At 38.2% G+C, this 144,179-nt stretch overlaps 2 protein-coding genes and 1 pseudogene across 2 annotated transcripts; 1 reads left to right on the top strand and 2 right to left on the bottom strand.

Annotated features, from left to right (window-relative positions):
• Positions 1–10,260: 10,260 nt before the first annotated feature.
• On the bottom strand, positions 10,261–11,431 carry LOC132483110 (splicing factor C9orf78). Its single transcript, XM_060088365.1, has one exon. It carries the CDS (start codon positions 11,386–11,388, stop codon positions 10,519–10,521), a length of 870 nt encoding a protein of 289 aa, XP_059944348.1. The 5' UTR covers positions 11,389–11,431; the 3' UTR covers positions 10,261–10,518.
• Positions 11,432–86,415: 74,984 nt separating this feature from the next.
• RGS5 (regulator of G protein signaling 5) lies at positions 86,416–135,213 on the top strand. The gene is made up of 5 exons (XM_060090853.1): positions 86,416–86,592; positions 115,187–115,297; positions 121,165–121,226; positions 129,020–129,186; positions 133,597–135,213. The coding sequence occupies exons 1-5, from the start codon at positions 86,549–86,551 to the stop codon at positions 133,756–133,758; spliced, it is 546 nt and encodes a 181-aa protein (XP_059946836.1). The 5' UTR covers positions 86,416–86,548; the 3' UTR covers positions 133,759–135,213.
• Positions 93,158–93,619, bottom strand: LOC132483779 (biorientation of chromosomes in cell division protein 1-like; annotated as a pseudogene).
• Positions 135,214–144,179: the final 8,966 nt, after the last annotated feature.

The following is a 144,179-nucleotide window of genomic DNA, read 5'->3' as shown; positions in this document are numbered from 1 at the left end:
TGTAGAATCCGTGGGTGTAGAATCCACAGACACAGAGGGCTGACTATGATAGTTCAGAAATAACATGAAACAGAAGCCAATGATAGACCAGAAGTCAGAAAACTGTGAGGCTATTTTCCATTTTGTTACTAATAACTGTGATTCTGGCATTTAAAATCTTCAATTCTCTTTTTTTCTCATATATTAAAGGGAATTAATAACATAATAGTTGTATGGTGCTACTGTGATGATAAAATGAAAATCTTAATGTGTAACCTAACTTAACCAACACATCTCCAGGTCCTATAGCCCTAGGGTGCATACAAATGAAGTAATATCAATATTAATAACCTAAATTTACCTGTCTTAAAATCCCAAAATGATTCAGGATCATAAGGCTCCAACCCCAGTCGAGGAATCTTGATCTCATGAATGCTCAGGAATAAGTTTTCTCATCTTTTTTCTGTCATCACCTCATTCTTATTGTCTGTCACTTGTGTGGGACCCCTCATTACTGCCTTGTCTACTAATTTTCTGTACTTGCAACATCACACACCCTTCATGTGCTTGAAAGCTCTGTTCCCTTTAGTTTTCATGGTGTTCCTAGAAACATGCCAACTCCTTCAGAGCAATGCGTAGTTCTTTTTTCCCATCTCTGCATCACATTGTTACCTGAGCCCTAAAGCAGTACTTCATGGGCTTCAAATTCCAGTGTTCCTCATAAAGACAGCCTTTTTAGTGCTTTCCTTGTCCTTTTATCTCTAATGGGTTTCAGATCTTCTCCTGGGCCTGGTTAGAAATACACAGCATCTTTTAATTTTCTCAGGAATGGAGCACAAAAACTTCAAGACTCTTTTACCCCATGCATATCAACACATGCAGGAGGATACTTGGACATCTTCGTTCCCATATGTATACAAAACAACCAAACTGACTTCTAGGGTAAGTTTAGATGTGACCCTGTCATATGGTAAACAATGTTTATATGAAATACGTGAAGTTACTGTTTGGACATAGAACCTTCTTGAATTATCCCAACCAGAATGAATTTCTCCTTCCTCTGTAATCCTGTAGTACCTTTTCTCTCACATCCCTCTGACCCTGATATGTTGAAAAGATGTTAAGGTATTATCCAGACTGAAAGCAACTGGAGGCAAGGATTGGACCCCTTGATCTTCTAATTTACCACTATGCTTAGCACAGAACCTTGCATAGATACAAACACAAATGAGCAAACTTTATGCCCTACTCCAGCACCAGCCCAATTTCATAATAACACTTTTTCACATGTAAGCACAAGTATGCACACACATAAATATTTCCTAGATTTCTTTAGATATTCCCAGAAACTGTAGTAATGCAGTACACTTGTATAGAACTTTTAAAAATATTTTATTTTCCAAGAGCAATGTATCTTTATGTCCTCTTTTGCTCCTCTCCTCCAGAGATATATCTCTGGTGTCTTCATCCCCTTTAGAACTGCAGAAGGTGCTCCAGGGGGCTAGTACAAAGCACAGAGTCTGGAAGTCTGGAGACTCTGGTCCTAGTCACAGATCTTTTACTATTAATGTAAGTGATTTTCTTCTAAATATGTACCTGGTGGACTTCCCTGGTGGCACAGTGGTTAAGAATCCACCTGCCACTGCAGGGGACACAGGTTCGAGCCCTGGTCCAGGAAGATCCCACATGCCGCAGAGCAACTAAGCCCATGCGTCACAACTGCTGAGCCCAAGTGCCACAACTACTGAAGCCTGCATGCCTAGAGCCCATGCTCCACAGCAAGAGAAGCCACTGCAATGAGATACCCACACACCACAACGAAGAGTAGCCCCCGCTCGCCGCAGCTAGAGAAAGCCCACGCACAGCAACGAAGACCCAGTGCAGCCAAAAATAAATAAATTAAAAATAAATAAATAAAATAAAAATGTACCTAGGATTTGTTTTAATCAGGTATGGATAAGACAGCAGACACGGAAATGATTGTCATGAGGAAGAAGTTTACAGTAACAGTCCCAGCACCATGGAGTCATTTAGGGCAGAGGGAATATTGACTTGGTGTCTGAGAGTTTTATAAAGGAGATAGTTGGGATTGGGGGCTCTGGATTGGTTGATTTGTGTATCAAAATCATACACACCGGGGATTCATTTGCTATCTCTAAGAATTAACCAGGCCTAGGAGGGGCAGTGTCTCCAGTATCAAGGCCTCATTTGCAAGAGCGTGCGTCAAAGATATAGAAAATTATAAAATATAGTCAATACAGATCTTATTTGAGCTGCTTCAACATTCAGGACCTCAGTTTCCTTGTCTGTAAAATGAAGGTATTGAAAGAAGTGGCCTCTAATGTATTTCTAATATTCTCTGATTACGAGGAAAAATCCCTTGGCTCTGGGTTATGTGCTTCAAGCTTTGCCTTATGCCAGTGAGTAACAGCTATAGTTAAAACTGTGGCTCTATTTCACTAGAAGGTATTGTTTATGTTTGAATAACTATACTTTTTGGAGATAAGCCTAACAACTCTAACACCAAAATATTTAGTGTCTCATTTACACATTTTTTTCCTCAATAGGAACTGAGCAGGTAAAGATTTTGAGTTATCTAGTAAAACCACAGAAACCTTAGGAAGTGGGGGAAAGTGTCAGACAAATCTCATTCAAATTTTATTAGAGGATGATTTGGATCAGATACAGTATATTATTTATATATAAATCACTAGGAATGAAATAAATCTTTTAGTTGGACAAAATTAATATTCAACTCCTTGATTCATTTGCCAAATATGGTCACATGTATATCTGTGAAACTTATAGAGTCCAGGCACCACTCAGGTAATTTTAGAAGTATTATTTTCAGATTAGTATCTATAACATATAAATTAAAATTTTAGAAGTTCAGAAAATGTAATTTTCATTTCATGGTTTTTGTTTATGATCTATGCTCTTAAATCTTTATTCTCCCTCCCTAACCTTTACACAACTCACATAACTCCCCAATAATGCTAACCTGGCTGCATACATTATAACTTTGGAATAGATTTAGAATAGAAGTGCCATGTGTGTTTGCGTGGATTGTGGGCTATACAACTCTAGGGGCCATAATTCATAATCGGACTTAATCCTGGCTCTCCAGATGCTTTCAATTTAGATAAGATGTACATCTTGCAACATGTAAGTGTGAGAAACTGTGAGGGGAAACGCACTTCAGAGTCTCATAAGATAGATAAATAACCTATGGTTTGGTTGACCAGAGAAGCTCTACATGCTAACAATAATCACCATGTGTCTTAGTCTGCTCAAGCTGGCATACCAAAATACCAAAATACCACCATACAGGAGGCTTAAACAACAGATTTTTTTTTTTTCACAATTCTGGAACCTGGGAAGTCCAAGGTCAAGGTGCTGGCCAATTCAGTTTTCGGTGAGAGCTCTCTTCCTGGCTTATAGGTGGCCACCTTCTCTCTGTATCCTCAGAGAAAGATAGAGAAAGAGAAAGCTTCCTAGTGACACTTCTTACGAGGGCACTAATCTCATCATGAGGGTTTTACCTCCTGACCTCATCTAACCTAATTACCTTCCAAAGGCTCCACCTCCAAATACTATCACGTCAGGAATTAGGGCTTCAACATATGAATTTTTCTGGAACACAAACACTTATTCCACAACACCATGTGAATAACACTCCTAGAATCATAAAGTGCATAATTTTCACAACTATTGTCCCTTTCTCTCTCTGGAGCATCTTTCAACTTTGTTTTTTACTATATCATTTTATTCCACTCATCTTCCAAGCCCACTTAGGGTTCCAACTACTCCACTTATTTCTTTAAAAATACTTGAGAACTAAGTATTTTCCAGGCACTGTAGTAGGTATTGGAAATACATCAACAAATGAGATATGTCTCTGCTTTCTCTTGCCTTGCAATCTATTAGATGAGATAAATGCTAAATATAATAAAGTATCTAAGACACAGAGATATAAGTCTAGACAAAGAAAATTAGTTGTACAAAAGAGAAAATGACTCATTCTACCAGAAGGAGCTGAGAGAGCCTGTGAGGCATCAAGAGTAAAGTAAGAATTCACAGAGAGAAGTAATTTTTAGCTAAATCTTCAAGTATAAAGTATTTGATTGAAAGATTTGAGTGGTGTGGACATTAAACTTTGAGGCAAAGTATGGAGATAGGTCACTGAAAGCCCTTTATCACCTTCTAAAGGGTTTGAACTTTAGCCTATAAAATGTAGGGAACCATGGAAGAAAAACACTATGTTTTGGAAACATCATTCTGGTGGTTATTTGAGGGATGCAAGTCAAGTTAGGTGACAGTTGTAAGAATGAAAACAGAGATGATGAGATGATGATGGCAGTGAGGTGCATGTGGGGATGAATACAAGAAATATAAAATAAGGAATATCCATATAATTTAATGGGTGAGTAAATGTGAGAAGATCAACAAAAGGGAGGAGACTAGAGTGACTCCCAGTTTCTGACTCCCAGTTAAATGACTGGGTCTTGCCTTGAGTTGTAAAAGGAAGGATAGATATAGGGTGCAGATAGAGAAGGATGCAAGGTTTAAGGAGAAGATGTTTTAAAAATTATGGTTAAAGGACTTTGATCATGTTTATATCCTATTTGAAAGGAGTTAGAAAAAGAAAGGATAGTAAATACATGATAGAAGAGGATAATGAAGGTATAAGCTCACTTATAGTAATAGGCAATCAGATGTAGAAAATGTGAAGAAAATATTACTGAACTGGAGAAGAGAAACTGCTTCCTTTGATATAGAAGCAGAAACAGCAAGGGCGAATATACACTTAAATAAGTTGTAGGTTTGTAGTGTCAGAGGTACGGTGGTAAGGGATTTAGCTTCTAATAACCTCATTTTTTCCCTATAAAAATCTGCTGAAGTTGTGGGAGAGATCGAGTAAGGATCTGTGGAGTGTAAAGAAAGCATGGACTAGCTAGCTCCTGTGAGGGATTGAAGAGAGACTGAGCAGAGACGGGTAAAAGGTTTGTCACAGAGTACAGGGCGTACCACTGAGATGGAGTCCACACATTTCTAGTGGTAACAATACACATACGTATGTAATAGCCTTTTGTAATGCTCAGCAGTTCAAGTGTATGAGTGGTGAGGGTACATGTCTGGGTTTATCCATGGCTATGAATTGACAGGGAGGATATAGAGGTTTGAGTCTGTGGACATTGAAGTGCTAGTGAGAGTAATTTAAGAGACTTACTAGAGCTTTAGATTGAGTAGGAAAAGAAGGGAAAGCATAAGGAAAATGATGAATTGAGAACAAAAAGGAAAAATGTAAGCAAAAATGTCTCAAGGAGGTTGAAGGATAGGTTGACATAAAGGAGTAAAATGGCTATAAGGATAGGATATCATAGTCAGATCTCAGAATACTGCAAGTTACCATTCCAGAGATGAGGGCATTCCAAGGTCCAAGTTCAGTCATTTGCTTGGGTTATTGAAGTGGAAGAATTTTGGGGTCAAGGAGCTTAAGACCATGTTGTTGGTTGAGCATCCACATGCATGATGCAATCATAGGTGATCTCGGCAGGAGTTGAGGAGAAAATGAAGATTGTGAGTCATACCAGAATGCTTAATGACAAGAGATGTGGGATGTAATATGGGGTAAATAATGAACAGATGATCTTTTATTCAACCCAGAGTTTACACCATGTTACTCAGGTATTATTTTACTTAATCTTTACAACCTATCACACAGACATGACAATTAGTCTCATTTTACAGATAAAGAGAGATTTAAGTTGGAACCCCCCAAACAAAAACCACTCAGCCAGTAAGTGATAAAGTTAGAATTCAAGTCCACATTTTTTGACTACACATTCTTTTTTCTTTCCAGGATAAGATACTGTCTTAACAAACATAAAATCTTACCCCTTCTGGCACACATTTCACAGAGGTACTCTAAAGATATAAGGCCTTAATCCAAACCAAAAATACAAAAATATGTAATTTAAAGCCCATTGGTTTAAGTAAAAGGTGGTTTCCGAGAAGCCTCTGGTTGAAGAGAAGAGTGTTTCTGCCAGTTTGTACCAAGGAAAAAGGCTTATGTATACACAGGAGGCATAACCCTTCCTCAGATGCCTGAAGTAGAGTGGAACTGACCCTCTGCCACACTGCAAATGCTACTTGATATTGAACTCAGCTTGATTACATCTTTAAATTGTCAGATGAAGAGGTCACAAACTAAGGGATGGAGCATCCAATATGCTACTTAAAGTATTTCTGCTTAAAAACAACAACATAAAAAAAGTGGATTAAAAAAAAAGTGGATGGCTCGGATCTTACTGTTTATCTCTCTCTAATGACTCTCAATTTCCTCTCAAAGATAAAAGTACTGATAATTATTTAAACAAAATGTTTTTAAAACACCAAGCTTTCTGGGAGGAAGAATCACACTCCGTACTTTTGGACAACATTATGACCATTTATCCCTGCTGTTTGACTCACCATAACTATGAAGGCAGAAAATTAAAAATGAAAAAAAGAATTAATTTATCTTTACCACTTTCCTTTGATTTTTGCATCCAGAGTTTATCTGTGAAGGAATGAGATTTGGGAGAGTCCTTGGTGCTCCTTCCCTACCCGATAGTAGTGCCTGGAATATAGGAGACACTCAAGAAATGGTAACTAAGTTACATTTAACCTAGTAACTAAGTCAGGGGACTGTCCATCTGGAGAAAAAACATTTCAACAGTGGAAGGTACAAATACCCAAAAACACTTCTATAGAGGTTAGAAAGGTAAAAGAACTGAATTCAAGAATCTGAGGAAGTAATCTCTTCCTTGACTATAGGTTAGAGTGAATATTTGGAGGATTTAAGAAAGGGCCCCCCATTTAGGGAAATGCCTAATGGTCAGATTGCCATGAATTTGGATGGAGTGAGCCTATAGATGGCAAGATAAAAGCAAATTAAAATTATAGAAACAGTAAGATCCACAAATGTTAAGCAAGCTATTTTCAGATGACACTTTATGAAAAGAGCTTGAGTTGTAAAATTCAGGTAATGAAGTCCCTGAGGTTCTTTACCGCATAAGGTGTGGGTGTGAGTGGGGAGTGGGGTACAAGCTGAGCTGATAGGTGAGCTGCACAGGATACCACCTAGACCACATTGTGAAATCAAGTTCTTCCTCCCAGCGAGGAATTCACCCCTACTCAAAGAGACACAGGAATCGCCAGCCCATGGAGATGTCTAAGGTGAGAAAGAACTTTGATGTTGATAGCAGTGATGGAAAAAGGCTCAATGATCTGTGTGACTCGGAGAGAGGGCTTCTTCTAGGTACAGTGGGAGCAATCACTGGGGGACTGAATAAAGAGGCAGGGGACTCTCTAATCAATGGGGAAGGGGACTACCTCACACACAGTAGAGGATGTAGAAAATGATGGTGATAGCGACATAAAGCAATATGTTTGCCATCCGAGGATCATGCCATCCCAATCCAGCCCCATGGTGTCTGCAGCACAGAGACAGCTGCCTGACAACAAAGAAAGAATCCTAGAAAACTGGCCCTACATAGAACCATTTAAACAGATGGCATCTTAGACTTTCTAGCAACATGCCATCTAAGAGCAAGAATGGACACCGATGGGCATGCCAACCCTCAAGAAATCATGTCCTATTACTAAAATAACTACTAAAATACTGACACTAATGGATGTTCTGAGTAAATGCCTTATGAGGAGAAGGCAATGTACTTGAGTAAAATCTAATTAACCACAGAGTGCTCACCTCCTGTCCCAGAATGTGAACTGGCTTCTCAATTCCAGTGTTAATCACGTTGGCCAGTTTGGCTATTGATTTGTGATCTATAGATTGTTAGCTCCATTATATAGACTAGGTTATTTTATTTTGAGTGGGTTGCTTTGATTATGATATTATTGCCCTGGAGAGCCCAATTTAGGACAGACCCAGGTCCTAACCTTTTGGGGAGGGAGTAGAGATAAAACGACAGGATGAAAAATACCTGTTTTTCACAGGAATGCAGAGGTTTACTAGGAGAATAATATAGTAAAATAATGTTTTTGAAATATTAACTCTTTTCCCCCCCTGATATTTCCCCATTTCCCTTCTTTCTATACAAGATATTAGTTATCTGTGTTCATCATTCCAGGAAAGGGCACAAAGCTTGTGAGTCTCTTGATCCTGGCTTTGTTTTCCTAAAACCTTACAGGAAGGTGTTAGAAGAAAGACAAAAATGTTTGGAAAACATATGGATTGAGAAAAATGAGGTGTTCTCCCTTCCTACTCTAGAAAAATACTCTTCCAGGCTTGGGAAAGGAAGGAGCAATGCAAGGGGGTTTATGAGAACAGAGTTCTGTGGGCCTCAGAGAGAGAATGGCCCTATACCTTTCTTCTCTGGCATAATCCCAGGAGGTGGTATGAGGGCTGTGGCACTCTCAAGAGCAGAGAATAGACCCAGTTCTGTAGACAGAGCCCAGGAAAGGTGACAAAACCCCAGAGAGGGTATGGATGCAGAGAGGTCCAAAGGCAGACTTTAAGAGATAGCTGAAAAACAGGACAAGGATTTCTGTTCCTTTATGCATAAGAAAAGAAGGGACAGAGAGAACTCCAGTCCTAGAGGAGCTGCAAAGAAAGGACCAAAGGTCATCACATTGATGACTGGTGTGCATAGATAAATGAGGTCCAGACAGCATCCTCACCCCTGGGGCTTGGCCTGCACAAGCTCTCATCAAGTCTTAGACAGAAATTGGGGAAAGGAGAGGAAACACATAAAGTTTCTGCCACACTAGCAGAATAGAGGCTTGAAATCCAGTTTAGGCTGAGTTATTAAACAGAAATGTTAAATTTACTTCACATCTGAATTTGAGGCCTCAGATTTATAATAGGTAAACTGCCACTTACTTCAGTTGGCAACTTCATGCATTTATGTCTTGGGTCCCCTACCAGGCGCACATATTGAGAACAAAATGTGTCTTACACGTCCTTATATTTCCTTCAGTATTTAATAGTCACTCAATCATTTAACATATTTGTTAAGCACCGATGGGTTTCCAGGACTGCTTAGTTCCTGAGGGTATGTCTTTGAACAAAACTGGGGATGTTCCTGGTTTCATGGAGTTCACAGTCTAGTGCAAGAAATGGACAACTTTATGTTGGCCCTCAGAAGAATGTACAATCCACCCCATTCAAGGACTCAAGATGACAGAAATTCTTCTGGTCTGGGCTCAGAACCAGACTGCTTCATCTCTGTCCTTGGATGTTCTGCTTCTGGTGATATGGAAATCAGTGAAGCACACAAACATTATGGAAGAACATTGGTACAGCTGGAAACAGGGAAGGGCATGTGATATCTGACTCCTAAAAGCCAGTGGGAGTTATTATTATTATGTGAATCCTGGCAGTTGCAGAAGTTCCAATTATTATTTGCTGTTGGGAAGATAATATTTAATAAATTATTAAATATTCTAATAAATATAATAATTTATTATATTTAATAAATTATTAAACATTTAAAACATTAAAAATGGCAACTATGTGGTCTGTTAAACTGTGAAAGTATACCACATATTATGTAAGGGAATTAATCCACATATTAAATTCCACATATTAAGATTAAGGAATATTTTAAAAGCAGAATATAAAACAGTCTGCACAGCCTGAAAAAAAGCAATGAACAATATTCAAATGAACAACTATATGACATTTTAGGTGGTGATTAGGGACGTGAAAATTATAAATCAGCACAAGAGAGATATCTAGAGTATTCACCAGTTTTGAATACATGTTACTTGCCCAGTGAAGCTGTTAAACTGACTTGACTGGAACTCATGATTTTTGGAGTACCGACAATCATTTCAATAAGCTAAGAACATTTTCTCAAGAAAGCCAAAATAGGCAAATGAGAGAAGCAAATATTTATGTAGGATTCTTAAATAAAACAAACCAGCTGAATAAATTATTATTATTTTTTTTTGGGTCCATTTCATATTTAATACTTAAGTGCTAAAAGTGATAGAAATTGTTTTTTCTTTCATAATGAAAAGAAACAGATAACTTTGTAAAAGTCAGAAAATACCAGTGTCCCTTTGATCTCAACCTAGATTTTTCTGCTGTCAGCTGGATCCACTGTAAACAGTGATGGATGCATTTCTGAACCCCACTCCAGATACTTGAAAATAGGAGACATGATTGCATATATAATAATAATAAAACCACAATCTAAAGGATATTATCTCACCCTGAAACACACAACTGTTTCCTCCTGACCCAGGGCAAATATTAGGAGAAAGCCAACATATTTACAAACGAGATTTAATAATGCTCTCAAGAATAGAGTTTGTCCCCAAATAGGAAAACTACACATTGTTTCAAAAGGTACAAATTCAGTGCCTGAAAAATCCAGCAGGTAAGCAGCAGGACTGATAGAGTCTGTTTTGGGAACTGTCTGCTAGCCAATGAGCAGGCTTCTGTCCAGGAAGCCTTTTATCAGGGGGATAAAGGGAGTGAATGACACTGTTTACATCCCACTTTGCACCTCTCCCCTTTAGCCTCCCTCAGTACCGCCTGTTCATCTTCTTGAACTTCTCATAGTGATAGTCATCCGTGGCCTTCTCGTTAGCAGGACGCTTGCGGTTGGGAGGGGACCGCTCAGGCTCCGGCTTCTCTGTGTCACCCACTCTTAACGGTCGGGCTTTGGGCTCTTCTTTGTTTCTCCGTATGGGCGCATTGAGCTCCTCGTGATAAAATCGGTTGTGCTGCACGTAATTCACAGCCATGTTGGTGGGCACGAAGGATGTCTCGCTGTCTTTCTTCTTGTTCTGCTGCTCTGCCAGCAGACGGGCCTTGGCATCCTCCGTGGAAATGATATTTTTTATTTTAGCATCGATGCCGAGGTCCACCTCCGGTATGCCGCTCAGCATCTGGTTGGACAGCATCTCCTCAGTCTTCTTTGCTGAGGAAACCCGGATGTTTTCCGGCAGTTCGTAAAGGCAGTCCTCTGCATTCTTTGGCTTAACTTTCTGTTCCTCGTGTTCCACGATCCCTTTCCGCTTCTTCAGCTCCGTCTCAATGTACTTCATCATGTCAGCATCCTCGTCCCTTCGGTTGGTTTCTGCAGAAAATGACGTCCCCAGATGGAGGTCTTCCTCTTCACTGATCTTATCTTTGCCCCTTTCCTTTAGTTTCTTCATGTCCACCATCCCGCCTGTCTTCATCTGAAAGGGATCATCCACTAGAGTGGTCTCTTCTTGTACCTTCTCTCCCACCAGCAGGGCTACAGCACTCACCCCGTTGGGCCTCTTCCTCAAGTTCTGCACCTCTCGGGTCTCTTCCAGTTTTAATCGAACTTCCTCTGAGTCCTGCTCATCTTCCTCCGACTCCGAGTCGGCCCGGCGCCGGCGGAAAGCCTTCCCGGTGACCGGCATACTCGCACCAACCCCACGGTCTAGCCGCCAAGCCCCTGCGCTGAGATCTCTGAATAAATTATTAATAAAATAAAGGGAAATAAAAGTAAAAATCACACAAGGAACAAATATATTTTTATTAATTTAAATCCAAACATGCCTGATTCCAAAACTTGTGAAGTGTTACCATATCATGAACAAAAAACATAGGCTTTGGATCTGAATTCCTGTTTCAGTTATATTACCTCGGCAAGTTACTTAACTTTTTTTTTTTTTTCAGTCTTATAACATAAAAGGAGATTAGTAATTCCAAACTCACTGATTTGCTGTTGGGAAGATTATAAATTATAACTTCAAAATACTGTAAGCACCCAATAAATGATAATTATAAAAAAAAATTAGCTCTCTTCCATGTAACCCCTCACAGATATGTGTGGATGACACACAGAAGTGGGAACAGAAAGAATGTATACTGGTAATACGTCACTGGTTTAAGAGCAGAGTGGAACACGGGGATATTTTGAAGCAACCAGAGGATGCCTTCAGTGTTCTTTTTCGGAATTTGCACTTGACCTCCATTCCCCAACATTTATCTAGGTGACCTCCCTTCCTGGTAGAGGGTATAGTCAGTCTGTTACCTGAGTACCCAGTGCTCAGGGCTCCTGCCCCTCATACATTCCTCTCAAGCAAACCCCTGTCCCCCTACTGGCCACTCTAGATTTGCTGACGCCATGTTCTCTCTCCCTTTCCAGCCTATAATTCTATGAATGATGCAGAACTTCTGCAACTGCCAGGATTCACATAATAATAACTCCCACTGGCTTTTGGGAGTCAGATATCACAGGCCGTTCCCTGTCTCCAGCTGTACCAATGATCTTCCATCATACTTGTGGTTCCCTCCATTATAATTATTTGCTGCACTGCATTGCAATCATCTGTTTATAGATCTCTCTCTCCTCAGGGGCTGTAAGCACTTTAAGGCTGAAACTGTCTTAGTTTATCTTTAACCACAGCGCTGGATGTAAACTGGGAGTTCAGATATGTAATCCAGCAAATGAAGAAATAAACCATCATCATTATTTAATATGCACAGAACACTTTGGCTCCGTGCCTAGCATGATGCTGGTGATTTTACATGTAGTAAAATATACATTTTAGTATTCTCCTTCTGAAGATAAGGTTGTGAGTTTGGTTTAAATAACTCAAAGTGTGTGCATCTAAAAGAGAAAAGTATCAGGCCAAACCAGAGGGAAGGCCAGTGGAGAACGAAACTTTTAGCAGATGAGGGTTTTTAGCTTTCCCAAATCTCATGTAAATATAGCTGTATTTTTCTGCCTCTGTGTAATATGGGCTTTGGCTTTAAGATTCTGAATGTCACTGTAGAAAGACAAAGATACAGAAGGGGAAATGGCTTTACCATTATTAAGTCATCTCTATTTACTCCAGATTTATATCCATCTCCCACCCACCCACAACTAACTTCTGTAAAGGGCATTCATTTGTCAAGTTATTTTTTTGAAACCATCTGACGATTCTTTCTAAAGCTGAAAATTTCCCAGATGAGTATCCTGAGAACTAGTTGGGTTTCTTCTCTAATAACATTCAAAACCAGCAATTAATTCTTCTGTGAAAAGATTCAAACCACAAAGGTTGTAAACGACATTGGAAGAAGCCAAACTGGCTGCGAGCATAAATATTTTCCTCAACATGGATTGCAAATTGCTTGCATCTTAGCTCTGCAGAAAGGGCCAAGGCTGGTGGGAATGCAGTAACTGGGGACTAGTAATCCCCATCCATGTGTCTCCCTAGGGAGGACTGTCCTTTAAGGTGCCATAGGGATCAGTTAATGAGGCCAGCCTGTGGTCTTGGGTCATGTCTGAAAGAGGAAACAACAAAATCTTCATGGGAAAATTACGTGAAAATAAAAATAGCCAGAATATGCAAGTATTATCTAGCACCCTAGGGAGGTTATAAGTATAGCCTGAAAAAGAGAAAAGGGGCATGGGGTGGGGGAGAGAGGGGTAATGGAAAAAAAACTGGATTAAGAGTTTAGTCCCAACTGTGTTAGACTTTGAGTGTGTGTGTTGCTATCTTTTTCTGGACCTCAGTTTCCTCCTGGAAATGTCACTTTCTGTGAGATACTTTCTAGTGCTAACATTCTATAGTGCTGCTCTCAAGAACAGAAAGAGGGTAATATTTTGCCATTTGGTGGCAGGCTGGTAGTTTGAAGATCCCCCATCCTCCCACCTCACATTCACTAGTTGAATACCTAAGAGAGAACAAAACTCATGCTGTTAGATCCCCAAAGGGAATTCTAGATTTAAATAATCCTAAGAATCCTTTCCCAATCTTACCCTCCCAAACCACAAATCCCCTTCCTGTGGGTTTCCCACTCACCCAGGCAGAATTCTTCCTTTTTGCTTTCAATAGCCCCCAGTCGGTATTGCCAAAAAACACATCACATTATTTCATAAATATTTCTTTGGTTGTCTAATCTAGACTACAATGGACTAGAATGACAGCTCCTTGATGAAAACGACTGTGTCTTAATCACTTCAGTGTTCTCAGGATTCATGGTAGTACTTGGTGCATAGTAGGCCTTCAAAAAATAAGTGCTAAATGGAAGAATGAATGAATGATTGTGTTGAAAAGAAATGTGAGTGCACAAAAAAGGGAAAGGTGGCTGACAACATTACCTTCCAAATCCTTTCAGATCTGAGATTGTTAAACTTTTATTGACCTAATTAATAGTTTTCTAAATATCAGCATGATTTTGTGATGATCTTCTTCCACATCAACCCTCACTGTCTGTTTTTGTAGATGTCTATGTACTTGTTTCTTGCACTTAACATTTCTGCCTTTCTCTCCTCCCACACCAGGATATCAGCATTGTTAGATTGACAGTTACTTTCATCCTTCTTTCCCCTCCATATATGGACAGTATTCTTTGTTCCCCTGTATTGGGATGACAGGTTGGGAAAAAAGCATCTTTTGAAACTGATTACCAAATTGTTTAGGTGATTATGTACTTTTTTGTGTGTGAAGTTTCTTTTAAGCAAAGATGCTGTTGCAATTAATTATAAACCAATCTTAATGACACTCTTTTATTGGATGGATGTGTATCTGCCTACTGGCTAATTAGTCATCATCCTAACCTTTTCACCAACTTCCTCTTCCTCTTCTCCCATTCTTGTACCCTCTGTATCCTCAAGCTCCATTTAACTTTAGAAAAGATGGTTTCATTCTGTCCTAATTTATTCCTGATCACTGATTTTCAATGTTGATTTAGATTAGAAATAAAACACCAAAGAACCAGAGTGTAGATTTCAGAGTATCTTGACATGGGAAACCTGTAGAAGTGTAGGCTTGCATCAACACTTTGATCCTAGAAGAAGCAGAGTGAAAACATTATGTCTTTATTAGAAAAGTGGTGCAGAAAATTGGCTCACCCTGGAAGGGTCTAAGGGCTTATTTTAACACACCCAATCCTCAAATCATCCCCCTTTAAGAGCTTCCAAGTAGAATCATGAAATAACTTCATCAAAGACAAGATTCATATTTGCAATCAGATGGTGTATTGGTGTAATTTAGAATTATAGAATATTAAATTTGCTGTAGCTAGCCCTTTCAATTTTACAGATGAGGAAACTGAGGCCCAGAATGGAGTGGCTTATTTAATGTTACACAGACAATTAGTGACAAATCTAGGATTAGAATCTATATCTAGTGCTTCTCTTTTAGCAATCTGAAGTCTTTTCCCTGCCAGGTTCCACGGAGACTAAAATTTTCACCTTCCAAATCACTTCCTACTTGCTTTGAGTTTGCCTCTAGAAAGCGCCTGACAGAATACAAGATGCAACTGGGGATGTGGTGCATTCTCATAGCACTCATTGCCATAAATTTGGTTTGCAGATTAGCTCTTGGCCCCTACCCAGAGAGAATTGGGTGCATCAGACAGGTACACTTGGATGTCAGAGGTAGAAGTAAGGAAATGGCTGAAACAGCATTTCTAAATCTGTGTTTTGCAGATGCTCATTATCTTAAGATGCTAATTATTGGCAAAAAAAGGTAATCATGGTAAAATCAATTGAGAAATACTGGAATAAACACAGTTAAGTGAAATTTTTAACTTTTACTCTGCAAAATACTCTGTAAAGAGAATGAATAAAACAAGCTACAGACAGAAAATATTTGCAAACTGCATATTTGACAAAAGATTTATCAAGTATATATAAAGAACTCCCCAAAAAATTACAACTGGAAAAATGGGCAAAAGACATGAAAAAGATATTTCATCAAGAAGAGTATACAGATGGCAAGTAAATGTATGAAAAGATGTTCAACATCATTAAACATTAAGGAAAAGAAAACCCCACAAGATACCACTATACACCCACTAGAATAACTATAATCTAACAGACAAACAATAATAGGTGTTGACAAGGGTGTGGAGAAACTAGATCTCTCCTACGTTGCTGATGGGAATATAAAATGGTATGGCTACTCTGGAAAATAATTTGGCAGCATCCTAGAAAGCTAAATATATACTTAACAAACAATTCAGCAATCACATTCCTGGGGGTTTATTGCAGAGAAATGAAATGTCCACACAAAAATGTGTATGAGTGTTCATAGAATATTATTTGTAAGCTTTATTTGTAATAGCCAAACATTGTAAACAATTCAAGTATCTTTCAATGGATAAATGTTTAAATAAACTGTGGTACATACATAATGAGAAAATGAAAGGACAATTGATATATGTAGCAACTTGAAAGTATTTCAAGGGAATTATGCTGAACAAAAAAAGCTAATCTCGAAAGGTTACATGCTGTATGATACCATTTAAGTAACATTCTGAAAATTACCAAATTATAGAAGTAGTGAACATACTAGTGGTTGCTGGAGGCTAAGGTGGGAGATGGGTATAACTATAAAGGAGTTAGCTGGAAATCTAGGCTGGAGTTATACATTTGGGAGTCATCAACATACAGATGGCACACAAAGCCAGGAGATTAAGTGAGATCACTTTGGAGAGAGTTAAGATAGAAAAGATGAAAAGTCCAAGGACCAAGTCCTAGGTCTCGAGATAGTTAAGAATCCATGAGAAAAGGAGAGATCAGCAAAAGAAACTAAGATGTGACCAGAGAGTGTTAGAATGGTGGGATTATGGGGTGACATTTTCTTTCTTTTTCATATTTTTCTCAATGTAGTTTTATTAATTCAAAAATGAAAAAAGTACAACTAAAACTTTTTGTTATGTTTGTAAACTCCTTAAAGAAAAAAAAATCTACTGCTTGCTCAGCGATCCTTATATATACTCTGGCTCCACTGAGAAACCAACATCTTCACAAAGAACTTGTTAAATCAAGGAATATATTGGCTAAGATGTTTTATAGGCATGACAGAGGATTGAGTTCCTCTGGGTATGTGTTATGTTGTCTTACATAAATGTAACTTGAGGAAAAAAGAAAAAAATCTGAATGCATTACTGGACAACTTTTAGCACTGAATTTTTTCTCCTCTTGATTCTAAGCTTCATAAGGTGAGGGATAGTACCTATCAAGTTTTTTGCACGGTGCCTTCCACTTAGCAAGTTTCCATAACATCTGAGACATTTAGGTCTGTTAAAAACCCAGAAACACCCCCAACCTTTTATTTATGAAAAACTCCCTTGCTAATGACTAAGCCCTGGGCAGAACTGGTCTATAATTTTACATGTCCAAATTTTTTCCCTTTTATGGATGGAATTTTATAGATCATAAATTCAAATGCTCGGAGAACCTTAGAAGTTATTTATTCTTACCCTCTCTACCAATCTTCTTATGTTGAATTACTGACTCAACAGAGCTTAGCTGAGATTGGCACTTTTCTAACACTAATAATATTTTCTATGTTTTCAGTTTCTTTCTGCCAAGAGCTTAAAAGTAATGAGGTGAGCAGGGAAAGGCATTTCTTCTCCAAAGACCAAATCTTGAAAGTTCACCCTGGCATCAGCAACAGTAAGGTTTTCTCCAGTCCCACCATACCTGACTTTAGCAGCTTTTCTTTAGCAGGGTTTTAGGAAACCTAGGTTCTATTCGTAGCTATTCAACTAGCTCACTGTGACTTTGGGCAAGCCATTTAATCTTGAAACTATAATGACTCACCCTAACCACCTCTTAAATTTTCTGTGGGAATACTTGAGACAATATTCATGATTGGTTCAAGACACATAGATGGTTAAAGGTCATTGATCTAAAAATAGATATTCTTTACATATTTGTCTTTGGCTTTCTTTTTTTCTTTGCACTCAGTTTATGATAATTTCATAGCTGTAGTGATTGTTTCCAAAATATTAAACTCACAACTGTGTCTCTAGTCATGTTGTCTACTAGTGTCTCAGTTCTAGATGATCAGCAGTTAGCTCTGCAACACCATAGCCTAACCCATGTTTGCAGAAAGACTTAGGACTCAACTGGAGAACCCAATGGATGTCTTTGGGGCCTTGTGTCCTGGGTCAGCCGAGATCTATAAGGTGTTGTTAAATTGAAGGAATGAGCTAAGTACTTCCAGGCTCAAGCCCATATTTCCCTAGGAACAATGGTAGTATTGTACCTACTGATTGGAATACCATGTACTGAGCTAGGGGTAGCTGAGAGAAGGTAGTGGAAGGTAAATATAATGAGGAAACTAATAACTAGTACTTACTAGTGATTTATGATATTAACTCATTTAACCTTCACAAAAACCTTGCACAGCAATTACCATCATTCCCCATTTAATAGGAATCTGAGGAAAGAGTGGATGACTTTCTCAAGGAAATATTGAAGGTTTGGTAGAAAGTTGGAGGCATTATTTAATCTCCTAAAAGGAAGACCTTCCTTCGTGCTGTGAAAAACATAAATTAGATGAATCTTGATAAACATACTAAGTGGCTTATTGGCCATACTGCAGAAGAGAAATGAAGACCTAAACTAAAAGCTTCCAGAAGGAGGAACTGATTCTTCCTTTCTTACATTTCCATAGAAGAGACACTTTTACTCTACTCCCCATAAAGTAGATTATTGGAGTGGACACTCCCTGTCTCTTTCAACCCATTTTTGTTCCAACTCAAGGAGCAGGTGCAGATGATTTGAAATTCAAGAACCTCATGCTCAGTGGCATAACTTCACTTGCAGTATGTTTACTAAATTTAATTGCAATGTAAGTACTTTTCTCATTCTCCTTCTCTCGTGTACTTTCTGCCCCTTGTATTATAAGAGGGGGCAACTCTTCCTTCCATCATGAAGCAGATAAACAGGGCAGATGTTCTTCCATTTGTTGAAGGTGGACCATTTTCCAGTTTCTTCCTTGCCATTTGAATGAGTAAATCAAACCCTACCATTCCCACTGATGTCAAAGTCTACATTTAGGGCGAAGTGTTAAGATGGTGCTAGCTTGGCCCAAGATCCTAGCCACAGTTTCAAATCCAACTTATCAAGAAGTTCTGAATTTTGTGTTTACTGAACAGCCATCAATAAAGCTGATTCTTTCCACGTTTTATCTCCCTATACCTGCTATAATCCTAGAGGAAGAATTATTAGCACTTGGGATTCCAAGAGGAGCATCAGTGGGGATAGAAATAAAAGATTTGTGTTCATCAAGCAGTGTTTTTCTAGGAAAATGCTTCCCTAATATTTTGAGGAAACCCTGCTTCCCTGCTTGACTAGTGCCCAGAAAAAAGAAATCAGTTTGTCTCTGAGACTTAGGTTCCTTATCTATCAAATAAGGATTAGGGATAGCTCATTTTAAACATGGGTAATGCTATTGTCCATCACCCCTTAGGTTCATAGTAGGACATTATAGAGCCTGGTGAGTTTTTTTATTATTTTATCTTGAATGGCAATCAAAACTTCATCTGGGTCTTTAGGACACCTTGATCGAGTGTCAGAAATCATTAAACTAAAAGAGTAAAGATAAACAACAGGAGTCTTTGATCCCTGGGGCTGGTAATCAGTTCATTAAAAAATTAAAGGGTGAGGTCCAGCAACGCTCTCTAACCATATTAAAGCCAAGGAAGATCTGACTCTCTACATGTATGGGGGGCCTGTTGGTCTCATGCAGATCTAATAAAGAAGGTGGTTTTATCTCTGCTCTTACTAACACTGTCACTCTCTGTCCTGAGGGAGATAATATGGGTAGGAAGAAAATGAGATCTGGAAAGCTGAGCACCAGGACTGTCTTGCCCACATATCTGTGAGTGCCCTAGGGATAAACCTATTGTATTCAATGTGTCTTTTCATTCTGTTTCCTTGTTTTCATAAAATTATAGAATTTCACAGATTCAAGTCCTTCCTTTTCCATGGAGGAAACAGAGGCATTACCCAGAGAAATGATCTACTCGACATCACAGAGCAACTTAGTGATGGAGTAAGAACAACTGAGAAAGCATATGAATTGACTGAAAGAATAAACTGTTGATCCTCTACCATGGGCCAGCTTTGTGCTAGGCTCTAAGAGTAGGATTAAAAGATGAGTAAATATTAGTTGCTGCCTGCCCCCCACAAGCAATAATGTATTGGTAGTACTATGAAAGAACTTTGTGTAATATACAATGGGATCAGTCAGGAAGGAGTGGCCATTTTTCCAGGAAAGGAAATACGTACATACTTCAATCCAATTGCAATATGCAATATAATTTCAAAAACTAAAGAAGTATATAGATGATTTGAAATGTATGGTACAGTTAAATGTAATTTAATTGAACATGTTTGCCTGATAGTCAATCCTAATAGTTACTGATTACATACTAAATTGATCTGAAATAGAAATTCACCCATGTCACAGACAATATGGTTGGAAAGACATGGCTTAAGAATGGTACCATACTGCAAGGCTGCAAAGAGCCCTGAAACCCTACCAATTCACTTGACTAGAACAAAACTCGCATTTTCCCATCAAAGTTTTTCTTTAAATTATCCAGATAGCTATTTAATGTCTCTTGGGAAGACTTTCCATTGTTTGGAAAGTTTATCATTGCAATAAATCCCAGAGGAATTGGCAGCTAATACTAGACTCATTGCAGAGTAAATTGTTCACAGAGACAAGTGGGTTTGGTGACAATAAGTCACCATAAGAAGAGCTGTTCTTCTTGTAGATTAGAGCTGTCATTAAGTACTTAGGTATTCTTTCTCACAGGTGGCTGTCCTGCTTTTAATTGCAGGCCAAATAGAGGACATTATCTGAATGAGTTATCTGGAGAATATAATTACTACACCTCAACCGTACAGAACACAGAAGTTGTTTAAGCTATCATTTGTTGAACACAGGCAATGGGTCAAGTGCCATTCCAAGTGCTTTACATATACTGTCATAGTGAGTCTTTACAGCACCTCTTTGAAATTGACATTTTTGTAATCTTACAGATGAGGAATCAGAGTTTCCAAGAGGTAAAATGCTGTACTTAAATTTACATAGGTTGTCAGTGGTAAAAGCTAGGATTTGCTTTTGCCTTCTCAATACTGATGCAATAAATATTATGCCAGGAATTTCAGGAGATGCAAAAATATAAAAGTTGTGGTTACTGATTTCTAGGATATTACAATGTTTGAGAAATCAGACATTTATGAAAGCAAAATGACATCAGCGCTAACTTGTTAGAAGCAGAAAGTCTTACAGTAGTATTTTAAAAGAAAAAGAGACAACTGTGAAGCCTCTTTGGAAGAGATGAGAGCTTTGTGAAACTTCAAAAGAACTATTCCTACAAGTTTTCATGGGGGAAGAAGAGAATTCTGGGCAAGTGTTCTTGAACAAGTATATAGGGTATGCTTGGAAGTCAATAGGTAGATGAGTGAATAGAGTTCAGGGTACAAGAGGGACTATCAGAGAGAATAAGGCTTGAAAGGTAGAGGTGGGTGAAAAGAGCAAGACCATAGATTATTTCCAAAGAAAAATATTGGAAGAGATTTAAAGCTATAAAATTGCTGATGTATTTCAGGAATATATCTTTTTCACTGTTGCTATTTGGAGGAAATCTATTTAGCAGAGTACATTCAATAATGTCATCATTTAAGGTTTTATTTCTCAGATCATCTCTCTCCAGTACTCTTTCACCCCCGTCTACCTAGATAATAGGGGAGTCAGGAAGAAGGAAATGAATCTAAGGTCTGTGTGCCTTTATGCAGTGTGAAAAGAGGGAGAATAGTTAGCAGGTGGAACTCTAGATGTCTATTATGGAACCAAGCCTTTCCCAATGACAATGAAGCCTGGGACAACGAATCTTTAGTGTCCATGTCATTGAACTTTTTATAGATGAACTATTATAATGAAAGTCTTCTCTTAATTAAACCCTCTGGATGATTCTGTTATACGGAGTATAACAGATGATTCTGGATGATTCTGTTATACGGAGTCCTGTGATTCTTCAGTCTTCAGTCTTGCTCTCATGGATTACTCTTTTTGTGAATATATTCTGTTGCTTGCTTTTTGGCACCAAGAATGCAGTGAGTCAAAAGCAGAGATGAGGAAAAACTGCGCTCATTTTAGTTTCTGAGTTCTTTAATTTGCTTTATTTTTTACTTCTTATAAATGTTACCATTTCTACTAAAGTTTTTTTTTATTCTGTTATTTAAAAAGGTTAAAAATCACTTGTAATCCTTATAGCTTGCTTTCTCCATGAGTCATAGAAGCTGTTGTAGGATAAGCTTCAAGCAGTTGGGGAAAAATATGTTTGATAAACTTTTCTATGTTAAATGATTTGAAGATCATTCCTGAGCAAGAGTAGCATAATGAATTAAAAGGACATAGTGAAGCTGCAAGTGAGTTAGAAAGTATTTACTCATTGGAGTAATTTCTGGGAATTAAACTTGAAACAAACTTTGGAGGATTCTGTGTTCTGTGTATGGATATTACTTTGTTAAAACTGTAAAACCATTGTCATGGAGCACATGGGCTTTATCTTCCTGGCTGTAGACATCAAGTTTCTTCTGGTAAATACTATAACCAGTGGTTAAGAATCCGCCTGCCAATGCAAGGGACATGGGTTCGATCCCTGGTCCGGGAAGTTCCCACATGCTGCAGAGCAACAAAGCCCGTGTGCCACAGCTAGTGAGCCTGCGCTCTACAGCCCACGAGCCACAACTACTGAGCCTGTGTGCCACAACTACTGAAGCCTTTGTGCCTAGAGCCCATGCTCTGAAACAAGAGAAGCCACCGTAATGAGAAGCCCGCTCACTTCAATGAAGAGTAGCCCACACTTGCCACAACTAGAGAAAGCCCACCAAAAATTAATTAATTAATTATTTTTTAAAAATGGGCAGAAGAACTGAACAGACATTAACAAACAAACAAAAAAAAGAATGGGCGAGTGTATTTGGTAGGTTTGAGGAACAAGCAGGGCAAAGTGCCTGGGGCACTGTAAGTTAGGAGTAGAGTGGTAGGATATGAGACGGGGGAAGCAGCCAGGAGAAGGATCGTGTTGGACCCAGGCACTGATTCTTTTTTATTTTTTTTTTAATTTTTAGGGGGCTTCCCTGATGGCGCAGTGGTTGAGAGTCCACCTGCCGATGCAGGGGACATGAGTTCATGCTCCAGTCTGGGAAGATCTCACATGCCGTGGAGCGGCTGGGCCAGTGAGCTATGACCACTGAGCCTGCGGGTCTGGAGCCTGTGCTCTGCAATGGTAGAGGCCACAACAGTGAGAGGCCCATGTACCAAAAGAAAAGAAATTTTTTTTTTATTTATGGCAGCGGTGGGACTTTGCTGCTGAGAGCAGGCTTTCTCTAGTTGTGGTGAGCAGGGGCTACTCTTTTTTGCAGTGCATGGGCTTCTCATTGTGGTGGCTTCTCTTGTTACAGAGCATGGGCTCTAGGTACGTGGGCTTCAGTAGTTGTGGCACGTGGGCTCAATAGTTGTGGCTCGCAGGCTCTAGAGCACAGGCTCAGTAGTTGTGGCACATGGGCTTTGTTGCTCCACAGCATGTGGGATCTTCCCGGACCAGGGCTTGAACCCATGTCCCCTACATTGGCAGGCAGATTCTTAACCACTGCACCACCAGGGAAGCCCCTGATTCTTTTTTAAATAAAATTAGTATACAGTGAAATGCACAGATCTTAGATAGAGAATTAGATACATTTTGATAATTATATTCACCCTTGTAACCCCATCTCAAACATGGTATAGAATGTTTCCATCATCCCTGAAAGTTCTTTCATATCCACTTCCAGTCAGTCTCCACCCTGCCTCCTGAAGCATACAGTCTAATTTTTTTCTATCATGGATTAGTTTCACCCATCCTATAACTTCATATAAATGAAATCACAGAGTATACATTCTTTTGGTAAGTTTTTGTTTGCTCAATATGTTTTTTGAAATTTATCCAGGTTCTTGCATGTATGATTAGCCTAATTTTTACTTCTAGTTAATTAGTATTCCAATGTATGAACATACCAAAATTATTTATCTATTTTCATTAGTATTTATTTGAATTATTTCCTCTGGCTGTTACTGCATACAAGTCATTGTGTTGACATATCTTTTCATTTCCCTTGGGTAAATATTTTAAACGGAAATTGCTAGGTCATAGGGTAAGTGTATTTTTGACTTTAAATGAAACAAAACTGTTAAATGGCTTTCTAAAAGAGTTATATCCTTCTTTCTACCCCTCAGCAACATTAGAGTTCTTGTTCTTCCATATCCTCTCCAACATTTGGTATTGTCAGCCTTTTTTCATTTTAGCCATTCTAGTGGGTGCATAGAACTATCTCATTGGAGTTTTAACGTGCATTTCTCTGACATCTAATGATGTTGAATACTTTGTGCGTATTGACCATTTTTATATCTTTCTTTGTAGAGAGTCTATCCAAGTGTTTTACCAATTACATTATTAGTTTGTAGGAATTATTTGTATATTCTGCATACATGGGACTTTCAACTTCATTGCTTTCTGACTGTGAAGGGAAGGCATCAGAAGGTTTTGAGCATGGAATAATGCAAAACCAGTCATAGAGCTATACAGATTTTACACTGTACAACTTCAGAGGCTGCCATTCACATTTGTAGACATCATAGATATGTATATCCATTACAATTCTCCATGAGATATCAGCAAATGTCTTCAGGAAGAGACAGCTTTTTAAAACTCACTCAAAAACACTATTTGTGTTAGAGGTGGACAACTGTCATGAACTTTCACAAGGATCATTCTGTATTTTGTGTGAAAAATAGATTGTAGCAAAGCAAGGATAAGAAGTTTCTCGAGCAGAAGTTTGAAAGTATCAATTTTTTTAAGTTGCATAAGGTATGAGAAAAGAGAAACAATCTAGAGCAGTAATAGTTTCCAAACAATTCAGAGGAAATATGGACCAAGGATACATAAGGTTAGAAAATGAAACTTTTTCATGTTTCGAGTCTCTATAATTAGTGTAAATTTCTCAAAGCAAGAAATCACCCCAGGATATAGATAAAATCAAGGGCAAGAGTGTAAAACCCTTTTTAAAAATTCTTTGAAAGATAACCCGTGTCCCCTGCATGGGCAGGCAGACTCTCAACCACTGCACCACCAGGGAAGCCCATTTTTGAAAGATTTAAGGTGATATTTGCTATACTCTCTCAGCTAAACAAAAGAGCATCTAAGAACCTCAAAGGCACTGTCCTGACATGCTGCTCCAATTAGAGGGAAGTCTGTCTGAAAATGGATTGTGTAAATGGATTTTATCTTGTGGAATGAACTAGAACCTGATACATAGACATCCCAAAAAGTTTTTAAGGAAGGGCTATGAGATTATACGAAGAAGGGTCAAAGACAATGGAAAATGAAAGAGATCTCTGGGACCCTAACTTTCTTCAGGCTGAAAGCAAGCTGAAAAGGTTAGTCAGCTACAAGCATAGCCATTTCCTACGAAAAAAGAAAGATATCTAGAGCACAGTACTGACACCCAGAGAGAAAAACCAAGAGCTGAGAAGAGCTATGGGTTAGGTGACTCCTCGCAGGGATTAGTACTGGGCTCTAATCAAGAAACATTCTTTATGCCTGTAGAAGGTAAAATTAACACATATATGGTTAGAGGTGAGAATTGCTACAGACCAGCAGTTCCATGAGTTTCCTGTCTTTTGCCTTTTTAATGGAGTACCTATAGCCAATATCCTATCCCTCTTTCAACATTATATCTTGTATGAGTGGGAGGAGATAATGTTATTTTTAGTTCACAGGTCTCTGCATTAAGAGTATGGAGGAAATACATGACAAACTACATCCAAAGTATTTCATCAATATCTGGACAAGATTTACCTGATGAGATCATGGACTTTAAGCTTGATGCCCTGACTGGATGAAATTTTGGGGTCTGAAAGAGGTGTGAGTATGCTTTGCATGTGGAAGGGATATGGATTATTCTGGCCTTAACTGACTGTGGTAGGTTATTTGCAAAGCTAGCTGCAACAACCCCTTAAATTCTGCATGTCCTTTTACTCTTTCCATTCAGAAGCAGAGTCTCTTCCCCTGCTCCTGATCTGGAATGGCCCTGTGACTTGCTTTGATCAATAAAATGTGCAGGGGCTTCCCTGCTGGTGCAGTGGTTGAGAGTCCGCCTGCCGATGCAGGGGACACGGGTTCGTGCCCCAGTCCGGGAAGATCCCACATGCCGTGGAGCAGCTAGGCCCGTGAGCCATGGCCCCTGAGCCTGTGCGTCCGGAGCCTGTGCTCCGCAACAGGAGAGGCCACAACAGTGAGAGGCCCGCATACCGCAAAAAAATAATAATAAATTAAAAAAAGTAAAATGTGCAGAAGTGATGGTGTGTAACTACTGAGGCCTGGCAGAATTCCAGAATGTGATGCCATGAAGCTTCCACTTTTAATCTTTTGGAACACTCTTCTGAGACTTCTCAGGATGAAAGAAAACATGAAGGAAAAGGCTGAACCATCAGCCAGCCCCAACCAACATACTTGGGGTGAAGCCATCTTGGGACTCCTAGCACAAACCTATGAGTGAGCCCAGACAAAAATCAGACAATTCACAGAAATCTGAGAAAAAATAAATTGTCATAGTTTTAAGCCCGTAATTGCATGTGTGCTTTATTACACAGCAATAGACAACTAAAGCAGAAATTGATTTTATCAAAATTTTTCTCCCAAAGAAAACCCCTGGCTTAGATGTCTTCACAAGTGAATTATAAAATATTTATTAAATAAATAAAGCCATTCTACACAAACTCTTCCTAAAATAAAGGAGGAAGGAACATTTCATATCTAGTTTTTTGATGTCAGCAAAACTTATGTAACAAAGTATATTTATTACAAGTTTTAGGTCAATATCCCTTTTGAACGTACCTGCTAATATCCCTAAGAAAATATTGGAAAATTGAATCAAGAAATTTATAAAATGAAAAATACATTAGTTCCAAGTGAGTTTTATCTCAGGAATGCAAGTTTGGTCTAATGATAATCAACCAATAATTTGCCATCTTAGTAGAAAAAAAAGGGGGAAAATATGGTCATCTCAATCGATGCATAAAAATTTGAAAATTTATGCCTATTTATGATTAAGAAACACTGAGAAAAATAGTAATAGAAAGGAACTTCCTCTGATAAAGAACATCTATTAAAATCCTACAATGAACAGACAGAATACTTTGTCCCTAAGATCCAAAACAAAACAAGGATATTTGCTCTTATCCCTTCTATTCAACACTGTACTTGAGGTCCTAGCAAATAGTAGGTCAAGAAACATAAATAAAAGGTTTGGGGTGGGAAATGAATAAATATTGATTGATTTAAATACATTTTATAAAAATAACATGATTATTCGCATAGAAATTTCCAAAGAATCCTGCCACCACTCGGAATTTTTAAAGCAAAGAAATAGCCTGCTCATGTATCATCAGTAGATGGCAAAGCTATTTGGTGAAAGTTTAAAGAGGAGCAGGATACTTACAGAATTTCAAAACATCTCCCCACATATCTCTTATCAATTACAAAGCTAAGCAATGGTTAAATTTACTATGGAGAAACCTCACAGACATCATTTTAATCAAGTGATCAAAGCTAATATCACCAATAATGGGACACATAATGGGAGAAGGTTAATGTCACCAACCATGTGCCTCTTGATATGAGGTACCATAAAGGACAAAACATCACTCGTGTAGTATTTTTGTCCAAGATGCATAACCTGAATCTAACCATGAAGAAATATTTTTAAATATTGAGTAACATTCTAAAAACTGACCCTTACTCTCCAAAAATGTCAAGGTCATAATGAGCTAAAAGATTAAAGAGTCATGACAATGAAAAAAAATAGAGCTCTTGAATTGGCTCCTGAATTAGGGAAAAAGTGATATAGAGAACATAAAATTTGAATATAGGCAGTATAATAAATCATGTTACTATATTGATGCTAAATTTTCTGAATTTGATCAATGTACAGTGGTTTTATAGGAGAATGCCCTTGTTATTAGGAAATGCATATTGAATTCTTAGGACATAAAGGGTTATTATATTTGTAATGTACTCTCAGATGATTCAGAAAAAAGTAGATGTCTCTATGTGTGTGTACAGATGGAGGATATGAAGAAGTGCTTTATTGTTCCTATAACTCTTACATAACTTTCAAATAATTTCAAAATAAAAGTGTTTCTAAAAAGTGGTAGAAACTATCATAAACAGGATGACACATGCTTAGCCTACTGCATTCAAAGCCTGTTTTTAAAAATCCTATGAAAATAAAAAAGAAAGAAAGCAAAAGAAAGGAAGGAAGGAAAGAAGGAAGGAAGGAAGGGAGGGAGGAAGAAATGATATCAGAAAGTCAGTTCCAAGTCATGGGTCACCAGGTTGCAACCTCTTGAACTCTACAATCTCAAGTTCAGACTTCTTTTCTAAACCATCCTCAGTCTCAACCTAATTTACCTTTACAGACATGTCTTCACTGCTTCCCACTCTTTTTTCTTTTTAACATCTTTATTGGAGCATAATTGCTTTACAATGGTGTGTTAGTTTCTGCTGTATGACAAAGTGAATCGGCTATACATATACATACATCCCCATATCTCCTCCCTCTTGCTTTCCACTCTTAATCTTTGATGCTAGTTAATCTGATCTGCCCAGTACTCCCAGAGACATTTTTCTTCTTTCCATCTGGGCTTATGCTGTCCTTCACATCAGAAACATTATTATTATTTTCTCTATCTATGCATTTTCTCCTGTTTCTTCAAGCTCCTTCTTATATTCTACCTCTTCTCTGAAATCTTTTCTAATGACTTCAGTCCATAATCATCTCTTCCTCCTCAGAACTCTTGGAGTATCAGTTGTGTGCAATATGTTATTGTATTGACTGGTTAGTTGATCAACTGGAAGTCACAGTGTACCAGGAGACTGAAGAGGCAAGATTCAGTGCCTGGGCATGTCTTCTGTTTAATGACTTTCACTATTACATGTTGCTTCACTTTTTTCTAGTGGACTCCCTTGTTGCCCACTGACCCCAAATCTCTCAAGAAGTATATACCTATCTATACTAATACACATGGCAAACTTCCAACCACAGCCAATATTGTACCCAGACTTACTGAGTACAAAACTAGGTTTCCCATAACCAGTTTTTACTGATCTTTAAGAGTCTGGAGAAAACAATACCAGAACTATATCAGACATATTTCCTTCAAAAGGCACAGGAAGATATCACTGAGTATGAACAATGAATGAAGACATACCAAAGCTGTGTACCTACTTTAAACTTTAGACAAATTGACCAGTCTCCATCCCATAGTTTTTCCATAAAACAACCTATCAAAGAATTATAGTGGTGCATCTTAAATCAAACTAAGTGACACTTAGTTCACTGTCCCCCTATCCCCACCCCATTTTACAGGAAAACAAAACAAAGTGAAGTATAACAAGACAAAACAAATGGAAGTCTAGTAAGAGTAAATTAATTACTCAAGGTACACTATTAACAGGAAAGATGGGTCTAGAATCTAGGTCTCATAACTTATTTTTAAAATTTTCTCTGCATTTGAACTTCTCTGATTTTTGCTCTTAAATATGAAAAATACATCTTTTAGTTTATATCAACTACTATAGTTGTGGAAATACTCTACTTCTGCTCATGTAGCAATAGCAAGGGAAGGTGGAAGTTATGATATTCTCCATATATTTTAAGTCACCAATTTTAACACCAAAGAGATTTCCCATTCAGCCTCTGTCTCATTTTACCATTTGTTTATTCCCAGTGCATAAGATAACAGAGCCTTAATAAGCATAAATGGTCTTCGGGACTCAAGGGTGAGGGAGTGGATAAAAGGAAACAGTACCAAATAAGTTCAGTTTATTCTTCATCATACAAAACGCATTCCTTCAGACTTACTGTAGCCTTGTGCATACCACTGGACTAAAAATAGACCCAATGTTTATTCCTGGAACATTGTTTGCTTTACTATTGTTAAGTACTCCAGGCAAAGTGTTTTTTCCCAAGAGATTACATTTGGGGATCACAAAATCTGAGGTTTTCCTTCCCTCATTCCCAGAAGACATCCTTCCCTCCCGGTTCCTCATAATATGAACACAGGCTTTGTCTTTTATTAGTACACAAACTTCAGCAAGCACCCTCATGGTCGTGCTTCTATCTTCTTTCCTGGAAAATGAGAAAAATAATCATAACTGCTCTAGTTATTGTGACTCTAGTTACATAAATATATGTAAAGGTATTTTACAAATTTTAAGACACTGTACAAGTGTACAGGATTATATGGTTGTCAGGGCCCCCTAAGAGGTAAATTTCTTCAGTACCACCTGTTATGATTTAATATTTAAAAAGAGAGAGATAGAAGAGGCTTGCTTCCAACCAGCCAATAATTGTTAGTTTATTATATAGCATTTGCTCATCTAATTATTAATTTGGTAAATATTTGTTAATGCCATACTATGAGCCAAGTATCTGGAAGATACTGGGAATTCAGTGATGAAAAAAAAAAGAGATAGGTGGAAATCCCTGACCTTATGGAACTCAGATCTTTGTGGGAGAAGTCAGGCAATAAAGCAGGAAGAAGATAAGAACAGAAGGTCTGTGTGTGTGTTAAAATTTTAATTAGAATCACAGAGAAAGTCTCACTTAGAAAATATATCTGAGTAAAATTCCGAAGGAGGATGTGGAGGAAAGCCATGCAGATATCTGGGGAGAGTTTTCCAGGAGAGGGCATTGCAAGGTCACTTGCTCTGAGGTTCACACATGCCTGCCTCTGTGGACAGTGTGCAGCAAGGAGGGTAGCGTGGCTAGGACAGGAGAGTGAGGAGAGAAGAGTGGAAAGCGAGGTAAGAAAGGTAGCAGTCACTGAGCCAGGGAATGGAGGGGAGATCTGCAAGTCTCGCGAGACATTAAAGGCTATTATAACCCCAGCATTGCCTTTTCTTCAGCATGATAGGAAGTCATCAGGATGTTTTTAACAGGGAAGTAACCATACTCTGACCCAGCTTTTAACAAGCATGATCGCTCTGTGGCTGTGTTAAGAACATATTGAAAGGGACACTTAGAAGTGTAGAAATGACAAACATCTATGAAGCTAAGTTACTAATTCATATGCGAGATGTTGGTGTCTTGGACCAGGCTGTTAGCAGTGGAAACAGTGACAGTGGTGTATTCTGGTTATCACTTAGGACTATCACTCCTGCTGTCTTGTCACTCACATCACTTAAATAAATGACCAGTGTTTATAATGATGATTTTTCAAAAAAACTGAAGTGGATGAGAAAAGCAAAACAACTTTTGGCCTTGAAGGGCCATTATGGAGCAAGCAAGAAGATTATTTAGTTTTCTCTCTTAGGAGAATTAAGCACAGATAACAATAAAACCCTATTTTCAGCTGGATATGACAGCAATCATCTTCAAAGACTCACGTCACATAAAACTCAGCACCATTTGTAATCATTTTTCTATTGTTGATTAGAAGAGAGTAATCCTGCAGTTTAGCTGTTCTTTGTACACATGATTGGTGTTTGTTTCATGGGCAAAATCAAGTCACAGAACATTCCGTGGCCAACACATTGAGCATGTTTAGTAGAATGGGGGCACATCTTAGAAATCACGATACATTTGTGGAACAGGCTTGCTCTTCAGAGGCCTTGGTCCGAGTCCTAAGTGCCCCTCTATGGAGCTCGGAGACACAAACACCAATTGAGCAGTGTTCCCTCCAGATGTGTGGGTTACAGTTATAACCTACTCCTCTAAGCTGTTCAGTGTAATCTTTCCATCCTTACCCCTTTGTCTTCCTAGAGTTGGTAGCTGCTTCCTGCAGTTTCTACCTCAGTGATAATTTTGTTTGCTTTTTCTTATCTCTAAATATACCTTGTGAACAGTTTTAAACTTAACAGTTTTTCATATTGCATTCTTTAAAAATTACATGTGATTCTTACCTCTTAACTGAACCCTAATTGACTCAGAAACTGAAACTGATTGTCCCCAGAAACAGTCGCTCAAAGATAGAATTTTGAGATTGGTTTGGTCATGTCTTTGTGCTTGAACTCAGTGCTGAGCTTCTGACCATGGTAAATGGAATGCTAGTAATTTATGGAATGCAATGATATCACACTTAAATTATTGCCTGTGATTGATTGGACTGATGCACCTACTGAGGCAAGTGCTTCAGGATACCAAATGTCTGCAACACATCTGAAAAGTCCCATGTAAAGCTACAGGTTCACAGGGAGTTGGGGTATAGACATCTTTGAGGGTACATTATTCAGAGTACCACAAGAGCACAGCATTAATTCTATGGTTTTCCGTAGAACTGACCATGTGAAAATATTAGATAGACTAAGTTTGAAAGGCACCTTATAGAATGAAAGAGCTGAACTCTTTAAGATTATCAAAGACATGAGAAGAGGAAAAGACGAACTGTTGCAGATTAAAGGAAATCAATAAGACATGATTAAATTTGACACACACAAAGGATTCTGTAACAAAAAGAAAAAAGACATTGTTTAGATAGTTAGTAAAATTTGAATAGGGTGTGTGGATTGGTTAATGGTGTTATGTTAAAATTGATTTCCTGATTAGGAGGGTGATAAATTCAGTAAGTGTCCTTATTTTGGTTGGTCTCATACTGAAGTATTTACATTGATGGGAAATCATTGCAGAGCAAAGTTGTGTGTGTGTGTGTGTGTGTGTGTAGAGGGAGAGAATGGAGGGCAAATGTGAAAAAAATAACAATTAGGGAATCTGAATTAAGAAATATGGGAATTCTTTTATTATTATTGTAACTTTGTAGGCTTGAAACTGCTTTGAAATAAAACTATTTTAAGGTTAAAAAAATTATCAATAACAGTAACAAAAAATGCAATATTCCCATAGATCCTATGAACATCGAAAGGATGAAAAGAGGATACTGTGAAGAACCTTATACAAATACATGTGAAAATTTTGATAAAATAAGTTCCACAAAAAGGCAATTTATTAAAACAGACAAATAAAGAAGTAGAATCTGAAGACTGATATCTACTAAAACATTAAATCTGTTATTTAAAATCCTGCTATAGGGACTTCTCTGGTGGTTCAGTGGTAAAGAATCTGCCTTCAAATGCAGGGCACGTGAGTTCAATCCCTGGTCAGGGATCTAAGATCCCCCATGCCATGGGGCAACTAAACCCACGTGCTATAATTATTGAGAGCCCATGTGTTGCAAACTACAGAGTCCATGTGATCTGGAACCTGTGCACCACAACTACAGAGCCCATGTGTCCTGGAGCCCATGCACCACAACTAGAGAGAGAAACCCCACGTGCCACAATAGAGAAAAGCCCAAGTGCTGCAATGAAAGATCCCGTGTGCTGCAACAAAGACCCGACACATCCAAAAAAGTAAAGAAAAAATTAAAAATAAATAAATAAAATAAGATCCTGCTATAAAGAAAATCACAAAATATCTGAAAATATTTGCAAATCATACATCTGATAAGGGGCTAATATCCAAATATATAAAGAACTCATACAACTCAATAGCAAAAAAACAAACAGTCCAATTTTTTTTTTTTTTTTTTTTACCATACACAGGCCTCTCACTGTTGTGGCCTCTCCCATTATGGAGCACAGGCTCCGGACGTGCAGGCTCAGAGGCCATGGTTCACGGGCCCAGCCACTCCATGGCATGTGGGATCTTCCCAGACCAGGCCACGAACCCGTGTCCCCTGCATCAGCAGGTGAACTCTCAACCACTGCACCACCAGGGAAACCCCAAACAGTCCAATTTTTTTTTTAAATGGGCAGAATATCTGAATAGACATTTTTCCAAGGAAGACATACAATTGGCCAACAGGTATATGAAAATGCACTCAACATCATTAATCATCTAGGAAATGGAAATCAAAATCACAATGAGATGTCACCTCATACCTGTTAGAATGGCTATCTTCAAAAAGACAAGACATGAGGCCCCGGAGGAAGATGGCGGAAGAGTAAGACGCGGAGATCACCTTCCTCCCCACAGATACATCAGAAATTCATCTACACGTGGAACAACTCCTACAGAACACCTCCTGAACGCTGACAGAAGACCTCAGACCCCCTAAAAGGCAAGAAACTCCCCACATACCTGGGTAGGGCAAAAGAAAAAAAGAATAAACAGAGACAATAGGATAGGGACGGGACCTGCACCAGTGGGAGGGAGCCGTGAAGGAGGGAAGGTTTCTACACACTGCAAGCCCCTTCGCGGGCGGAGACTGCAGGTGGCGGAGAGGGAAAGCTTCGGAGTAGCGTAGGAGAGCACAGCAACAGGGGTGTGGAGGGCAAAGCGGAGAGATTCCGGCACAGAGGATCGGTGCCCTCAGGCACACACCAGCCTGAGAGGCTTGTCTGCTCGGCCGCCGTGGCGGGCGGGGCTGGGAGCTGAGGCTCGGGTATCGGCTTTCAGTCGGAGCGCAGGGAGAGGACTGGGGCTGGCGGCAGGAAGAGAGCCTGAAGGGGTTAGTGCACCACGGCTAGCCCGGAGGGAGTCCGGGGAAAGGGTCTGGAGCTGCCGAAGAGGCAAGAGGCTTTTTTCACTTTCACTTTCGTTTCCTGGTGTGCGAGGAGAGGGCATTAAAAGGGCTGCTTAGGGAAGCGCCGGAGACAGGCGCGAGCCGCGGGTAAGGCGTGAACCTCGGAGACGGGCGTAGGCTGCCGCCGCCGCCGCCCACCGCCCCGCCACTGCCGGGGTCCCGAGACCCGGGGACGGCTTTCCCGGGAAAGCGCACGGAGCGCCACGGGCTACTGCAACGTCACGCCGGCCTCTGCCGCCGCAGGCCCGCCCCACACTGCGCGCCCCTCCCTCCCCTCTGCCTGAGTGAGCCAGAGCCCCCGAATCAGCGGCTCCTTTAAACCCGTCCTGTCTGAGCGAAGAACGGACGCCCTCCGGCGACCTACGCACAGAGGCGGGGCCAGGTCCAAGGCTGAGACCCGGGAGCTGTGAGAGCAGAGTCAGGGAAATCTCTCTGTGCAGCCTCGGAGGCAGCGGATTAAAGCTCCACGGTCCATTTGATGTGCCCTGCGTCTGTGGAGTGCATGAATGGACAGCGAATCATCCCAAATTGAGGAAGTGGACTTTGAGGACAAGATTTAAGACTTTCCCCCCTTTTCCTCTTTTTAAAACGAATTATTCCAAAGTAAGGAGGTGGACTTAGAGAGCAAGATTTCAGACTTCTTGCCCTTTTCCTCTTTTTACAACGAATTATCCCAAATTGAGGAGGTGGGCTTGGAGAGCAAGATTTTTGATTTTTCCCCCTGCTCTCTTTTTGTGAATGCGTATGTGTAATCTTCTGTGTAAGATTCTCTCTGTATAGCTTTGCTTCCACCATATGTCCCAGGGTTCTATCGGTCCGTTTTTTTTTTTTTTTTAATAATTACTTTCTAATTTTAATAACGCTACTATATTTCATACTTTATTCTATTTTACTTTACCTGCTCTTTCTTTTTTTCCTACCTTCCCTTCCTCCCTCCCTCCCTCCGCTCTTCCTTTCCTTCTTTCTTTTTCTTTCCTCCCTCCCTCCCACCCTTCTTCTTTCCACTTTCTTTTTCTTTCCTTCCTCCCTCCCTCCCTCCTGTCTTTCTTTCTTTCTTTCCTTCCTCCCTCCCTCCCTCCCTTCTTCCATTCACTCTTCCTTTTGCTTTCATTGCTCCCTCCCTCCCTCCTTTCTTTCCTTCTTTCTTTCCATCCTTCCTCACTCCCTCCCTCCTTTCTTTCTTTCTTCCTTCCTTCCTTCCTTTCTTCCCTTCTTCCTTTCTTTCCCTCTCTCTTTCTTTCTTCTACTAATTCTTTCTTTCTGCTTTTTCTCCCTGTTATTCTGAGCTGGGTGGATGAAAGGCTCTTGGTGCTGCAGCCAGGAGCCAGTGCTGTGCCTCTGAAGTGGGAGAGCCAACTTCAGGACACGGGTCCACAAGAGACCTCCCAGCTCCACATAATATCAAGCAGCGAAAATCTCCCAGAGATCTCCATCCCAACACCAGCACCCAGCTTCAGTCAACGACCAGCAAGCTACAGTGCTGGTCACCCTATGCCAATCAACTAGCAAGGCAGGAACACAACCCCACACATTAGCAGAGAAGCTACCTAAAAACATAATAAGGCCATAGGCACCCCAAAACACACCACCAGACGTGGACCTGTCCACCAGAAAGACAAGATCGAGCCTCAACCACCAGAACACAGGCATTAGTCCCCCCCACCAGGAAGCCTATACAACCTACTGAAACAACCTTAGCCACTGGGGTCAGACACGAAAAACAACGGGAACTACGAATCTGCAGCCTGCAAAAAGGAGACCCCAAACACAGTAACATAAGCAAAATGAGAAGACAGAAAAACACACAGCAGGTGAAGGAGCAAGATAAAAACCTACCAGACCTAACAAATGAAGAGGTAATAGGCAGTCTACCTGAAAAAGAATTCAGAATAATGATGGTAAAGATGATCCAAAATCTTGGAAATAGAATAGACAAAATGCAAGAAACAGTTAACAAGGACCTAGAAGAACTAAAGATGAATCAAGCATCGATTAAAAACACAATACATGAAATAAAAAATACTCTACATGGGATCAATAGCAGAATAACTGAGGCAGAAGAACGGATAAGTGAGGTGGAAGATAAAATAGTGGAAATAACTGATGCAGAGCAAAATAAAGAAAAAAGAATGAAAAGAACAGAGGACAGTCTCAGAGACCTCTGGGACAACATTAAATGCACCAACATTCGAATTATAGGGGTTCCAGAAGAAGAAGAGAAAAAGAAAGGGACTGAGAAAATATTTGAAGAGATTATAGTTGAAAACTTCCCCAATATGGGAAAGGAAATAGTTAATCAAGTCCAGGAGGCACAGAGAGTCCCATACAGAATAAATCCAAGGAGAAATACACCAAGACACATATTAATCAAACTGTCAAAAATTAAACACAAAGAAATCATATTAAAAGCAGCAAGGGAAAAGCAACAAATAACACACAAGGGAATCCCCATCAGGATAACAGCTGATCTCTCAGCAGAAACTCTACAAGCCAGAAGGGAGTGGCAGGACATAATTAAAGTGATGAAGGAGAGAAACCTGCAGCCAAGATTACTCTACCCAGCAAGGATCTCATTCAGATTTGATGGAGAAATTAAAACGTTTACAGACAAGCAAAAGCTGAGAGAGTTCAGCACCACCAAACCAGCTTTACAACAAATGCTAAAGGAACTTCTCTAGGCAAGAAACACAACAGAAGGAATATACCTACAATAACGAACCCAAAGCAATTAAGGAAATGGGAATAGGAACATACATATCAATAATTACCTTAAATGTAAATGGACTAAATGATCCCACCAAAAGACACAGAGTGGCTGAATGGATACAAAAACAAGACCCATATATATGCTGTCTACAAGAGACCCACTTCAGACCTAAAGACACATACAGATTGAAAGTAAGGGGATGGAAAAAGATATTCCATGCAAATGGAAATCAAAAGAAAGCTGGAGTAGCAATTCTTATATCAGACAAAATAGACTTTAAAATAAAGACTATTAGAAGAGACAAAGAAGGACACTACATAATGATCAAGGGATCGATCCAAGAAGAAGATACAACAATTGTAAATATTTATGCACCTAACATAGGAGCACCTCAATACATAAGGCAAATACTAACAGCCATAAAAGGGGAAATCGACAATAACACAATCATAGTAGGGGACTTTAACACCCCACTTTCACCAATGGACAGATCGTCCAAAATGAAACTAAATAAGGAAACACAAGCTTTAAATGATACATTAAACAAGATGGACTTAGTTGATATTTATAGGACATTTCATCCAAAAACAACAGAATACACATTTTTCTCAAGTGCTCATGGAACATTCTCCAGGATAGATCATATCTTGGGTCACAAATCAAGCCTTGGTAAATTTAAGAAAATTGAAATTGTATCAAGTATCTTTTCCGACCACAATGCTATGAGACTAGACATCAATTACAGGAAAAGATCTGTAAAAAATACAAACACATGGAGGCTAAACAATACACTACTCAATAACGAAGTGATCACTGAAGAAATCAGAGAGGAAATTAAAAAATACCTAGAAACAAATGACAATGGAGACACGACAACCCAAAACCTATGGGATGCAGCAAAAGCAGTTCTAAGGGGGAAGTTTATAGCAATACAATCCCACCTTAAGAAACAGGAAACATCTTGAGTAAACAACCTGACCCTGCACCTAAAGCAATTAGAGAAAGAAGAACAAAAAACCCCCAAAGCTAGCAGAAGGAAAGAAATCATAAAGATCAGATCAGAAATAAATGAAAAAGAAATGAAGGAAACGATAGCAAAGATCAACCAAACTAAAAGCTGGTTCTTTGAGAAGATAAACAAAATTGACAAACCATTAGCCAGACTCATCAAGAAAAGAAGGGAGAAGACTCAAATCAATAGAATTAGAAATGAAAAAGGAGAAGTAACAACTGACACTGCAGAAATACAAAAGATCATGAGAGATTACTACAAGCAACTCTATGCCAATAAAATGGACAACCTGGAAGAAATGGACAAATTCTTAGAAATGCACAACCTGCCAAGACTGACTCAGGAAGAAATAGAAAATATGAATAGACCAATCACAAGCACTGAAATTGAAACTGTGATTAAAAATCTTCCATCAAACAAAAGCCCAGGACCAGATGGCTTCACAGGCGAATTCTATCAAACATTTAGAGAAGAGATAACACCCATCCTTCTCAAACTCTTCCAAACAATTTCAGAGGAAGGAACACTCCCAAACTCATTCTACGAGGCCACCATCACCTTGATACCAAAACCAAACAAGGATGTCACAAAGAAAGAAAACTACAGGCCAATATCACTGATGAACATAGATGCAAAAATCCTCAACAAAATACTAGCAAACAGAATCCAACAGCACATTAAAAGGATCATACACCATGATCAAGTGGGGTTTATTCCAGGAATGCAAGGATTCTTCAATATACGCAAATCAATCAATGTGATACACCATATTAACAAGTTGAAGGAGAAAAACCATATGATCATCTCAATAGATGCAGAGAAAGCTTTCGACAAAATTCAACACCCATTTATGATAAAAACCCTGCAGAAAGTAGGCATAGAGGGATCTTTCCTCAACATAATAAAGGCCATATATGACAAACCCACAGCCAACATTGTCCTCAATGGTGAGAAACTGAAACCATTTCCACTAAGATCAGGAACAAGACAAGGCTGCCCACTCTCACCACTCTTATTCAACCTAGTTTTGGAAGTTTTAGCCACAGCAATCAGAGAAGAAAAGGAAATAAAAGGAATCCAAATCGGAAAAGAAGAAGTAAAGCTGTCATTGTTTGCAGATGACATGATACTATACATAGAGAATCCTAAAGATGCTACCGAAAAACTACTAGAGCTAATCAACGAATTTGGTAAAGTAGCAGGTTACAAAATTAATGTACAGAAATCTCTGGCATTCCTGTACACTAATGATGAAAAATCTGAAAATGAAATCAAGAAAACACTCCCATTTACCATTGCAACAAAAAGAATAAAATATCTAGGAATAAACCTACCTAAGGAGACAAAAGACCTGTATGCAGAAAATTATAAGACACTGATGAAAGAAATTAAAGATGATCCAAACAGATGGAGAGATATACTATGCTCCTGGATTGGAAGAATCAATATTGTGAAAATGACTCTACTACCCAAAGCAATCTACAGATTCAATGCAATCCCTATCAAACTACCACTGGCATTTTTCACAGAACTAGAACAAAAAATTTCAAAATTTGTTTGGAAAAACAAAAGACCCCGAATAGCCAAAGCAATCTTGAGAACGAAAAAAGGAGCTGGAGGAATCAGGCTCCCTGACTTCAGACTATACTACAAAGCTACAGTAATTAAGACAGTGTGGTACTGGCATAAAAACAGAAAGATAGATCAGTGGATCAGGATAGAAAGCCCAGAGATAAACCCACGCACATATGGCCAACTTATCTTTGATAAAGGAGGCAGGACTGTACAGTGGAGAAAGGACAGCCTCTTCAATAAGTGGTGCTGGGAAAACTGGACAGGGACATGTAAAAGTATGAGATTAGATCATTCCCTAACACCATACACAAAAATAAGCTCAAAATGCATTAAAGACCTAAATGTAAGGCCTGAAACTATCAAACTCTTAGAGGAAAACATAGGCAGAACACTCTATGACATAAATCACAGCAAGATCCTTATGGACCCACCTCCTAGAGAAATGGAAATAAAAACAAAGATAAACAAATGGGACCTAATGAAACTTCAAAGCTTTTGCACAGCAAAGGAAACCATAAACCAGACCAAAAGAGAACCCTCAGAATGGGAGAAAATATTTGCAAATGAAGCAACTGACAAAGGATTAATCTCCAAAATTTATAAACAGCTCATGCAGCTCAATAACAAAAAAACAAACCCAATCCAAAAATGGGCAGAAGACTTAAATAGGCATTTCTCCTAAGAAGATATACAGACTGCCAACAAACACATGAAAGAATGCTCAACATCATTAATCATTAGAGAAATGCAAATCAAAACTACAATGAGATATCATCTCACACCAGTCAGAATGGCCATCATCAAGAAATCTAGAAACAATAAATGCTGGAGAGGGTGTGGAGAAAAGGGAACACTCTTGCACTGCTGGTGGGAATGTGAATTGGTACAGCCACTATGGAGAACAGTATGGAGGTTCCTTAAAAAACTAAAAATAGAACTACCATATGATCCAGCAATCCCACTACTAGGCATATACCCTGAGAAAACCATAATTCAAAAAGAGACATGTACCAAAATGTTCATTGCAGCTCTATTCACAATAGCCCGGAGCTGGAAACAACCTAAGTGTCCATCATCGGATGAATGGGTAAAGAAGATGTGGCACATATATACAATGGAATATTACTCAGCCATAAAAAGAAACGAAACTGAGCTATTTGTAATGAGGTGGATAGACCTAGAGTCTGTCATACAGAGTGAAGTAAGTCAGAAAGAGAAAGACAAATACCGTATGCTAACACATATATATGGAATATAAGAAAAAAAAATGTCATGAAGAACCTAGGGGTAAAACGGGAATAAAGACACAGACCTACTAGAGAATGGACTTGAGGATATGGGGAGGGGGAAGGGTAAGCTGTGACAAAGCGAAAGAGAGGCATGGACATATATACACTACCAAACGTAGGGTAGATAAATAGTGGGAAGCAGCCGCAGAGCACAGGGAGATCAGCTCGGTGCTTTGTGACTGCCTGGAGGGGAGGGATGGGGAGGGTGGGAGGGAGGGAGATGCATGAGGGAGGGGATGTGGGAACAGATATATATGTATGACTGATTCACTTTGTTATAAAGCAGAAACTAATAAAAAAAATGGAAAAAAATATAAAGGAAAGAGTTTCAACTTTTCACCATTAAAAAAAAAAAAAAAAAAAAAAAAGACAAGACATAACAAGTGTTGGCCAGGACATGACGAAAAGGGAACCCTTGTGCCTTGTTGGTGGAAATGTAAATTGGTATAGCCACTATGGGAAACAGGATAGATATTCCTCAAAAAAATTAAAAATAAAACTAACATATGATCCAGCAATTCCATCCTCTGTATTTATCTGAAGAAAACAAAAATACTAATTAGAAAAGATATATGCACCCCTATGTTCATTTCAGCATTATTTACAATAGCCAAGATATGGAAGCAACCTAAGTGGCTTAGGTTAGATGAATGGATAAAGAAAATGTGGTACATATATATACATATATGATGCAATATTATTCAGTCATAAAAGAAGGAAATCCTGCCATTTTGGACAACATGGATGGACCCTGAGGGTATTATGCTAAGTGAAATAAGTCAGATAAAGAAAGAAAAATACTGTATACTCTCACTTATATGTGGAATCTAAAAACAGTGAACTCATAAAACAGAGAACAGATTGATGGTTGCCACAGGTGGGGATGGGTGAATGTGGTCAAAGGGGACAAACTTCCAATTATATGATAAATAACTTCTGGGGAATGTAAAGTGCAACATGGTGATTGTAGTGAATAATACTGTACTGTATATTTGAAAGTTGCTAAGAGAGTAGATCTTAAAAGTTCTCATCACAAGGAAAAAAGATTGTACCTATGTGAGGTGATGGATGTTAACTAAACTTATTGTGGTGATCATTTATATATATATATATATATAATATATATATATATAATATATATATATATATTCATTATACTGTACTTCTGAAACTAATAAAATGTTAACATGTCAATTATATCTCAATAAAACTGGAGGGGGAGAGGAAAATCCCAAACCTGGATGACTTAATGGGTTAATTCTTTCTGATGTTTAAGGAAGAAATAACACCAATGTTGCACAGCATTTTTCTGAGAATAAGAAAAGAAGGAACATTTTAAAACTCATTTTTAGAATCCAACATAACCTTATTGAAAAGGACATTCCAAAACTGGAAAATTGTAAATGAAATTCTCTCATGAACATAGATGCAAAAGCCTTTTGAAAAATTAGCGTATCAAATCCAGCAATATACAGAAATAGATATACATCATAACCAAGTAGCATTAACCCAATTTTTCAAGGGTAGTTTAATTGACAAAATTAATTGACATGATATACATAATTACATGATATATATAATAATATACATGATATATATAATTATGATATACATCATAACCAAGTAGCATTAACCCAATTTTTCAAGGGTAGTTTAATTGACAAAATTAATTGACAAAAACAAAAAGGGACAGAGAAACATATGATCATTTCAATAGATACAGAAAAAACATTTAAAATTTTAAGAATTCCTACAAATCAATAAGAAAAGACACACAACTCAGTAGCATAATTGAACAATTTACAAAACAATATTTAAATAGTCAACATACATATAAAGGTGCCTGACTTCATTTGTCATCAGAGGAATGCATGATGTTAAAAACCTTGATATACTATCACGACATGACCAACAGAATAATTTAAACGATAAAGATAAACAGTATCTACTGCTGGTGAGAATACAGAATTGAAACTCATAAACTGGTGGTGGGAGTGGATATAGACATTCTGGAAAACTGATGGTATCTATTAGAAACTAAATATATACTCTATGTTCCAGCAATCATACTCCCAGGTATATATATCCAACAGAAATTAGTCCATATATTCACCAAAAGTCATGTTCATAGAAGCAGTATTCATAACAGCTAAAAACGGGAAACAACCCAAATAGTCATCAACACTGAATGAAAAAATAAATTACGGTATAATCTCACAATTACAGTCATGGTTCTCAAGCTTTTTGGTCTAAGAACCTCTTTAAATTCTTAAAAATTACTGCAAAACCCAAGGAGTTTTTGTTTATGTGGGTTATATCTATCAATATTTACATTATTAGAAATTAAGACTGAGAAATTTTAAAAGATGGGAATACGTAAGTACCTTTACATGTCATGTAGCCTCTAGGAAACTCCACAGTACACTCCTGAGAGAATGTGAGTGAAAAGGCAAATGATATTTTAGTTTTACTAAGAAAGTGATTGAGACTTTGTGGATGAAACTGAGCAGGATCCTGTGGGGCTCCTGAGCAAGGAAGACTTTCTGTTCAGCCTCCATGACCTTCCCTGAGGTCCAAAGGGCAGGTTCAAATAGTTGATAATCAGCGAAGGGAGGGGATGCAGAGACAAGGGAGGAGCAGTCAAGAAACAATAGTGCAACCTTGGGACAGGGTCCTGTTCCATCTCAAGGGATACACATAACAATATCTTTGAGCTCTTTATGTAACTGAAATCTCCCACATAGAAGACGTAGCGGGACTTCCGGGGAAGATGGCGGAAGAGTAAGACGCGGAGATCACCTTCCTCCCCACAGATACACCAGAAATACATCTACATGTGGAACAACTCCTTCAGAACACCTACTGAACGCAGGCAGAAGACCTCAGACCTCCCAAAAGGCAAGAAACTCCCCACGTACCTGGGTAAGGCAAAGCAGAGAGATTCCCACAGAGAGGATCAGTGCCAACCGGCACTCACCAGCCCGAGAGCCTTGTCTGCTCACCTGCTGGGGTGGGCGGCACTGGGAGCTGAGGCTCAGGCTTCAGTCGGAGGGCAGGGAGAGGACTGGGGTTGGCGGCATGAACACAGCCTGAAGGGGTTAATGCGCCAAAGCTAGCCCAGAGGGAGTCTGGGAAAAAGTCTGGACCTGCTGAAGAGGCAAGAGATTTTTCTTCCCTCTTTGTTTCCTGGTGCACGAGGAGAGGGGATTAAGAGCGCTGCTTAAAGAAGCTCCAGAGACAGGCGTGAGCCGCGACTGAAAGCGCGGATGCCAGAGATGGGCGTGGGATGCTGGGGCTGCTGCCACCACCACAAGGCCTGTGTGTGAGTGCAAGTCACAGTCCATGTCCCCCTTCTGGGGAGCCTGTGCAGCCCGTCACTGCCAGGGGCCCAGGATCCAGGGACGGCTTCCCTGGGAGAACGCACGGTGTGCCTCGGGCTGGTGCAATGTCACGTCGTCCTCTACTGCTGCAGGCTCACACCGCACTCTGTGGCCCCCACCCCGGCATGAGTGAGCCAGAGTCCCCGAAGCGGCTGCTCCTTTAACCCTGTCCTGTCTGAGCGAAGAACAGACGCCCTCTGGCGACCTACATGGAGAGGCGGGGCCAAATCCAAAGCTGAGACCCGGGAGCTGTGAGAACAAAGAAGAGAAAGGGAAATCTCTCCCAGCAGCCTCAGAAGCAGCGGATTAAAGCTCCACAATCAACTTGATGTACCCTGCATCTGTGGAATACATGAATAGACAATGAATCATCCCAAATTGAGGAGCCAGGAGTCAGTGCTGTGCCTCTGAGGTGGGAGAGCCAACTTCAGGACACTGGTCCACAAGAGACCTCCCAGCTCCACATAATATCAAATGGCAAAAATCTTCCAGAGATCTCCATCTCAACACCAGCACCCAGCTTCACTCAACGACCAGCAAGCTACAGTGCTGGACACCCTATGCCAAACAACTAGCAAGACAGGAACACAACACCACCCATTAGCAGAGAGGCTGCCTAAAATCATAAAAAGTCCACAGACACCCCAAAACACGCCACCAGATGTGGACCTTCCCACCAGAAAGACAAGATCCAGCCTCATCCACCAGAACGAAAGCACTAGTCCCCTCCACCAGGAAGCCTACACAACACACTGAACCAACCTTAGCCACTGGGGACAGACACCAAAAACAACGGGAACTATGAACCTGCAGCTTACAAAAAGGAGACCCCAAACGCAGTAACATAAACAAAATGAGAAGACAGAAAAACACACAGCAGGAGAAGGAGCAAGATAAAAACCCACCAGACCTAACAAATGAAGAGGAAATAGGCAGTATACCTGAAAAAGAATTCAGAATAATGATAGTAAAGATGATCAAAAATCTTGGAAATAGAATAGACAAAATGCAAGAAACAGTTAACAAGGACCTAGAAGAAATAAAGATGAATCAAGCAACGATTAAAAACACAATAAATGAAACGAAAAATACTCTAGATGGGATCAATAGCAGAATAACTGAGGCAGAAGAACGGATAAGTGATGTGGAAGATAAAATAGTGGAAATAACAACTGCCAAGCGGAAGAAAGAAAAAAGAATGAAAAGAACTGAGGACAGTCTCAGAGACCTCTGGGACAACATTAAACGTACCAACATTCAAATTATAGGGGTTCCAGAAGAAGAAGAGAAAAAGAAAGGGACTGAGAAAATATTTGAAGAGATTGTAGTTGAAAACTTCCCTAATATGGGAAAGGAAATAGTCAGTCAAGTCCAGGAGGCACAGAGAGTCCCATACAGGATAAATCCAAGGAGAAATATGCCAAGACACATATTAATCAAACTGTCAAAAATTAAATACAAAGAAAACATATTAAAGCAGCAAGGGAAAAACAACAAATAACACATAAGGGACCCCCATAAGGTTAACAGCTGATCTTTCAGCAGAAACTCTGCAAGCCAGAAGGGACTGGCAGGACATATTTAAAGTGATGAAGGAGAGAAACCTGCAGCCAAGATTACTCTACCCAGCAAGGATCTCATTCAGATTTGATGGAGAAATTAAAACGTTTACAGACAAGCAAAAGCTGAGAGAGTTCAGCACCACCAAACCAGCTTTACAACAAATGCTAAAGGAACTTCTCTAGGCAAGAAACACAACAGAAGGAATATACCTACAATAATGAACCCAAAGCAATTAAGGAAATGGGAATAGGAACATACATATCGATAATTACCTTAAATGTAAATGGACTAAATGCTCCCACCAAAAGACACAGATTGGCTGAATGGATACAAAAACAAGAACCATATATAGGCTGTCTACAAGAGACCCACTTCAGACCTAGAGACACATACAGACTGAAAGTAAGGGGATGGAAAAAGATATTCCATGCAAATGGAAACCAAAAGAAAGCTGGAGTAGCAATTCTCATATCAGACAAAATAGACTTTAAAATAAAGACTATTAGAAGAGACAAAGAAGGACACTACATAATGATAAATGGATCGATCCAAGAAGAAGATATAATAATTGTAAATATTTATGCATCCAAAATAGGAGCACCTCAATACATAAGGCAAATACTAACAGCCATAAAAGGGGAAATCGACAGTAACACACTCATAGTAGGGGACTTTAACACCCCACTTTCACCAATGGACAGATCATCCAAAATGAAAATAAATAAGGAAACACAAGCTTTAAATGATACATTAAACAAGGTGGACTTAATTGATATTTATAGGACATTCCATCCAAAAACAACAGAATACACATTTTTCACAAGTGCTCATGGAACACTCTCCAGGATAGATCATATCTTGGGTCACAAATCAAGCCTTGGTAAATTTAAGAAAATTGAAATCATATCAAGTATCTTTTCCAACCACAATGCTATAAGACTAGATATCAGTTACAGGAAAAGATCTGTAAAAAATACGAACACATGTAGGCTAAACAATACATTACTTAATAACGAAGTGATCACTGAAGAAATCAAAGAGGAAATTTAAAGATACCTAGAAACAAATGACAATGGAGACACGATGACCCAAAACCTATGGGATGCAGCAAAAGCAGTTCTAAGAGGGAAGTTTATAGCAATACAATCCCACCTTAAGAAACAGGAAACATCTCGAATAAACAACCTAACCTTGCACCTAAAGCAATTAGAGAAAGAAGAACAAAAACACCCCAAAGTTAGCAGAAGGAAAGAAATCATAAAAATCAGATCACAAATAAATGAAAAAGAAATGAAGGAAATGCTAGCAAAGATCAATAAAACTAAAAGCTGGTTCTTTGAGAAGATAAACAAAATTGATAAACCATTAGCCAGACTCATCAAGAAAAAAAGGGAGAAGACTCAAATCAATAGAATTAGAAATGAAAAAAGGAGAAGTAACAACAGACACTGTAGAAATACAAAAGATCATGAGAGATTACTACAAGCAACTCTATGCCAATAAATTGGACAACCTGGAAGAAATGGACAAATTCTTAGAAATGCACAACATGCCAAGACTGAATCAGGAAGAAATAGAAAATATGAACAGACCAATCACAAGCACTGAAATTGAAACTGTGATTTAAAAATCTTCCAGCAAACAAAAGCCCAGGACCAGCTGGTTTCACAGGGGAATTCTATCAAGCATTTAGAGAAGAGCTAACACCTATCCTTCTCAAACTCTTCCAAAATATAACAGAGGGAGGAACACTCCCAAACTCATTCTATGAGGCCACCATCACCTTGATACCAAAACCAAACAAGGATGTCACAAAGAAAGAAAACTACAGGCCAATATCACTGATGAACATAGATGCAAAAATCCTCAACAAAATACTAGCAACCAGAAATCAACAGCACATTAAAAGGATCATACACCATGATCAAGGGGTTTATTCCAGGAATGCAAGGATTCTTCAATATACGCAAATCAATCAACGTGATACACCATATTAACAAATTGAAGGAGGAAAACCATATGATCATCTCAATAGATGCAGAAAAAGCTTTTGACAAAATTCAACACCCATTTATGATAAAAACCCTGCAGAAAGTAGGCATAGAGGGAACTTTACTCAACATAATAAAGGCCATATATGACAAACCCACAGCCAACATCGTCCTCAATGGTGAAAAACTGAAACCATTTCCACTAAGATCAGGAACAAGACAAGGTTGCCCACTCTCACCACTCTTATTCAACATAGTTTTGGAAGTTTTAGCCACAGAAATTAAAGAAGAAAAGGAAATAAAAGGAATCCAAATCGGAAAAGAAGAAGTAAATCTGTCACTGTTTGCAGATGACATGATACTATACATAGAGAATCCTAAAGATGCTACCAGAAAACTACTAGAGCTAATCAATGAATTTGGTAAAGTAGCAGGATACAAAATTAATGCACAGAAATCTCTGGCATTCCTATATACTAATGATGAAAAATCTGAAAGTGAACTCAAGGAAACACTCCCATTTACCATTGCAACAAAAAGAATAAAACATCCAGGAATAAACCTACCTAAGGAGACAAAAGACCTGTATGCAGAAAATTATAAGACACTGATGAAAGAAATTAAAGATGATACAAATAGTTGGAGAGATATACCATGTTCTTGGATTGGAAGAATCAACATTGTGAAAATGACTCTACTACCCAATCTACAGATTCAATGCAATCTCTATCAAACTACCACTGGCATTTTTCACAGAGCTAGAACAAAAAATTTCACAATTTGTATGGAAACACAAAAGACCCCGAATAGCCAAAGCAATCTTGAGAACGAAAAACGGAGCTGGAGGAATCAGGCTCCCTGACTTCAGACTATATTACAAAGCTACAGTAATCAAGACAGTGTGGTACTGGCACAAAAACAGAAAGATAGATCAATGGAACAGGATAGAAAGCCCAGAGATAAACCCACGCACATATGGTCAACTTATCTTTGATAAAGGGGGCAGGAATGTACAGTGGAGAAAGGACAGCCTCTTCAATAAGTGATGCTGGGAAAACTGGACAGGGACATGTAAAAGTATGAGATTAGATCACTCCCTAACACCATACACAAAAATAAGCTCAAAATGGATTAAAGACCTAAATGTAAGGCCAGACACTATCAAACTCTTAGAGGAAAACATAGGCAGAACACTCTATGACATAAATCACAGCAAGATCCTTTTTGACCCACCTCTTTAATGGAATGTCTTATGGAATGTCTTTAATGGAATGTTTAATGTCTTTAATGGAAATAAAGACAAAAATAAACACATAGGACCTAATGCAACTCAAAAGCTTTTGCACAGCAAAGGAAACCATAAACAAGACCAAAAGACAACCCTCAGAATGGGAGAAAATATTTGCAGATGAAGCAACTGACAAAGGATTAATCTCCAAAATTTATAAGCAGCTCATGCAGCTCAATAACAAAAAAACAAACAACCCAATCCAAAAATGGGCAGAAGACCTAAATAGACATTTCTCCACAGAAGATATACAGACTGCCAACAAACACATGAAAGGATGCTCAACATCTTTAATCATTAGAGAAATGCAAATCAAAACTACAATGAGATATCATCTCACACCAGTCAGAATGGCCATCATCAAAAAATCTAGAAACAATAAATGCTGGAGAGGGTGTGGAAAAAAGGGAACACTCTTGCACTCCTGGTGTGAGTGTGAACTGGTACAGCCACTATGGAGAACAGTATGGAGGTTCCTTAAAAAACTAAAAATAGAACTACCATATGACCCAGCAATCCCACTACTGGGCATATACCCTGAGAAAACCATAATTCAAAAAGAGTCATGTACCAAAATGTTCATAGCAGCCCTATTTACAATAGCCCGGAGATGGAAACAACCTAAGTGTCCATCATCGGATGAATGGGTAAAGAAGATGTGGCACATATATACAATGGAATATTACTCAGCCATAAAAAGAAACGAAATTGAGCTATTTGTAATGAGGTGGATGGACCTAGAGTCTGTCATACAGAGTGAAGTAAGTCAGAAAGAGAAAGACAAATACTGTATGCTAACACATATATATGGAATTTAAGAAAAAAATATGTCATGGAGAACATAGGGTTAAGACAGGAATAAAGACACAGACCTACTAGAGAATGGAGTTGAGGATATGGAGAGGGGTAAGGGTAAGCTGTGACAAAGCGAAAGAGAGGCATGGACATATATACACTACCAAACGTAAGGTAGATAGCTAGTGGGAAGCAGCCGCGTAGCACAGGGAGATCAGCTCGGTGCTTTGTGACCGCCTGGAGGGGTGGGATAGGGTGGGTGGGAGGGAGACGCAAGAGGGAGGGGATATGGAAACATATGTATATGTATAACTGATTCATTTTGTTATAAAGCAGAAACTAACACACAATTGTTAAGCAATTATACTTCAATAAAGATGTAAAAAAAAAAAAAAGAAGAAGAAGATGTAGCATTCTTCATTCCTGAGAAGACCACCTGAGGCCAGATTAAAGTAACCAGATAAGCTCATCAAGACATTATCTGAGGCCAGATTAAAGGAATGCATGCCCTGCATAACCCTAATCTTATCAGCAGCCCCACCCTTGAACTATTGCTATAAAACTCCTCACCAAATCCTTCCAGGTTGGGACACACAGTTTTCGAGGGCAGGAGCCTGCTGTGTCCCCTTTTGCCTGGCAAAGCAATAAAGCTATTCTTTTCTACTTCACCCAAAATTCTGTCTCCGAGTTTTGATCCGGCACCTGTGCACAGAGGCTGAGCTTTTGGCATCATGGGCACCCTGAAGAGGTCCCAGAAACACCTGGAATCCCTAGAAAACACTTTGAAAACCTCTGCTTACACAACAATGCAATTGCACAAACATGCAAAAATGTGGATTAATTTCCCAAACTTAATGAAGAAGACTGACACAAGAGTACATACTGTATGATCCCATTTATATAGAAAGTACAGGAGCAGGCAAACTAAACTATGCTATTAAAAGTGACAATAGGGGAGTATGACTGGAAGGGAACTCAAGGGGGCACTGCTGGGGTGCTCTTAGCGCTTCGTTTCCTAATCTGGACGCTGGTTATATAGGTGTGTTCAGTTTGAAAATTTATAGATCTGTAGCCTTGTAACACTTTTCTTTATACTTATTACACTTCAATAAAGAATAAAACAAATAATCAAAAATATTATAAAAAACTTAGTGAGTTGCAAATCTATTTACCACTCAGTCATAAAGTCTGTCCAGATAGAGTCTGAGAATTCCAGGCTCCCGACAACAATCTTTTGACGTCAGCCCATGACCTCTGGCCTTCACATGAATGACCTCAGTCTGAGGGATTATAAACAATACTTTTGGGTGTGGAAGCACCGCCATAATCCACTTCTTGGTCCCCAGCTCTTTCCAGGATGCATCTTCACAATAAATACCTTTGTCCCTTTTGTAGGGTGGAGAACATTTATTAGGGAGTAGCCCTAATAAACATTGAGGCAATGTTTGTATTTTACTACAATCCAGTTCCTAAATTTCCTATTTTCCCATCTCCTCTCTCACTAATTTTACTGTGGGTAATTGTTCTTAACCTTTCTTATGCCACTAACTCCTTTGGAACTTCGGTGACACTTACAGACATGGAATAATGTGTTTAAGTCCATAAAATAAAATGCATAGGGTTACAAGAAAAATGAGATTGAAATATAGACATGAAAATATTAAAAACATATTTCTGATAAATATTTGTTTACTAATTCATGAAATTTAATATTTAGGATATTCAAAATTAATTCAATATCTAGCAGTGAGTCTACTGAAATTTCGAAGTAGTTAACTAAATAATATTTTGAGACATCTGTAATAACTAGAATATGATATGAAAGTATCTGTGAATTCTATGGATAGCAAATGGAATCACACAGACCCACCTGTGAGTTGGTTAGTTTGTTTGGTCTACATTTATAATTAAAGGAAATGCTAAATTTCAGTTAGAGGTTAGTGAAAAGAAAGACGTAATTTCTTTTCTCCATCCAAATACATATATGCTCTGAATTTTGTTAACAGAGCCTCAAAGCACCTGAGATATATGGAGATCAGATTAAGAACTCATGGGTCAGATTCAGTTTTTCTAACCAGTTTTGCATAGCTCCAAATTACCAGACTCTCAGTCCACCTGGTCTACAGACTATAGCTAAGTCACATTTCCCACCTCACTCTTTAGATTGGACACTTTTAGAGTCAGCTTTTCTTAATCTTGTACAGATCTACAACAAATGGTCAACACAAACCAACATTATAAATAGTGTGTTCCTCATTGCCCCATGTCCAACCTCTTACACTCGATTCTCATTTTAGGATTTGTTATTCACAGCACCATACTCTGAGTACCAATTTTTGTACCCATTGGTTTGCATTACAAATAACATAAGCCCTGATTCAAGCAGTTTTAAGTAATAAGAATTAATCAATCACACATGAGAAGTCTCAAACAATGGTAGAATTCAGGTTCAGACTTATTTCCATCAGTGGCTCCATGATGTCATCAAGGTTCCAGGTTCTCTGCACCTCTTCCAGCATTATTTCCCAAAGTGAATTGTATGGGGTGATATTAATCCCAGGAAGGAGATGTCTAGTAAAGCAAACATAGAAAAAGAAAAAAAAAAGTCCCAGTGAACAAGAATGCTCAGGAAATATTTCATAGAGTATTCTCATTTTATAGATTCACAATGCTAATCAGCATATATATATATATATATATATATATATATATATATATATATAAAATGTATGTATGAATATTAGTCTTAAATAATGATTTTGTTTAATATTATAATTTATAGGAGAGAACATGTAGAAAGATATTGATTGCGCTCTGATCTAGGCCCTATATTTCTTCCCTCTGCAGTGAAATAAGTGCCAAGTGATGATATCTTCCAGGGGACATCCTGTAGCAACTGTGTTTCTTCATCCAAAAAAGGCATAAGTGTAAAGTCATGAGTGGTTTTGTTCTGTTTCACAGGGAAAATGGATTGAATAGTTGAGTCTTATCATGTAAAAGGGGCAGCAACTTGTCAATGTTACAAAAAATGGTGCATACAGATTTTTTACAAAAAATAACTGTAGTAAAGATAACTGGCAAAGCATTTAAAAAATACCATCCAAAAAATTAATTCCAGATGAACTAAAGATATAAATCTATAAGACTAAACCATATAAGAAACCAAAAGAAAATAGAGCATTACATCAAGACAGAAACTTTAATCAAAATACTGAAAACTGTCACTCATGTAATTATTTGGAGAAAAAAAAAGATACCATAAACAAGTTGAAAATCAAATGACAAAGGTAGAAATATAACTGAAATCCATGACAAAATGTTGAGTCATCATATTAAAGAATATCTAAAAGTCAATATAAATATGAATAACTAGACATAGTTTAAATTAACAAATGACAAATACAAGCTTGGTTTAATCAATGTTCTTTAGGATTCACCTTGTACACTTGATAATTTATGAAGGTTAATGGTGGTGTCAATAGAATAGGATCCAGTTGTTCAATTTATTCTTTAAATTTAAAACAAAGTATCACTAAATTTTCTTTTTAAGGTAGGATTATCTGAATGAATTTGATTCCCAAAGTGTAGGGATTATATTTGTTTTAATTAAAGTTTTACCTAGCAGGGTACCTTACACAGATGAGTGGTTTTGTGTGTGTGTGTTTTTTTTTTTTTTTTTTTGCGGTACACGGGCCTCTCACTGTTGTGGCCTCTCCCGTTGCAGAGCACAGGCTCCGGACGTGCAGGCTCAGCGGCCATGGTTCACTGGCCCAGCCACTCCGCGGCATGTGGGATCTCCCCAGACCGGGGCACGAACCCGCGTCCCCTGCATTGGCAGGCAGACTCTCAACCACTGCGCCACCAGGGAAGCCCTTTGGGTTTTTTTTTTAATCAACATATTTTTATCTAATAATCTTACCTGGTATACCTATCCCAGGTGAATGTTTAACGGATGAAGTGGTCTATGATAATGTTCACACAATATGTGAAATATTTTGTTATCACGTAGACTTATTTATGACAGCAAACATGACATTTGATTTTTTAAAAATACCATTTTTTAAAAGCTGTATATATATTTTTTAAATTAATAGACTTTAGTTTATAGAGACGTTTTAGGTTTGGAGCAAAAAGCAGAGGTTCCACATTTCTCCAGTGTGATACATTTGTTACAATCAATGTACCAATACTGAAACATTATCAACCAAAGTCCATAGTATACATTAGGTTTATTTTTTGTGTTGTACATTCTATATGTCTTGACAAATGTATGACTGATATATATATACCAAATAGTTTCACTGCCCTAAAAATCTTGTGTGTGCTGCCTACTGATCCCTCTCTCCCCAAACCTCTGGCAACCACGAATCCTTTTACTGTCTCAATAGTTCTGCATTTTCCTGTATGTCCTATAGTTGGAATCATACATTATGTAGTCTTTTCAGATTGGCTTCTTTTATTTAGTATTATGCATTTAAGATTTCTTCATGTATTTTTTGTGGTTTGATAGCTCATTTCTTTTTAGCTCTGAAAAATAGTTCACTGCCTGGATGTTTACCACAGTTTATGTATTTATCCATTCACCTATTGAAGGACATCTTCATTCCTCCAAGTTTTGGCAATTATGAATAAAGTTGTATAAATATAAATATGCAGGTTTTTATGTGGAGGGATATTTTCTACTTAATTGGATAAATATTTAGGAGCATGATGGCTATATCATATGGTAAGAGTAGGTCTAGTTCTATAAGAAACTACCAAATTGTCTTCCAAAGTGGTTTTACCTTTTTGCATCTCCACCAACAATGAAATAGAGTTCTTGTTGTTCTGCACCTTCACCAGCATTGTTATTGTCAGTGCTTTGAATTTTGGCCATTTTAATAGGTATGCAGTGATATCTCACTGTTTTGTATGATAGGGATTATCTTTTCCTATGCTTATTTCCCATCTATATATCCTCTTTGGTGAGGTGACTGCTCATATCTTTTGCCCATTTTTAAATTGGGTTGTTTGTCTTCTTGTTGAGTTTTAAGCATTTTTTGTTTGCATAGCTTTTTGCAACTAAAAAATAATAATAAAAAGCCAGATGTGATGAGCTCCATTTTCTGTCTGTTCTGTTTTTATTCTGCAAGGAGTTTGTCTTTGATGTGGAACTCAAACACCTGTTGGTCAAGCAAGTAATGTCCATGTAGTTGGTAATGGATGCAATGGTCAAAGCAGTTGCAAGAAATGGTATGCAAGCACTGAGCAATGTTTTCATCTGAAGACATTGTCTCTAACTCTGGCATCTGAACTAGCTAACCCATCTATCCCCATGTGAACTTGTGTACCCATCCCTGACTCCTACTCTAACACAACTCAAGCTCTAAGATGTCTTGGTGACAAGAATTGGTCAATTTAGTTTTAAACTTTGTTCCTAAAGCTATTTGACAAGAAGCCCACTGACATCCTACAGAACCAGTGCTCCACTGAACACACTTGGGAAACACTGGTGGAAAGCAGACAAACTCCACCTTCTGTTTGTTTTGCAAGTGTTTTCTACCTTAGGTAGAAATCTTTAATTAACCTAACAGTGGCCTTTCCTCAGTAAACTGGGAGATTACATCCCCAAACCAAAACCTAACATTTAAAGTTCCACGATTTTTTAAGGATTCCACCTGCCCAGAAATCATGCCATCTGGGTGATAAGTCCCTAATTTCCCAGCAACTCAAATGTTTTCCTTGTTTCCTGCTTGTTTTTTGTCTTTCTCTTACTTGTTCGTTTACCCTAAAAACTTGCTGTTTTCTCTCATGCCTCACAGTTCTCTGGACTCTTGAGAACATAGACTGCCTGCTTCATGAAGTGCTAAGTAAAGTTTGTTTTCACGTAAATTTTTTCAACTTTTTTTTACCACTTGGAAAACTTTAAGTAACTTGGGGAAGGGATAGGCATGTAGTAAGGACTCATTAAATCTTTACTGAATCTGAGAAAAAGAAAAGATCACCTGACCTTTGTATTCTTGGTCTTTTCAGAAAGAGAAAAGGAGCCAATATCTTCTTTATTGTTATCCACTCCTGTCATAAATGCTGATTTCCTTTCATCTCCATGACAATCCTGGCATTTACTGGATCGTAAATTGTTTGTGACTGTTTTTTTCTCTCAAATGTGTAAGAAATATAAATAAATCTTCTTGAAATTTTTCAGAAAATCTAGAGAATGAAGTTCAATTAGCAGAAATCTGGAGTAAGAGATTTGGGAGTGGAAAAAGTAAGTGGGAAAAAACAAAAGTTGAACAGTCAAGCAGAAAAGGTAAACAGCTTGGCATTCCTGTCTTAATGATTCTTTCATTTTCTTAAATTTGTTTGTTGAATGAGACAGAGGTAAATAAAGAGCCAAATGTTTGTAAGTGTCCAACACTTTGGATATTTCCAAATTATAGTGTATATATAAATGTGTGTAGATGCCTCTAAAATATTAAAACAAAGTGTTTTGTGATATTTGGGTTTGATTAGAGACTACTGTAATTACTTCTGTTTTTGTACAAAGTGAATAACAATGACTAACATTTCATGAGTCATTATTCTGTGTCAGGCATTATGTTATATTTAATATACATTATTGTATTTTAGCCTCACAAGAACCCTGTGAAGTGGGAACTATAAGTATCCTAATCTTACAATTTTGGAGCCAGCAGTAGAACCTGCACTCCTTAGCCAACTGTGATATCCAGCCTACTATGAAGAACACAGTTATTTCAGGAACTGCCCTGAATTAGATCTAAGCTTCCTGCCTTTCTGAGAATGAAGCTTCCTATACAGCTTGAATTATCTGTCATTTCTTACCTGAATTATGTGTGGCCATTGGAAGAATTGATTAGCTGCATGGAGATCTCTGGACAGGGATCCACCTGGCATGATTTCAAGGACATATGATGAGAGCACAGTGTTTCCAACTGACTTACGAGAACTAAACCAGGTAAAATTATATTTATGATTTATTCCACCCACATTTTGTTTAGACTTTGAAATGCTCCTATGTTATAGTAAAACCAACTTGTTTCCTCAAAACAGTTGTAACTTCTGAGCACAGTGGATTGCGTAGGAGGCAGTGATATTGCTGAATAACTGGGGGTGGAATCAAGGTCAAATCCATTGGTTTTTGTTAGAGAAATATTTTCCCTTCTGTTTTACTCCAGGTAGTGATAGTGAAGAATGTGCCTGACATCCATCAGTGATGAAATGGGTGACCCTACCTCATTTTTGTATAATATCATCATCAGAAATCTTCCTGTTTGTTCATTAATTCATGAATTATTTAGCAAGAAAAATAAATCATTCCCAAAGTAATTAGAGAGTGGTATTTATTCATGTTGAAAATTGTGTGGGGTTAGAATGGGGATTTAGGACTATTATGGACAGAAGACCCAGGATTGCCAAAAAAAATACTCTGGCAAATACTCCTACCTTGGCCAGGCTTTTCAAAATCATTAGCAAAAAGGAAACCAGAAGTATTATTTTGCTAATAACTTTGCAAGCTCTTGGTTCCTCAATGAAAACTTTGTTAAAGACCTGGCTAAGAACATTTTAAATATTGAATTTTACCATTTTTTGGCTAGCCATACAGAGAATAAGTTAAGAAGAAAGAGTTGGATTTTTAAAACTCTTATCCACACAGATATATAGCAGAGAGGAAAGAACAGGAAGAGAAGCAGCTAGCAAGGTGTCTTGTGGACTTGATGTATGAGGGTAACACCACCTATCTTGAGGTCAGATAGAGATGGAGAGATGAAGGGGAGGGGTGAGAGTGAAGAATGTAGGAGAGGAAGAAGTTTTCCTTGACACTCAGAGTCCTAGGTTGGATCTGAAAATTAAACTGACAAAAACAGATTAAAAAGAGAAAAACATACAAATTTATTTAATACAAGTTTTATGTAACATGGCATCTTTCATAAGGAAATGAAGATCTGAAGAAACAAACTGAGTGGTTTTTTTTTTTTTTTTTTTTTTGCAGTACCCGGGCCTCTCACTGTTGTGGCCTCTCCTGTTGTGGAGCACAGGCTCTGGACACACAGGCTCAGCGGCCATGGCTCACAGGCCCAGCTGTTCCACAGCATGTGGGATCCTCCCGGCCCGGGGCACAAACCCGTGTCCCCTGAATCGGTAGGCAGACTCTCAACCACTGCGCCACCAGGGAAGCCCAAACTGAGTGTTTTTATGCTAGATTCGATGAAAAGTAGAAAGTCATGGAGAAATATGATAGGGCAAAGAGTATGAGCTAAGTGTAGTAAACTGGGGGAAACTTTGCAAGGTCTCTTGCTTTGGGTTCTTCTTGGTGTCCCTCCCTGTTGGAGATAAAGATGCTCCATTGTTCCTGCTACAGGGAGGGCACTTCTCATATGAGGGTCTTATGACCAGCTTCAGGAGAGAAGGGCAGAGGGAAGGTCAAAGAGACTATCCTACTTCTGCAAGTTTCTCAAACTCCTTCAGCTTAAAATAGTCAATATGCCAAGGGGCCATATTTTGAAGTAGCATGTCCTGCATCCCATCAAGAGAAGGAGATATGAGAAAGAATATGAAGAGAAGAGGAGAAAAGGAGAGAGAAGAGATAAGAGACCAGAAAGAAGAGAAGAGAACAAAATGAAGGATAGTGAAGGGAAAAAATCCTCAGTCCCACGAGAGGCCCTAATTCAATAAACCCTGCCTACAAGCCTGAGGTCAGAATGAGAGGCGAGGGTTGAAGGCTGTCATTCACTGCAAAATCATGTCTTTCTTAAGTCAGCTTACCACATGGAGGCAGGGACCACATATGAGATCTCATGACCACTAGTACCCATACTAATCCATGGTTTGGAATCTAGCCAATCAGATTTATATCTGCTCCTCCATTGATGGATAAGTGAAAGGAAAGAAGAGGAAAAAGATGGACCTCCATGTAGAAAGAAGGGACCTTAAGACCTTTTCAAAGATTATTTATGCTTTCTTCAGTCAGATGATGCAACCGGTATACTCCATCAGTTTTTTGTTGTTGTTGTTTTGTTTTGTTTTTAATTTGCCTACAAAATGTTTACAGTTGAAATGAATATAGGGGGTAAAGATGGCATTTTTGAGTGTGCACTTTGAAGTATACTATCTTCTCCAAACACAGAGTGAAAATATTCAACTTGTCAAAGGCAGAGGCCAATGTTGATGCCCTGATATGGTCATTACCATAACTGTAGAAGGGAGGGAAGGCAGCACTTTGCCTCACAGAGATAGACCCATATTCTGGGTATGGGCTTACCTTTACTGCCTGCAGCATTTCTGCCAGCATTATCATTTAAAGTCTTACAAAATGCCTTATTTATCACCTTAACATGCCATAGAGTGCTGCCCCTCCATCAGAGATTACATTGTATGACAAAGGAGGTATGTGATAATGGCTCATACTCAGGCAGTTCACTGGTTTTTACTGTAGGTCACAGGACTCAGAAGTAGCTGGCTTGATAAAACAGCTAAATGGCATGGTGAGGGCATAGTTACAACATCAGTTGGAGGTTGATTACCTGAATATTGGGGTTCTGTGTTAATAGATACAATGCATGCTTCAAACCAGCAGCCCATTTGTAAGCCAGCTTCACCACAAATAGAATGCATGAGTTCAGGAGCCAAGAACTGAAGGCAGAAATGACCCCACCTGCTGCTGTAGCTAACATCTCAGCTTATAATTTTGGTTTTCTGTACTTTGACCTTAGGCTTGTCAGGTTTGGAAATCCTGGTGCCAAAGAGTAGATTGCTTCTACTAGGAAATATTTCCATGTCTCCAAGAAATTGGAAGCTGAGGCTGCCTGCTGGTCATTTGGGGTTTCTTATGATGCTAAACCAATTGGCAGAGCGGGAGTCACTTTACTGGACTTAGTGATTCGTCCTAATGATCAGGGGGAAAATGAGTTGTTACAAAGGGGGCAGAAATGACAATAATTGGAATGCAGGGCATCAATAAGATATCCTCTATTACTCCTTTGTGCAAGATAGAATGTGTAGTTGAAGGTGGCTATGATGCAAACTTAGATCTTTGATCAGCTACAGAATTAAAGATTGTAGAACCTATGTTTTATGTTAAACAATTATTTTCCTTCTCCCCCTTTTCTCTTTACTTCCTTACATGAAACATATAAATGTCAAATAACATTTTATGCTTTAGGTCAGAGTATGAATAAATCGACCTCTCCCAATGATGGTATGGTAGCTGATAGGACTTTGTACCCTGTGTTCAGCTTACAAACTTTTCTCCTAGATAAAAGATGAGAGTGAATGCAGACTTGAGGGGTGGACTTAAGACTTAAGATGGGCGGACAGTGCTTGATATCTTACATTCTCCCCTCCAGATCCACTTTCCACCCTTCTCAAAAAGTACTGGATGTTGACTGGGAATGTCACATGAATATTGAGGCCATAATGAATGATGAAACGAACCAGTTACAGAGTTATTGAGGAAATTGTGAGGCAGGAGTTGAAAGGCTTTCAGATTAAGAAGGAGATACCAGATGGGTGAGGGTAAGGGTAGTTATTCCACTTAATTTCAAACAGTAACTTAAATAAATTAAGGGTTTTGTTTTTCTTAAGTAACAGGAAGTTTGGAAGTAGGCTCTCCAGGCCGATACAATGGCCATGTGATGCCAACAGTGACACAGATGCTTTTCCCTTCCACTAAACAATTTTTAGCTTGTGGCTATTGTTCTCATGTTGATTTCTTCAAGGTTTCAGGATGACTGCTCTACTTCCAGTATCAGGTTGGCATTACAAACAGGAGGAAAGGAAGAAAGGACAAATACAGTAAAAGCCATTTGCTTACTCTACTCATTTTCCAAAAGCAATCTGCCCTGGGAGATTGGCCCTTAAGAAGAGACTCCCTTGTACATATAGAAATACTTAAGGATGTTGGGGGTGCATAATTGCCCCTGGTTTAATGGGTATTGGGGCTGGATGACTGATACATGAGGACTCATTATACTATTTTGTTTACTTTTGTATATATCCAAATATTTTGTAATAAAAAGTAAAAAAAAAAAAAAAAAAAAAAAAAGATTCCCTTGCCCTCTAGCTTCTGGTTGAGTTTGGCCAATAGAGAACCCTGGAAAGAGATTGATGGAAAAGAAAAGAAAGAGATCAGGGTATATAGTCTCCTGATTTCCTCCCTTTGAAGGCATCCCAAGCTGTGTCCTTCACTGAAAGGACCCTGCTCCTCTTAGAAGAAGACCTCTATTACACAACTCTACCCTAGGTTCTGGTAACCTCTTTCTTTGAAGAGGTTCAGGTATCTGCATCTGTGTGTATATGAAAGTTTAAAAATATAGTTTGGATACAAACCAGATGCCTATAAGCGGTTCCCTTGGAAAAGGGAAAGGAAGAAGACTGAGAAAGGGAGCAGAGCCAGATTTCAATTCATTTGTAATGATTTATTTGTTTCTTAATGATGTATTTTTTTTTGTTCTGGCCTAGGAGAACTAACAGCTCGCTCTCTCTCCTGCTGCCATGGGTTACTGACCTGTTCCTTGTGGCATCCCTACTCTCTGCCTACACTTTTGTAATTAGTCCTTGTATAAGTAAGCCTTTGTCAAATTATCCGAATTTGAGTGTGCCATCTGTTTTCCTACTGTCACACCAGTATTGCATGCTTATTATAGGCCATGAAAGAACTAGGTGCTTCATGTAGGTTACTCATTTAAAACTCATTTGATCCAAAAATGCAGCTACATGTACTGACTACATTTTATAGATGAAGTGACTGATGTCAGAGAGTTAAAATAACTTACCTAAAGTCACACAGTTAGTATGTGATAGGTGCTTGGATTAGACTGAAGCAGCCTAGTTCCAGAGCCCCTGCTCTTAATAACCATACTATGCAGCCTCTCAAATAAATGATTTTGAACACACATGATGGAATACAAGATTTACAGTGAATGATATAGATAAATATGAATCACCATGAGAGACCTCAAAGCCTAAACTTGAGGAAAAGAAGAAAGTTTCAAAATCATTCCATTTTATGTATGTTTTAAAATAAATACACAAAACTAGATTTAGATTATTTATGGATATATATATATATATATACATAAATATAGATAGGTATTTCTTTTTATATAGTAAAGTATATAAAATAAAAATTAAAAGTTATATTTATATGTAGTAAAGTATAAAAAATGATTTGGATGTAAACTAAATGTATCGTAATAATTTTCTAGGTAATAAAAAGAATGTGTGTAGGGAAGAGAGCAAAGGGGATTTCAACTTTACGTGTGATGATTTATTCATTTAAAACAACAAAACATGGAAGAATCTGAAAAAAAAAAGGCACAAATGTTAGCAATTTTTGATCCTAGGTCATGAGTATATGAGTGTCTGCTATATTATCTGCTGCACTAAAAAAAGAAAAAAATTAAGCCCATTTTCAAAAAACAAATGGCAAGAAAAAATATTTAAAGAAATACACATGCAAATAAAAAATAGGAGGTGAAGGTATGGAGATTGGATGTGAAGAAAATTCTTTAAAGAACTTTGACCGAAAAGGAGAGGAGAGAGATAGGGGTAGATTTGGGCAGGGGTTGAGATCAAGGGTAGGTTTGTGAAGATGAGAGAGGTAGAGCATGGTTGTATGATAATGGAGAGTGAGCCAGAAGGGAGGAAGAGACTGTCTGTGAGGAGGACAGAGGGGGATTATTCGAAGGAGGAAGGCCCCTGGGAGCTGCCAGTGAGGAGGAAGTATTTGCTGATGGAAATATGAAGGAGTTAGTTTTTGGAGGTTTGAAGTTCTTCTATTTTTCCCCCAATGAAATAAGATCCAAGACCCTGAGGAGAAGATGTGAGACAGTTCTTCAGTTATTTCAACAAATGGGAACTTAAACTTCTTACAACAACCTACTGGAATTTTGGGGGAGAGTTGAGTATGCATTTGACATTGTTGATCAAAAAATTAACATGAAACCTATCTCCCCTGTGTGAAAACTTGTGAATTCTCTTCTAGAATATTCAGTTGCTTAGTGAAACTAGACGTAGGTTTTTGCCTTGTGAATAAATTGGAGGGAGCAGGAGTGAATAGTGTTGAGAGTGTTTGAGGGATCGCACTTCAGTTTCATGGAGTCTTGCCTGGGAAAGTAGGGAAGTAAATAGAGGAGGGATTTTAAGGCTAGTTATACAGTAGAAAGTTCAATAGCCTGGTGGTCCGACAAGGTTAAAAGATTATTTTAATGGGATTACTTGATCAACTAATCTTGTAGAACAAGAAATGCTCTACAAGAAGTTTTGGATTTTAGATTTTGGAGGTGGTGCCGTTTCGGGTTATGACAAAATCCTGTGTGAGTCCTTGGTGGAGTGAGACAATGCTAATCAAAAATGAGTTTAAAAGAAAATCTTTAGGTGTAAATGTTGATTGGACACCCCCTCCCCCAACTTGGATACTGATACCACAATGAATGATGGCAAGAATCAAGGAGCAGGGGACTTCTCTGGTGGTCCAGTGGTTAAGACTTTACTTTCCAGTACAGGGGGTGCAGTTCGATCCCTGGTTGGGAAGCTAAGATTCCACATGCCTCATGGCCGAAAAACCAAAACACAAAACAGAAACAATATTGTACCAAATTCAATAAAGACTTCTAAAAAATGGTCCATGTCCAAAAAAAAAAAAAAATCAAGGAATGGAGTGCTAGAGAAAAACTGTGATCTCGCTGTCAGAGTCCTCAGAGAGTAGGAGTAGCCAGAGAAGTTAGATGCTTATTTAGCTTCAAACATGGGTCAAATAAATGAGGAGTTCTATTTCTGTTTCATAACAAGAAGTCTGGATGTAGGCTCTCTAGGCTGATACCAACAGGCTTTTGTTTTTTCTCTTTCCTTTAAACCATCTTTAGCTTGTGGCTTTTGCCCTCATGCTTGCTCCCCCATGCTTACCAGGATGAAATGCCAACTTAATGCTACATACAGCATGAAGTTGTCACTACAGTCAGCAAGAAGGGAAAGGCGAGGGACAAAAGTAGAGATCCAGTTGAGTCTACTTTTTCAAGTGAGTTTCTGCAAATCCTATCCAGTGATTTCTCTTTCTACTACATTAGATAAAACCATGTGACTTGGCTAATCTCAGCTACAAGGGAAATCTTAATTAAAAAAAAATCTCAGCATATTGCTGTTCCATACAAAATCAGTTTTCTGTTTTGGAAAAAAAAAAGAGAATGTGTAGTGTATAGGCAATTACTAGTATCGGCCATATGTTATATGCAGGGGATGTGAGTCTTAGAGGATACGTTGATTTTGTGAGAGCATGGAGGCATATGAATCTTGAAGGGACAATGTATAGAAAGGAAGAAAATGAAGATACCTCATGATCCTGCAGTCAGGAACAGGAAATGAAACACGATATGAGGAAACAAAACAAAACAACAATAGCAAAAATAAAAATCCTCTTATTTGAGGACAAGTTCAATTTCAGTTAATGATAAGAGAAGAGGCTTAAGCTAAGGAAAATAAGCCAAGTTATAAAGACAGCTACAAAGGGTCCAGTGATAGGGCTGTAAGAGAAAAAGGGATTGGGTCAGAATAGTATGAGGTTAATAGTGATGCACAGCAAGGCTTTACTTCTGGAGGTGCCTGAGGTAAAGAGAGATAGGAAGCATCATGATGTTGATCCCTAATAGTAACTCTGAGGAGGGTGTGTATTTCTTTGTGGCTGCAGATTAGACGCTTAGGTTAGTAGCATGATGGTTCTCAGGACAGCTGTCCCCTAAGGTTATATGCAGACCTACGAGGGAGCTATGAAGAAGCCAGCTCCTCTGGCTTCATGAGAGGTAGAATGATGTAAGGCAGTAGCAGGGCCACCCAGTATAGCCATAGAGGTTATATTCTGACCAAGAAAGGAGGCTGGGGGTGAGTCTCAGCCTATGGTCCACCAATTAAGCCATGCAGTTAGGTGTTTCATCCACCCAGAATGGCCTCTTTTTTCTAATTCTCATGAAGATGATATCTCTGGGCAATGCTGTGACATTTAGAGGTATTGTCATTTATTTAATTAACTCATTTATATGTTCAGTAACAGATTTACTGATACAAGCACTCCACCCTATGTGTTTTGGGGGACCCAAAGACAAAGTGTGTTCCCTATTTAGCCTCAAGAAACTTAGACTATAGTATGGATATAAGACACAAATTGTTGTAATCACCCAGATTTAAAGAGCTCTAGCACGTTAGAAATGGAAGGGAACTTAGAGGTCATCTATCTAAATCCCTCATTCAGATGTGTGAACCAAAAACAAACAAACAAACAAAAAAAAACACTTGTGTGGAAGATGGAGATCAAGGATTGAAAGATTAATCCTCCATCTAAAAGACGCTGCTTATTTCGTGGAAAGAGAGTTAAGAATTAAGTCCAAGACATGGTTCAGAAAGATCAAAAAAGGCTTTGTTTTTTAAATGTCCTCCAGTGCTAAGTTGGATGATATTTGTAATGAGAACATGGACTTACAGAATGTTCTTCCAGCAGAAATTATTTGTCAGGGAGGATGCAGTTCTCTAGGGAAAGGGAAAACCTTTTTAACAGCCACTACTGACCTTGAAGATAAATACTACCTAAGGGTAATTATACCAGAAAATCAGCTCTCACAGAACTATGCTGACTGTCTGTTCCCTTTATTAACAAAGTAGGACTCCTTGTTTTTAATATCTTCTAAATGCGAAAAAGCATGTAGTCTGGACCTGACTCCATTCTACTTCTAATTTAACTTATGTAGTGAGAGCCCCCTAGAATTTCCACAGGAATCATCTAGTGTTTAGATACACTGAAGCCATCCTTAAAAGACAATTCCATTTACCAAAATATATAATAATTTAACAAAACATGAACCTAAGGAAAGAGTGAGTGAGAATATTTCCAAAGATTCTATGCTTTCACTTCATGCTAAATGGATAGATTGGGGCTATCAAAGAAGCCTCCGTATCTTCTGTTCCCTTGGCCATAAATATCCTTAGAAATATCATCCTTTTATTTTCTTTCTACTTAGTCTCAGATGGATCTACATTCTTTCCAAACCTCAGCCTGCCCACTAGTCACCTTGTAGACATGCTCACATCTCATTCATGCTTTTAAAAGTAATTCTTACTTACTTATTGCTGCTCAAGTTACCGTATCATTTTTCTCCTTCCAATCACCCCCAAACGTCTTGAAAGAACAGTCTTTACTAATTGCTTCAATGTCTTCAACTCCCATTCACTAGCAAATTTCTTAAAATCCTGAACCCACAACTTCTCAGAAATTGTGAACTTCAAGTTATTCTCTCAGTCAACTAGCTGGACTAAAACCTGAAACAAGCAAAGTATACGGCTTTCACTCCTGCTTCCTCCTGACTCATTCAGGAACACTACCGTTTCAGTGTGGGTCTTCCATACGCATGATCCAGATTGAAACTGTTCTTGTCCCCAGCCCATCCTGCAGGTTTACCAATATAATAAGACAAGACCTGGTTCAAAACCAGTCCATCCAGCACAGCCTGGCAGACAATGTAGAAACCTGACCATAATGCTGTATCTAAACCCCAGGAAACTCTTGGGAGAAAACTCCCACAGGAGGTAACTTTACAAAAGATAAAATACCAGACAGGAATTAAAAACCATGAGGAGATTCAATGTCATGGAAAACCAATTAAAAACACAAGAGACAATTTTAATAGTGAGTCTTTACTGAGTGCTTACTCTACAGCACTATTATAAGTACTTAATAGGCACGGTCTTCTTTAAGTTTCACTTTATAGAAAACATCAAGCTGCCCCAATTTTAAGTGATTAGACCAGTGACACAGTTAGTAAGGGGTAGAGCTATAGTTTGAACTGAGGCTCTCTCTCTCTCCAGTCTGTGCTTATCCATTACGTTATACTGCTCCCCTGAAAGGCCATTGAAATACTTTACAATAAGTGGTTTTTAAAATTGCAAGGAAATAAAACAGGACATTATATCCATAAAACTAGAACAAAGTTATTCAAATGGATCAAATAGAAATCTTAGAAATTAAATTTATTACCATTATAATTTTAAGGAAAAAAACACCTCATTTTAAGAGTAAATAGTAGAATTGTCATAGCTGAATTCAGATAACATTGATAAAGTACTTCAGAATGCTACTCAGAAATTTAAAGTGATGGAGAATATAAAAATGAAGTTTAAAAAGGGATGATAGGGACTTCCCTGGTGGCACAGTGGTTAAGAATCCACCTGTCAATGCAGGGGACACAGGTTCGAGCCCTGTCCGGGAAGATCCCACATGCTGCGGAGCAACTAAGCCCGTGCGCCACAACTACTGAGCCTGCGCTTTAGATCCCATGAGCCACAACTACTGAGCCCATGTTCTGCAACTACTGAAGCCCGTGAGCCTAGAGCCCATGATCCACAAGAGAAGCCACCACACTGCAGTGAAGAGTAGCCCCCGGCCGCCGCAACTAGAGAAAGCCCGCACACAGCAACAAAGACCCAATGCAGCCAAAACTAAATAAATACTTTTTTTTTTTTTGAGGAAAAGGGATGGTAGAATGTGATGCTCAGCATTGTTTACTGGAAGTTTCAAGACTTTAATAGAGACTATTGAAAAAAGAAGCAATATGCAGAGAATGGCTGAGAATTTCTAAAATTGAAGAAAGACATGGAATCTCATTTTGAAAAGTCCTTGATATCAAGCAGAATTAAAAATAAAGACACAGTATGCCCTTTGTACTGAAAAATGGAGGAAAATCCTAAAGGCTCCTAGAGAGATTGCTCACAACAGAGCAAGCACATTAACAGGAGAGCTTGCATCAGCACGAAATAGGTGCCAGAAAACAGTAAATATCTTCAAAGTGCTCAGTGCAAAAGATTGTGAACTAAAATTCTACAACCAGCATAACATTTTTTTCTAGAAATACAAGGATTCTTAAAGTATACTCCCACAGATCCTTGCTGAAAGAACTACGAAAATAAGACAAATGAATGAGAAAGAAAAAACGGGAGATGAAAAGCCACAGTAGAAAAAAAATCAGTATGACATGAGAATAAACTTATAGTATATAGTAACTATAAAATATTTTGAAAGAAACAATAGCTTACTGTTTTGTGTTCTTTTTTTATTTTCTTTTAGCAGGAAAATAATAACATGAGGGAAAGGTATTTTATGGAAGCTAAGTTTTTTAATTTTTTTGGGGGGGGAAGAAAGAAATACTAAGTAATGTTTAGACTGTTAAAATTCATTTAATATGCATATTAAAAATCTGTTGGTGGCCATTAAAATAAGAGTCTATAACTGTTAAGCAAGTAAAGCATAATAGAAAGAAAAAATGAAAAAAAAAACTCACTGTCTCAAAGAGAAGATTAAAAAAGGGGGGAAATGTTAACACAAAATAGGATTGTAAAAATACATCCAAATATATTATTGATCACAATAAATGGAAAAAAACTATACTTACCAATTATTAAGGGACATAAACTATTGAATTTGAAACACAGAGATATGTTTTTTAATTTAAAAGAAAGATCCAGAAATGATGGACATAAGCAATTACTAACCAAAACAAAGGTCAGATAGAAATGTTAATATCAGATAATGTAGATTTTGGAGCAAAATTTATTGAAAGAGACAGTGACAGATATTACATACAGATTTTTTTAAAAGCCATTCAATTAAAAGATATAACAATCATGACTTTGCAGGCATCTAAAAATATAGTTTCATAATATGCAAAGTAAATACTGTCTCAGTTACTAGAAGAAACTGAAAAATCCTTGCCATATTGAAAAGTATTAAAATATCTCCATGAGGAACTGATAAACAGAAATAATAAATAAGCATAGCAAAGATTTGAATACAATGAATAATTACAATAAAGAGATGTATAGAACCTTGCCTATAACCAACAAAAAGAAAATATACATTTTTCCAAGCAGAGGAGGAATTTATTTTGACTGCAATACAATTAAATTACAAGTCCACAATAGAAAATTTTTATTTAAAAATTATACAGTTAGAAGGTAAAATACAGAAACTAAAAGCTACATTTCTTAGTAATCATGGATTAAAAGAATACTATAATGAAAATTATAGAGAATTCCCTGGCAGTCCAGTGGTTAGGACTGCATGCGCTCACTGCAGAGGGCCTGGGTTCTATCCCTGGTGGGGGAACTAAAATCTCATGAGCTGAGTGGTGTGACCGGAAAAAAAAAAAAAAGAAAATTATAAATATTTAGACTAAATAACATATCAACACTTGTATAATGAAGATAATACAGGTATTTAGAAGGTAATTTATGGCTTCAAATGAAAGGAAAACTGAATATAAATTAGCCAAGTGTTTAAACTATAAACTAATTTTAAAAATACACACTATAGAATAAACATTAAAAAATTGAAAATAGGAAACAATACAGATAAAAACACACAAAGTAATAAAATAGGAAACAAAAGAGATGGTCACCACTAATACAAATTAATTCTTTGTAAAGTCTAACAAGGGACAGTAAACTTCTTGTGAACAGCAAGTATCAAATTATTAAGCAAAAATATAGGAGAATATCTTTGTGAGTTTGTTGTAGTGAAAAGCTCTTTTGCATAAGACCAAAACCCTCACATGGTAAAGAAAAACCTAGGTAAACTTGACGAAATCAAAATGTACCATAGACAAGGTAAAATGATAAGCTACAAAATGGGAGAATATATTTACAAAACACTGAATTAAGATTAGAATATATAAATAATAATTTAAATTTTGAAATACTCTCAGTTTTATGAAAAAATTTCAAAACTGTGGCATTTCTATAAACCCTTCACCCAACTTTTCTTAATGTTAAAACTTACATAACCCAAGTACAATGTTCAAAACCAGGGTTTTAACATTGTTAAAATTCTATTAGTTAATCTACAGACTATTTGAATTTTGCCAGTTGTCGCACTAATGCCTTTTTCCTTATCTAGGAACTAAGCCAGGACCCCACATGGCCCATCTCCTCCAGTCTGTGACGGTATCTCAGTTTTCTTTGCTTTTCATGACTTTAATGCTTTTGAAAAGCAAAGACCAGTGTGTCTTTTCCTCAGTTTTTCTGTTTGATTTTGATCTTTTTGTCTTCAATTTTTTTAAGTTCATTATGGGGATTAGGGATATCAGCCCTTTGTCTGGGATTTGTGCTACAAGTTTTCTCTCAGTTTGCCAGTTTTCTTTTGATTTCAGTTTTGGGATTTTTGTCATGACTTTATCTTTAATGTATCAAATTTACCAATTTTTTTCTTTATTGTCTTTTAATTTTGAGTGCTAGTTAGGAAGCCTTTCCCTACACTTAGGTTAAAGAGAAATCCACCCATGTTTTCTTCTAGTGTTCAGGGTTTCATTTTGTACTTTTAGATCTTTAATCCATATGAATTATATTCTTGAATATGAGGTATAGATCTATTTTTATCTTTTTCCAAATGGCAAACCAACTGTCTGGCACCATTTATTATCTCTATTTTGGTCCCAGTGTTTTGAGATATCTTTTTTATATACTAAATTTTCATACATAGTTGGGTCTATTTCTGAGCTATTTTGTTTTCCCCATATATTTATCTACTCATATACCCATACTATATTGTTTTAATTATACAATATTTAATGTTCTGTTATTCATGTATGTTTATTTTTCCAAGTTGAACTTTATTATCAAGTTAGCTAACTCCATAAAAAGCTTGCTGGAATTCTTATGAGGATTGTGCTAATTTTAGAAGTTAATATAGGCAGAACTGACATCTTTATAATGTTGAGTCATACTAATCAAAGAGAAGGATGTCTTTTCACTTGATTGACTCAACTTTTGTGTCTGCTAGAAGTGTTTTAAAATTTTCCTTGTGTTAGTTTTATACGTTTCTTAAGTTTGTTCCTAAGTATTTAATCTTCTTTGTTTCTATTATAAGTGGACTTTCTCTGTAACATTGTGCCCTCTAATCAATTCCTTGTTAATTGTATATTATGATAACTTACTGAATTTTTATTGTTTGAATTAGCTTTATCATTGATTCTTTAGCGTATTTGAAGCCTACTACCATGTCTTCTGCAAAAGAAATCCATTTTCCTTTTTCTTTAACAACTCTTATGCCTCAAAATGATTTCTCTTGATTACATTATATAATACTTCCAGTACAATATTGAGAAGGGCATCCTTTTGCCTTATTTCTGATTTTAGTGGAAATTTCCTATTGTTTCCTTATGGAGTGAACCCTTGATTTGTAGTTAATTAGATCTGTAATTTACTTTTGGGGGATATGTGTTTAGTAAATATGTATATATATTTATATTTAGATAATATAAATATATAAATGCATATATGTACTTGTTAAGGAGATGTCAGTTTTCTATCAATTTTTATCAAGAGTGTTAAAATTTTGCCAAAGACATTTTCAGCATCTATCGAGGTAATCATATGAATTTTGCCACTTAGATTTATTAATATGACAAATGATGTTACTGGGTTTACTATTATTGAACCAACATTGCATACTAGAATAAATTCCACTTTGATATAGTGTATTATTTTCTTATGTTGATTCTGTTAGTATTTTATCTAGTTTTTTTCATATTTATATTTTTGAGTGATACATTTCTATAATTTTCTCTTTTGTTCTGTCTTTATTACATTTAGATATTAATATTAAACATACTTCATATAAGGAATTGGAAAGTTTTCCTTCATTTTCAATGTGCTAGACAATTTATAGAGCATTGGGACTGTCTGGTTTTTGAAGATTTAGTTGAATTCCCCTGTGAAATAATCTGGACATCGTGCTTAATAACTTATGCCACTTTTTTCTATGGAAATTGGACTGTTTAAGATTTCTAACTTGAATGGGGTTCATTTTAATAATCAGTGTTTCCATTGAAAATTGTCCATTTCATCTAGGTTTTTAAGTTTATTTGTACAGAGGTCTAAAAAAGTCTCATTTAAAAAATTTCTTCTCTTTCATTAGTTCTTTCCTCCTGTCAGTTCTTAATTATTTATTTGTGATTTCTCCCTTTTTCTTGATTAAGTTTACTAGTTATTTGTCTTTCTTGTTCAATTGTTTCTAAAGCAGGAATTTGTTTACAAATTGGGTTTACTATTTTTTCTCTCACCACCCCATTCTTCTGCTTTTATTTTTATTATTTCCTTTTGAGCTTTTAATTTCTTTTATTGATCCTTTTTGTAGTTTTCTGAGCTGAGTATTTAATTAATTATTTTCAGTTTTTTCATTTAAACCATTAAAAGTATTTGGTGCTGTGATTTTTTTCTCTGATCACTTTAAATGTATCTCAGTAATTAGAATAAGGTAGTGTTTTCAAATTATTACTTTTTAGACATTCTGTAATTTCAATTTGTATTTCCCCTTTTCATTCAGAAGTGTTTTAAAGAAGGTTTTTAAATTTCCAGGTGGAAGGCCTGCCTCCTTTTTGTTAGTCACTTCTAATTTTATTTCATTGTGATCACAGTGTTGCAATATTTGTTTCTATTTAATAGAACTTATTAATTTTCTTTGTAAATTACCATCTGCTTATTTTTTGGTTAGTATTCTATAGGCATTTGAGAAGAAGGAATATTCTCTGTCATCAGGATGTAGAGTCTGATATATATTCATAAGAACTACCTTTTGTTTTTGTGGTTTTGGACTTTTACCTCCATATTTATTTTTTGCCCTTTCTCTTGTACTAAGAGTAATGTGTTAGTCTCTGATTACTCATGTGTTTCTGTCTACCAGAAAGGTGGTTCCTGTGTTATATGGTGCAAAAATATTTATATTTTTAAAATTGCCAGTAAGAGTTATGGTTTTTTAGCCTAAAAACTATATATCTTTGTCATGTTTAATATTTTTTGACTTGAATTCTTTGTCTTATGTCAGAATTACTTCTCTTACTTTCTTTTTGTTTTCATATGTCCATTATCCCCTTGTCCATCTCTTTATTATTAACCTAAATAACTTTGTTTTAGGTGTGATCCTCATAGACAACATTGGGTCTTACTTTATAAGCCTAATGGGAACTTTTCTTTTAAGTGATGATTAATGCCTATTCACATTTTTGATATGACTTACATATTTGGTCTCAACTCTATCAGAATATTGTATAATTAAGTGTATTTTGTAATATGTCCTATTTTTTGCTCTGTACACAATCTGTACAAAATCTGTATTCTTTAATCTACAATTTTTCTTTAATTTTGGTACTTAGGAGGGTTTGTACTTTTGTCCTTATGTTTACTTTTATCCTATATGGTTCTTTTTTTTAAAAAATATATATATATATATTTATTTATTTATTTTTGGCTATGTTGGGTCTTTGCTGCCGTGCGCAGGCCTTCTCTAGTTGTGGCGAGCGGGGGCTGCTTTTCGTTGTGGTGCATGGGCTCTAGGCATGCAGGCTTCAGTAGTTGTGGCAAGTGGGCTAAATAGTTGTGGTGCCGGGCTTAGTTGCTGTGCAGCATGTGGGATCTTCCCAGACCAGGGCTCGAACCCATGTCCCCTGTGTTGGCAGACGGATTCTTTACCACTGCGCCACCAGGGAATCCCCTTATGTGGTTCTTAGAGCCTTTCATCTCCTGTTTCTTATTTTTTTTCTGAAAATAAAAAAAAAATCACTTTATTGAAGTATGATTGCTATTAAAAAGGACTGTACATAGTTAATGTATACAACTTGATAAGTTTGGAGATAACTATACCCCTATGTAATCATTGCCACAATCTATGCCATAAAATATGACCACTACCTCCAAAAATTTCTTCTCATCCTCTTTATCTATTATTATTACCATTATCACTTTTACTATCTTGTCATAAGAGCACTTCATAAGTTCTATCCTCGTAGCTTTTTTTTTTTTTTTTTTTTTTTTTTTTTTTCGGTACGCGGGCCTCTCACTGTTGTGGCCTCTCCCGTTGTGGAGCACAGGCTCTGGACGCGCAGGCTCAGCAGCCATGGCTCACTGACCTAGCTGCTCTGTGGCATGTGGGATCATCCCGGACCAGGACATGAACCCGTGTCCCCTGTATTGGTGGGTGGACTCTCAACTACTGTGCTACCAGGGAAGCCCTTAGCTAATTTTTAAGTATACAGTATAGTATTGTTAAACATATATAGGCACTGTGACCTATAGTAGCTCTGTAGGACTTATTCATCTTATAAATAAAACTTTGTATCCTTTGACTAATACCCCTCAATTTACCTCTCACCACACCACCATCTCCTAACCACCACCATTCTACTTTGCTTCTAGGAGTGTGATTACCTTATTACTTTATTTATTTATTTAACATCTTTATTGGAGTATAATTGCTTTACAGCGGTGTGTTAGTTACTGCTGTATAAAAAAATGAATCACCTATATGTATACATATATCCCCATATCCCCTCCCTCCTGCGTCTCTCTCACACCTTCCCTATCCCACCCCTCTAGGTCGTCACAAAGCACAGAGCTGATCTCCCTATGCTATGCGGCGGCTTCCCACTAGCTATCTATTTTACATTTAGTAGTATATATAAGTCCATGCCACTCTCTCACTTCATCCCAGCTTACCCTTCCCCCTCCCCGTGTCCTCAAGTCCATTCTCCACGTCTGCATCTTTATTCCTGTACTGCCTCTAGGTTCTTCAGAACCATTTTTTTTTTTACTCCATATATATGTGTTAGCATAGGGTATTTGTTTTTCTCTTTCTGACTTAACTCACTCTGTATGACAGACTCTAGGTCCATTCACCTCACTACAAATACTCAATTTCATTTCTTTTTATGTCAGAGTAATATTCCATTGTATATATGTGCCATATCTTCCTTATCCATTTATCTGTTGATGACACTTAGGTTGCTTCCATGTCCTAGCTATTGTAAATAGATCTGCAATGAACATTGTAGTACATGACTCTTTTTGAATTATGGTTTTCACAGGGTATAAGCCCAGTAGTGGGATTGCTGGGTCGTATGGTAGTTCTATTTTTAGGTTTTTAAGGAGCCTCCATACTTCTCCATAGTGGTTGTATCAATTTACATTCCCACTAAAAGTGCAAGAGTGTTCCCTTTCCTCCACACCCTCTCCAGCATTTATTGTTTGTAGATTTTTTGATGATGGCCATTCTGACCTGTGTGAGGTGATACCTCATTGTGGTTTTGATTTTCATTTCTCTTATAATTAGTGACATTGAGCATCCTTTCATGTGTTTGTTGGACATCTGTATATCTTCTTTGGAGAAATGTTTATTTAGGTTTTCTGCCCATTTCTGGATTGGATTGTTTGTTTTTTTGATATTGAGCTGCATGAGCTGCTTGTATATTTTGGACATTAATCCTTCATCAGTTGCTTCATTTGCAAATATTTTCTCCCATTCTAAGTGTTGTCTTTTTGTCTTGTTTAGGGTTTCCGTTGATGTGCAAAATCTTTTAAGTTTCATTAGGTCTTATTTGTTTATTTTTGTTTTTATATCCATTAATCTAGGAGGTGAGTCAAAAAAGATCTTGCTGTGATTTAAGTCATAGAGTGTTCTGCCTATGTTTTCCTCTAAGTGTTTCATAGTGTCTGGCCTTACATTTATGTCTTTAATCCATTTTGAGTTTATTTTTGTGTATGGTGTTAGAAAGTGTCCTAATTTCACTCTTTTACATGTAGCTGTCCAGTTTTCCCAGTGCCACTTATTGAAGAGGCTCTCTTTTCTAAATTGTACACTCTTGCCTCCTTTATCAAAGATAAGGTGACCATATGTGCATGGGTTAATCTCTGGGCTTTCTATCCTGTTCCCTTGATCAATATTTCTGTTTTTGTGCCAGTACCATACTGTCTTCATTACTATAGCTTTGTAGTATAGTCTGAAGTCAGGGAGCCTGATTTCTCCAGCTCCGTTTCTCTTTCTCAAGATTGCTTTGACTATTCTGGGTCTTTTGTATTACCATATGAATTGTGCAATTTTTTGTTCTAGTTCTGTGAAAAATGCTATTGGTAGTTTGATAGACATTGTATTGATTCTGTAGATTGCTTTGTGTAATATAGTCATTTTCACAATGTTCATTCTTCCAATCTAAGAATATGGAATATCTCTCCATCTCTTTGTATCATCTTTAATTTCTTTCATCAGTGTCTTTTGTCTCCTTGGGTAAGTTTATTCCTAGGTATTTTATTCTTTTTGTTCCAATGGTAAATGGCAGTGTTTCCTTAATTTCTCTTTCAGATTTTTCATCATTAGTGTATAGGAATGAAAGAGATTTTTGTGCATTAATTTTGTCTCCTGCTACTTTACTAAAATCATTGATTAGTTCTAGTACTTTTCTGGTAGCATCGTTAGGATTCTCTATACGTAGTATCATGACACCTGCAAACAGTGACAGCTTTACTTCTTCTTTTCTGATTTGGATTCCTTTTATTTCATTTTCTTCTCTGATTGCTATGGCTAAATTTCCAATACTATGTTGAATAGTAACGGTGAGAGTGGACAACCTTTTCTTGTCCCTGATCTTAGTGCAAATGGTTTCAATTTTTCACCATTGAGAATAATGTTGGCTGTGGGCTTGTCATATATGGCCTTTATTATGTTGAGGTAAGTTCCCTCTATGCCTACTTTCTGCAGGGTTTTTATCATAAAAGGTATTGAATTTTCTGAATTTTGTTGAAAACTTTTTCTGCATCTATTGAGATGATCATATGGTTTTTCTCCTTCAATTTGTTAATATGGTTTATCACATTGATTGCTTTGCATATATTGAAGAATCCTTGCATTCCTGGGATAAACCCCACTTGATCATACTGTATGATCCTTTTAATGGGCTGTTGAATTCTGTTTGCCAGTAATTTGTTGAGGATTTTTGTAACTATGTTTATCAGTGATATTGGTCTGTAGTTTTCTTTTTTTGTAACGTCTTTCTCACGTTTAGGTATCAGGATGATGGTGGCCTTGTAGAATTAGTTTGGGAGTGTTCCTCCTTCTGGTATATTTTAGAAGAGTTTGAGAAGGATAGGTGTTAGCTCTTTAAATGTTTGATAGACTTCGCCTGTGAAGCCATCTGGTCCTGGGTTTTTGTTTGTTGGAAGATGTTAAATCACAGTTTCAAGTTCACTGCTTGTGGTTGGTCTGTTTATATATTCTATTTGTTCCTGGTTCAATTTTGGAAGGTTGTGCTTTTCTAAGAATTTGTCAATTTCTTCCAGGTTGTCTCTTTACTGGCATATAGTTGCTTGTAGTAATCTGTCAAAATCATTTGTATTTCTGCAGTGTCAGTTGTTACTTCCCCTTTTTCATTTCTAAATCTGTTGATCTGAGTCTTCTCCCTTTTTTTCTTGATGAGTCTGGCTAATGACTTGTCAATTTTGTTTATCTTCTCAAAGAACCAGCTTCTAGTTTTATTGATCCTTGCTATTGTTTTCTTCATTTCTTTTTCATTTATTTCTGATCTGATTTTTACGATTTCTTTCCTTGTGCTAACTTTGGGGGGTTTTTTGTCCTTCTTTCTCTACTTCTTTTAGGTGTAAGGTTAGGTTGTTTATTTGAGATGTTTCTTGTTTCTTAAGGTAGGATTTTATTGCTATAAACTTCCCTATTAGAACTGCTTTTGCTGCATCCCATAGGTTTTGGGTTGTCGTGTTTTCATTGTCATTTGTTTCTAGGTTTTTTTTTTATTTCCTCTTTGATTTCTTCAAAGTGATCCCTTGATTATTTAGTAGTGTATTGTTGAGCCTCCATGGGTTTGTAATTTTTTACAGTTTTTTTCCTGTAATTGATATCTAGTCTCATAGCATTGTGGTCACAAATGATACTTGATATGATTTCAATTTTCTTAAATTTACCAAGGATTGATTTGTGACCCAAGATATGATCTATCCTGGAGAATGTTCCATGAGCACTTGAGAAGAAAGTGTATTTGTTATTTTTGGATGGAATGCCCTATAAATATCAATTAAATCCATCTTGTTTAATGTGTTATTTAAAGCTTGCGTTTCCTTATTTATTTTCATTTTGGATGATCTGTCCATTGGTGAAAGTGGGGTGTTAACCTCCCCTACGATTATTGTGGTACTGTCAATTTCCCCTTTTATGGTTGTTAGCATTTTCCTTATGTATTGAGGTGCTCCTTTGTTGGGTGCATAAATATTTACAATTCTTATATCTTCTTCTTGGATTGATCCCTTGATCATTATGTAGTGTCCTTCTTTGTCTCTTATAATTGTCTTTATTTTAAAGTCTATTCTGTCTGATTTGAGAATTGCTACTCCAGCTTTCTTTTTATTTATATTTGCATGGAATATCTTTTTCCATCCCCTCACTTTCAGTCAGTATGTGTCCCTAGGTCTGAAATTGGTCTCTTGTAGACAGCATATATATGGGTCTTGTTTTTGTACCCATTCAGCCTGTCTGTGTTTTTTGGTTGGAGCATTTAATCCATTTACATTTAAGGAAATTATCAATATGTATGTTCCTATTAACATTTTCTTAATTGTTTTGGGCTTGTTATTGTGGGTCTTTTCCTTCTCTTGTGTTTCCTGTCTAGAGAAGTTCCTTAAGCATTTGTTGTAATACTGGTTTGGTGGTGCTGAATTCTCTTAGCTTTTGCTTGTCTGTAAAGATTTTAATTTCTCCATCAAATCCGAATGAGATCCTTGCTGTATAGAGTAATCTTGGTTATAAGTTTTCCCCTTTCATCACTTTAAATATGTCCTGCCACTCCCTTGTGGTTTGCAGAGTTTCTGCTGAAAAATCAGCTTTAAACTTATGGGGATTTCCTTGTATGTTATTTGTTGCTTTTCCCTTGCTGCTCTTAATATTTTTTCATTGTATTTAATTTTTGAAAGTTTGATTAATATGTGTCTTGGTGAGTTTCACCTTGGATTTATCCTCTGTGGGACTCTCTGCTTCCTGGACTTGATTGACTATTTCTTTTCCCATGTTAAGGAAGTTTTCAACCCTAATCTCTTCAAATATTTTCTCAGTCCCTTTCTTTTTCTCTTCTTCTTCTGGGACCCCTCTAAGTTGAATGTTCATGCATTCAATGTTGTCCCAGAGGTCTCCGAGACTGTCCTCAATTCTTTTCATTATTTTTTCTTTATTCTGCTCAGCAGTAGTTATTTGCACTATTTTATCTTCCAGGTCACTTATCCCTTCTTCTGCCTCAGTTGTTCTGCCATTGATTCCTTCTAGAGAATTTTTAATTTCAATTATTTTGTTGTTCATCTTAGTTTGTTTGCTCTTTAGTTCTTCTAGTTCCTTGTTAAATGTTTCTTGTGTTTTCTCCATTCTATTTCCAAGATTATGGATCATCTTTACTATCATTACTCTGAATTCTTTTTCAGGTAGACTGCCTATTTCCTCTTCATTTGTTTGGTCTGGGAGGTTTTTCCTTTGCTCCTCCATCTGCTGTGTATTTTTCTGTCTTCTCATTTTGCTTAACTAACTCCATTTGGGGTCTCCTTTTTGCACACTGCAGGTTCATAGTTCCTGTTGTTTTTGATGTCTCCTCCAGTGGGTAAGGTTGGTTCAGTGGGTTGTGCAGGCTTCCTTGTGGAGGGGACTGATGCCTGTGTTCTGGTGAGTGGGGCTGGACCTTGTCTTCCTGCTGGGCAGGTCCACCTCCGGTGGTGTGTTTTGGGATGTCTGTTACCATATTATGATTTTAGGCAGCCTCTCTGTTAATGGGTGGGGCTGTGTTCCTGTCTTGCTAGTTGTTTGGCATGGGGTGTCCAGCACTGGAGCTTGCTTGTCGTTGAGTGGAGCTGGGTCTTAGTGTTGAGATGGAGATCTCTGGGAGATCTTTTGCCATTTGATATTACATGGAGCCAGGAAGTCTCTGGTGGACCAATGTCCTGAACTCAGCTCTCCCACCTCAAGGGTTCAGGCCTGACACCAGGCCGGAGTACAAATTCCATCAGCCACACAACTCAGAAGAAAAGGGAGGAAAAAAAGAAATAAAGAAAGAAAAGTAAAATAAAATAAAATAATTAAAATAAAATTTTTAAAAATATTGTTTAAAAAATTAAAAAGTAATTTTAAAAAAGAAAGAGAGAGCAATGAAACCAAAAAGAAATCTACCAATGATAGCAAGTGCTAAAAACTATATTTTAAAAAAATTTGACAGGGCTTCCCTGGTGGCGCAGTGGTTGGGAGTCCGCCTGCCGATGCAAGGGATGCGGGTTCGTGCCCCGGTCTGGGAAGATCCCACATGCCACGGAGCAGCTGGGCCCGTGAGCCATGGCCGCTGAGCCTGCGCATCCGGAGCCTGTGCTCCGCAGTGGGAGAGGCCACAACAGTGAGAGGCCCGCGTACCATAAAAAAAAAAAAAAATTCGACAGACCGAACCCTAGGACAAATGGTGAAAGCAAAGCTATACAGACAAAATCACAAAAAGAAGCATACACATACACAGTCACAAAAAGAGAAAAAGGAAATATATATATATATAAAAGGAAGAGAGCAACCAAATCAGTAAACAAATCTACCAGTGATAATAAGCTCTAAATACTAAACTAATATAAACCTAAAACCAGAAAAAACCCGAAGTCTACAGTTGCTCTCAAAGTCCACTGCCTCAATTTTGGGATGATTCATTGTCTATTCAGGTATTCGAGTGATGCAGGGTACGTCAAGTTGACTGTGGAGATTTAATCCACTACTCCTGAGGCTGCTGGGAGAAATTTCCCTTTCTCTTCTTTGTTTGCACAGCTCCTGGGGTTCAACTTTGAATTTAGCCCCGCCTCCGTGGGTCAGTTACTCTCTGCCTTCTGCTCCCCGCCCAGACAAGAGGGGGTTAAAGGAGTCGCTGGTTAGGGGGCTTTGGATCACTCAGGTTGGGGGGAGGGAGGGGTACAGAATGCAGGTGAACCTGCAGCGGCAGAGGCCAGTGTAATGTTGCATTAGCCTGAGGCATGCTGTGTGTTCTCCCTGGGAAGTGGTCCCTGGATCACGGGACCCTGTCAGTGGCAGGCTGCACAAGCTCCCCAGAGGGGAGGTGTGGAAAGTGACCTGTGCTTGCACACAGGATTCTTGGTGGCTGCATCAGCAGCCTCCACGTTTCATGCCCGTCTCTGGGGTCCGTGCTGATAGCCACGGCTCGCGCCAGTCTCTGGAGCTCATTTGGGTGGTGTTCTAAATCCCCTCTCCTCGTGCACCTCAAACAATAATTTCTTGCCTCTTAGGCTGTTCCAGACATTTTTCCCAGACTCCCTCCCAGCTAGCTGTGGTGCACTAGCCCCCTTCAGGCTGTGTTCTCACAGCCACCCCCAGTCCTTTCCCTGGGGTCTGACCTCCGAAGCCTAAGCCTCAGTTCCCAGCCTCCACCCATCCCGGCGGGTGAGCAGACAAGCCTCTCAGTCTGGTGAGTGCTGGTTGGCACTGATCCTCTGTGCAGGAATCTCTCTGCTTTGCCCTCTGCACCCCTGTTGCTGTGCTCTCCTCTGTGGCTCTGAAGCCATCTTGAAGGTCCTCCCCTCCTGTTTCTTATTTAACCTGTTGTTGTCGGCTTATCAGATTTTATTGGTCTCCTTTAACTCTAACCTATTGCCTATACAACAATCAATAATCTAATTCTACCTTTTTTTCTTCCCCCTTTCCCATTTTTAGCTTTATTTTTTTATATAAAGAATTATTGCACATCAGTACTGAAAAGCCAAACAGCAAAATAGTAAGATTGTTTAATAAATGAGAATATACAACAAATGGAAGAAAAGAACAGATATGGCCAATACAAATATGAACAGAAGCTCGAATTCATCAGTGATCAGAAAGTCAAAAATCAAAATGATATTTTTTTGCCTGGCAGTGGCAAAAATTAAAGCCTGGCAAATGTTGTGTACTGGTGAAAATGAGAAGAAAATGATACAGTCATACATTTCTGTTGGGGGGATCTAAATTGGTCTGACCATTTCATAATTTTGTAGTATTATATCTCATGATCTAGCAATTGCGCTTTATGAAATACTTTGTAGATAAACTGCTCCAGAAGACATAAACAGTGACATTAATTGAAGTACTTTTGCGAGAAGTAAAAAATTGGGAATTACCTAAATGTTCAACAGCTGGTCTGTAGACAAATGCAATTATATGTGCATATGATAAATTCTCTCCACCAATTAAAAAAGATACACCAGAGGTAGAGTGTAGGCTCCATACTTGCAGTGTTAATATCAATGCTTTTTAACTCTCAACAAGTTCATCTTTATGTAAAAGATCAAAGTGCTCCCTCATTTTTAAGATGATGATAACTACACCATTTATCTCATGGTTTTATTGTGAACATTAAATATACAAATGTATGAAAAGTGTTTTTTAAAGTTCCTGGTTCATAGAAAATGTTCCATAAGTGTTAGCTAACACTGCATCCTAAAAACAAAAACCAAGAATGCATAATTTTAAGTAAAAAATTAAGATGGAGATTATATTACCATATATAAAAATCAAAACATAAATTATTACTATATAATTTTTATGAATCCAATGTATGTGAAGGCATTAAAAAAATGATCTGAAAGAAAACCACATACCAAAGTATTAATAGGGATTGTGTGTGTGAAAATGGGGAAAAAATGGAAAAAGGAATGGTCTTTTAAAAGTTTAGTTCTATCTATTGCTGCTTAATTTAAAGAAAAAAAAAAAAGCCTGGAAGCAAATATCACAACTTGTTGACAGTGTTGACTTCTGGGTGGTGGAACTGAAAATTGATCTTGTATATAATTTTTTAAAATTATCAGAAAGAAAGAAAGAAATCAAGCAACATGTAAGGTGTACTTCCAGCTGGCCTGAGGGTGGAACTCGGCAGCAATAAGGGAGATGAATCAGTGGGTGGGTGATGCCTCTTCATCGTCCACCACACATCCCGGAGGTCACCAGATTGGACGTTCTCTTTGTGGTGCCATCACTAGCTATAAAATGTGTCTCAATAAACGTGTTGCTAATAATAGCTAAATAAATCAATACATGATTTAGCTAAGAAAATGAATTAGAAATGAATCAGAGCAGGTGTGTGTGGAGAGAGAGGTGTGTGGGCAGGAGACCCTTTCATCTGATGAAAACTTTCAATTACTCCCACCATTTCCATCTCCTCAGCTAATTCCTGCCCCCTGTAGTATCTAGCGTTTGTGTCTGAACCCCTGTGAGTTTATTCCTGCAAGGCAAATGGAAACCCTTTTTGGGGGTGTTCTCTGAATTATTTCCCTTGTTTTTTTAGTTACCACTCCTAACCATCTTTCCTCCTCTGATAAAGAGATTGACACCACTCAGAATGTGATGGCCTGTTTCCCTTTCTCTATGTTATTATAGCTTTATACCTTTTTCATACATTTACTATCATTTTGAGAGGTGTTCAGGAGGGAGAGGAGAAAAAAATGTTTGTTTTAAAAAGAACTACAAAGTTATTTTAGAGTGTGATGATTAATTTTTTTAACATCTTTATTGGAGTATAATTGCTTTACATTGTTGTGTTAGTTTCTGCTGTATAACAAAGTGAACAGCTATAAGTATACATATATCCCCATATCCCCACCTTCTTGCGTCTCCCTCCCACGCTCTCTATCCCACCCCTCTAGGTGGTCACAAAGCACTGAGCTGATCTCCCTGTGCTATGCAGCTGCTTCCCACTAGCTATTTTACATTTGGTAGTGTATATATGTCAGTGCCACTCTCTCACTTCTTCCCAGCTTACCCTTCCCACTCCCTTTGTCCTCAAGTCCATTTTCTACATCTGTGTCTTTATTCCTGTCCTGCTCCTAGGTTCTTCAGAACGATTTTTTTTTTAGATTCCATAGATATGTGTTAGGATACGGTATTTGTTTTTCTCTTTCTGACTTATTTCACTCTGTATGACAGACTCTAGGTCCATCCACCTCACTACAGCTAACTCAATTTCATTTCTTTATATGGCTAATATTCCATTGTATGTATGTGCCACTTTAACTTTTATTGGAGTATAGTTGATTTACAATATTGTTTTAGTTCCTACTGTACAGAAAAGTGAATCAGTTATACATATACATATATCTACTCTTTTTTAGATTCTTTTCCCATATAGGTCCTTAAAGGGTATTGAGTAGAGTTCCCTGTGCTATACAGTAGGTCCTTGTTAGTTATCTATTTTATATGTAGTAGTGTATATATGTCAATCCCAGTCTTCCAATTTATCCCTCCCCTCCCCTTTCTCCCCCGGTAGCCATAACTTTGTTTTCTACATCTGTGACTCTATTTCTCTTTTGTAAGTAAGTTCATTTGTATGTGATAGTTAATTTTATGTGTCAAGTTGATTGGACCACCAGGCACCCAGATATTTGGTCAAGCATTATTCTGAGTGTGTCTTTGAGGGTGTTTCTGGATGAGATTAACATTTGAATCAGAAGACTAAGTAAACCTGATTGCCCGCCCTAACATGGGTGAGCCTAATCCAATCCGTTGAAGGTCTGAGTACAATATAAAGGCAGAGGAAGGGACAATTCATTCTTTCTTCCTGATTGCCTTTGCTGGGACATGGATCTTCTCCTGTCTTCAGATTGGAACTTATACCATCGGTTCTGCTTCTCAGGCCTTTGGACTAGGACTGGAGACCATTGGCTCTCCTGAGTCTTCAACTTGCTGACTGCATATCTTGGGACTTCTCAGCCTCCATAATCATGTGAGCCAGTTCCTTATAATAAATCTCTGCCAATTTCTCTGTAGAACCCTAAGACAATGAGCAAGCTCTTTTATATGCCCTCTGGTTATCTCATCCTTATGATGTTTTTAAAACAAATATATGCTGGGTTAATATTTATTTCTATTGAAGTTTGCTTTTTTTTTCTTTTCATTTTGGGTTCTAGTCCATCCTAGTCCATCATTTACTATGACTGATATAATTTTGATTTTTGAATAGTCCACCCATCACATGAACTCTTCCAGGATAGTCAAAAACCTGCTTTGATCCCCAGCCCTGGGAAAGGCATCACTCTCCAATGTTTTACATTAATTTGGTTTTTTTTTCCATATTATTCTCTCCTCAAGGCCCCTTGGGTATCAAACAGTAATTTAGGCTCTGGCTCCAAGGAGTCTCCTCTGCTTGTTTTACACATATTCCCACTATGAGACTCAATAGTCAACAACAGCGTTTATATCTCTATGAACACTGAGTGTTCCATCACTCAGCTTAATTGATTTTCTGGTTTTAAGTAGCCAGTAACAGCAGAACTTGGATAGTTGCATTTAGTTCAAGCAATCTTTATAAATGTCTATGTGCCTGATGTTGTATGAAGTGCTTGGGGTACAGAGGTGAATATAACAGGGTTCCTTACTTTAAAAAATGTATGGTACAGAGCTATACCTTTCAAGCCTTTTTGATTATGATTTATAGTTAGAAATACAGTTTATCTAATGACCCTGTTCACAAATATATATGGATAATTAAAGCAAAAATTTCATAAAACAAAGTCTAACTTTCTTCATGCAATGTAATTGGATATTTGCCTATTATCTTCTATTTATTTAATTTAAAGCATGAGGTCATAATACACTATATTGACTTTACAGCTCCTGATCAACAGTTAAAACAGTTTAAAACAAATACTTTCAAATAACAGGGAACATTATGAACATCATATTTAATTCCAAATTTAGAGCTTTTCTTACAGATTATGTGATGCTCTTTATTTTTAGCTGGGATTCATGCCTACCCCTTAGGCATTTGCATTTACATATTAATTTATCAGCCCCTTGGGTCCTGACAGGATGAAACACAAATAAAATAAATTTTAGTGAAAATAATCCTTGAATGGTGGGAAGCAGGAAAATGTTGAAGGGGAAGGTATGACAAACCTAGCCAAGGATGAGTGAGTTGATGGGGGTGGTGCTCCAAAGAATTACCTAACCTAGTCATCAAATAAAGATCAATCAGAATACCACTCAGAGAATTAGGGGAACTTGGGGGGTAAAATCTAGTAGATAGAATCATGTAAGGTCCTTTGTCTCTTTCATCACTCAGCTCAGGGGTTATTGCCTCCAAAAAAAATTTTCCCTTGTGGTGCTTGAAAACACAGTATCCTGGACCTGCCTCTATTGCTCACTTATATCGTACTGACATGATGATTGGGGATCTTGAGAGCAGAGAGTACCTTCTTCTTTGAATTCCTAACATTGTCCTGAGTGCCTGGCACATCATAGGGACTCATGTCCATGTCCCCTGAACTTCTCTAACACTGTTTCCTCCACTGTGAAACAAAGTTGGGCTATATGATCTGCAAAAGCCCTTACAGTGCTAACAGTCTATGACTTTGACATATCTGAGGTAGCCCAAGGCACTCTGCTTCATAACAAAGCCCACATCTTTGCTGTGGTTGTTTCAAAATTATGAGTTAAAACATGAATGATTTGTGCACAGTTTAGGGACTACCCTTGCCCTGGCAGAGTAAGTGTTCTGATAAGAGCAGTTGAAAGCTTAATGCAGCAGCGCCTGCAGCAGAGAAAAAATTCCAGCCTCCACCTCCCACACAATTGCTGCTGTTCTCCAGCCTGCAATTTCCTTTAAGGCTCTGGATTGGTCTACAGAGTGACAGAGGGCTGGGAAAGAGCCTCTATATATTCCTCAGAGAAAAAGGCAGTCCCAGACGGTTTTGAAGTTTTCAAAGACTTGCTCTGCTGATAAGGACTTGTACTCAAAGCTGAGGACCTAAGCCACTTGCCAAAATGTGTAAAGGACTTGCAGCCTTGCCCCACTCATGCCTGGAAAGGTGAGTTATTTTGACTTAAGAGGTGGAGATAAGGAGAATCTTAGGAGATAAGGGGAGGATAACCAGAGGCAATAGAGGGTCACTGTAGTTTGTGGCAAAACAGGTGGTTGATCGTAGACTGGGAATTGCCTCCTCTCTGTTAATGGCAAGGTTTGAAAGATCTGAGTTAGCAGACTGATGCAATATGAGATATATCATACACCATTTATATCCAGAACATCATTTCCTCTGAGGAGATGCCTATTTTATAAGCACTTGTTCAGACTCAGAAGTGTATGGTTAAGAGCATGGATTCCAACATCAAACTTCCTGGGTTTGAATCCTGGATCCATTACTTACTATTTGTGTGGTGTTGGTCAATTTATTTAAACTCTGTATCTCAGTTTCCTTAGTGGTAAAAATGGATCTACTAAGTATCTTCTTCACTAGCTGGTTATGAGGATTGAATTACTGTATGTGAACTCTCAGAACACTGTCTGGCACATATGAGAAATGTGTAAATGTTAACCTTTATTAATGTACATGGAATAGGAAAGGAAGACTGAGATTTGCATTGAGGCAGAGAGGACTTCTCATTGTTCTTTGTATCTGGATACCATCAGATAGAAGGAGCTGGATTGCTGGACAGAAGGCAGCCCTTGGGACATAGAGATTATTTATTAACTAGCATTTTTTTTTAGATACAGAGGAGCACCTTTGAGGCTCTGTGGTTGTCTTTAGACTGGACAATGTTCTGGAGGGAATCTTAAGTATCTAGACTAAGTAAACAGGAGGAGAACAAATATCTGACTTGTTAGAAAATTTAACCCAACAATCCTACCTGATGCAGAGAATTAGGGATATTTCTCCTCTTATTTCTTAAGAATAAATTTGATTAAATTTTGTTTGATCCTACATTATTTAAAGGAAATAAAGGTGATCCTTGTACAGTCTAACTTCATCCCTAAAGGCACTGTTAATGTTTGCCTAAGAAGGTTGTGTTGTTCAATGGATCTGTACTTCTGTCTCTTACAAGTTCAGGTTTTCTTTTTGATGACTTCGACCCTAGAAATAATCTCAAAATGATTTTTAAAGAGATAACATCTTAGCAAAGGAATTTGTCTCCAACAATACTGTCCAGTGACCAGAAATAAAGACCTCTCTCACTTTGTGCTGTCAAAAGCACAGATTATTTTTAAAAGATATATATATATATATATATATATATATATATATATATATATATATATATATATATATATATTTATTTATTTAAAAAGTAAAGTAGGACTTAAATAATTAGACTAGGACTAGATTGCAACTAGGTGGGCAATATTGGCCATTGGACCATCCTCAGTGGGGAAGACGGGTTTCAGTGCTGGATACTGTTTATCAGCCTGTCTCTCCCCTTAGAGAAAGCCTGAGAAACAGGAGGAATACAGGGGTGAAAGGCAATTCCTTGAACATGACGATGCATAATCTTTTCCATTTCCATTTTTGCAACTCTGAGAATTGCAGATTTGACTTTTACAACAATTTTAACACATGTCTTTAACCCACTTATTGTTTGAAATCATGTACTTTCATGTAATGGGTAAATCTTACCTTGTTAATTGGTGAACTATTGCCTCAGAATGATTGTAACATCGGTCTGCCAGTCATTTTGTGATACTATGACCCATTGCTTGGCATTTAGTGAAAAAGCAATAAATGTTTGTTGAAAGTTTGGCATTGTTACTAATATTGCCCAATTTGTTTTTGTAAATATGCATAATGTTTACTGAGGCACATGGATTGCACATTTCTTTCATTGATTCCTATAACTGTTTCATATCTGATTCACTAATTCACTACCAACATTGTTATTGATTCACTTTATAAATCTTTTAATCCACAGTAAATTCTTCTGCTCCAGGATATAACTAATGTTCACATAGTATACTATAGACTGACCAAGGAGCAAGCTTTTTTGCATAGATTGCCTGAAACTTTTAAGGCATATGGTAGAATCCTGTGACTATTGTGTCCTATTACATTATTTTTTCATGATCTGTTACCATTGCAAATATAGTCATATTTCCAATGACTGTAATGAGTGATTTGGAGAAGTGGAATTGTAGAGCTAGGGAGCTGTTAGCACGCTCTCATGGAAAGAACGTAAAACTGTCTACTCTAAGGGAAAAATGATACTTGAATAAATCCTTCCAAACCTGCCTTCCTTGGCTCTATTCATAGTGGAAAGAATATTGGTTATGTAGTAAGGAACAGACTTAGTTTTTTCATTAACTAATTTGTGTCCATGAGAAAGTGATTTCACTGTCCTGGGATTTTATTTTCTTATTTAGTAAGTGAATGTTGGATTAGCTGTTCTCTAACATCCTTTCTAATCATAACATAGTTTAAATAAAGTGAAATACACCTGGTTTCAATGACTAGCAAGAGATGCAAGTAAAGGAAAATTTTTCCTAATTTATTTATCTCTAAAATTTGGAAGCCAATTAATGAAAATCGTCAAGAATTCAACCCTGTGTTGAAATCATGACTGTGGCAGAAGCAATCTACTCAGTGAGAATCTGACTTCCAAGAAAGCAACATTTACTTCATGTAAGAGGAGCTTTGGAAAATAGTCCTTTCTCAATGTTTACAGAAGCATTAAGCCAGAGTCAACTTTGATGTATTTGTAGAAACTATTGTTTTACTATTTATTTATATTTTTAAGACTATTGCTCATTAAAACTCAAAGTTGACCTCACATTTTTTATATATTTAAAGAGACCAATAATCCAAATACTTGGGCAATAAATGGTCACCACTCCACAATTTTTACCTTCTAGCCTATTGAAACCTGTGCTGTATGGGTGGGAATCTTAGAGTCAATGGAAAAGGAAAGAGTTGAGTCAATTGAAAGTCTTACTTTTACCAGTGATTTTCTGCTATGAATTTTAGGCTTCTTTTTAAAAATTCATTTTATTTTAAGTGTTTTGAATTTCTCTGAACAAGTTTAATTTTTAAAGTAAATATTGCTCTTTGGAAAAAGATGGAAGTCTTCTGAAATAAAAAGTGTTGTCATTGTGATTCCCCCAAAGTTGTCACCATTATATAAAGCAACCAGTGTGATTACTATTGTCTTTGTCCATCGGGGTTGACCACTCCTGATACCAAATTTACAGTCTCTACTAAACTACAAAAGGGGAGTAAAGGAGTAATGAAGACAGCTACCGACAAAGAATTTTCCCTGGGCTGTTAATAAAGTGTCACAAACTCTTCTATAGATATCTGACCTACATCTGGTTTCTGTTTAAGATTATAAAGGCTGCTAGCTGTGGAATGTGTTTAATCCATAGTTCACACAGGGGCTTCTGGCCACCTCAAGTGTATGGCAATGCTGGGAATTTCAGGAGCTATAGAAAGTAAATGGGGAAAGTGATGTTTTGTTTTGTTGTTTATTATCATTTTACTAAACATTCAATTTTTCCCCATCTTCTTCAATTTATGTGGGTCTAAGTATGGACAATTTAGAGTAGAAAAGTATCTAATCAACTAATCTTGTAAGGTTGTCAAGCCACACAGAAGCAACAAACAGAGTGGGTCAAGGCTCCTGAGTCCACAGGATCAAGTAAATACCCTTTTTCCAAAGGCATGAGCACATCCTTGGACCAATTATAGAGAAAAGATAAGCACCTAGTGAATTAAAGACTGTAGCAATGAACTTGAATAAATGATAAATGAATCAGAATGGACACAGGATCATCAAAGAAGCCTAAAGAGATTGTAGGGTTTGGGATCATGCTTTCTGGGAACAAGTATGAATTTGAAGCTTGATATTGCTGATAGAGAGTCTTGTGACATAATTCCAAATATTTCAGTGAAACCCTGCAATCTTAAGGAAGTGAATAAACTATTTAATAAAATAGCAAGGGGATGTTCCTAAGAAAAACTTTGTTTCAATTCTTACTGATGAAACAATTTCTATTGTTTCTCTGGATTGCCTTTCCAACCTCCATACTTGCCTTAGTCATAAGGGTGAAAGACCTCTCAGGGAAATTTCAGTCCAGGTAAGGAGATAAATAAGAAGAAAGTAGCCCTCTATGTTGAGATCCACTATAAAGGAATAAATACACCAAGTGCTAAGAAGCACAAAAGTGGGGGGAATGGGTGGGGAGCTCATAGAGCTTTGGGTAGCTATGGAAAACTGTAAGAAGTCACAGGGGATGATGCTTAAGGTTTATGAACTAAGCCTGAAAGGACTGAGGAGTTGGTCAGGTCTAGAGAGGAAGAGGAAAGAGAAGGAAGTCATCCCAGGCCAAGGGGCATGTCTGCATGTGCAAAGGCTGGGAGGTGAGAGGGGATTGATGTTATGACATATTTGTGCAGTCTGTATTGTCTCTCTCATGCAAGCAAGGAGGGACCTCTGGATTTCCAGCCACAGTTAACCTCCCATGCACCTCATCCTGCATACTGTTTCCTTGGAATTTGTCCAGTGCCCATCCACTCGTCCAGTGCCCATCCACTCCAACTGTGAGGATTGAAAAGATCTGTTCATGAAAAAGATTTTCTCCCCTTTTACCTAAAGACTTCAATTACTAAAAAGACAATCTGTACTTGGCACCTAGTAGGCACTTAAATATTTTGTCAAAAGAATGCACAAATTTATAGCAAGTGGAGACAGACCTGCTTCCAGGTTGTCCTGGTGCTTTCTCTGCTTCCAAAGGGATTGAGAAGGACAAGAACAGTGACTTTTATGCTACAATAGGATAAAGAGTGTATGTTGTAAAATAAAGAGGGCTTCCTGTTTGTGGGGCAGAGTGGAGGAGATTGGGAGAGGAAGAAAGCTTTTCTATAATTTCATCAGGAAAACCCTGTTAAATAGGTGAGTCTTTTTTTGCTTCTAATGCCAGATGAACCTCATGAAATTATATCACTTTGGCTATTTCTCATGCAGTACTGTCCCAGCTTCTTTAATGAATTACATTCTGTATTCTGTTGCCTCTTCCTATTTTTTCTTTCATTTACTCTGAGCTATGTTGAAACACCAGATATCAATTCAAAATGCTTTTAGATCCCAGAATCTTAAGTTTGGAAGGCTAACCTGAAAGGTTATCTAATTTGTTTCTCCTTTAACAAGGACTACACACTATTATGGGATAGATGCTACCTAGGAAGAGAGAGTTTATATTTCTGGGGTTGTGTGTTAATGGCTTTTGTCTGTCCTGCTGGCCAGAAAGCAAAGGAACTAAACTTTAATTAGTTCAGTCAGGATCAATCATTAGTAACAGGAACCAGAATATGGCTGGAGGCCAGAAGATAACAGGTTCCTATCTCTTTCTTCCTTTAAAGTTCATTCAAATGGAGTCTCAGATAACATTAAACCTGCACTCTATTTTAAAGGCTGAGTCACCCAGAGGATAAAGACAGTGAAAGCTTGATTGTTTTTCACTGAGAAAGTAACTCCTAAGGTTACACATTTTAGGGATATTAAAGAAAAACCAGAGTAAGGAAGGATGTAAGTTCACAGTCTATCCCCTGCCTTAACATCAGCAATGTGGTGGAGTGAAAAAAACATGGAGGTGGTAACTCCACCTCTATTACTTCCTTAGTTGTATAAACTCCAGAAACTAAACCTCTCTGGCTTTCATTCCTTATCCATAAATGAGGATATTTATCTTGTTGGGGAAAGATGCTATAAAAAATAAATGAAATAATGTATATAAAGTAACTAGTTTTTAGTAGGCAGACCCTTATTAAATAGTTAACTTCCTTCCATCCTTCTTTCCTTCTTTATAGGTAGTCAGAAAATCATCATTTAAATTTCAGTTATGTGCCACAGCTTTTTTCCCCCATAGTATCAAATGATTTAATTACAAAACTTAAGCCACTTATTAATTATTCACCTTCTAAAAAACACAAACATGATAATAAAATAAACACACCCAAGACTCACTAGCCCTTGTAGGATAGGAAGAAGCCTTGGACAGAGAGCCTGCAAATGTTTTTCCTTACATCTAAGTCTACATTTTCTCACGCATTCTAAGGTCCCATGTTTTGACACCTTACAGGGGAAGGGAAATGGAAGCTACAAAGAGTCATGCACAACAGGGTCACAAAAATCTTAAAGCTATTTGCTGCTAATGACTTGTACAACTCTGAGAAAGAGTATCAAATAAGCATTGTCCAGTACTTACTCCTGGTGAACCTTTACTGTCATTCTTTGAAATTGCATCTCTGGGACTGGTTATGTTCCTTCATTGTAGCTTTTGCTTATCCCCACACACAAACCCTAAAATTCTAAGTTCAAGTACAAAGGTTCGTTTCAGGACAACCCCAAGTTAATGTAGTGTTTCTTAATATATCATCCCCTTGGACAGGCTGGCCAGATGGCAGCACAATATGGGGGCCCACATGGTCAACTTTCCTACTGGCTCACTTGCTCCCTATTTTATCTGGACACTGCCTTACAGTCAACGTTGCATCTTGAAGTCAGTGATGACCTTGGCCTGTCTTCATTCTGAAGTTGTACTCTTATGTAACTGAATCCAATTCTTCACCATTAATTCAATGGAGCTTCCAAAACTTGTCAGGTCTATTCTTAGGGAGCATCCTGGGATGGACCTGGAGGGTCCTGGCTTTCAGGCTCTGCAGGGGGCGCTTGCACAGCTTCTTTTTTCTGGGCTGCCAGGAACTCATGAATTGCTTGTTCTGTTTGTGGCCTGAAGATGTGGTTTAGCTTGGGATCCACCATCTGGTAAATAATTCTGTCCACTTCAGCTTCCAACACCCCTGGCTATACCACACTCTGCCTCAGACCATCTCGCAATTGGTTTTTGTTCATGGTAGGATTCCATTCCTGCTTCTCCAGATGTGTTGACACAAAATTATCCACATTCTGCCTCAGGTTTTGGTAAGCTGGCTTGGTGTCCACGCCGTCCAGGCAGTCCCGGCAAAATCTGTCAATCAGGCCCTGGCTCTTGAGCTGCTCCAAGATGAGCACTAAGAGCTGCGGGTCTCCAGGAAGCAATGAGGCCGGGTGGATGGGGCCGCCACCCACCATGCCGGTGCCTCCACCTCCCCCACTGTCTGCCATGGCTGCGCCACGGGCCCATGAGGGAGACTGAATACGGCTTCCTCTCAAGGACATAGGGGCCTGGGTCGTGTGGAGGTGGCGGAAGGGCCAGAGAAGGAGGTGGCGGCAGCAGCTGTGGTGGCGGCAGGTTCTGAGGCAGCAGAGGTGGTGGGAGAGGCGGTAGAAACCCTGTGCCATGGCTTTTGATAAACCTTATTTCTTTTCCTCCTTCCTCATCATAGCCTCATTTAAAAAAATAATAATGATGAGTTTGCATAATAATACAGTATTTTTACGATTTTGCCCATAATTCTTTCATCAAGTATCCCGTTTGAAAGCTCTTTACAAAACATTAAAAACCACGATTATACTGAAAGATTAACAATTCTTTAATATCCTTAAATATTCAGTAAGCATCCAAATATCCTCAATGATCTTTTTGCAGTTGGATTCTTTGACCCCTCAGGGTCCAAATGAGGGTCACACATTTTTTTTTTTTTGGACTACTGTTAAATTTTATTATTAGACTGATAAGCACTAGTCACTAATCTAGTGTTCTTTCTACAATTAATTGGGCTCTAGTTATGGAAAAGCACTTATTGCAAAGGCATTTTAAGGTCCCAGAGAGACTGAGAGACCAGTGCCTTCTATCTGGTGGGGGCACTTTAGCCATCTTAATTTGGAGCTGCTTGGTAGAGTGTGGTGAGGCATCCACAGTTCATAAACAAGATGACCTGAGGGGTTTGTCTCCAGTGCCCTTTCACCCACTTTTCACATCCCTTAAGTGACTGCAGAACCACTGGCTCCTCCACATCAAATCATGTTTACTAAGATCCTACTGTGTGCAGCACACACCATGTCTGGAGCTGGAAGCCACAGGAGCACAGATCCTTTTTCTGCTTTTTTACTTCACAGCAGTGAGGAAACTAAGCTGTCTTCCCTGAGGCACTGTTGAACTGATTCACATGTAATCACTCTACTCTTTTAAAACTGAAAGAGTAACCCCAAGTCACCACCCAGGCAACAACACCAGGCACCAGGGTCACACACTGAGATTGGTCCAGAGCCTCTTATATCTTTCCTAATCAATGGGCTTCCGGTCTTTTATTTCTTTTTTCCTTGCAATTTATTTGTAGAACACAGAATTTTTAGATTTAAGTATAAAAGGCTATGTAACATGTGGAAAAGGTGTTGGGTGGGGAATCCAGGGTCCTGAGCTGTAAACTTGGCTTCTACTAAATAGCAGAGGGTGAGTCATTAGTCAGTGCTCTCCCCAGGCCTCATTACTGTATTTGTAAAAGGTGAGAAATCAATTATATTATCCTCTTCACTCCTTCTAGCTCCACTACTTTATTGTTCCTGATTTGGACACCGTGTACTCTGAAGAAAGATTGTATTTTTATTTTAATTTTCCAGCTCTTCCCAAGTCCTGTAGGAAGGCCCAGAAACTAACTTCTGGATGTAGCTTGAAAGCAGTGATTAAAAGTGTGAAATATTCTTCCAGTCACTTAGGACCTCAATGGACTAAATTCAGTACCCTATATGTCATAAAAATACTTGTATCAAATTCAGAATAAACTCCCAGTTTGTGAAAAACATATATTTATAAGTAGTGGAAGGTGACTCTGTTTTTATTTTGGCAAATTCCATGAAAGGAACAGATGGTTTCATTTTCTTGTAAAATTCGAGTGTGAATTAGGTTCAAAGATCATGGATTATAACAGTCTATGATTCTTGTACAGTTGACCCTTGAACAACTCGGGGCTTTAGGGTACCAACCCTTCTTGGAATGGAAAATCCACTGGCTCCTTCGTATCCATGGTTCTGCATCTGCTGAATGGTGTAGTACTGTAGCATTAACTATTGAAAAAATCCACATAAAAATGGACCTGTGCCGGTCAAACCCCTGTTGTTCAAGGGTCACTGTATTTTGTTTACAGTTAATTTAGTTCTCTCTTATCTCAAGAGTATAACTTCCTTGAGGGCAGGGAGGAAAAGTGAAATAAGGACACAGACACGCCTCACCTTGGGTGTGCAGTGCCCGCCTTGACTGCTTTCACACTAGGTCATGTGTTTCTTCAGTCAGTGGAAACTGTGGTCTACTCATGCCCTTCTGATGCTGCCCAGAAGGAGACTCATCCATCAACTTAACAGTGAAAGAGTTTCCATCCTTGAGGCTGGAATAAGAAGGGTGAATTGGGGTTTCTAGGCTTTTACAAAATTAACCAATTTTCATCTACCAGTTGAGTAGATACTGGAGTATAGACAATTCTTCAAGTGGCATGAAGACTGCCTCTGACTACATGAATCCATGTCAGACACATATATGCACAGTGACTGCAACTTCCGACTAGAATGAGGACATATAGCTAGCCTCTAGACCAGGCATTAGAAATTGGGTGTTTCCTAGAAAATCTGTAGATGTGGCCAGCCTAATCATAGGATATATGCACCACCAACACAACTAATGCACATGCGACTTCGAGCTTACTCACCCTGACCATCGTTCTCCTGGAAAGTCCAGACAAGGTATTTCCTTGCAAAGCATTCTATTCAGTTGCCATGCTGAGATAAAATACCTTGCACTGACATTTTTTCTCCTTCAAAAAGGAAATATTTCAGGGTTGAAAAGATTCAGCTAAGCAGTCTTTGAACACTTTGGACAGTAGATACTTGATAATCAGCTGGCTTCATAAATAGCAAATAAGGCTAAGACCATTATTCTATATTCTACATGCTTTCCTTTCTCTTTTCCAACTGCTTCCCCAGACACTTCTCAAAACAATTCCTAACCCATCTGGACAAAATGTCACTCAGATCCCTAAATTTTACATTCTAGAAAGTTGTGGGAACTATCATATTAGAGTCTAAGGAAGATATGAAACATGAAGTAAAATACTTGAAAAAAATGTGAAGTGCTCTTCTGTGTAAGTGCTCATTATTGGTACTGAAGTGTGTGGAGATGTTTTTGTCAAGCTATTAATTTTTGACATTTTTTTGTGCAAACCATCTGTTTCTTCATGAGGCACTTGTCTGTGGGGATTCAGGAATTTTAGGAAGAATCAAGATGTCTCATTAACAAAGTAGTTTGTTGTATTATGGTAACATTTTAAGTAATAGTTTACAAGAGATACCTGGGTCAACAGGAACATGGGACTGAATGACCTGTGCACTTTAGGATAAGGTCAACAGTGCAGGTCACACTGAAGACTTTCTCAGGAGACCCCACTATCTAAGGTCTGGTGCTTTCTGGGTAACAAGCCTTCAGAGTATTGGACTTTGTTTATGAATCCCCCAAGTCCAAAACATTATGTCACTTGAACACACACACATGCATGCATGTGCACATGTGCACACACACACACCTGATATTTTTTATGACTTGGAAAAAAGATGGACTGTTTGTTGAAATCAGAGATTCACACAGACAGCTTGAAAGTGTCTGAGCTGGCTAGGAGGAAGCAATTTTTTTTTTTCATATAGATGAATGTAGATCAATGGGGATTTTTTTCCTCCCTTCACAGGTTGAATTTTACACTTTTCCTTTAGCAGGCAACAGTGAAGAAAAAACTTTCTGTAAGTTGAGATTTTCTCAAAATTATAATTTGATAGTTCAAAAAGCCTTTAAAAATTGTTTAATTGCCCTCTAACATTTATCTTTCAGATCCTCTAAGAATAACTTGACCTTTATCTCCTTTCCTGGTTCAGACAGGGCCTTGATGTTTGCAATTATGCTGAAATGTGAGTGCAGATGGCTGGACTGCAGCTGAGGGAAAGGAATATGTAACTCTCATTAGCTACTTATTTTAATATTTTATTAAAATGGATACCAGTTTAAGAGCATGAAAAAGACAAGATTAGCAAAGGCAATTGACAATTGTGACAGTGTAGAATTGAGTACCTAGCACAATTCTGATCACACGCATACACACAATAAAGGCCTGGTGACTCAAAATCATAGATTCTGCCCCTTGAGATGGGATATGATTTTTTTTTCCCCTTCTCTAAGGTGACCAGCTTAGAATCACAGAATGAGAACAGGATCAGTGTCACAGACAAATTCCTTCTCTTATAGATGAGAAAACATGTCCAAACTGTTTGGTGACTTGTCCAAGACCACATAGCTGTTTAGAATTGGAGATAATTCAAGATCTCTGGATTTCCATATCACCTTCATTTTATTTTATCTGATGAACCTTAATTTATGAATTTTGTCTGTCTTCACTTTTAAGATATATTCTTCCATAGACACCATCTTTCAAAAGGTTTTGATTAGGAAACAAACAGTAGTCTTTAAGAAAAAAAAATGATTTTGAACAAAATTTCTATTTACCAGATGCTTATAACTGCCAATTACAACATCTGAACACATGAAAGAGGTGTTGCATAGTAATTAAGAGCTCAGGAGCTGAAGTGAGATTGGGTGTGACTCCTACCACTGTCATTTACTGGATGATTTTTGGGCAAATCACCTAATTTCTCTGTGACTCAGTTTTCCCATCTACAAGATGGGAAAAACATTTGTACCTCCCTCAGGGTTGTTATAAACACTAAATAGGGTTATGCATTATATGGGTTGAGTAAACCATTTAGTTAGCTGGGGAACATGTACTTTTTCTAAGTGTGTGATGTTTCTTAGTTATTTTCATGTTGGGATACCCTTGGAGCCATGTCTCAGAATGGGGCCAGAGCAGGGAACTGGAGAACATCCCAAACTACCTTCATCTCCCTACAGAGCTAAACAGGACATATGGAAGTGGGACTCAAATGGAAGGGCCCATTGCATGGAACATTAGAAAGTAAATGAGACAAATGATGACAGGAAGCAAGACAGAAGGGGGATCACAGATAACCCCTCTGAGCCTGGGTGGTGATAGAATAAATGGACTATTGACAGAATTTGGTAGCCTAGAGGGGATATTCTTTTTAGGAGTAGGTAATGAGTTTTTTCCTCTGAACTCAGGTCTTCTCCTTTAGGAATTCTTAGGTAATGTCAAGTCAGAACACATTATCCTGACTTTCCTGATAGTTTTATAGTTACTAAATTAATTTGATTTCAAAAAAAAAACCCAACTGTAACTGCCAAATGCAAGACTCTAGGGAATAACTCCTAGCTAACTATGCCATGAAACTGAAGCCTATAGAATGCTGTGTCTGGTTTGAGCTCCTGGGGCTAGGAGAGAAAGAGAAAGGTTAGAAAAGAATAGCTGGTCTAGGGAGGAAATTCAGAGGGCTAAATGTTGACATATAGACCATTCAGTAAAGGTGAAAAGATTAGCTGTTAACTGAAAATAGAAAAGTAGAATGGGGATGAGAAAGCAGTCTGACTGCCTTAAGTCTATTTTCTGTAGTGAATCAAGTCTGAAAAACAGAAGCTAAGAGAGAATATATTTGGTTCCTACTGCTGCTGTAACAACTGCCAGAAGCTTAGTAGCTTAAAACAATGCAAATTTATTCTCATATAGTTCTGGAAAGTAGAAGTCAAAAACGGGTCCTAGGGCTACATTCTTTTTGGCAGGTCTAGGGAAGAAGTCATTTTCTTGCTTTGTCTAACATCTGGAAGACAGCTACACTCCTTGGCTCATGGCTCCATCCTTGATCTTCAAAGCCGGCAGTGTAGCATCTTCCAATATCTCTCACTCTGCATCCATTGACACATTGTTTTCAGACTCTGACCCTTTTGCCTTCCCCTTACAAGGACCCTTATGATTACATTGGGTCCATCCAGATAATCCAGAACAATCTCTCTACCTAAAGATCCTTAACTTTATCACATCTGCAAAATTCCTTTTGCCACATAAGGCAACATATCCACATGTCCCAGGGATTAGGATGTGGACATCTTGGGGAGCTATTATTTAGCCTACCACCAAGGGAGACATGAGAATGTAACTTCTGTCATGTGACTCACTCCCCCTCTCCTTCTATGCCTGTTTCTATGCTCTGCAGACCATTCTTCTGTCATCTTAATTGAAAATTTCTCAGGTGCAGGTTACATCTCAAAGGGTTAACTAGATACTTTCCCTATACAAGGCATTGTTCTTTCCTTCTTTTTTCTTTGGGGAGTCCCTAGCACGCTCTCTGGGCCTGCTTCCCCAAATTCTCAGGTCTATTTTCTCTTGTTGCATTTTATAGCTAATGGTCTCCTATCAGCTGTGATTTGCATCTGTAGTACATAAAATTACATTTGCATTTGTCTAAGATTGCTATGTGTTCAAACTAGAGGAGAGAGCTCAGTTCAAAGACAGCTGCTTTGCATCTTTCTTGCAGCACAGCAGCTAGGTGACCATCTGCTTCGTTCTTGGACCCTGTCCCCAGCCAGAACCCAGACTTCTAACTTAGTAACTCCTATCCCAATAACCACACAATTGGAAGAATCCTTGTTCACCAAGCCTTGATGTGTGAGTGTCACAGGTCAGAATTCATTGCTCATTGGGAGAAAAATGAGGGAATGCTATAAGAATGCTGGAGAGAAGTTTCCAGCATTGCATGGAATGCAATGACATATGCATTGACCTGTGACATATGCATGGACCTTGAAAGCGTCTTTGGAATTTTTAGAAAACATATTAGGAAGATGGGGACTTCCATATTAAACTTTTGGAAGGATCCCTGGGGAGCTGGGAGAAAGACAGGAAGAGAGCAGCTGCTTTGGGATCCAACCAATACCCTCTCCTCCCTGCTCACACAGGATTCCAACCAAATCATACATCCCCAAATCTCAACCCTTCTGAGAAGATTTCTCTTTTCTCCTTCATGGAGAAACTAACAATCCATCCCTTGAACTCTCACAGAAATTTTTCATCGTCCCTGTATTTCTTATCACTTCTTAACCAACTTCCCTCAGATTCAACTTCGGTTAGGTATTTGACATTATCTAATTTAATTCTTAGTCTAACCCTGAAAGGTAGATGTTTTCAACAGTACTATTTTACCAATAAATAAGCACAGATAAGTTAAACATCTGGCCCAAGGTAAGACAATACACTCCACATGCCTGAGTTCTAGGGTGCCAATTTCAAACCTGGGACTCATTCTATCTGTCATAGCTGCATCCAAATAAAACTATGTATGTAGTTGGCCCATAGTCCCTGGGGGTTCTGCAGATTCAACCAACCAGGGATCAAAGGCATGCGAAAAAAATCAATAAAGCTCCAAAAAGCAAAACTTGGATCTGTTAAGTGCTGGCAACTATTTTGATAGCATTTACATTGTATTTACAACTATTTACATGGCATGCACATTGTATTAGGTAGTATATGTAATCTAGAGATGATTTAAAGTACATAGGAGGATGTGTGTAGGTTATATGCAGGTACTACACCATTTTATATGAAAATAAAATGTTTGAGTATTTGCAGATTTTTATATCCATGGGGAGTAGGGGTCTTAGAACCAATTTTCTGAGTATACTGAGTGACAACTGTACATATATCTTCTTTATAAAATGGGAACTACTTGAGGTCTGGAACAATCTCTTATTAATTTTGTAAAGCACTCCCCATACTATCTGGTACAGTGCCTGACAAACAGTGGTTGCTCTATTAGAGTCTGATAAGTGAATTTATGAAGCAATAAATAGATAATTCTTGAAAATGGAAATCTTGAGAATAATAAGGTATTGTTACATTATGTTAGGGGAGGGAGAGAAGAAATGGTTTGAAATATAATTCTGTACTTCAGACAAGTAACAGTCCTCTTATTCCTCATCATGATGTCATTATTTTGCTCAACACATAATAATTTGGCAAAGATAAATGTTGACCAAGTGTTCTGATTATTCAAGACAATAAACTTGTATCTATTATATAAATTCATTGCCAGAGGACACATTAAGTTTTGGGAACTGTAGTTTTATTAAGTGATGTAATATATGTTCACGTTGATTAAGGTTTAGGTAAATTTTACTTTACTCCTCTTTCTTTCCCTCTTTTCCGATACCCTTTATTACCACTTTTATTTCCTGCTTTTATAAGATATAAGACAACTAGAGTCCATGTACAACTAGGAACTTCATTCTAGAAAGTCCTTCTTTATAATTTAAAACAGAATGAGGGGCTTCCTTGGTGGCGCAGTGTTTGAGAGTCCGCCTGCCGATGCAGGGGACGCGGGGTCGTGCCCCGGTCCAGGAAGATCCCACATGCCACGGAGCGGCTGGGCCCGTGAGCCATGGCCGCTGAGCCTGCGTGTCCGGAGCCTGTGCTCTGCAATGGGAGAGGCCACAGCGGTGAGAGGCCCGCGTACTGCAAAAATAAATAAATAAATAAAAGAATAAAAGAAAAACAGAATGAGATGGAGATGTTCAAAGGCTATGGGTCACACCAGTGTTCAGAGAGGCTCTCATGGGAATGCCTTCTGACCCCTCCACCTTTGGAGCTCAAAATAAACAACAAATTTCTGTCTTCCTCAACTTGAAGACCAGTTTCCCACTGTTCATTATCTGTCTTCCAAACTGAATTACAGAAAGTCCAGAAATCCTGCCAACAATATTTTGAATAAGACAGAGAATTTAAGGTCAAAGGGAAAAAACGACTTCTACCCTGTCTGCCTTGTTCCTCCACTGTCTCTTTCCTTCCCCCTAATAACCTACTCCGAGTGGTGACTATGTCAGAGACAGGCCATAAAAGCATGGGAATTATCTCAATTTCCACGGGAATCCTTGAGTAGGGAGTAGCCAGTGCTTGGGAAAAACAATACTTTTTTTTTTTCATTTTAAAATAGCAGCACAAGGCTGGTGATATTATAATGTAACTCTGAGCTGTGCTAGGCAGCAGCAGAGGTCTCCAAATTTGCTTTCTTTGTCTCTCTGTAAGAGTGCTGTCCAGAAATGTATATCCTCTATGCTTTCAGAATTAGTTGCATTATTTCAAGGTGGAGACTTTCTGAAAGGAGCTTATCTCGCACGTCAGTCAAAAAGATCTTTGTTTAGTTCTATTCTATTCTATTTATTCAATAAACATTACCCAATGCCCTTGTGCAAGATGCTGTGATAGGATAGTAGGACAAATACAGTAGAACAGTAATAATAATAGGTAACTTTTAAGGAATATTTACTATGTGCTAATTGCTCTTCTAAACACCTTAATGCCTTAACGTATTTAGCTCCATAATATATATGTGAGGTAGGAACTATATTGTCACTATTTTACATAGACAATTGAAAGCTTAGAATTTAAGTAACTTGCCCAAAGTCACTCCACTAGTAAGTAAGAGTTGGAATATAAACGAAAACAGTATAGAACTGTACTTTTATCCTCTATACCATCCTAGAAGTTAAAGCAACTTTAAAGTTATCTTCTAGATTCTCTGGGAGATCAAAGAAGTAAAATATGGTACCCACCCTCAATGGGCTTGTTATCTCACTGAGAGTACATACACATGGAACTCTTAGACATGCATTCACGAGAAAGTAGAGTAATTGGGTGAAAATGTGCTGTCCATAACTTTAGCAGAAGGGAAGCATTCTATCCCTTGCTCTGCAACTTACTAGAAATCTAAGAATAACATCGTATGAGATCTTTGAAAAATATTTTAATTTACACAAACCTCAATTTTTCTACTTTTAAAATAAGGGTAGGGCAAATTAAAAGCTCTGTAAGGTCCATTAAATATGCCTCTGTTTTGTGATCTTATGTTAGAGGAGAGAGAAAGCACTCTAGGCTTTTGCAGTTACAGAGATTTCAGGAAAAAAAGTGAGATTGTTCTGGTTCTAGAGCATTAGAAGAGTTTTAACTGTCATATGGGTGGCAGTCAGGAGGCAGGTTAAGGGGGAAGCCAATGGGACTAGGTATACAAGTAGTTATGGGGAGCCAAGGGAAATAAGCTTAGAAGTGGAGGACTTTGGAAGCAAGAAAGTGATGTTTGAAACTGAATCAGTTGATCAGCATTTCTCAGACGTGTGGTCCTGGGACCAGAGATATACATTCTCCGGTCCCGCTTCCGACCTCTTGAATGAGAAACTCTGGGATGTGGCTGAGAAATCTGTGTTTTAACCAGACCTCCTGGTGATTGGGGTATATATTCAAGTTTGAGAAACTTCATGGTAAATAATAGAAAGCCATTACAAGCAAGTAGGAAAGTGTTTGTACTCTGGTAATGAGTGCATGATGTATTCAAGTAGGAAGAAGGAAATGGTAAGGTGGGATGTCCCAGTAACTCAGGCCTGGAAAAAGGTGCTAAATTTAGATATGGAGAGGAAAAGGCACATTTAAAAGAATTTTCTAGGAAGAAAGAACAACATTTGTGATAGATTAGCTACTGGGAATGAAGAAGACAAACAGTTTAATGTGAATCAGAGAGTTTATAAATTATGGGAAGGAGAATATTGTAATTACAGATAAACATGGGATGTTGGGAAGGGGGACAGAATAGAAAAGGAATCTATGGTACCATTCACAAGTCATTTCACAGCTCAGGTCCTCGCTTTCTCATTTATATTCTCAAGATGTTGAGTGTGATGATCTTGAAGTCTTAGTTTATAATAGCTAGAGAAGATAGAGCTTTTCTCACTAAAGTTGTTTCCTTCCTCCTTTCTTTCCTTCCTTTCTCCCTCCTTCCCGCCTTCCTTCCATCTTTCCTTCCTCTCTCTCTCTTTTCTTATTTTTCACTGAAGACAAGAGAACTCAAATAACTTTCTTAAGATCACCGAGCAAATTAGTGACTGAGCTGAAAATAGGGTTTAGTTAAGGGCAAATGTTACCATGTTTACTGTTTCTTTCCTAAATTTCCTTCCTACTGTTACATAATATGTTATGTGTATTTTTTGTGTGTAAATGTTCCTTCATTGGCACAGGATTTTCTGTAAGATAATAATAATAGTAAATAATACACCCTGTCATTTATGGAGTGCATTGTCAATGTGCTAGGCATTATTGTAAGTGCTTCACATCTAATAACTAATTTCATCATCATAAGAAGCTTTTGAGGTAGGTACCATTATCATCTCCAATTTACAGATGAGAAAACTGAGGCTTAGAAATTTGCCAAAAGTCACACATGTAGTAAGATAAATCTGGTTAGTTTGGCTTCAACATTCATGCCGTTAACCACTGTGCTATACTGTCTATTGCCTTTTAGGAAAAATTGCTTAGTTTTGGCATTAGCTACATTCTCTGGGGAATACCTCAATGTTTCACTTCACTTTCTCTCTGGGAACAGCCTCTTTGACCCATATCCTACTTGCTTTGCAAACTCTTCCAGTTATATAACCTGAGGCAGGAGTTTTGCCACAATTAGGAGTGGAGATTTTCTCTGCCAAGGTCGGGGAGAGATTGAACACAATCCAACATGCTGCTTGTGACTATAATAATGGACTCAAGATCTGGAAAGTATCTTATGAAATCATCTGGGCAGATCCAGAGGTCATATGACTTAGCTGTTATTCAAAACAGCTGGTTTTGTCTTTTCTTGACGAATTTTCTACAACAATGGAAAGTTGGCCACATTTAGTTCACTATTTCCATGGTTTTATCACCATACGGTTAGTAAGTTCTCCTGAACCCTCCTGGGTTTTTTTTGTGGGGCTTTTTCACCCTTAGACGTGGCTGGCTTTTGAACAATTTTTAAATGGATATATCATTATTTATATCTTTCTTGTTTGAAGCATCACAGTGCCTTAAGGTCATTCCAGGAACTCTTGCTTGGGTCTGGGTATCAGCTTGGGTGAAGCTAGGAGCTCTGGGGCTAAGGGCAAAGTCTCATTATGGGCAGCATATAACTATCCCCCTCTGTGATCCTCCCACCTCCCTGGAGTCCCACAAAGGTGTTTGTGACAGGGGAGATGGGATGTCGATTAGTTAGAGAAACCTAAACAACAGTCTTCTGACCTTGTTGCAGGGATTCCCTATTTTCCCTCTCTGTTTTTTCTGCCTCTTCCTTTGCCATTCATCAGAAGCAATCCTTCTCTTTCGGACGAAGCCAGCATATCTCCGCAGTGAGTTTAGGGTCTTGGAAAACAAAGGCCAGAAATGGGATACCATCTTCAGTCAATATCTGCTTTCAGCCTCACAACACAACTCCCTCAGAGGTAAGAAAGCACAAATGCCTAGCTACCTTCTTGAAAGTCAGAAGAAAAACTATAAGTAGAGGAAAACATGAATTAACACCTCAATACCTTAATATTTTATATGTTATTATTATTACTTTTAAGAGTTGCTACAGGCCACCTGTTTTCTGCCTGTGTGCCATGAGGAGTGAACTCTTACCCACAGCTGGTGTGCTTGCACCTAGACTCAGGGATCCTGTGATTAAAATGAAGGTCCAGTGACCTCACATGGTCTTCGACACTTGGAAATATCAGGGATGTGAGGAGACAGAGTGTGTTTCGATGGAGGAAGAGGATACATCATCAGATAGGGCCAGGCTCTATTAACCTGCCTACAACCAGCCTGCATTTGACTGACAGGGAGCAAACAAAGATGCCGCAAAGACAGACTTTTCCCCACTGCTTCTAAGTGAGTCCGGCCCTTGCTTTCTTTTCTCGTCATTGCTTTGCAGCCCAGTACCTTCCTGGCTTTTAACATGTAGATTTCCTCCTATCCTCCCCCGTACAGAGTCACCAGAAATTGCTTCTGCCTTTTCGCCAGGAAAGTACTGTTTAAGGCATATAATTCACTCATCCAATGGAGAGAAAATGAGCTTAATGCAATCAAATATTAATACACCAGAAGTTAAGGGAAACTGTTACAAACTGTAACACTAAGTGGTATCAGATAGGTATTAAATAAGTAGAAATGATGATGATGGTGACCATGTATGACATGCTATTTATGTGCCAGGCACTGGGCTAACTTTTACATGCATCATCTCATGCACTCCACCCGGAAACTTTTTACAGCAGGTACTAAAGTTATCTTCATTTTACAAATGACGGAACTGAGGCCAAGAGACATTATATAGCTTGCATAAGGTCCCATAGATTGTAAATGGCTATTGAAAACGAGCCTAAATCAATTTATTCATATCCAACTCTTAGGTTCTTTTTGGTAGCTAACTGTAGCTATTAATGGTTAGTGGTGGGTGATGGTTACTTATTTCTCCACAACTTCACTACCAGCTAATGAAAGCAAGACCACCATATCCATAATGAAACCCAATTGTGCCGTACTTACTTAGGCAGATAGTTACTAACAAGTTGGTGCAAAATATTTATACAACTCGTTCTGTAATCTCAATAAAGGCATAATTCTTGTGCTCCAACTATAACGTGTAGGAAAATTTCACTCTGACAATAATGTTCTGAGATTGGATTCTAATACCTTTGTAGTTGGTATCAGGCAACAAGAAATCTCTGTATCAAGGCCTAGATATACTACTACTTAGGGATCAAGCCACAGGTGCTATCTCTAAGAGTGAAGAACTATTTATATTCTTACAAACATTCTATGGAGTGGGTGTGAGTTTGCACAATAGTGTCTCTAGCACAAATGACTTGAATATCATTATTATGACTGGAGAGAGACCATTCCCTATTGAACAAACCTACATGTAAAAACTCACTTCTAACATGCTCTGCTAATTGACAAAGCAACAGGTATTTTTCTCTATAAAGACAGCTGAGGCACTTAACAGCAGCCACCTCTGGAGTGGGGCCTTTTTCACAAGCCTGCTGACTGCCACTGTGATTAGAGCAAGTAGCTGAAGCTAACGCTTACCCATTGTCACACTGTAGCAATTACAAGCAGCTGAAATTTTTCATTTCATTGTTTGGATTCCTCATTTTGTGTTTGTCTTGCCCAACTGAAATATAAACTCCATGAAAGGATCTTGTCTTTTTGTTTCACTGGGGATTTAAAAACCTGTAAGTCTACGGCACATGGCAAGCATTTAATAAGGATACTTTTAATTTGTTGAAAAAATAAGTGAGCAAAAGGAGAAGCTATTGAGGCCAGTCTTTTCAATCTCAACTGTGATCCTATGAAACCAAGTCAGTAAGCTTGTAGACGGAATCCCTAGTCTTTTACAGCAGGTTGCCTGTGAGGGTCCCTGGTGACGAATTAACCTGGGGTAGTTGAGGTAAAATCTTGAACATAATGAAAATAGCTATCATTAAGAGAACTTACTGAAAGAAGAGGTTAGAAAATACTGTGTTGGAAGGTTATAATAGACAAAAGTGACTTCTATGCACACATTTGACACAACTGACATTGTCAATTCCATTTATTTTTAATTAATTAATTTTTATTTTTGGCTGTGTTGGATCTTCATTGCTGCATGTGGCTTTCTCTAGTTGCAGCGAGCGGGGGCTATTCTTCGTTGTGGTGTGCGGGCTTCTCATTGCGGTGGCTTCTCTTGTTGTGGAGCATGGGCTCTAGGCACGCGCTCTTCAGTAGTTGTGGCACGTGGGCTCAGTAGTTGTGGCTCGTGGGCTCTAGAGCGCAGGCTCAGTAGTCGTGGCACACGGGCTTAGTCACTCCCTGACATGTGTGATCTTCCTGGCCCAGGGATCGAACCTGTGTCCCCTGCATTGGCAAGTGGATTCTTAACCACTGCACCACCAGGGAAGTCCCCATCAATTCCATTTTTTTCAGCCATCTTACAGTTTGACATGGTTTGTTATTTAATTCATGATTAATATAAGTGAAAACCTAAAGTTCTACCAGGGAATGATTCAATTGTGTTTGGAATCAGAGCTGTTATTTCTGGAGTTATATCCTAATGCATGAATAATAATAATACTGTATATTCTTTAACATTTTCTTCATCTTTCTATCATTTGGACCACTGAGGAGTATTTCATATTAACTAACCTAGAGTCATTTTCCATAATGTATCATATATTAATATGTGTCAGACAAAAAAATACAGACTTAAAAAAAAATACAGACTTTAACATGGTATCACATTGCATTAGTAAACTACTTTTTCATTCTCTGCTAAAACATAAGCAATGGGTGAACTTTCTTTAGTTCAAATAGAAGTAGGTTAATTCAGGAAAATGGTAGATGTCAAACTCATACATTCTCTCTCCACCAAAAATGACCCTGGAGGGGCTTCCCCCTGCAGTTGAGAGTCAATCTTGATTTTTTTTTTTTTTTTTTTTTTTTTGCGGTATGTGGGCCTCTCACTGTTGTGGCCTCTCCCGTTGTGGAGCACAGGCTCTGTACGTGCAGGCTCAGCGGCCATGGCTCACGGGCCCAGCTGCTCTGCATCATGTGGGATCTTCCCGGACCAGGGCACAAACCCATGTCCCCTGCATCGGCAGGCGGACTCTCAACCACTGGCCACCAAGGAAGCCCAGTCAATCTTGATTTTAAGGAGCCATGTATGGAGGACCCTGGGGAGTTGAGAATTTTAGTTCTAGAATTGACCTGATTTTCCACAGATGTTTCCTTATATTCTACTAAGGGTTTTCAAGATCACCCCTGTGTCTCATGAGCCATCTATCAGTAACAAACTCCATCGATCTCAAGTTTTCAATGAGCAGTCAACAAGAAGGCTTTTCCACTCTTGAACCAAATGAATCTCTCTAGATGGGTCCAGCACAGTGGACATAAGTCCTCTGGGCTCCCTTCTCTCCACCAGCATCTGCTGGGGTTCTCTCTACGTGACTCAGATCTTTGCTGAAAGAACTTAGAAAGCTCATTTCTTCCTCTGCTTTTCAGATCCTGCTGTAGTACTCTCCAGCTGTGGAATCTTGTTGCTAACAGTGTTTTAGAAACTTTTATTTATCTTTAATGGGTATTTATCACATTTTTGGAGCCAAGAAAAGGCATGTCCTTTTTGCTCCTGTAGAAACAAGGTTTGTGGTATTTCTTCAGAAGGCAGCAGCCTGGAACAAATCTGCTCTTTTTTACTGATGCTCACAATTTCCCATGTCCAGCAGGGGGCAACACAGATTTAAGTTGGATTGGATTTAAATTGGATTGTCCTTGATAGGGGACAGGTTGGAACACCTCTTTCAGAAATGTGTCCTAAATCCCCTGTCCTATACTTCCCAATTTTTCTCCATCCTGTCTTCCTTCCTGGCTGTTCCCGACATATGTCCAATCTCAGAACTAGTCTGTGCCTCAAGAATACTTTTGTTTAAGTAAATCCTGATAAATTTTGGTCTCATGATGGATTCTGATCAGACTGAGTGATTATAATTACCCTCCCTGCCTCTTCTCATCAGAGTGTGTCCTATCTGGTGTGAGGGACTGAAGAGCATACTCTGTTTCAGCCCCCATTTGTCTATTTCCAACTTCTCTAACAGACAGAATTCAAGTTCAGTTAGAGTCCTTGCAGTCATTTAATGACACTACCTCTCTGCAGTTAACCAAATCAGAGACATCTTAGTCCTCGATGGCTTATTTTGTGTTACACCCCAATATTTCACCCACCCACCCCAAAATGCAGTTTTACTATAACCTAGCAATTCAATTCATTCATTCGTTCGCTGATTCATCAATTTATATAGTAAATATTTATTGCATGTCTGTTAAGTGCCAGACCCTGGGCTAAGTGCTAAGACTGGAGCTATGAACAAAACAGATATTGACCCTGCTCTTGGGGACCTGACATTCTAATGGGAGAGACAGACAGTACTCAAATAAATACACAGAGACATAATGCAAATTGATAAGGACCATGAAGGAAAAATACAGAGGCCTCTGAGAATATAGTAGGGGCAGCTGTTAAAGCATGTGTCTCCTATTACACTATCTTCATGTTATCACATTTGAGGTCCTTGAGGCTAGGGTCTATGTTCTTTTATTAATATATCCCCTCCACTTTTATCAATGAGTAGAAAATATCTAGCATATAGTTTACATGTATATGTCCTACATTCCCTTGTTCCACGTGTCTCTGAAGCAAGGAACATCTTTGTAATCCTTGAAATACCTAGCACAAGACTTTATATATAGCTGGTTACTGATAAGTTTTACTTGAATATAATTGTATTTTTTTAAAATTCTGCTATGTTTTTGTTTTAGTGATTGCTTGTACTGTTTTCCACACTTATTCACCCTAAGGTAATAACTTTCACTCAATCCACCAATTAGTCAGAAGGACAGAGGTGGTCCAGGGCCTTTTGAAAGCATACCCACACAGGGCACAGATTTAAAATTGCACAACCTTAAAATTATTCAAACTCTTTCAGTTTGAAATTACTAATGTGAGCCATCTAGCGAAAGGATTATCTTCCTCCGAACACTTAATTAAAATTTCACCCAGGAATTTCCAATGATTTTATTTCAAAACAAGTTTGTCATTGTAAAACCAAAGGATAACAAGGTTGGGGGTGAGATGAGAAGAGATACGAATCGTCTCTTGTTAACAAGCATTATTGTAATGTAGCCAGGAAAACTGCCTGGTGGGTGGTCAAACAGAGCCAAGGACTGAGTTGAAATCATAAACACATTAAAAAGTTTTCTTCTCTGGATGGGGTTGTTTTTGACATTAAATGAATGTCAGATACATTCAAGCTTTTTTTTTTTTTTTTTTTTTTTTTTTTTTTTTTTTTTTTTTGCAGTACGCGGGCCTCTCACTGTTGTGGCCTCTCCCTTTGCGGAGCACAAGCTCCGGACGCGCAGGCTCAGAGGCCGTGGCTCACGGGCCCAGCCTCTCCGTAGCATGTAGGATCTTCCCGGACCGGGGCACGAACCCGTGTCCCCTGCAACGGCAGGCAGACTCTCAACCACTGCGCCACCAGGGAAGCCCTCTCAAGCTTATTTTTAAAGGAGAAAATAAATTGGAAACTTTGAGGTTTTGTTTTGCTTGATTTTCCATTTGTTGTTGTTGTTTTGTTTTTTTTTCATTCCCATATTTGGATATGTCCCTATGGTGGGGAGGAAGGGGAGAGGGGGGAATGAAATATTATTCCAGGAACTCTTAAGGAGAAAAACAAACGTAGTAACACAGTTTATTCCTACAGAAAGAGTAAAACGTTTCAAGTAGTTTCAATCTCAGCACTGGTCAAGTCTTCAGCTTTTAAACATTCACTGTTTTATAAGAGAGACAATAATGTTATTCACTCCCTGTATGCTGTCAAACTCCTAATTCAACCAAATGGTCTTCCCGACTTATGTGCGTTAACATTTTAACGTCCTATGTTTGAACCTATACTAAACCATAGAGAGAAGTATTTTCTGAAGCACTGCATTTCCTTTCTCCCTTACATCCCCAGGGCAAGTACGAGGAAAAGAGTAATCTGATGTTCTGGCATGTTTCTCTACTTTGAGGAAGTGAAATCTGATTTTCTATGGGCAGTGTTATAAATGGCAGTTGATTTCTAGATTATCCCACAAAAAGACAATTTAAATAGTGATACAGATAAAATTATACGAGGATTCTGGTTCATTCTGGTTTTAAAAGTCTTTTGTGGGATGTCTTGGAGAATTTAACCACCATTTATAGACAGTGTTTTCATGGGAAAATGCATCCTGAAAGAATTAGCAAAAGAAATTTGAAACAGATTTGTAAGACAGGATGCCACTTCTTCATGGAGAGACAAGGCACCTTTCAATAGTTTTACCTTTTTTGGTTTTCATACCAAATTTGCTGAAGGCTGAATACTATACAGAGATCTCCCATCATCCACCCTTCCATCAGAAAGGGGAGGCAGAGTGAGCAGGTTTCATGTAACCTGGCATTCTGCTCTCTCCAGTCACAGTTTACACTCAGGCAATGCAGAACCACTTTTGCATCCCTTCAAATGACATGCACATTAACCTCTTCCTACCCGGAAGTCCCAGCCTTTTCTTGTCTACCTAGCTAACTGCTATTCTACCCCTGCCTCTTCTGGGAAGCTCCACTGACTCACCCTTGTGGACATTGGGGTCCTCCCCCAGTGCTCTGTTCTTCACCTTTGTGGACACTGGATGCCCAGAGAGATGCTGCTTTCTGGGCATCTTCTTTAATACCTGCTTGTGATTGCTCTGCTATTGAGACTTCAATAGGCTATAAGTACCCTGCAGGCAGAGACAAAACCCTGTGAGTGTTTGTCTGTTTACTGTGTACTGATGACACAGTAACATGATCAAGGAGTAAAGTAATATGAACAAATGAAATTTTAAAATGCTCAACCCCTTCATTCTAATAACCTCTTCATGTCCAACTTACTCTTTCACTAGGCAATCAAACACAAATATCTCTCCGCCTTTTACAAAAGCAAATGGCTCAGATGGAGCAAAAGAGAAAAAGAAAAACGAAACAGAAGTTGAGATGGGGAAAAAAATGCAAAACAAAAATCTAAAGAACCAACCAAAATACCAAGCACAGGAGAAACATTCATTAGACATTCATTAGATAATCTTGAGCTAAATATTGGTGAGTGAACTATTGGGTCAAGTGAAACTCAAACAGTTGCTTCACGACTTCCCCTTATGGGCAGGAACTTAGGGGCATGTGGAGCAAGCAGAAGAGGTATTATGGATGGAGTTCTTCAAGTTCTGGGTGGCATAGCGTGTCTCAATGGAAAAGATGAACCTGCTGCTTCTGGCTGTAGTACTATACACTGGCCAGAAGAGGGTAGCCACATGTATTTCATGCATTTCCGCCCCCCACCCCCAACCCAAATACTGTTTTCTTCATCCTTCAGATTATAAAGTTGGCAGTTCTTCTTTCCAGAGGTAGAATATGGGAGGCAGTGGGTGTATTAATTCTTAGTAACATGTGGGAAATTTCTGAATGTTTTAATTTGGTAGTCAAAGCTTGGGAACATGGCTTGAGTTTGGCTGGAAAAAAATGATTATGCAGTTAGAACTAACTTGGAAGAAGCAGTATTATATGCCAACTGCTGCTTTAAGTGATTCACCTGCATTAACATATTTAATCATCATAAAAATTGTATAAGTATGTACTATTTTATCAGTCCCACTTTCTAGGTGAAAAAACTTAACATTAGATAGTTTAAGCAAATTGCAGAGCCTGGAATCAAAATACACTTATTCTTATTCTCATGTTTTATATAAGCTACCTCAGCAGAACATTCTGTTTCAGCTGTAATGTGCTCAGTGGAGCTTGATCTGCTGTAATGTGGTACCTGAGTTGTCTTAAGCTGGAGAGCAGGCCCTAGGAAGAGAACAGAGGCAGGAAGAAATGAAAAGGAAAAGACATTGTGGAGGTTACTAATTCTAAATCAGAGTTTCAAAATAACATTTACTATACTAAAGGAACCTATGATATGATTGAATATTTATGTTTTTTTAAGTAATACAGTATATGTCCTTAACTTTTTCTCCCTAATATCCATAACTGCTAATGTCACACATTTTATTTATTTAAATTGTCTCATCACTGTCTCCATGTGAATGGATGAGGAAAATGTGTTTATAGTAACAAAGCTCTATCTGGCAACAGCATGATATTCTAATCCCAACACAGCTCTATGAGGTTTCGGTTATGTTCAGCATTGACTGGGAAATAAATGTCGGCAGATTTGTGAGGAACAAAAATCAAGATATTTTTAGTTCACTTTGGCAAATATTTTTGAATATTGACTATGCTGCCAAGCTTTGTGCTATGCACAGGGTTGAAAAGGTATTTAAGACTCAATTTCCACCTGCAAAAAGTTCTTATATCCAGCTTGGAAAACAGACACATAAATCAGTAACCATAATGCAATATGATAAGCCCTATCTTAAAAGCATGTATGAAGTGCCAAGGGGACAGTGAAAGGACAGCTTTTTGGGTCTCTCAGTATACAATGGTTTGTCTTATGGATTAATGCTTAAGATTTGCTTGGTGTTTTTGAATTCAGACTTGTGATAAAATGATGGGTAACTTAGGAGATTAGTTTTGAACTGGGCATGAAAACAGTTGCATTCTAGGGTGGAGAAGTGCCCAGAATTCGGACCATGTCTGTTCACCAATATGTTGAAGATAGAAAGGAGTAATATGATTCTGTCAGTCTGTTGGTAATTAATACTCATCTATTGAAGGCTTACTACGTGTAAGAGACTACAATAGCCATTGTGGAACAATGGGCAAGGGGTTGGAAAAAAATCAAATCTGTATAAAAGAAGAACAGTTTACAGAGAAATAATCATCAAGCAGAATAATTTAATTTTATAGGTGCAAATGGCTGAAAAAAACATCTAGCTTAACTCTGTCATCTTACAGATGAGGGAACGGAGGTCTGGCAATAAAACATGATTATTTTTTCAAACGTTATACATCTAATTAATGGCAGAGCTGGGACCAGAGCCTTCAGAAGACTGGTAGGCAATACAGTGAGTTCCACCTATGAACTTAAAGTCAGACAGCTTGGGGTCAAGTCCATTTCCATCACATACTGCCTGGGTTACCTTAAGGAAGTTAGTTGAATTCTCTGTCATTAGTTTCTTCACCTGTAAAATAGGACTACTATAGTATCTGCCATATATAACATGAAAGAATACATATAAAACAATAATTAAGATTAAAATGAGATAATGCCTATTAGCCAGGGACATGTTAAGAGCTTGATAAATGTTACTAGAACTCACGTGTCCCAATTTCTACATTAATATTCTTTCTGCCACAACAGTGAAATGGGGTTTTGCTCATTTTTGTTTCTTTGACACAATGAAATCCCTTTTTTAGATCTTTATGCTCATATGCTGTCCATTTCCCCTCATACATCTCTTCTTTCAGGGCCAAGGAGATTAAGATCAAGTTGGGAATTCTCCTCCAGAAGCCGGAGTCTGCAGCTGACCTTGTCATTCCATACACTGAGAAGGCGGAGAAACCAGTCAAGACCCAGAAGTGAGTCATGATTATGGATTCCACTCTTTTCCTCCAGAGGATGATGATTCTTCAAGTGTATAGCACCATCCCTCCTCTGTAGAACTCCCCCCTTCAGTGACTCATTGAAGATCATAAGAGTACTCAGAGACTTGGTTTGTGAATAGGATTATTTTTCATTCTCTCATGTATGGATCATAATATTGCTTACTGGCAGGATGCTTAAAAAAATGAAGATAAGGCCACATCTTGGGACATCATTGGAGAAACAGGCCGTATCTTATAAAATGGCACCAGCCACCTCATCACACAGAAGTGTGGTTAAAAATATCTGTTCACTTGCTGTCTTTGGGTCAGGTGAGCATTCCTGATCCAATTAATTATGATCCCTGAATGCTCACCTGCTCAGGAAATATCCTGAGGGCTACTTCCTCAGCAAGGAGATACAAGTGGTGACATTTCCCTCAAGAAGAGGCTAAGTTCAAGGCAGACTATTAAGCCTAAAGGTTTCTTCTCCAAGATATTGTCCCTTCAAGGTCTAAAAGAGGAGCAGAGGACTGTTCCCTGGTGGAGGAATGAATACTTGACCAGATACTCCTATTTAATGTACATCAAGTAATTTTTCCCCAGTCCATAAAATTAATAGTCCTGACAGGACTTCTGCAGTCCCTAACCACCCACCAACATATGTCTATCAATTTAGGCATGGAGGGAAGCTATAATTCTGAATATTCATGATGTTATGACAGTGAACATAGCCCACAATTTCATTAGCATTACTCTAACTTAATAACACTACTCACAGCATTCACGGTGTTTACCGTTGTTCCACTAGCTACACAGCCAGACATTGACTAGACAGATACACTCCATCTTCCCTTTAAAACAGAGACACCACTAAAATCAAGAAAGGAAAGTGGGAAGAAGAAAAGCCAAATGTATTCAAACCCCTTCACTCTACTACCTAAAAGCTTTGAAGAGATCACAGAAGTGTGGTAAAAATATAGGAATCCCTTTTAACCTCCATTTCTTTTAAAATTTAATATTTGTATAAATTGGCCAATCTTTTCTCCAGATGACCTTCGAATTAATATAGCTGGATTGGCTGGGGGATAGAGCGACAGGTTATTCCTTTTAAATTTTTTCATCAATCTAAGTGAATGTTTCCACTCTCCTTTTATTACTTCAAAGTGATCCCAAACCGGAAATGAGGCATAATTGAGTTTTCTGCGTTTAGAAAAGGGAAGTTAATTCAATATGGAGTGGCAGGCACCAGGCACTGAGAGAGGATAAGAACCATATTTCATAATAGCAAAAGATCAAAAAGTCTATTTTGACATAAGCATTGTGGTGGTTATTGATCTGTTGGAATTAACTTTTAAAAAATAAATACAGTGCTACATTTCCTGCTTTGATTCTCTGCTTTAATATCCCACACAGACACTTGAACTATTTGGCTTAACAAGGATTTGGAGAGAAGCAGTTTTGGAAGATAACTTGGGGCTGACACTTATTGGATTATTTTCTTCTCTTGTCTTCCAGTCCCCTTTTTCTTCCAGAAGTTTGAATTGTTTTGGAAAAATCTTTCTTATCCCTAGAGAATATTTGTGCATCTCTACTGCATTTTTAACAGTGACCATCACAAAGCTTTCCTATCCTCTTCCAAACTCCTAAACCCCATTTCACTCATATTTGGCAAATTTCCATGCCTTTTAGCAAGCAGGAGAAGACTGTGTTCTGCAGGAGCTCAGTTGATCTCGCTTCTCCTCACTTTAAAGTTTCTCTGTATTTTTTTACCCACATTCTTCTCAAGGAGAAGAAAATAAATCTCAGAGGAGAAAATAGACCTTCTCCGGATGGAAGGTATTTTTAACTCCTCTCATCTTTTTAAAAAAAGCAACCCTTTTAAAAAAAATCACTTTCTCTTTTTAAAATATATTTTTATTCTTCTCATTAGGAAAAAAATAGAACCATTTTAAAAAATAGAAAAAAGTTGCCTATATACCTACCACCCAAGGCCAGCCTCTGTTACCATTTTAGTATTCTTAACTGCTCTTTTTCCCTCTGGACCCTCTTCCACTAGAACAAACAAGTACCATATTCCACTCTGAAAAACACCTTCCCAGCCCCTCACCCCTTCTACTCATATCTCTTCCTCTTGCTTACATTGGAAAACTCTAGAAATGGAAAGTCACTGCTTTCAATTTCTTCTTTAACTCCGTTTGTCAGGTCTAAACCTTACTACCTAACTGAAACCATCATCACCAAGGGCTAACTCCTGACTCGTGGACAGAATTTGACTCTGCTCACCAGTTGGCCACTTTAAAACTCTCCACCTTAACTTCTAATTTTGAATTATCCCACTGCCTTCTCTCTCTCTAAGGGCTCCCAATTTTGCCCACCCTCTATATGTGAGCATCCCCTAAGGCTCTGCTGTAGGTCCTCATAATGAAAAATAAAGATGTTACAAGATCATGTAAATTTAGTTTACAGTAACTATTATCATGGCTCATAATATAATCAATTGCAAAATACTCAAGAGCTGGTGTAGATATTTTTATAGTTTATTTTATATTCTAGATGTTCATTTACTCTCTGCTGATGTCACTAATTTTAACTACCTTTGGTTGTTGCTGTTGTTTTGCCACTTTATAACTCTAGAATGACCTCCACACATAAACAGTCCCTACCCTGTGCACAGGGGAGAACCATTACAAACTGTTGTCCTACATACACTCCGGCCTGGTAAACTGCATAGTGAGCCTTACTGTGTGGATTAAAGATGGATGCACAATGTTTGGCCCATGGATAGACATCAAAAAGTGGCAGGTGTATTTATCTGCATCCCCATCCATGGTGCCCAAGTCACTGTTGGCCCTGGGGGGAGGGCTCAATAAATGTCCATGAACTTGAGACTGGACATGAGCAGACACATTGCAGGAAGGAAAGGAGAACTGAACAGGCACTTAAGTGCCAATAAATAACTTGGATTTCACTTTCCTTGTCAAGGGCAAGAGCACATGAAAACATTACCAGGAGTGTTTAAATATGTGCCAGGGACTATGTAGATATTTTTTAAAAGGAAGAAAACAAAAAAGAAAACCACCGGTGCTTAGAGAGGTTAAAATAGTCTCCCAAGGTTAGAGCTAGTAAATGCCAGAATTGCTTATAGCTGTAGTCATGGTTCATGGGGCTAAAAATTCTGTACTCTAAGGGTTGGGTTATTTGTGGCTTTCATCAACCAGACTAACTCTGAGCAAACTGAGCCATTATTAATTTACACATTAATCTGACATGCATATTGCTGGGTAGATTAATGCTGCAGGGAACGCACTGTCGGACAGGGTAGAATGGGAAAAGTTCTCCATGGCTGACAAGCTATACCTCCAGGCAGTAAGTGCATCTTTGCCTTGTAGGAGATTCAAGATGTAAATGTGGTAAGAGTACAGTAAAGAGGGAGAGGACACTTCCAGCTGAGATCATCTCTTCCTGGACTAAGTGGCATTTACACTGGCCATTATAAAACAGTTAATCATCTCTATAAATGTTTATTTTGCCTTTCATTGGAACTGGGTTCCTCTTTCCCTCAACACCCACACACAGAAACCCCATGCCCACTCCCTGTGGTCAGCTACGACCTTGCAAACCAGGACACTTATTGGTCATTTAGATCTGCATCTATCTCATTTCAAATAATTCAGACTTAATGGCAGATTCTGAGAATCAGGACAGGATGAACCTGTGGCACTTCCTAGGCTGGGAATCAGAATATTGGGCTTCGAGGTGTGGAGGATGTGTTCTGCTTAATTGTGTCCTTGAAACAATTTGGACTAATAGTACCCCCAAGCGGGTTCTGCACCTATCCTTTTCAGGAATTTAATCTTGGCTGTGAGGCACTGCTGGTTGTGACTATTAGTCTGGTTCTAACAAGACCATTTGGGACAGCTTGGATCTGGTAACATGCTTAAGTTTGGTGCACCTGCTCTTACCATTTCTTCTTCCTGTGCCCCTCCATACTAGCCAGAGGAAATGGAGAGCAGGAAGGTGATTTCATTTTACAAGGGGTATTTACAAAATCAGAAGGCAATTCAGCCTTCCCTTTGCTCTGTTTCTTTTGTTCAATTATGTAATGTCTTGTTGTTTCTGTCAACAATAAAGACTTGGCGGGTGTCATATGTACAACATTGAACACACTGTAGTGAAGAAATTAAGATTTGTAAGACTGTGCTAAAAATGTTGGTACAAAATAATATATACATAGGAAAAATTCTCAGCGTGAAGTAATATAGAAGAGCCAAAAGGAGTTATTGACCTCTAGAAAATAGCTCCTTTTCTTGTTAGAAATAAAATGAGGCAGCAAAATATATGGGCATGCTTGTCATTCCTTCCTCATGTCATTTCTCCTCCCTGTGTTCCTTTACACTAACCAGAAGAAAACGGGAGGAGAGAAGGTAGTTGACTCATTAAAAATAAATTTCCAGGGAATTAGTGTTGAGTTTTTGATCTATAATACATATGTTTCTATGGAAAATGAAACCACTTAAGATTATTCCACCAGGTTTGTTACTCTCAGTACTGGCACGTTTTAACCTTCAAATAGTAAAAGCGTAAAACTTTGTGGAAAGTCGTATAATTAAGACTCAAAATCTGCACATGCTCCACAGTGAGGAATAGAGAATGGAAGGAATTAGTCACAGCATTTTAGCCAAAAAATCTACTGTCATCCTGCACTCCTTACATAGATAAAGTGAGGCTGACTCTGAGCCTCGAGAGCAAAATGAAAAGGAGAATCAGCAACTGTCTTATCAATCTCACTGATAACCTAAAGAATTAAAGCCCTAAGATATTAATTTTTAAAGGCCAGAAGGAGGAATTTTCCTGGGTTGTCTGAACAGTTGATCAACAAGTTAAGAGCTAAGGAAATTCCAATTTAGAAAAAAAACCTTCATTGGCCTTAATGTTCTAACAAATGACTTGTTAGTCCGCTTTGATTTGACAACGAAGAACTCATATTGTAACACAAGAGTGAGAGTGGGGGCTGAGGGGGCAGAGAGCACTGTCAGCCATTTTTCCCAGACAATACCAGCCCGCCTTGACACAATTCTGCTGTGAAAGAAAAATTGGTAGTTAAAATGAAAGAGCTGCAGGATTTCTGCATATATAAACGTTAAAATAAAAACAGCCTAAGGGGGAATTATGTGTTGACTATTACCTTCAGCATCCTGAGCATTTGTGTACAACATTCCTTTTCATGGTGTCTAACCACTTCTCTTCTCAGAAAGCATAAATCTCAAAAAAAAAAATTATCCTGTTCTAATTAGGCAGGAAAATGCACCCAGAGTTTTTAAAATGTAGACATCCTGTGATCACATTCCCAACACGAGGCAGCTTCACACCTTGCATCTTCCATCAACCCCAAAAAGGTGGCGAAGGGCTGTGGATGTGGAATCTGATGCCCTTTGCGGATTAAGTTGGTGTTTAAAGTGCAGCACTAGTGAAGCAGGGAACATGAGTTCAAGCCCTATAATTGGACAACTGGATTTTATTCAGTTACTTTTGGAAAAAAAGACCACAATTGGAGGCACTGTTGTGGGATACACAAGAATATCAAGACGTGGCTTCATGACAAATAGACTCTGCTTCTGAAAAGGGAGAGGCCTAACCCAATTGTTCAACAAGAGATGAAAATATGCAAGATAGATGTAGGCAAGCAAACCCAGCTCATCATACCCACTTGTTCAGAATAAAACAGCTCTAACTCCCTTGTTCTGAGAATGGGTCATCAATTGTAACATTTCAAAGAAAAGCAAATCCAAGTCATTGTTGGTGTATGTGATTAGCTCCCTTCTTATGACTATCTCCTTTTTCTTTCTTAATCCTTGATTTAGACCCTCATTGGACAAGGCCCTGCAGTGGCGTGATTCCCTGGACAAGCTCTTGCAGAGCAACTGTAAGTCTGAAGTATCTGTATAAAGGTCAGGGGAAGGACAGAGGCAAAAAAAAAGTTTTAGGCTGCCCATGTCCTTCTTCCCCAATTTTGACGTTTCTTCAATTTTGGAAGAATGCCAGGAGAGTGTAGTTATCTAGCTCATGGCAGAAGAATGTGAAAATAAGCTGTCCTGAGGACTCCTGAGTGCAGGTTGCATTCCCATCTGTCCTGCTTACTTGTGTGAGCAGAGCTAGTGGCTTGATCTGTGTAGTTCTTAAAATTTTCATCAGTAAAATAGAGATACTGCCTCTTCCAGCTTGGCCTCATAATGGCTTGCTGTGGATTCGGTGTAGCAGGGTATATATCGCTGTACTATGAGGAATGGATTGGGTGTATGTCCCAGTTGAAATTGTTATTAATTGTTTTTGTAACCTGCCATGGGTTGTTAACCTCCCCTAACCACAGTTTCCTCTTCTGGCAGCAGGCCTTTTATATCTCCATTCAAGACATGACAAAAGTGCCAGCAAGAACTCCTCTCCAAGCTAATACCAATATACCTGAGCACCATTTGCCTCTCCCCAATACAAAATCCTTACTGATTCCCAGGCCTAAAGTATCAAGTTCAAATTTCCAATGTTTAGGATTCTCCATAATAATGATGATATGGCTGGTCTGCAGTCAAATTGAACTGTTCTCCCTTCCATATAGGATTTCTACATGTATTCCCTTTGGCTGGAATACTTTGTATTCATATCTCTATCTGTTGAAATTCTCCTCTCCTATAAAAGTGAATCTAAATACTAAATGCCTAGTCTTCCTTGACCATCCGGAATGATTTATCCTCCCTCTGAGGTTCCAGTGCAATTTGTCTGCACATTTTTATGCCACTGTTACTTGCTACATTGTACTCTGATCATAGCCGTCTCCCTCCTATGACAGATTATAAACTCATTGACAGCCAGGATTTAGTCTTTTTCTTCTGGATAATTTCACAACAGGAAGTGCACAGTAATAGGAAAACAAATATTTGTTGAATCGCTCGCTCTAAAAATAGGATTCAATGTAAGATATCTAACCTATATTTTTCCATTTTCACCACAAGAGGGAATATGAAACTTTGTTAAATGCTTTGCAAAAATAAGGATTTAAAAAATATTTCCCACAGGACCATCAAGATTAATAGACACAGGGTAGATAGCAAAGAATGTATGTTGAATTGTATACAAACTTTTTTTATTTCTTGTTTTTAGTGAGGTAATCTTCTGCTTTCCTGTGACAGAATCAATATCTTATATTTGGAGGCAGAACACCAAAGCCTCTGATTTGGAACTTTCTCAATATTATCCACTTTTTATTTTCTTTTTATTTCTTGTGTTAAACAGAGTACCCAGTCCTGATACATATAAAGTGTTCCACGAATGCTTATTGAATAACTGGGTTAATGAATGACTTCATTATCCTTCTAGGACACAGAAATTCCATGAAGACAACTAGGAGAAAAATATTTATGTTTATCAATTGACTTATTTATCATGTTACACAGTGGTTTTAGGGCCAGTAGCAACCTGACAGATGACATATTATATATTATGAATTCTACGTACCCTGGGTACAGGTATTTATTGCTACTGTCAACAAACCTGAGAATTAGCAGAACCATTTCCATGTTTTTAAAACCATTAAAGAGAAGGATATATATTTATGTGGCCATATAAAATCCTTTTCAGTCATACTAATCCTTAGGGCCACATGTTCATATATTTCAGGCTTTCAGGAGACAGAGAACTATTGGAATAAGTTAAGCCAGATGCAGTTAGTGTTAACACCTTAGCATTTGTTGAGGGACTGAAGTTTTTCAGCTTGCAAATAGATGATTTTCATGATGTGAGCTTGAGGCCTGAGAGTCTCACAATAATATTTTCTGCTTCTTAGAAGGGAAATATGTATATGCATGTGTGTGTAAATATATATAAAATTCACAATGTTTTATTTAATTAGATATATTTTAAAATTATATATACTATATATGTTATATATATAGTATATGTCTGTGTATATATGTGTGTTCTTAAGTTCCACATCATTATCCTCTTAAGTAATTAACATTTCTAAGACTTGGGCTATTTCCCCAAGCAATAAATGGAAAAGCATTTGATAACTGTTCTAGTCAAAATTCATTCCTTGAGAAGATATCTATCCATTCAAACTAGCATGAATGAAAAAGGGTTTCTGGTATGGATACAGAGATCTCACAGAAACAAAAGAGTGCCATGCTCTATGGGAGGTGATGCCATGAGCGAATAAGACAGTTTCTCCCTCCCTCTGCCTCTGTTTCTCTGTTCTGTGTCTCTGTCTCTTCCGCTCTTTCCATTTTTCCCTCTATCTCTGCTTCTATGACTCTCCCTCTTGCTGTGTCTGTCTCTTGCCATTTTGTCTCTGCTGCTCTCTGTCCAGCTATTTCTAGAAGAGGACTAGTGGAATGACAGGCATGCCCAAGTAATTCTACCCCAACACCATCAACCTAAAGAAACAATTTTTGACCTATTTCCCCGAACACCAGCTTTCGTGCATTGTGAATAAATTTTAAGCCAACTTTGGCAACTCAGTTCTTATGAGATATCCTTATTTGAATCTGCAAAAACTAATGATCTATAGCCAGAACTATGATAGTTCTGACATTAGCTGTGATTGATGCAGAATAGGTAATGAAGAAAGATACATTTGAAAAATGTGTATTTAAAACTTCACAATCCCTTCTTGCATGTTTGATTTGATAAATTAAATCATTTAACCTCAAGGAATAGCATATTTGCTGATTTATGAGGAACATTTGGCATTCTCTTGTGCTAATGTAAAATATTGATTCAGTTCCCCAAGCATTTCTTAAACCCACATTTTTCTTAAATTTTCTTGAGTGGAAATGAAATCAATTGGTACCAAACCTCTAAAAAAAGATGGTTAAGCTGCTACTCAATCTTTTCTCTTCCACAAGATTCCTCTTTCTTTCCTCAGTTTTTAAAAATCTTTTTTTAATTGAAATATAGTTGATTTACAATACTGCATTGTGTACAGAATGATTCATTTTTTACAGATTATATTCTGTTATAGGTTATTACAAGATAATAACCTATTAAACCTATTAAAACCTAATAGGCATTACTTAATAACCTATTAAAAATAATTTTTAATAGCCCAGTGTATTTGACTCTGTTCTGAAAGAACATCAATTTCTTACGTTTTTGTCTTCAGTTTTATATATGGCACCATCTGTTTTCTTTCTGAAGGTCCATGGGGCACATAACTGATGTATCACTTTTTAAACACAAAAACAGATTGCACGTGGGAGTTTAAATAAGACAGTGACATTAAACTCTTCCACATGACTGTCTTTAAAAGCAGACGAAGAATGAAACACAACCCAGTAGTAGCAAAGTTTTTATGTGAATCTTTTTGCCCCAGGAGTTCCAAAATGTCAGAACATTTCCTTGAGACACTCTTGAGATTTGGACTCTTGCATGGGGAATGGAATAGCCTGGCTCCTGGCTCCTCTTTTTGTTTTCGTCTTTGCATTCTCTTTCTGCTTCTCTTCCTTGTTTCCAATTTTCTCCCTTCTCTTTTCTGGCTTATATTTATCATCATCTTACTCACTGGTAGCCACAATTCCCTTTAAAGCAACAATTATAATAATAAAAGCAATAGCTTATATTTATTATTCACCATGTGCCAGGCACTGTCCTATGCGTTTTGCATTTATTAGCTTATCTAACGATTTCAATAATTTTAGGACTTACGTACAAAAACAATCCGTATTTTTTCAGAAAAGGGAACTGAGACATAGAGATCTTAGGTAACTTGCCCATGAAATAAAATACTACAGCAATAGCAAAATCAGTCATTTTATTTTTCCTTAATGTTTGTATTCTTCAGTTTTGAGACTTGGGAGGAAACTTTTGTCTCAATGGGTCTTATTTTATTCAGTTTGAACCTCTATTAAATGTTAGACCCACAGATTTAGACTAGGAGGTGGGATGCTTTCAAAAAAAGGGCAAAGATAAATGAAATTCAAACCTTGAACTCAAATCATCAATAGCCTCCTGGGAAAGATAGCCATAGAAACAAATAATCCCAACAAAAAATGAGAAAGTGATCTCTCCTCTTATGATGATAAAATCCTCAACAGCAAGTTGGAGGTACTGGGTAAAGACTACCTTGTATATGAGGCAACATTTGAGTTGAGTTTTGAATGGTGATAAAGATTACTTTTAAATTGGGCATGAGTAATAATGATGAAAGTCAGCATTTATTGAGCTATCATTATGTTCAACATCATGTAGGAGCTTTCCATGAATTATTTAACCCTTATAACAACCCTGTCAGGTAGTTTGCATTAGTATCCCACTTACCAGATGTGACAACTGAGGCTTGGAGAGGTTAGATTACTTGCCCAAGTTACTGTAGTAGTGTGGTGTGTAAGGATCAACCTCCAGGCAATCTTAACTCTAGAGTCCATGCTTTGAAAATAAACTATGTAATGGTATTTACCAACTATTTGTAACGTTTCACTATTTTTCCTCTAGGAGAAGAGATTTGTGCTAATCTACTTTTCACTATTTTTTTCCTTTATGCCAGTTGGACTCGGATTTGTCTTATACTCTTTTTATTTTTAAAATGGTTTTATAGGTGGTTTCATTTTGTTCTTTGGCAGGGTTGTTATTTTATTTTACAGGGATGTCAAAAGTGACATCACTCATTAGGGCCAGCTCTGGAATTATAATGTGGGTCTCACAACCCAGAGTGTTGCCACCAGACCAGAAGATCAGGTGGGGTTCATCTACCTCTTAGGAAAAGGATGCCCGAAGATGTGTGTGGAATGGTATTTTGAGGCTCTGTGCAGGCTCAGCAAGGAATAATGTAGGGATTTTTTAGGGCTGTGTACTGAGATCTCTACTGGGGTGTGGAGTGGGCAGGGGAATAGTGTCAGGCAAAGAAGACATATGTGTTCCTCACAGAATAGAGACTTTGGCCTAGAATAGATTTGACTCTGACCCAAGAGGACTTCCTCAGGGGTAATGGGAATTCCTCAGGGTCTCTGAGGAATGGACCAGTAGAAAGCCAGAGGTTAAGGAGGAGAAATCATCTGGGGAGTGGCATTAGAGGGTCCTAGGAAGGGACCCTCTAGAGAATCCTCAAAATCCAGATGAGAGAAAAAATAGCTTTAAACATCTCCCAGACCAATAAATAAATAATAAATCCACTTTATGAGTCTTGATTGAGAGCGCGTACATTGACAAAAAGCCTTGAGATAACATCATGGGATTCAAGAGGATGATGAAACCAGTACCCAGGAAATGGACTCAATACACTGGAAAGTTATTTTCCAAGTGCATTTTCTGTATAGGACGACTTGGTAAATGTATGGTAAATGTTAACATTGCTGTGGAATCCTGGAATGTATCCTCAGGTCATAAATAACAATGTTTCTGAGGACTAGAATTTTATCTCTACCTTTTTCAAAGATGTGGAGAGGGCGATTCAGAGTGCCTGAATCACCATGTTGTGGGGACATGGGGCTAATGAGCATAAATTGGCCCAGACTTATTCTGTGAAGTTATTGCTTTGTCTACAATCTTAGACCTGATTGTGTGGGTGCTCATAAGACTTCATTCCTATTGTCATTTCCCAGTAGCTAGAAAGTGCCTGGGAATTTTCTCATTTCAACAAAGACTACCTGACACCTTTTGTTTAAGAAACAATGAAAACTTTAAGAATGACAGAGAGAGAATTTGGGGGGTATTTCTTCTTTCAGCATGTACCATTGACTCCCGTGCCACTAAATGATAACAAATAGTGCCGGAAATATGGTGGGAAATACGGGCAGAGAGAGAGGGAAAATACATGTGATGTTATCCAGGTAAACATTATCAAGTGGTCTCAAAGTAATTCTTCTAGCTGGGTTTCTAGAGAAAATTGTTTATCATACCTACCATCACTTCCCAATGTATTTTTAGGTGTTGTTCAATAAAAAATGTTTTTAGGTTAAGTACAGGGAGAGGGGATTAAAATGCAAAGTGTCTTGTTTGGATTCAGAATCACTGGTGACCCTAATCCAATTAATTATAGCTTAGCCATTCTGTTTCTTTAGAACTGAATACAGTTTCAGGGAACTGTGAGGGTTATGAAGACAATAAAAATGCACAGAAGGAAAATTGAAAAAAGACAACCATATATTTCAGGCTTAATCATTGCATTTTGTGCATATTGTATGAAATCAATGTATTAAGCAATGACTAATGAATGAAAATTTAGAGTCCATAAAAAGGAGTAGGGAGAAATACTCAAGGGGAAGGGAAATAGATAGAAATTAGGTCAAAGGAAATGAATTCAGTACATAAATATGTCTGCAAGTAAAACTAATGAATTGCAGAAGTGTGTCCTGATGCGGAACAAGTTAGAAAGGTGGACCCCGATATACTGGTTATAGTCAGTCCAACCTTCTGCCCTGAGAGGCAAATGACATGCCAGGCATGCCTGTAATTGTGAAACAGTCTGTGGAAAACTAGAATTTTCTCTCCTTCCTTTAGAAATCTACTTTCCCTGAATAGTAAATGGACATGGATTCTCTGTCAGTACATATGCATTTGTTAGAATTTGGGTTTAAAAAAAAGCATATATATATACACACACAGAGAGAGAGAGAGAGGGAGAGAGACGACTTTAAAAGGAAGAAAATATTGAAGATATAGAGTGATTTTTCCTTTGTTCCTCACCAGTGCCTTCCTAAATCCTGACCTTGCCTTCTACTTATCTACCACTTTGGAGGTTAGAGCTGGAGGGGTAGGAAAGAAAAAGAAAACAAAAGGATTAGGCCCAAGAATCTCTAATATGTATATATATAGATGATAGATAGATGATAGATAGATAGATATTCATATATAGATGTATATATATATTTAAATTATAAGCTGAAATATATTCTACATGAGCAACAGTGCACTGAAAACAGAATCACAGTAGTTATAATTATACTGAATTTAATAGGTTTATAGACTGATGTATAATTAATAGGCATGGTAACTACTCTGTAAGTGGTGACTTCATTGGGCCCCTTCCCACTCCTCCTTCAGGTCTCAAATGGAATGTCACTTTCTCATGGAGGCTTTCCCTAAACCTAAAATGAGGTTAGGACCCCTTTTGTTACTCTTACTATCTTTCGTATGGTTTTCTTTTGTTGTGTACATTTATTTGTGTGTGTTTCTTCATTTTCTTTTCTACCTCCCCCAAGATCTATAAACTTCATTAGGGCTGAAACTATGTCTATTTTACTTACCATAATTCCCAGAACATGATATTTGCTCAAAAATCATCTGTAGAAAAAAAAAGACTGTAAGTAGTTCATACACGAGAATCAACATTAATGTTACTTATACTATCAAATCTAGTTTTAAATGTATTTTTTTATTTTTGGTAATTGATAAGTATCCAGAATGGCATTAGTGTTCACAGTGTCCCTGGATGTTGTATACAGGTAAACCTTTATCACCTAAATATAGACTGTCTGGATTTGAATCCCAGCTCTGCCACTTACCAGCTGGTTAACTAAGGGCAAGTTACTTGATCTCTCTGACTTCATTTGTAAAATAGATTTGTAATGAGGAGCAAATGAGTTAACTTTTGTAAGGTTATGGCATAAATGAAGGAATATATAGTAAATAAACCTAGGCTACAACGTGGGATATAGTGTTAGATAGATAGATAGATAGATGATAGATAGATAGGGTGAATACATTTCCTCGAATAACCATTTTCCTTGCTAGACGGACTTGCCAGTTTCAAAAATTTCCTGAAGTCTGAATTTAGTGAGGAAAACCTCGAGTTCTGGATCGCCTGTGAGGATTACAAGAAGATCAAGTCCCCTGTCAAGATGGCTGAGAAAGCAAAGAAAATTTATGAAGAATTCATCCAAGCGGAGGCTCCTAAAGAGGTTGGTCCTGATGGGAAGGTGGGTGAGTGTGGTCAGTGGGGGTCAGCTCAACAACTTCCCAGGAAGGATTTCCAACTGCAGTACACTTTGCAGCTACAGGCTATTCCTATTTGAGAGTGGGCCACCTTTCGTAAGTGCCTACTGAGTGGAAAGGCAGAGCAATACAGTCGAGCAGGTATGAACTTGAACTCTGTTTAGACCACTTTCTAAGCAATCATGGGTCTCTTTTCAGTAGTATGTAATCGCAAGTCAGAATGATACTAGTTGTATGATCTTAGATAAATTATTGAGTCTGTCTGAACTTAGTTTCTTTCTTTGGGAAAATGAGGGTAATGAAGACCATTTTTGCAGGATTGTTGTGAGGATGAAATTAAAGAGTGGACGTGAAAATATATATCTCAGCATTTGAACTAATGAATGCTTACTGAATGTTTCTACCACTTAATTTCTTCTCTCTTCCTCTTCCCCGTCTCCTCCCTTCCCTTTCTTTTTTTATGAAAACTCTCTCTTTTCCCTTCTATTCTCCCCCATCCCGTTGTTTCCCCCAGGCCTTTTCCATTTACACTCTAGTCGGGGGAAATAGGGTTTCTACTTACAAAAATCAAATGATTACAAGATAATAGTGCTAGAGATGTCAGAAGACAATGTACCATTAACTGACTGCTAAAGACAAGATGTGTGTTGATTTCAAAGAGGATTTGGGTTAGTTTATCTGCCCTTTGCTGTTTATGAAACTGAATTGAAAAAGCTTTCTGTGGAATTCAGGATGGCCTCAGCAAGACCTGTTCATCATGTTTTGGTCAGGTCACTAATTTCACATTGCACCCCATAAACTAATCTGGACATCAAACATTTCATCAAGATTTGGGGCCAATCACAGGGGTGATCTGAGCAAACCCTCTAGGTAGGCAGTAATTAACTTAAGATTATTTGAGAGGGGAAAACCCCAATATCCTTTTTCTCTCACAGGTGCTCTAGACTCTTGAGGTCCCACCATTTGATATTTATTCCTTTGGTAATGTATTATTCATCACTGATCCTTTCTGAAAGATAAATATGTTTGAATGGATGGACAAATTATATACCTAATACCAATAGATGAGCTCCCGCCATGACACAGGAGTTGGAGGTCAGGAGCATGAGAATATAGAGCACCATGGGTCAAGGTGGAGAAAGTGAGAGTCCTAAGATGGAACTGGGCTTAGTCTTGCTGTGGAATCTTATCCAGATCTCCTCTTCTACTCCTCAGGCTCCCACCCTATACATATATGTTACCTTCCCCTACTTCTGATGCCTTTTGTGCTGGGACATTATTCTTCTATCCACGTGGAATCTCTATTTGTGATGTTACCAAGTAGATTAGTATTAAATTTGACACCCATTTCCTGACTTCAACTGATCTCCCATTTCCAGCCTGTCTTCTTACCAACATCATTCCTCTTTACAGAAGTCTAGGATTTGTTGCAATATCTGCACATCGTGGAGACCCATCTGGACTATTGCTGTGAGCTCCAGGAAAACATTGTTCTCGAGGTTCCTTACTAGAACATTGGTGGTTATCATGAAAATATGAGACATTAAAAATGAAGTTTCAAAATAAACAAAACCCTGGCTGAGTTACTAGAACACACAAATGGTGGCCCTCATTATGAGGACCAGTGAGCTCAAATTAAAATAGCCTTGGCCTCCAGCCTCTGAGCTGGGCATCAGAGAGAATGAGAATCTCACTCCTGACACATAATAAACATTCAGTGAATATTTGTGAAATGAATGGGTGCAGATGTCCCAACCCAGACCTTTCTCAATGTGTAACTTTGGGCAAGTTTCTCACTAAAGCTCTCTAATTCTCAGTTCCCTTAACTGTAATCATCTGACATATATGTATGTGTACCTAGAGGATGTTTAATAAATTGTAGCTGTTATTTTTAAAATTCTCCAACTCTTGTATTTTGACCCCCAAATTTACTATTTCATTTTGATGACCAGCAGATTGACCTATAAAACAAATTTACCCAGGGAAATAGTAATCTAAATTTTCTTTCTCTGAATATTCACCTCAGTTCTTTTTTTTTTTTTTTTTTTTTTTTTTTTTTTTTTTTTTGCGGTACGCGGGCCTCTCACTGTCGTGGCCTCTCCCGTTGTGGAGCACAGCACAGGCTCCGGACGCGCAGGCTCAGCGGCCATGACTCACGGGCCCAGCCACTCCACGGCACGTGGGATCCTCCCGGACCGGGGCACGAACCCGCATCCCCTGCATCGGCAGACGGACTCTCAATCACTGTGCCACCAGGGAAGCCCTCACCTCAGTTCTTTAAGATAAGGAACTGAAGGAGAGATACAGTTGTAAAAAAAATTGGGGGCCTCCCTGGTGGTGCAGTGGTTGAGAGTCCGCCTGCCGATGCAGGGGACACGGGTTCGTGCCCCGATCCCGGAGGATCCCACATGCCGCGGAGCGGCTGGGCCCGCGAGCCATGGCTGCGGAGCCTGTGTGTCCGGAGCCTGTGCTCCGCAACGGGAGAGGCCACAGCAGTGAGAGGCCCGCGTACAAAAAAAAAAAATTGGAACTAAGATTAAAAAAAGAGAAGTGACCCTGCGTAGTTCAATAAGTAGAAAACTCATATATTGCAAATTGTCAACTGTCCATATTTTAAATTAATGAAAAATATTTTCTTGGCTTTCTAGTAAACAGATGAGTATATATCAAAATGATTCATTAGAGGAGCCCATGCACATAAAAATAATAAGATAAATAGCTGTTTTTGCTGGTGCATACAATGTGTTAGAAAGTTTTAAATACATCACTTCTTTAAAAAATAGGATTAGGAGATAATTTTATAATTTTTAGAAATGCAACTATTTGAGTAAGACTGCCCACCTAGCTCAGTATATATTTAAAAGAAGGAAGAAACATCGCTTTCGTGTGGCAGGAAGAATAACAGACTGAGAATAGAGAAATATACATGATAACCTCACCTCTGTCCCTCTCTAGCTGTTTGTGGGCCTGTAATGACCTCTCTGGGTCTCCGAGTCTTCACCCGTGAAGGCAGGAGTCAGACTACCTCACCTCTGAGGCTGTTTCCAGTGCTGCCTGTGTAGTCTTCCGCCATTCCTGCATAAAGCACACAGGCCCCTCTCACCTGTGGGAAACATGTCATAGCCTCAACTCACTTCATCCTGGACCTTCAGTCACAGTCACTCCTGTGTGTTCTGGCCTGGTACTCCCCAATCATGTTTTGTCCCTGACTCTGACCTAAAGCTGCTTCATAATTCTCTGAGCCCAAATAGCTTTTCTCAGTAACAAGAACTTCTAGCAGCCCAGGAGAGACCTAAAACATTTTCTCATGCTCCAATTCAGAATTATTAGTTGATTTGTTTCTTTCTCTTTTACATGCAGACACCTTAAGAGTCATTAAACATACGTGATGTATAGTGATTTCTCTCAAATCATACTCAGACAAGCCCAGGCAGGCTGTACACTGTACAACTCCAGGGGACCATTTACACAGACCCTAACATGAATGGTATCCCTGGGAGTAGCTCGATGTAGTAGCCCTGCATTCAGGACAAATACGCCATAATGCCTTCCAACACTGCAGTCTACTGGGTAAAAGCAACATTGCTGGGCTTTTGAGTCTTCTCTCTACCACTTATGATCTTGGGCAAGTCACTTAACATTTCTGTTCCTCAGGTGTAAAATGTAGGTGTCAGTATTGCCACCTAGAGTTGTAAGATTCAATGAGTTCATAGCACAGTGCCTGTAAAAGTTAAGTTCTCCGCACTCAGTAAGTATTAGCTGCTATTGTTATCATTGTTGTACTAGAACCATTGTTTCCCACTTAGTTTCAGGAAAAGACCAAATTTCTTTATTCTTCAAGAACCATGCAAAAGGTCTTGGATCCCTGGTCAGAAGTTCTTTCTCTCTCTTCATTCTCCCCACTAGGTGTGAAACCAAACGCTGTAGTAGGAGGATTGTGGGATTAGGCATCAGGATACTTGGATTCAAATTCAGAGTCTCTGCATTCAAATACATTTATTAGTTCTGTGATCTTGAAGAAGTCTCTATCTGTCAATCTATCTATCTATCTATCTATCGATCTATCTTTCTCCTACAAAAGGAAAGACTCATTCTTAGGGTTATTGTGAGGATTATGTGAGGTCTGCATGTGTTGGCTGCTTATTTCTAACAGTGGGTGTCTAACACTGGTTGATCTTAATCTGAGTCATGCATTTGTTGAAGAATTTGTTGAAGTTGCCTTACCCCACTGCATATAAAATAGAAATGATATTTCTCACTTTCTATGACTCTCTTCCTCTCATGTGTTATACTGGTGAGAAATTCCACTTCTCTCCCAACCCCTCCTCAAATCCCACAACCTGGTTGACTCAGTGACCCTGTTTCCTGTCTCACAGGTGAATATTGATCATTTCACAAAGGACATCACAGTGAAGAACCTGGCAGAACCTTCCCCAAGCAGCTTTGATGTGGCCCAGAAAAGAATCCATGCCCTGATGGAAAAGGATTCACTGCCTCGCTTTGTGCGCTCTGGGTTTTATCAAGAGTTCATCAAGTAGGAATGTAGTTGGTCTGTGAGAATCATCCCGACAGTTATTTCCTCCACAATAATCCTGCACTTTCCAGCAACCCACATATTTTCCTATAGCAGCTTGCTCAAAGACTCTCAAATGGAAAACCCCAGGGAGTGTTGCTTCCTCCTTTGCCCACATTGTTTTGGATGTTTATCTATTGCCCAAATGCCTTCCTTTTCCAATTTCCTCTTCCTTCCCCCATTCTTAATTAAGCTCTACTCTTGTATGTTGTTGTGAAACTCAATCAGAACGACAGAAAAAAATATCTGTCAAAGGAAATATAAGATAAGACTATGATATCATTGAATGTAGGTCCATTTGGTTTAGATAATGGATCTCCACCTAAATTGGTATGAAAAAGAATGTGGATGTGGAAAGACCAGTTTTAACTGGGACTAATTGATCTCATTTTTAAAAAAGTTCTGATCCATGAGGGGGTCACCCCTCTCATTATTTCTGAACTTGGTTAGTAAAAGTTGCTAAGAATTTTATGAGGCAGAGCCACTATTGGATTTTTTAAGCAAATACATTGTTAAAAAATATTGATCTTCTTCTGAGAGCATCTTTGTGTTAGCTAGAGATTATAAACAAGAGATATAGATACATAAATATGCTGTGTTTATATAAAATCGATCTGAACACCATCCATATAGCTTCTTTCCCTATATTTCCCTCATACTTTCCCGTGCATAAAGTTACCAAATTCTGTATTAAATCAATGACCTGAGATTGACAAGGGACTACTTTATACATGTATCTATGCCTCTAGTATATAAGCACAAAGTTTCAATTTTCAAATTATTTAAAATTCATGAGAGTATAAAATTCCAAATTTTCTGATTCCAATCATATAAAACAGGTGTTACTCATTGCAGTGGTCTCCCACCTCAATATCACGAGGGCTGTACACTAAGATGGGAAAATCTTGCCAAGCCTAAAATGGTTAGTTGTCCTATGATGCCATCAGTTTGTTTAGTAAATGATGATTATCTTTAAAACACCAAATTATCTTTGGAAAACTTAATTTGACTAAGTACAGAGACGTTCAAAGTGAGACAAAATTTTAAAGTATCCTGCATTTTGCAAAATAATCTGATCTTTTAGCAACCCCTCACTTCCCTCCCTATTTTGCTCCCTGCATTAATGAATTGTATTTATAGTCAAAATGCACATTTATACCCCTAACATGCCTTACACACAGCCAATTGATAAGCCATGGTATTTTTAGTAGGTTTAAACTTTTAATTCTGTATTTCATTATTATAAGTCTTGCTAGAATTTTTTTTCTTATCTTTAGTAGATTTGATTAAACAATGATTTACATAATCTAGTAATAAAGAGAGTCAAACCATGTATGAGTATAACCAAGGTGAGGACACTGGGTTAACTAAACAAGTAATTTTTAAAGGATTAATAAAAATCTGAAATGTTTAAGTAGAAGACTACATTGTTTAGTCTTGTATTTACTCCCTTTGTTTCTTTTTTTCTTTCACACACTCCTAGTTTCACATGTTTGTAGCCCATTTATTCACTTAATTCCTAAGAATATTGAAAGTGAAGCAACTATATGACTGTATTCTTTGAGTAAACACTGACTGTATTTGTTGGGTTTTCCTTTTTTTTTTTTTTTTTTTTGTATTTCAAAGGCTAATGTGTCCTTCCTGAATACTTGCCATTTCAAACTCTGAAAATGGGTCGGAGTGACTGGGTCTACTGCCAACTCTTGCTAGTCTGGTATGATTTCATTCATATTTGTCAGTATTGCTCACTTCAAAGAAACTCCGTCATCAAGCAGACGACAGCTAGGCCAGACCAACATTGTGAGCATGAAAAAGAAGTTCTCACCATGTCTATTCATGTAGGAGTGACAAGCAACTCACAACAAGAATTCCCAGCACAACCATCCTCAGCAACTGTCTATGCTGCTCCAAATCAGTATAAAATCACCAATCCTTTACTTGCTAATGCAGCTAGAAAATTTAAGAACTGAAGAATCTAGGTGAGTTTTTTTTTCTTGAATGCCAAAACATTTTTAAGAAAAATTTTGATGTCATTAATATTTCAAATATTTTATTCATATTATTTGAAACAACAAAATGCTTGAAAATACCCAGAGAATTAACTAGAGATTACAGAGTTCACCAAGATGGTTGATGTGACAAAGACTCGGACTGACTGTATTCACAAATTGACTGCACATCCTATGTAAGTGGGTAGACTTGTCAGTGGAGGATAAGAAGGACCTTCACCTTTTCATAAGCTGAACCCAGGAGGCAGAGGGGAGGAAAAGCACCAGGAGGGCAATGTTGTAAAGGCTACAAGAAGCATGAATGCCTTTCAGTCAACCGGTGACATGTAATATATATGTAAATATGATTTTAAATTTAAAGCAGTACACACACACACACACACACACTTCTAAATAATAAAATTAAAAGGAATACAAATATCACAGCCCAAAATGAAAAAGCAAATGTATAAAAATTGCCCTAGAAAATTCTTTGAAATCTTTGGCGTTTTAAAACTTAGAAAAAAAACTGAGCTACTAGAAGTTGCCATAGTAACACAAACAAAATAAACATTCTTTTAAATTTTGGGAAATTTGTAAAACTGGGATGATCTTTCCAGGAAAAAAAAATGTGTAACATCTGCTTATCACTGCCTTTGCCTCCTCCACTTCCTCCCCACTCTCCCTTGAGTAAATTGCCTGGGAAAGTATGAAACTCAATGAAGGAGTGAGCCCTGTGGTGCTGGCATTTTCCTCCCTTGTGAAAATGTAACAGTCATAAGTGAATCTGGGATGTAGAGAGGTGGTCAATGGGAATAGGAGTATATGCTTCTCATCTTTGAGAGAAACCTAAGATTAGGTAGGTAGGTCAGGTAACCACCATAACCTGTTTTTCTGCCTGGGTTTTATATAGTTTGTGGTTGGTGTCTGATTAGGATCTAAACTTGACCAGAAGAAAGAGACAGACTATCAACTCTCAGAGTAAATTAGGAGGCTGTGTTCCATGTTCATCTGCTAAAGCAATGCTTGTTCATGTGAACAACTCCTTACACACACACACGCACACATGCACACACATACACATTTTCTTTCTCTCAGATAGACACCTTCTGAAATGCAGAACTGAGGTGTTTCAGTAACTTTGCTTTCAAATCAATAGAATCAAATTTATGAAAACATTTTGTGCCCCACTCCCCATACCACCTATGTACTCTAATTCTCTATGGTATAAATTATGCTTTAAGCAGATTTCAGGTTTTAGTGCATAAAGAGAAGAAATTGTTAAAGAAATTGTTTTTACTTTTATCCTCTACAAAGCCATGGATTATGCTTGGTTAATGTGCTCTCTGTATACACTCCCTTTCAAGAGGGTGGACTTGTTATTATTTCCCAAAGAATAATAGATATCCAGAAGTTTCAATAAAAACTTGACCATTAGTAAATCAATTGGTAAACTAATAAACATTCCCTGCCAGGGCTTTGTCAAGCTATCCATCCCATCACAAATTTGATAATTTGAGAATCATTTCAAAGGCTATCATATTTCAGAGGAATCATTTTTGTCCCTGAAATCATTCCCTCTAGCAGGCCATTTTCCTTGTTTCCTGGTAATTTAGCAAGTTTGAGAGAAATAGGGTCATGAGAAAAGAAAAGGGAGAAAGGAAAGATGGGAAGTGGTAAAGAAGTAAGTGCCCAGACCTACAAAGTGAGTCCATTCACTAGGAGACATTTAAGAGCAGCTCCACTTGATTGAAAATCAAATAGTTTCTGCTGTCACCACCAAGATTTGCAGGAAGGCTTTTCTTGACTAACAATGCAGATTGATGTGAAAATCTATTTTAATATCCTAGGGATTCTTGATTAGATAAAAGAAGAAACATGGAGGATTTTCTTTCCCCAGTGGGCTTGCATGTGCCAGAGAGCAGAGCATGGAGAACCCAGTTTCTAACATCCAAATGTCCAAACCCAAGGGCCAGGCAACTCTGTAGGTTCTGGACATGATGTCTTGATACATCTCAGTGTATGGGTTTTCCAGGCTCTCCGTTCTATAAGAGCGTGTTCAGTTCTTGCCTTGGATAAGGCTCTTTAGCAATTTAGCAACTACTTATTGTGCTAAACATATTTTCATTCAAATAGGTTATATGGCTGACCAGAGCAATAGATATCCAAAGAAAGGCTCTCCCCAGCATACTGGAACTGAAAAGATCAAGACTTCCCACAGAGACATTTGTAGCTTTGAATGGAAACTCATAGCAGAGAGTAAAGGGAAAAAGACAGACAACCCGAACTTTGGAATATTAACCTCACCTCACAGTTGAATAATAATCATTTCTAGTAGAGAAGTTACAAAACCAACATTTATATCCAGTTTGATAAGCCTCTTGTTTTTTCACCTGAGACAATTTTCCTTTCTGTCTCACACCTGTATCTCCATTTCTTCTCTCCCCCTGTGTGAGGATACATTTTAAATAGTTGAGTCTAACCACTGCTATCTAATAATGAATACAATTAAAAGCATTTAATTCACTATCTAGGAAAATGTATAAACTAAGGCATAGACAAAACAATGGGAAATGCTGAAAAATTTTCCAATGGAGAGAAGTAATCTGGATAATTTTTGTCAAAAGTTCTTTTCATGTCATATGTTATTAGAATTTGGGGGGACTAAATTTTTTAAGAATGCTGCAACTCGCAACTCATCTTCAGGAGACCAGCCCAGAGAAAAGTGTAGAAATGAAAGGTTTGGAAATCCATTTGTCAGCATTTATCCCATAAGTTTTTCATTTAGAAACAATGTGTTTATCTTCTAATTTTGTAACCAATACGTTGTATACTATGTAACTCATACTTCTTGATAAAGCACCAAATATGTATCTGTAATCACAATCACATATATTATATTAAATATATATCTATATAATAACCTCATATGAGTCCTTCTTGACTCCTGAACATTCTTGATATGAAACTCTATCTTAAGGTAGGCTTGTTGTTCACTTTGCTCCTTATACCAGGTGAGCCCTTGATCAATTGGGAGGATCCCTCTCCTAATAAACATCAACTGTAATACAGCCTGACAAGCTAAACTCAGAAAGGGAGATACAAAGTGCCCAATATTCATACACTCTGTTCACTACTTTCTCTTGGATTCAGATGGCAACAACTTATTGATGCAGGTATTCATTATTAGCATTGACTGAGCACATTATATCATTTAGATCCTGCAATATTCAGTGAGTATAGTTATTCCTTTCTCTTCCTGCACTGGTGAAAGATCTGAAATCCATGTGCCACTGCAAGCAACTCAGTTCTGTGACCTTAGATTTGGTGCTCAGATAGTTTAGGTAATGGACTCAGATTATACAACTAGTGGGGTTGGGATTGGATGAAAGGGGAGGTTTGTATACAGAAAGAGGCATAAATAGAATCAGTTTACAGAGAGAAACAATGATGAGAACCCATGTGAAGGGAGAATGGGAGAGAGGAATTGAGAGATTAGAGAATGTCAGCTTGGCCTGTGACAGTTTCTAAGTTCTCATTCACAGTTCCCATGAAGCCTAGGTATATTTAATGTAGATGCAATCACCATGGATCATTTCAGTACCATCTATTCTATTCTCCTCTTTATTTGAATTATCTTAGATGATTTTCTGACAGTTTCCTCCAAGAAGCATTATTAGATCAAAGATCACTAACACTTTTGTCTCCCCCACAGAGAAGTGATGCCTCAAGGTCATTATGTGAATCAGTGGCAGAATAAAGCTTACAGGTCAGACTGCCTCTCAGACTGCTGTTGATCCACTCCACCAAAGGAACCACACGTGATCCCTCAAACATTAAGATTACTGGTTCTAATTTGAGTAAAACAGGCTAAATCCACCCCTGCCCTAGTGGGAGTCCATTCTATCATCTGTTAGTGATGTAAGCCATGTTCTCCAAGCTCTCCAATCTACAAAGTGTCTTTTGCTAATTTTACATTTTCTAAATCAGCTGTATCTTGAAAATTATTTTGTTCACAAACCACTTTCCAAATACCTTAACTCTTCAGATGGCTTCCCAGTGCCTCAGTGCATTCTACATTTAAATTAGTTTCATCTAGCAAATTCCTGGTCCAAATTCCATGCTTTTCCACTTTTTAGTCTATTTCTACCTTCTCAATGTTTAAACTCATTAAAAACAGTTTGAAATGTGGATGGAAATTGTACCAGAAAGCCAAGCTTATGAGGAGGCAGTCTTCACTCAATCCTTGGGAGTCAGGCCTCATGGCCAGGCTGCCGGGTCTCTTAGTTAATGTTACATTTCCAAAGTACTCCCACCTTGGGGGGATGCAGAGTGTGTGACAGACAGGCAGGGGTGGGTATGCTCTCCCAAAGGTGACTTTGAAAGTCTTAGTTATGTTTTGAATAAGTGGTGCCTTGTCTGCCGCTAGAAGGACCTGTCTGTGACCTGTGAGAAATAGATGCTTTGCCTCAGATCGTGCCAGTAAAAGCCCAAAGCCTCTTGGCTTCTGAGTAGAATCCTTATGGAACATCACAGATATTTAAATAGGACCTGGAGCCCAGGGTCATTAATGAATAAGGATGAATGGAGATGGATATTCCTGTATTTCTTTTAACTGAATATTTATTTTGACTACTTTTTAATTTATCAGTGAAAGTCATAATATGTCTACTTGAGTTTCACTAACATTTCTACTGACAACGAGAACAGAGGTTGTTACAGAATCAGGTCTGTTCGCCTAGCACTTAGCAAGCCAAATGCTGACATGCCAAGGTTTGTGGCAGAGAAACAGTTTATTCTCAAAGCAGTCAAGCGATGAAATGGGAGAACATGTCTCAGATCTACCTCCCTGAAAGTGAGGGGGTTGGAATATTTATGGGATAAGCAGGGTGGTCTTAGACATGGGGAAAGTCGGCTGGATGTAGAGAAAAGGTGAAGTAATCGGTGTTCTGCACAGGTGCATCTTGTTTACATGTGTCTGCATGTTCAAGATGGAGGCACTTAGCATGATCTGAGGCTGGAGTTTTCTAGACCGCTGATGTCAAAATGCTATTCCTTAGAAAACTGTGCAGGCCCAGTTTTAGGATCGGTGGCCCCAACCAGCCTTAACTGGCTCACACTGGACAAGAGCTGACTCCTAGCTCCTGAAGTTATGGGAAGCTGGGAAGGTATACAATTAAAGGTGTGGGTGGAGAAAGAAGGAAAAATTAACCTAAAGTGAGCTTAATCAGGAAAGGTAGTTTACAAGCAGAAGGGTGTTAACAAGCTGTTCCCCTATCTGTTGTTCTGCAAGATGAGCTCAAGAATTCCTATTATCCGCCGGCTTCTGTTATGTCTATGGGGCACGGTTTCCAGGTGATAAGAAAAATCCAGATTCAGAAAATGTCAGAGCTGGAATAGACATCACAAATTCTCTCATATGCCTAGGATGAAAGTCCAGTCCTCCTCTCTCTGCAAAGTTTCTCTTCAGCTGAGATACCAGCATCTAGGGGGTATGGGGGTTGAAAACACCTGAGGCCGTGGGAGCAAAGGAGGCACCCACTTTCCTGGCCAGTCAGAGCAGCCGAACTGCCCTGATCAGTCCAGCAACACAGTCACACACAAAAACCCACTCTGCCATCCTTAGAAATTATTCTTCCCTGTCTTCATTTTTAAAGATAAGGAAATTGGGACCCATTGAGCTGACATGATTTGTCCAAAGTTATATGTCTGGATAACAGCATGCTTCTTACTAATGATCTGATTCCTATTCTGTGGTATTTTTTCTTTGGAACAATATTCGAGTTATGCCTTATTCACATATCTATAATAATAGGTGTTCTGAAAGTTGATATCAAAGAATTGTAAGATACTAGAGAAATGGTAGGGTAGGGACGGCCAAGAAAAACTGTGCTTCTCAAAAGTGTACTCCTGTCCACTATCCCTCTAATAATTTTCCCAATTAGATATCCTTCATGTTTAACAAACTACACCTTTAAAAGTAAAATATCCTGTTAGAAAATTATTAGCTATTCATACTTTAATGTGACTAAATCAAGGAGGATGATACACATTGCTTAATTCTTAAGACTTTCTTGAAGACAGCCAGAGGGAAAGGGTGTTTTGATTGAGGGGACGATAGCATTGATTGAGGGAAATAGTGGTCTGTCTATTGTAACCTTATTTTTTGAAAACTGATCATCCATATATGTTATATATGGCCTCATTCTCTGACAGCACTGAATAATAAATAAAGATTTATGGACATAGAGCAGTCTTTTATCCTATATATTATTCTAGCAACTATTAGGTATTGTTTTACTCTTTACTGGGATTTGAAGAACTTGAAAATTTCTCATGCTAAAATTCCTTAACTACCAATTGCAAACTACCATTTTCAACTTTCAACTTTTGTTAAGCATTGTCTATCATTGTTCTTTCTTAAATGTAAATTAACCTAGGAGGAGTAACACAAAATCTTCAACAGCTTAGAGTGTTTATCTGATCATGTTACTTCTCTCATGACTTATCTGATCATGCTATTCCTCTCTTTAAAACCTTTCGATGAGTTTCCATGGTCTTGATAGGTTCCAGTCCCAGGGTACAAAGGGAGTCTTGTAGAGTTTTAAAGACACATATGCACTGTTCACTACCCATTGATTGAATAACACCTCCATATCCATGTATTATTTTAAATATTCAAGTTTTAAAAGCAAATACAAATTCACTTAAAAACATTCCTGAATTTTTATTAGCTTATCATTTCAAATATTTTATATTAATATGCAGTGATATTACATCTACTCTCATATGGATGACCTCAAAATTACTCTTACTCTTAAAATTTTGTTTTAACTCTAAAATTTGGTTTGCCACTGTGCTAGAGAATAGCAACCTGAATCCTTACATGCAAAATTCTCTAAACCAGCCAGTCTTAGGTGACATCTTGCAGAACTCCAATGTGCCATGCTTCCTCATGCTGTAGGCCTTGCATGAGGCAGTTCTTTTCCTTACATTCCCTCTTTATCACCTAGTTAACACCTACACATTTTTAAAAAATTAGGGCAGAGGTATCATCTTCCCTGGGGGACTTCCTTTACACCCATCAGACTCCACCTAACTAACATGGGTGACATTCCTCTCCTCTGGTATGTTTTCACTAAAGACATGTCCCTGCCCATTGGGTAGGATAATTATGTGGAACAGTTAAGGAATTCACTTCTTTGACAAGTGTTAGAAAAGCAAAGGTCTGATATTTTAACTTCTGAAGAAGTCTGGACATGAAAAATTCCAGATACCCCTTTCTTCCCAAGTCCCTAGGACAGGCCATGAAAGGAAATTACTGTGGCTTTTAACTATGCCCTCAGGAAAAAATATCCTTCCCACAACCCACCACTTTTGTTGTCCAATGTGATAAATACCATTCCTGAGAGGAGGGGAGTCTGGCACCAATTAGGAGGCTTGAGGGACCTTAGTCATCTCAGACTCCTCCAGGCAGGTAACCACTTACTCACCTCCTTCAAAGTAGCTGTGCATTGAATTTCCTTGGCTCTTTGGTTTTGCTCATTTTCTGTATAAGTAGGTCAGACATCTCTCAGGTTCTTTATCCCTGCACAATTCCAGACAACTTGCTAACCATTAAAAAAATAGAGAAAAGATATAATGATTGATTTTTTCCAGTGGGTAGCTATTGTGACTTTTCATTCTAATGGCATTTCTGTTTCACTTTAGGAGGTAAACAGGAATAGGGGGCTAATCTTACCCCTTTAAAAGTACACTTTATTCCTCTAAATAGTTTAGTGGTATTTGGGGATTGCATGTTTCTTATCTTGACAAAATTTCCCAGCTGAGTCCTTCTAGAATGAATAAGAATAGGTAAAAGAAGCAAAAGGGTGTATATTTTTAGGCTGTGTGAGGGACCTTCCATTTTATTTATTGTCCACTTCTCGAGTGTCTGCATCATGAAGATAAAGGCATTTGAAATCCAAATGAAATATTTACTCAGATCTTAGTTCCTCAAGACAGCCAACAGATTTGCAAGAGGTTTTAAAGACACAGGTGGCATATTTTGGTAAAAACTAAATCAATGTCTTTTTGAACTGTAAGTGCAGACTCCAGAAAATCATGTGTAGATAATATTAGGCTTTAGAGATGAAAAAATTGCTTTTCTAGTTACAACCATCATTTCTCTCCTGTTGGTCCAATATACGTGGTTTAGAATCACAAAATCTGAGTAGTAGGCTAGATCTTCCTTTATACCATCTTGGGCAGCAGAAGTAACTCCCTGAGACTCCTGTCTGAAAAAATGGGGCTACCTAGATTTTCTGTAACACAAAGAGGTGATGAGGAGTAAATAAAATAATATGTATGAAGAGATTTTGTAACCTGAAAAATAAGGCTTTTTTCTCCCAGCCTCATT

This window comes from Mesoplodon densirostris, chromosome 2 (genome assembly GCF_025265405.1).
Source record: "Mesoplodon densirostris isolate mMesDen1 chromosome 2, mMesDen1 primary haplotype, whole genome shotgun sequence".
Lineage (NCBI taxonomy): Eukaryota > Metazoa > Chordata > Mammalia > Artiodactyla > Ziphiidae > Mesoplodon > Mesoplodon densirostris.
The sequence above is the reverse complement of the archived record's forward strand: the minus strand, read 5'-3'. Positions and strand labels throughout refer to the sequence as shown.

Bases quoted from the DNA above. Each gene is read 5' to 3' on its own strand.
- LOC132483110 (XM_060088365.1), bottom strand. From the start codon at position 11,388: ATGCCGGTCACCGGGAAGGCTTTCCGCCGGCGCCGGGCCGACTCGGAG.
- RGS5 (XM_060090853.1), top strand. From the start codon at position 86,549: ATGTGTAAAGGACTTGCAGCCTTGCCCCACTCATGCCTGGAAAG. The intron at 115,298-121,164 runs GTGAGTCATGAT...TCCTTGATTTAG, and splicing joins AAACCAGTCAAGACCCAGAA to ACCCTCATTGGACAAGGCCC. The intron at 121,227-129,019 runs GTAAGTCTGAAG...TTTCCTTGCTAG, and splicing joins CAAGCTCTTGCAGAGCAACT to ACGGACTTGCCAGTTTCAAA.